The 142,787-nt window shown below is 43.5% G+C and overlaps 8 protein-coding genes across 11 annotated transcripts; 6 read left to right on the top strand and 2 right to left on the bottom strand.

The window, feature by feature from the left end:
* Positions 1–8,584: 8,584 nt before the first annotated feature.
* Positions 8,585–21,829, top strand: LOC308126885 (interferon gamma 1-like; the record flags this gene model as incomplete). The annotated part of the gene is made up of 5 exons (XM_080491576.1): positions 8,585–8,709; positions 10,259–10,330; positions 12,793–13,062; positions 13,896–14,012; positions 21,614–21,829. The coding sequence occupies exons 1-5, from the start codon at positions 8,590–8,592 to the stop codon at positions 21,827–21,829; spliced, it is 795 nt and encodes a 264-aa protein (XP_080347702.1). The 5' UTR covers positions 8,585–8,589.
* Positions 21,830–26,952: 5,123 nt separating this feature from the next.
* Positions 26,953–40,594, top strand: dyrk2 (dual-specificity tyrosine-(Y)-phosphorylation regulated kinase 2). 3 transcript variants are annotated; one of them, XM_080491801.1, is made up of 8 exons: positions 26,953–27,050; positions 34,921–35,024; positions 37,000–37,036; positions 37,445–37,736; positions 37,828–37,991; positions 38,316–38,705; positions 38,840–38,930; positions 39,118–40,594. In XM_080491801.1, exons 3-8 carry the CDS (start codon positions 37,001–37,003, stop codon positions 39,756–39,758), a joined length of 1,614 nt encoding a protein of 537 aa, XP_080347927.1. In that variant the 5' UTR covers positions 26,953–27,050; positions 34,921–35,024; position 37,000; the 3' UTR covers positions 39,759–40,594. The 3 variants fall into 3 exon arrangements, with proteins under 3 accessions (XP_080347927.1, XP_080347929.1, XP_080347928.1); XM_080491803.1 differs by lacking the exon at positions 37,000–37,036 and having other exon boundaries at positions 26,991–27,050; XM_080491802.1 differs by lacking the exons at positions 26,953–27,050; positions 34,921–35,024 and having other exon boundaries at positions 36,983–37,036.
* An 8,716-nt stretch (positions 40,595–49,310) lies between these two features.
* Positions 49,311–55,087, top strand: LOC308127340 (F-box only protein 15-like). Its single transcript, XM_080492326.1, has 10 exons — positions 49,311–49,583; positions 49,690–49,764; positions 50,393–50,497; positions 50,625–50,843; positions 50,997–51,197; positions 51,803–51,926; positions 52,354–52,436; positions 52,600–52,745; positions 52,932–53,056; positions 53,747–55,087. The coding sequence occupies exons 1-10, from the start codon at positions 49,351–49,353 to the stop codon at positions 53,990–53,992; spliced, it is 1,557 nt and encodes a 518-aa protein (XP_080348452.1). The 5' UTR covers positions 49,311–49,350; the 3' UTR covers positions 53,993–55,087.
* Positions 55,015–69,388, bottom strand: LOC308126884 (uncharacterized protein; the record flags this gene model as incomplete). The annotated part of the gene is made up of 5 exons (XM_080491575.1): positions 55,015–61,029; positions 61,984–62,258; positions 66,308–66,399; positions 67,584–68,617; positions 69,130–69,388. The coding sequence occupies 5 exons, from the start codon at positions 69,386–69,388 to the stop codon at positions 56,126–56,128; spliced, it is 6,564 nt and encodes a 2,187-aa protein (XP_080347701.1). The 3' UTR covers positions 55,015–56,125.
* Positions 69,389–70,510: 1,122 nt separating this feature from the next.
* LOC308127346 (tetraspanin-8-like) lies at positions 70,511–79,489 on the top strand. Its single transcript, XM_080492339.1, has 9 exons — positions 70,511–70,762; positions 72,089–72,396; positions 74,783–74,845; positions 75,562–75,681; positions 76,763–76,837; positions 76,920–77,015; positions 78,371–78,487; positions 78,566–78,649; positions 78,907–79,489. The coding sequence occupies exons 2-9, from the start codon at positions 72,340–72,342 to the stop codon at positions 78,991–78,993; spliced, it is 699 nt and encodes a 232-aa protein (XP_080348465.1). The 5' UTR covers positions 70,511–70,762; positions 72,089–72,339; the 3' UTR covers positions 78,994–79,489.
* A 1,520-nt stretch (positions 79,490–81,009) lies between these two features.
* On the top strand, positions 81,010–90,107 carry LOC308127344 (uncharacterized protein). The gene is made up of 9 exons (XM_080492337.1): positions 81,010–81,113; positions 82,705–82,770; positions 83,010–83,135; positions 84,953–85,027; positions 85,347–85,442; positions 85,561–85,661; positions 85,952–86,036; positions 86,135–86,218; positions 88,020–90,107. The coding sequence occupies exons 1-9, from the start codon at positions 81,054–81,056 to the stop codon at positions 88,140–88,142; spliced, it is 816 nt and encodes a 271-aa protein (XP_080348463.1). The 5' UTR covers positions 81,010–81,053; the 3' UTR covers positions 88,143–90,107.
* A 7,828-nt stretch (positions 90,108–97,935) lies between these two features.
* LOC308127345 (tetraspanin-8-like) lies at positions 97,936–105,143 on the top strand. The gene is made up of 9 exons (XM_080492338.1): positions 97,936–98,188; positions 99,547–99,603; positions 101,586–101,705; positions 101,792–101,866; positions 102,010–102,102; positions 102,820–102,951; positions 103,090–103,122; positions 103,312–103,395; positions 103,769–105,143. The coding sequence occupies exons 1-9, from the start codon at positions 98,129–98,131 to the stop codon at positions 103,859–103,861; spliced, it is 747 nt and encodes a 248-aa protein (XP_080348464.1). The 5' UTR covers positions 97,936–98,128; the 3' UTR covers positions 103,862–105,143.
* A 1,710-nt stretch (positions 105,144–106,853) lies between these two features.
* Positions 106,854–112,512, bottom strand: LOC308127339 (E3 ubiquitin-protein ligase TRIM21-like). Of its 2 annotated transcripts, none has more exons than XM_080492324.1 (3): positions 112,445–112,512; positions 109,940–111,601; positions 106,854–107,478 (listed from the first exon to the last, which is right to left on the bottom strand). In XM_080492324.1, exon 2 carries the CDS (start codon positions 111,592–111,594, stop codon positions 109,960–109,962), a length of 1,635 nt encoding a protein of 544 aa, XP_080348450.1. In that variant the 5' UTR covers positions 111,595–111,601; positions 112,445–112,512; the 3' UTR covers positions 106,854–107,478; positions 109,940–109,959. The 2 variants fall into 2 exon arrangements, with proteins under 2 accessions (XP_080348450.1, XP_080348451.1); XM_080492325.1 differs by having other exon boundaries at positions 109,940–111,703; positions 112,445–112,482.
* Positions 112,513–142,787: the final 30,275 nt, after the last annotated feature.

Here is a 142,787-nt window from a genome sequence, read left to right as displayed (position 1 = left end):
AGGTCACGAAGGTCAAAAATGTACTTTCGTCATAACGCGGTCACTTTTAAGTCAATCGATGTCAAACCAACACCAAAATGTTGGATTATCTATTCCCTATCCTCTCAAATGCCACACGATGCAGTGGCGTCATTACCCTGGTTAGCGGTTGGGGGTCAAGTGTGTGTGTGTGTGGGGGGGATACCATTGGTTTCCATGGTGAAAAATGTGGCGTCGGTGAAGGTATGCGCTCTACCGAGTGCCCGTTCTCGTTAAGAATAAAACAAGACATGAGAGCTGCAAATCTAAACAAAAGGAGGAAGACAGTTAGGTTTGAATTTTTTGGCGGGAAAACTGAAACGTGATCCGACTCTTTGCAGGTGGACAATCACTTGGTGCAGCGTCAAGCTCTGGCGGAGGTGTTGGGGGTCTACCAGGCCGTGTCGATGGTCGCGGTCCACAGCCACTGTGAGCCACAGTAATCTTCACATCCAATCTTTATTTCTTTACTTTGATGGCGATAGTTTCTTTTTTTTTTTTTAAAGAAATCTGAGTTCCTCTGTTTCCAAGACGACCGCTCTATTTGTTTATTTAAAGCATCACTTGTCATCCACACAGCCCACAACTATTTATTCATAATGTTATAAATGACCGTGTTTTATTTATGATTTATTTATCTTTATTTATTTGTCATGTTTGTTGGAATAAAAGCAGAAACTCAAACTTTAAAGCTAAAATTTTTGTCTCTTTTTTCCCCCCTCTTGAAGTTCATCCTCAAATTAACAATCTAAACTACATCAATAAATTCAATGGAACAGAATAATAACCAAATTCTAAATTACATTTTTTTTCAGAAATCAAATTCTATATAATTTTGTATGTTTTCAAATTATAATTAAAACTATGATATCAGACAAATAAGCTTGAAAAGAAAATACAGTAAAACCTGTGATGTAGGGACGCCCTTAAAATCCAAAGGCAGGTGTCCCCTGAAGACAGGTGTCCTCTCTTCAGAGGGACGGGTCATGAGGACAAATTGTAGGACCAGTTGATATTGAACAAACCAAACAAATAAATATGTTATGGCTATTTAAAAGCACATAACTAAACCAGTACAAAGATGTATACAATATAAACACACATATATACATACATGTAAATAAGATGTGTACAAAATATTTATTAAATTAGATTTCATTTATTTCAGGGACCACATGCAGTCCAGTTTCATCTTGAGTGGACCAGACTGGTAAAATATTGCTATAATAACCTTTATTTATTTTTTCTTTGTTGTGGTCACAGTGTATGTAATGAAATCGTCTTTATTTTTGTAAGATTAAACAGTTAGTACTGAAGATAATTACAATCTCAACATAAAGTAAGTTTTAATGAAACACTTTGGAGCAAAATACAATGAAATGTCAACAACAAACAAACTTGTATATATCTTTTATAACCACCTTGCTTGGTGGGACCAGATTGGAGCGTCTTGGTCGGTTTTGCACACGGGCCTCCTGTACTCTACTGTAAACTTTCGTGTGCGCAGAGTACGTCTGAATATTCCAATAATCGGGTCCAGCCCAAGTATTTTGGCTGTTTCAGTGTCACTCAGCTTGAGATTTGCCAGGAAAACCTGTCTCTTGTCCCCGTCAGGCAGGTTGTCCACTCACTTAAGGTGTGTCAACAGGTAAATATGTGTCGGTGCACCGTGACGTGTCCGCCCAGTACAGGGTATCCGCTCCTCACAGGTTCTATTGTCCAGAAATTGAAAGAAAAACTATATTTAGTTCAAATAAAGTTCTATTAAATCCAACATTTAGGTTGATGTGAAATAATAACAATGGAATAGGATTATAACAAAATAAAAATATAAAAGGAATTAATTAACAACTATAAAACCTATTAAATGAACTATTGATTGTACGTAAGTTTAATGAACAAAGCCTTTTTTTTAAATCCAAGTTGTTTAGAAAAAATACTTGATGTGATAAAATGATGTAATACAAGCAAAATGAGGAGAAAAAAATGGGACAAAAATGTGAAGACGTTCACCGAAATGCAACAAAATGAGATAATAGGAGATAAAATATAACAATATTTGACTTAAAATGACACAAAGCGTGTTGAAATATTCTGAAATGTAACATTTCACAGAGAATGTGACCAAATGTTATTAAATAATGAGGAAATGAGGAAAAAAAAAAGTGGGGGTGAACATACGAAATCAGAGAAAACACAATAAAATATGTAAGAAGAGTTTCAAATACAATGTGATCAAATGTAACAAAATTTGACCAAATGAAATGGGGCAAGAGCATCAACACGTCGCGTCAGGGCAAAAAACATAAGCATTCGAATCAGCTTTTAATTCCAATCTGCTATTTTTTCATCGGCTGAATCAAGAAAAAATTAAAGTAAAGGGGGACCAAACTTGAGCCCAGAGGAACGCCGGTGGTCAGAAACAGCATTATTTCAACTAACAGTTGAACATTTTCTGATCAGATAATGCACTTTAAAAAAAACTAAAATCTTTTTATATGATCTTTCATTTTAATTTTTATAAAGGGATATTTTGGTCAGAATTTAGTTCATGAGAGTACTGTAGATGGTATAAAACAAGTTAAAAACCCCCAAATGTAACTGGTAGGACAAAATGATAATGAAAGTGAAAGTGTGTCCACACACTTTTGGACCTTTCTGCTCGTGACTCAAAAATGTAAGAAAACGTAAGAGAGAGAAACTTTCTCACAGGACTAAACACCGTGCGCTTCCTGTGATGTCACACTGACATCATCGCAATCTCTGTCTCTGCGCCAATCACACGGAGGGATTTCCCCTCCGCGTCCTGATGTCAAGAAAGAGGAATCTGCGGTTAGACCTGGTTTCCGTCGTCCACCATTAATCTGCTGCTTCACCCGGGAGGAAAAAAAAAAAGATCTGCATCAGGTGAATGAACCACCAAAGTTCATCATCCGCGGATTATATGTTGTGTAATCTGTACCACTATATGAGTCTGGAGAGGGGGACATCAATTTATAAATAGATAGATAGATAGATAGGTAGATAGGTAGATACGTAGATAGATAAAATTACAAAACATTACAAAAACACTAATTATTATTATTAATTAATTATAGTAATACAAGCTAACTAATTATATATATATATATATTTTATATACATATTTTGGTCAGCTGTCTAGAGTGACCCTCCAAAGACATGGCCAAAGATGAGGCCGGTTTTAGCAGACGAGCCCAGAGCACCAAGGTTCCCGTGAATGAATTTACTTCAATAAGTTCATACCAGGGGAGAATAACACATCGCAGTGTGTCAATTATTTGCAGTTTGGGTCTGCGGTGTTGTGGTGCGACAGGTTTTTTTTTACCTCTAAAACCAAATGTCAGACGGGGGACTTTTCTTAACCAGACAGGTGAGAAAAAGTGACGACAATTGAGAAGGCGAAAGGAAAAGTCCAGATTTCCTCGCAACAGTCAGAAGAACTGAATCATCGCCTGTGGATGGAATGAAGTCTGGAAAAATCCGCTCGTTTCTTTTAGTTTTGAGTCAGTCACGTTGAAATGTCATCCGCTCCGGATGTGTCGGCTATGCTAACTGTTAGCTCTCTTTTCGCCACCAACGATGCAGTTTCAACTTGATCATAGTCTCACATCCGAAACAAAATCTGCCCCCCAAAAAAAGTGTCTTCATTTCATTTAGAAACAGAGAAGATCGAAAAACACGAGTGGTCCGAGTCAGATTCCTTGCGGTACACCAGAATAAACGAAGATTTCATTTTCATCATTGAAATGAACCAATAATGAAGAAACTACTGTAAATACTGCCTACTATACAATTTACCCCCCCGCCCCCCCCCCCCCAAAAAAAAAACCCGACATAAACTAAATGAACCAAAAATGAATTCTAAAATAAAAATATACAAATAAATAAAAACTGACCATCAGCAACCAAACATATAAACATTGGGATTATCAGCATTGGGCTAATATGACCTTTATTATCACTGTTTGGTTCACTTCAGACATCAAAAACACTTTATATGGCCAATGTCACAAGAAATTGACCGAAGAAAACTACAAATATTGCCAAACAACTATATAACATTTACCCTCTAAAAAAGACATTTTTAAAAACAACAAAATTACCAAAATCTGTTGGAAAAGTACTGAAAACGAAAGACAACTAATGGAAAAAAAAAGGACTTTTCGCAGACAGAAAAAGACCAAAGATATTCAAAGAACAGGCCTTATTGAATGTTGCCAGTACTTAAGAACTGTGGCGGAACCAAAGTCATCATAAAGTCAATTCACGAGGTTGAATTAAACAAACATATGAACTATTAGACACGAGCAGCATCAGGAAAATCAAAACATCATCCTGCAAACCTCAAACATGAACTAGCAACTATTAAAAAACAAAAACAACCAACCAATAAATCCCACTAAAAGTATTTGAAATGAAGGAACCACCTCAACCTTCCTTTTGGGTCATTGAGTTATCAGACCACTGACAATGTATGCAGCACGCTTTTCTTGTCAAAATAAACACACTAGTAAACAAGAAACCATCGTAGTTTCACTAAAGTGAACGTGTTTATCTGGTGGTGTACCACAAGACACGTGTCTGGATCCACTGTTGTTTTGTTTTTTTGAAACAGTGTTATTCCCCTGTTCCAATTCATGATCATTGTTTGAATATTACCTAAAACATGGAGTTTAGAACTACTATCTCTTTAACTATCGAGCTGTATTAACGTCCTTTGGGTTCTGGGAGTGTGTGGTGGTGTTCCACAGGGTACCTGATTAGAACCGCTGCTTTTTCTGTCTGATCATCTATCAGTGAAGATGTGATTATGAGACTTTATTGTTTCATTTTCAGCTGCGCCGGAGTGCAGTTAGGCTCAACACCTCGTATAAACAGGACAAAGTAGTCATCCCTTTTTGAAGAAAGACAATCAGAAGTTTCTCAAAAGTGACAATATTAGGGTGATGCACCACATAGAAAATACTGCTGATTTTGATGTATCTCAAAATGAAATCGGATCAGTGTTTATGCTGATGATACTTTACTATTTTAACTTTATCATTAATTGTCATCATCGCTATGGCCACTAGAGGCTGCTAAAAATCACACCCTCTGGTTCTGGTAGAAACATTCAAACCCTAATAAAATATAATGTACTACCTTCAAATCTGAAGTGTTTTTAAGTCTTTAGGTTAGTTTTAGTTTAATTTGAAATGAAATTTTTGCATGCAAGTTAACGAACCTCTAGAATAAATCCCGAGAAGCTTTGTCGAGATATTTTCATTATTTGTTATGGAGGATTACAAGAACATTTTACCTTTCACAGGGGTGCATTATTTCTACCAAAACTGCAGTGAATTCCTCCAAACAGAGATAAACTTCCAGCTGTGAAGCCCCTTGCCTGTGAGGTTACAGGAGGGGATGCCCGCATGTCTTCACACCTGAGCACCAAAACCAAACACCCAGCTTACCTTCACTTTCTGTGCTGCTTCGTTCTGCTGAGCTCGGCCTCTGTCGAGCAGATCGAGCTCATGATGTTGAGTAGTTATCATGTGAAATCATCAATTTTCCATGCGATCACGATTAATAAAAGATAAATGTATCAAGGTTTTTGCTCATTCTGTTCATAGGCTTGCTTGAATACATGGATTAGTAATGAATAGTTATTGTCAATGAAAGGTAAGAAGACAATCTTGGCCACTTTAATTCTTAAAGTCACTTCAATGTTTTCTCTTACTACCATTTTGCACAGTTGTTTTTTCTTGCTTGTTTGCAGTATTTTATAGTTTTGTGCCAATCCCGCCAGAACTTCTTCGAATTGCGAAAACTATACTTATGTCAAATGTTTGAAAATGTGACATTTGTGACATAATAATGTATTTTTGTAAAAAAGGACCATTTTTTTGGGGATTCTTTGGCGATGTTAGCTCCATGGCTAACCAATGCTAATATGGTCGCATCTCCAGCTTCTCACTTTACTCGACAACGCATTACAATGTTTTTTTTTTGAAAACGATGTCTGTTTACTTGGAAAAGGCAGAAATGCCGAACACTATATAGCAAGCATGCCAGGCCACCAGTTGGCGCTGTTGTTTGTTTTCGCAATGAAACCACACAAATGCAGCAGAGAACAATACGCTCTAAGCGTTAACAATGGGAGTCCATGGGCATTTGTATGGACAGACGAGCAAGTTGGATTGTTTTTTCGAATGACTCTCAAAGAAAAAAAAATCTACCAAGTCCCAGGAGATTATGGACTGGGGATCCGCAGCATCGGTGTTTCAGGAAAGTTGCATTTTCCCCATTTCCACGGAGATGGAGTTGTGCAAAGCATTGTGGGATTGATCCATTGGAATAAATCGAGTCACGTCTTGGTGTTCATGTAAACAGGACAATCTGATCCTGTTTGTTTTTATGACACTCAAAACGAAACGAAATCTTTCCATTTTTACTTAAACACATTGTTAGGTTAACAGGGCTACAATCATTTATTTTTCTAAACTCTGACCCCTTGGTGCCCTTTCAGGTTTTTTTGGTTTTTTTTGTATCCACCTTGATTTCTGTTGCTGCTCACGAAAGTATTTCCATTTCGGACGCTGTTTTCACTCGGTACGACATATAAAATATAAATGTGACTAACAAGAAAAACCCTGCACTGCGTCCATTTCCTCTAAACCAATCGACGCTGCGAAGATTACTCACTGGAATCACTTCACACCTAGAGAAGGGGATGTTCTTTTTCGTCACATTATAGTTTCTGCTTTATGTCATCGAATGCAACGTCTTGTATTAGTATTTCTGCTCCTGAGCCATGTGCTGCAGTAACACATTCACTGTTAATACCACGTTGTGCAAAACTGAGGAAAATCCGTCGCTGGCTTCCATCTTTTCGGGGGCTTTTTTGCAAATATATGCTGGCATCAGTGGGTATATGTTAGAGAAAGAAAATCTCTTGGAGCAACGAAATATTTACGATATAAACAAGCTTTGTATGATTTTTTTCCCTGAAATTATAACTGGTAATGAGCCAGCGTTTGCAGATTATGTTGTATTAACTGCTTGTTATTTGATCTGTTCTCAAAGCTCAAATTGTGTTGTCAGCACTTAGAAATACAATTATGTTGTTAATCCCACGGGGAAATTCTGTTGTATCATGTCGCATTATGTTGTATCAAGTCATACCAAGCGATATATCATGACATATTGTTTTCTATCATATCTTATCTTATTGTGTGCCACAACGATTGTTCCATCATATCAATCCAGCTTGTGTCTCATTGGAAAATGCTATGAGTCATATCATATTGTGTTATATCGTATCATATCACGTCATGACATATCATGACATGTCTTTGTTACATCGTGATATAACATGATGAATATTGATCATGTTGATGGGATGTGACACATTGTTGCAGCGTATCGTAGCTTACGTGATGTGTCACACCCTATTGAAAAAATATCATGTCATTTTATCATGACATGTCTGTATTGTATCTTCTATTGTTACTCATGGTGTTGACTATGTGGGACATATTGCCGCGTATTGTAGATCAAGTCTGTGTTGCATCCTATTAGAAAGTATTGCATCTTGTCATTGTATCGTGACATCACATCTATATTGCATTGCAATATAAAATGATGAAATGTGATGTATTGATAGACTGTGACATATTGTTGCACATTGTAAGTTATGCAATGTGTTCCATCTCATTGAAAATGGCATATTGCATCGTGCCATTTTATTGTGACATACCACGACATGTCTGTATTGTATAACGTCTTGTGATGTTACTTATTGTGTTGATGCTGTGTGACATATTGCAGCGTATCGTAGATTACGTTACATGTCGCATCCTATTGAAAAGTACAGCATCGTGTCATTTTTGTCGTGACATACCATGACATGTCTGTATCGTATCACGATATAATGTCATGTGACTTCTTGTGAAGTGACGTGTCTCATTCACCTGCCATCTTATCACAACATTTCGTGGCTTAGTTTATTGTGACATAGTGTATCATGATCACACGTATGATATGATGACAAACTGTTGTGACACTCTGTCATATTGTTAAATTCTGTATTCCTATACTGTATTATTTTATCGTCGTTTACTGCGATTAGTCATGATATAGTGTGATGTGTTTTTGCAGATTGTATCATATTGTGATTTGCAGTGTGATGACATATAACAATGTTGACAATGACTCCTGGATCTGGACTACCTGTGTGTGTGTGTGTGTGTGTGTGTGTGCATGTAGGTTGCATATTCCAATAAAAGCAGTAAATGATGTGAAGTGGAGCTGCTGCTACGGCTGCTGGTGGCAGTGCAGGACCCCTTACCTACTTCTATGAAGTTTGGTGATTTAAAGGAAACAGCACAACCACAGTTTTCACACCTCTGTCATTGACGCTCCTCTCTCTCTCTCTCTCTCTCTCTCTCACTCGCAGGCTTATAAATGAGGGCTTCAGGAGAAGTTCCAGCACTTTGAGCTGCTTCGAGCCACAGACAGACGTCCACCAGCCTCCGCGGCCAGCAGAAGGGAATCAAACCGAGCGTCATAATGGTGACCGTGGCCAGGGCGGCGCTGTGTCTGTGCCTTTGGTTGATTGTGAGCGAGATCAGAGGATCGTACATCCCACCAAATATGAACAAAACCATCCATTCCCTGCTGCAGCACTACGTGAGTATACACACACACACACACACACACACACACACACACACACACACACACACACCATACTAGTACCACAGACACTAGTGTACATGCCACCAGTGCTAAATGCACTTCTACCATGTCTGCTACTCTCTGTGATGCTTTGAACACACACACACACACACACACACACACACACACACACACACACACACACACACACACACACACACACACACACACACACACACACACACACACACACACACACAGTCCCTCTGGTGTCTTGCATTTACCTCTTCACCTTCAACACAGTTTCCTTGTGTGACTTCCTGCAGCTCATTCTGCCACAGTGTGGTCGCGTGGTACATTCAGGGGGTTGGAAGGTTGACTTTTAAAATGGAAAAAAAAAAGAAGAAAAAAAGACAACACAAATGTCACAGTGTTCCTGAATCCACCACCGGCTCATCAAATCACACTTGTTGAATTTCAGCTTTTCTGATTTGCAAACTTTGTTTGCAACTCTAGAGGCCATTGTTTGGTGCGTTCAAGGACCATGAAAAGGTTTTGGCTTTAATTCCTGCAAATTTTGAAAAGTGTGATCGAAGAATGTGGTCATATGTCTGACGGTCATTGAATGCGCCAACAAAATACAAAACTGTCCTGAAAGTCACAAAGTTACAGTTAAAGATATTTCCACTTTGACCTAATACATTGAGAATTTGGATCTTTTTTTTTTGTAAGTGCTGAAAACTCCAGACATTCTTTGAATGCACCACTCATAATAACACAAAATTATAGTGATATTTATGAATTTAAAGAAATAACTAAACAAATTTTTGGGGCAACTGAATATTGAATAATGAATATTGAAACTCTGATGCCCGACAGTCCATGAACGCATCAGTATGGAACATTTGCTAAAGTCTTTCAAAGATATTTACTCACATTTATGTTCCTATACTTTATATTTTAAGTTTTGTTGGTAGTTTAAATTTGACTGTGAATTTGACGGTCCATGAATACACTACTGAGAATAGGAGCAAATCATTTAAATCTGCTCAAAGGTGTGACATATCAGTCCTTGAATGTACCAACAATATTGTTTTTTTAAAGAATTAATTAATCAATAAATTATTTTTTGTAAAGAGAATCAATTTTATGGAGCTTTGTAATGATTTGCAACGACACAAACACAAGTTCTTAGTTCATTTATTGGTTGTCTTTTTTTTTTTTTTTATAGTTTCATTACCAGCGCTGGTCCTGAATGGACCATCAGTGACATTTAGAACAGTTAGAATTGATTATTTCTATAATCGGCGTGTATCTTGAAACTCTGATGCCCACAAACGCAGCATCTTCAAAGTCATTGAGTTTAATCTTTAATCTTTAGAAAGTGAGCAGCGATTCACAATATGCAATCAAGTCCAGATGTCGGATGGCATTTAAAAGCATCATCAAGTCTAAATGGTGAAGTCACAGATTTGGTGCTTTTAGGAAAATGACATTTTCTGTTGAACTCAAATTGCTAACATGCGTTTTTCTCTGTTCTTTTCACTTTTTAATTTTATAGAAGATTTCAACAAGAGAAAGATTTAACGGGAAGCCCATCTTCGCCAAAGAGCTGCTGTCCGGGAATGCAGAGGTCAGTGAAAGTCAACTTTACCATTCATGTTTGTTTATTTTTTTGGGAGGGTTTTTTTTTTTTTGTATCTATTTACCAGTGTTCTAAAAATAGTCAAATCTTGATAAAGTGCTGCATCACTAATTGAACTCAGGAGGTTCTTCTGCGTTTGTTCTTCAAAGCTGATCTGCATAATTGTTCTTTTTAAAAAAGTGTGAAACTAGAAGAAAAAAAAAAATCTTTAAGTTCTTTATATTGAAAGGCTAATGTAGCTTAGCATGAAGACTGCAAAAAAGCGGGAAGATTCCAACACCACATCACTGTAAAAACATACTTTCTTAATGTAGTTTTCCTTAAAAACTTTGAACCTGGCAAATAAATTGAATATTTCTCTTTATTCACAAATGAAGTTTGCTAAACAGTGAGCTTTAGATGACTTTAGTCATATCTTCATTTCTGGGAAACCTGTTTTCTATTTTAATGGTAAGCGAAGCTAACTGACAAGCCTCCAGGCTAAAAAAAAAAAAAAAAGTGCCTTGGTTGTTAAAAAAAAGTTAAAAATCATCCAGAGAAAGTTAAATGCTTGAACCTTTTCAAAAATAGATAAGAATAAATCTACTTTAAGGCCATTGTTTTGACACAAGAGTAACTATACAGTCAATCAATGTGAGTAATCAGATACTATGAGTGAACTTTACAAGCACATTTTCGCAGTTTTGCAGTTTTTATGCTAAGCTAGGCTAACTGGTTAGCCTCTGTGTCGAAAGCATGACTGAATCTTCATGTCAAACGTTATTACTGATCTACATGTTAAACTAATTTTCCTCTAACCATGACTGAGTCGAGACAATTGAAACACATTGTAAATGCCTTGCAGCGATCTTAGCTTAGCATGTTTCCATTCTCCCTTTAGTTTTTTCAGAGGATTTTGCAACAGCAGGAACAAACCTAGAAACTCCTAACGCCACTATCCCCCCCCCAAAAAAAACAGCTAAAGAGTTTATTGTAGTTGACTATAATGTTTTCTCTGTTTGTTTCAGTCGATCTGGTTCCGCTGTTTCCACTTTTTATGCAAAGCTAGGCTAATTGGTTAGCTCCCAAGCTTGGTGCTTTTACACAAATCTGCAGAATTCTGGACAGTTCATTCAGGATGTTTGGATTTCCTCAGATTTAAAGTCTCCCAGTCAATATTTGAGCACTTTAATAAAAGTTTTCTGTGAATCTCCTCATTATCCACATTTTAGTTGCTGAGTCAGCAAATCCAGGGAGGGTAAAAGTCCTCTGGTTTCCTTTTTGCATTGCTGTTTGTTTTGAGGTTTCTGGTGTATTTGTGGGATGTTTTTTCAACTTTCAACAGCAGCAACTTTCAGATTCGGTCAAACTTTCACTCTCTGCAGAGAGTCGGTTCGGCTTTCAGCGAGACGAGCTGCGACCAGGTTTCAGGTTCACAGCTGAACGTTTGAACACAAACTCTGTCGAGTCAGCGCCACCAAAAATTTTATCTGCGAATATTCAGACGATAATAATGACAAAGTTAACAGCGTTCCTTATCAGAATAATCTCATATGTAGTCATATGGAGCAATAACACCATTTTAATATCAGTTAACAAGAGGAATTATTCATTGGAAGAATGAATATGATTATAGTTGAATTCCAGACGTCAGTGAACTGAACTGACGGAGGATTTAAAAGCTGATTTTGATATAAGTATTGACAATGATGCTTGTTCGCGCCAATTAAATTATGTGTGACTAATCTATTTTATTTTATTTTTTTAAATGATTCCATGATTGGAGACCGTAGTGTCACTTTTGGAAAGACGCTTTAAAAGTCACCCGTCTAAACTGAACTCTGAATCTGAAATCAAAATTTTTATGTTCTGTTTGGGAAAACATGTTGGTAATATGAAAATCTGGAGATCGTTCTGGCCGGACGAAATGTGTTTTGCTCTGAGAACAATTTAAACACGGAAACCTGGAAATATTGCATTTTGTCAGAATATGATGCGTACGTTTTACCCCGGAAACCCAAGTATCAGAGGGGCAACGGAAAAGTCCGGGTTTCAGAGGAACTGAATCATCACACGAAGAAGGTGTCAAGAAACATCTGTTCCTCTTTGAGTCACAGTGTTTTAATTTGACCTTTGCGTCGGCCGTTTCCCGAGTGAGGAAGGTGTGACATGAGCATCGTCAGTGAATGAGGAAAGGAAAAAACTCCCTTATTTAGAGGGAGAAACCTGCAGTCTGACGTCAGGATGTGAAATATCTCAGCCCAGTTTTTGCTCGTTGTCGATGAACAGGTGAACTACTGCTGAATATTGAAACTGTTTTATTGGACCGTCACTGCGTCGGTTAAAGTCGCCAAATTTGAATACCCGCTCTCAAATTGTGCAAACTGCGCCACACGCAAATGTAGAAAACCAATCAGGAGATGCCTTCAGCATTCAGTTAAACTCAGTTCGGTTCCCGTCTCCGCCCTCAGATGAAGATGGTGTTCCTGGGCGGCGTCCTGGAGACCTACGAGAAGCTGCTGGACCAGATGTTGAGGCAGCAGCCCACCGCCAGCCCCGCGCCACAGGCGCCGGGCTCGGGCGTCACCGCCGGACTGAGCGTGGCCACGTCCGACGCCGGCGGCGAGGACGTCCGAGGGAAGCTGGACTACATCCTGAAGAAGGTCCGGGAGCTGAAGAAAGTTCGCTACGATGAACAGGAGAAGCTACTGCATGGACTGCGGACCCTCCGGCACATCCAGGTAGAACTTCAGTCACGGTTTGAAATCAGGGTTTGGACTCTGGTTTTATACGTGTAAAGGTTTATCAGAGGTTGAACTATAGAAGGTCTATTGGTGGCACAGCTTTAAGTCGAGCAGTCAGCTTCTAAATCCGTTCATTTAAGACTTCATATATTGAAAGACCTTTGGTGGTACGGGATATTTTTAAGGCCTAAAGTTGGACTTCGGCCGTCGCAGGTGAACGATAATCGTGGGAGAATCGGGCAAGGAATCTTGAGACCGGTTCAAGGACGGTCGTTGTCACGGTAACCAAAACCAACCCGCAATAGAATTCCGACGGTGTCGGATGTTCGGGGTGGCGGTGACCGACGGCCGCGCGTGTTTTTGGTCACTTTTTCCATGTTGTCGGAAAATTGAAGACCATAACGGCAAACGCCAACGTGAAATGCTCGCGCTTTCGTCGCGCAATCTGCACACAGCAAACCTGATGTCGTGATCCAGTGGAAATAAAGGAAGAGAAAACAGAAAAAAAACTAGATTTTTTATTTAAATTTTTTCTAAATTTCGAGGCTTAAAGTAGGATTTGGAGCGGTCAGTTGGACCTGAAAATAGACCTCAGACAGACTTATCTGTGTACAAAGTGAAGTTTATCCCGTCCTGATCAGAGGGGTTCATAAATGATGGAGAACAAAGCTTTTTTCTGACAAATTTAAACCTTGGCTGTAACATTCGATCTCTCTCTCTCTCTCTCTCTCTCTCTCTCTCTCTCTCTCTCTGTCTCTCTCTCTCTCTCTCTCTCTCTCTCTCTCTCTCTCTCTCTCTCTCTCTCTCTCCCTCTCCCTCTCTCTCCTCAGGTGGATAACCACACGGTCCAGAGCAAAGCATTGTGGGAGCTGCCGTGGCTGTTTGAGGAGGCGAGTGCGCTGGCTGACCCGGCGCGGCAGCAGAGGCGGCTAAAGCGTCAGTTAAGGGCCAGAAATCATAGGAGAGGCTGAAACGAGAGAGAGAGAGGGAGAGAGAGAGAGAGAGAGAGAGAGAGAGAGAGAGAGAGAGAGAGAGAGAGAGAGAGAGAGAGAGAGAAACTCATAAATGGACACTGTAGACTTCCAATTTTTACTAAACATATGTTGAATATTGCTTAATATTTTTTTTATAGTGGCAGCCAAGGCCTGATAAATATTCTAGTTTTTGAAAAAGAAAAAAAAGAAAACTATATTTTTTACTAACCTGTTGATACTTGAAAAGCAGAAAATTTTATCCTGAAAGTACTTGATTTATTTATTTTTTTCAAACGGTATGATTAGTCAATTGTGTCTACATTTGCATCAATGTTTTTAAATCGTAAAATCAAATACTACAAAGTACTTGATGTAATTGTAAAATCTATCATTATCTATAAAGCGGACTCTTATTGGATGTTATTGGAAAAGTGTCAGGAGCCGAACTATTCATAATGAATAGTTATCATAATCTGAATAATAAATAGAATATTAAAATACTGAAAGTTCAATTATGACGCAGACTGATTGGATGTCAAAGTGGGAGGAGTCAGGCGGAAGCAATAGCTTTGATTGGCTGAAGAAGCTGAAGAAGTTACAGTGACTATAAATTACAATAGCTTAATAAAATTCTGTTAAATTTAGAATATTTTATACACTATTTTTGGTAAGTTTTATCAAACTGTATGAAATTACGACATTCATGGTAAAAGGAAAATAATTGAATCAGATTGACGACGTTCTGCCTGTTGTTTTTGATTGGATGGTGAGGCTAAAGCACAAAAGTGGGCGGAGTCAGATAACCAAAATAACCTTTTTTAAAACGTTTGTCCTTTTTTTTTTTTTCACTTTTTATTAAAACTTTCTATTTAGGGCAAACTAACATACAACAAGTCCTGTAAATCCCAAAATATGGCACTTTTCAAATTACAGCTCTCTGATTGGTCCGATTATTCCTAACTGGAATTGGAACTTTTTTTTATTTTTTCTGATGAAGCAGCTTGTTTCTGCTGTTGTTTCTATCAGAACTGATGATGATGATGATGATGATGATGATGATGATGATGATGATGTTTACAATATAAAGCACAGCAGGTTAATACTGACGTAATTCACAAGTACAGTCGAAGTACCAAAGCTTTTCAGGGACATTTTAACTGACTTTTTTTTTTTTGAATAAATTCCATATTTATTTTCCTATTTAAGTTGTTATTTAATTGTTATGACTGATTATTGTTTATTTATTGTCTATTTATATATTGGCACATGCAAACAATTGCAAATAAAACCGAATTACCTTCTAAGTGATTTCTCCCCTCCTTCTTTTTTAACAACCTCAGTGGATGAAACTCTTTTGTTTGCTACATTACAAAACAATAACCTGTGGGATTAAAACAACAGATTACATTGTCAAAGAGCCTGGCTGATAGATTTCTCTCTTTCGTGGTAAAAATTTACTTTCCGTATCGTGGAAACTAGGGATGTCCCGATCACACTTTTTTGCCCCCGATACCGATCCGATTTTTCAGAATTGAGTATCGGCCGATACCTATACTTCCCCGATCCGATACTCACATTGCTATTGCAAATACACTCAATAGTCTATTTTTGGAGCAACTAAGATGTCTGAAGCTAAAAGCACGATTGGCAGAAGCTTTGTTTAGCTAGAAATTATTGTAAAACTCGCTTATTGAATCAAAATTCTTCTCTTTCTCTTTAGTTGTTGTTGTAAACTGAGGGTACATCCACACGACCTGGCCTGCTCCCAAAAAAACATCCACACCTCACTATGTACACGGCTCAACACGAGGCCTCAGGGCATGTAGTACACATGCCAGGCCTTTAGGGGCGCTGTGACTCACCAAACACGATAAAAAAGCAGAAGAAAACAGACCACATAGAAATTTAGAAGTAGACTTCTGCACTAAACATATAAACCACTATATATAACTCTAGTTTTATAGGTCTATGGCGCCGCTCCGTCTGCTTCTAGCTTCTGCAGCTCGAGCGGAGCTTCTAGTCCCTGGTTGTTGTGGTTATTAGGTGACGTTGCGGACTGCGTTTTTTTTTTTTTTTTTTTTTAGATCGGCGGGGTGATCGGCTGGATTTGCCGATCCCCGATCACTCACAAATCACTAATATCGGCCCCGATCCGGTATCTACCGATCGGATCGGGACATCCCTATTGGAAACTAATAGCTGTGGGGTTTTGTTTTGTTGTCTGTACCATAAAAGGAGTCAGAGTACTACATTGGCTTGTTTTTAAAAAAAAAAACCCTCTTGGAAGCTGGTCTGACACTTCCTCTTGATTTCAAGAGTTCCCCTGTGGGATTAATGAAGTATTTCGATTCTAAAAGAGTCCAGGCGCAAGCCAGAAATGCGCCAGAATAGAATGAAAGAGATGTTTTTCATGGGTGAGTATAGTTTTTTGCAACAGGTAAAATACATACATGCAGACAGACAGACAGACAGACAGACAGACAGACAGACAGACGGCTCAACTTTCGTATTTATGAAGGTAATAAAAGAGTCCAGATGCTAAATCAATCCCTTCAGAGTAAAAGAAATGGCGAGTGAATAATATTGCAGCACATGTGACACACAGGTCGACTTCACAAACAGACTAATATTCAACAAATAACAAAATAAGTGTCACTGTTGTATCATTTCTTCATTTGTTCACATCTTAAATGACTTAAATAGCCCAGAGAACGATAAAAGGTTTGTCTGTTTGCCCAAGTCTGGGCAGTTGGTAGTTGAATGCTATTGGCGGGGAGTTAGCCGAAGGGCCCAGTTGGCGGTGCAAACCAACAGTTTATGTATTGAACGAGTCCAGATGCTAAACCAGGGGTCGGCAACCCTGTGGCTCTTTGAGCCTCGGTCCCACTGCAAGTACATCCTGCAAAAAAAGAAGAAAAAAAAAAAAGATTTTTTTTATAGATAATTGATGAGCAAATACAAACATGTCTGAATATGACCACAGTGTCGTTATTCAGCTTCTTATCTCGGCTCGGTGGTTCAGACTGCGATCTGTGAGCGGTTGTGAGAGTGAGACAGACTTCCTGCTGATAAAGGTGATAAAGAAACACTTTGAACAGACTCTGATGATCAGAATTTCAACCGCAGAAAATATGACATCTCGGGCTGTTTGGGTACATTTCTGTAGTGAAGGAGTCTGGGAACCAAATCTGTCAGTTTCACAATAAAACAAAATAATAATCTGGGTGCTAAAATTAGACTGATTTGGTCCAGAAAAGTCACACGACTCATACGCATAGATCACTCATGAGATGCAGGAACTTTTGCAACAACACGAAAAAATTGACAACATAGAGGTATTCATAACCCAAACGAGAGCAAAAACTGAATAAAAACAAAAGTACTCTGTATTTTCGACAATATGTGCGCCCCGTGTGGTGCAGGGGTTACTGCCCTCACCTCACAGCCGGGCCTTTCTCTCTGAATCGCTTCAGATTGTGATTCGCTTGCTTTCGTGTGTTTCTCTTATCTCCTTGTAAATCATTGTGAATTGCCGTGTGTCTGAATGTCGCTCTGTAAATACATATGCTTTGTCTTTCATTCTCAAACTTTACGCCGGTCGATTGACGAATCCAAACGCCGCGGCCGCCCGTAGCGTTCGCGTTGACAATCTTCCACTCGTAGACATGCGAAAAGAAAAAAAAAAAAGACATAGACTCACTTCCTCCCGCTCCTGCAGCAGCATTGTCTGCAACAAGCTGACTCACACTGAAACCTGCGCGCACACACACACACACACACACACACACACACACACACACACACACACACACACACACACACACACACACACACACACACACACACACACACACACAGACAACAAGGCCGCAGCAGAAACAAGAGGTGAGAACTCGGTATGCAAAGTCTGTCTCCTTGCTGGGTGTCGTCATGGTTTCCAGACTCCTCCACCTCCTCCTCCTCCTTCAGGCTGTCGATTATCATTTAATGCCAGAAGACAGCTCCGTCGCCCTCTACTGCCGGTTACCTGTCATCATATCATTGCTTTTGCAGCTTCATAATCAACTTAGTTGGACGTAAAACACACAGTCAGCTGTTTGGTGTTTTAAAGAGTTTAGAAAGTGGAGCAGCATCGAGGAAACGTTTTTGAAAGATTTGACTTTGGCATCCCCGAGGGACCAACATTTGGTCCTTTTTACGTCTTCATTTTGCTGTTTGAAAAAAAATCACCTCCATGACATCAGTATGAGATGGTATTTTGAGGTCTGTTGGCAGCAAACATAGACAAGAGTATCATCTGTATACAATATTTACATACGCCTCCTTTTAACACTTCTGACATCAATATAAGGCAGAATTGCACGTCTGTTGGAAATTAACACGGATAAGGCGTCGTCTACATTAAAACGACAATAAAGTGTGCCTCAGGTAACGCAACCATAATCATTTCCAAGAGTTTTGTCTTGGAGCAATAGAAGATGAAGTATACTATGTACTTTTTCAGTGTGTTGGTGACAAAAATAAAATAACAGAAACAATCGGATCCTTTCGAGGCCTTGCCTTTCGAGCTCAGTCTCTCATAAACAACCGTAAGATCAAAAAAGCAAACAAATAGTACTCCATCTCTGTGCAGACAACCTATTTTGTATATATTTTTATTCGGTCAAAAGCTGTGAGAAAGTATCTTATGATATTGAGGTTCCTCAGGGATCCTCTTTATATCTCTCTTTAAAGGCTAAAAAAGCATTTCTGCGGCTGCAATGAGAGGTTCTTCTTATCTATACATTTCTTCTCTAGTCCTGATGTTGACGGCTCCTCTTGAAGTTAGTTTTTTTTTGTAACTAACTAATAAACGAACGGTCCCAGCATTGATCCCTGAGGAACTCCGCGCACGGCGCTGTAAATGCAAACCTCGAAATAAGTCATTAAAATTTAAAAAATGTAAATGAATCAATGAATCCTCTTTTCGCACTCTGCAGTGTGTGTGTGTGTGGAGCATGTGTGAAGTCCCTGTGAAGCTGCTCGTCGACCACACTGACAAACACACCGCGGTGACTCTGTTGTGGGGGGAAGCCCATCTTCGGTTCTTAGAAGTCGCAGCTGTCAAGTATCACCCAGAAAAAGCACAGGGAGCTCAGGGGTGCGTTGTGGGCTGCAGTTACTGTAAAAGAAGTCCACCTGCCATTTACCAGAAGTGACGTATAGCGAGAGGAGGAGACGCCGGCATTTTGCGGGGCTGCATAAATCCTGCAACCCACCGGTGACCCTGCAGGATATCGCACCACCCGACCGCCGGCATTCGGAGGCATCAAGACGTACAAGCAAGGACTGTCCAGCGTTTGTTCAGTACTTTTCAGTAATGAATTACATACTGTCAGGTCCAACCTCTGAACATTTATTAATTCTGCAAGGAAGAACACACACAAGTTAAGATGGTTTTTACTCGCGAGGAGAACGGACAGAGAGTGTTTCAGTTACAATCTCCAACCCGCTCTGAAAAACCTCTGCCGCCTCCTCTCCTTTTATTAGGGTTCCTCTTATCTGAAAACAAGGCACTTCCCATCTGCAGACCACATTCCTCCTTACCATAAAAGATCCCAGTGGAGAAATACAAGTCAAAATAGATGAGAAAGAATGTTGGTACAATGAATGTGATAACCTTTCGCAAGATTATTCCAACACATACGTGACGGGAAGACGGATTATATTGGAAAAGTGACGTCCACATGGTGGAGTAATAATAACAGCAATGGAAGGAGGTTGAAGCTGCTGACTCATACGACTCAAAATGAAACATTTTGGTGCAAAATACAAAATAACCCCGTGCCATCACATTTCTGCCCGACCACCTCTCCTGGTAGATATATTGTTGCGTCATCTGTATAAAAATGGATTTCGATTCATTGGAAACTTTAGTAAGATCGGTGTCGGGAAATGTCAGGTAAATGAAAACAGTATAGTGGCCCGTGACAGGTACCTTGTGGTACACCATTGTTTAAACTAACACTGTTTCAGGTCAATATAAAGCCAAACCTGGACAGGAATTTGGTGTTTGGGCCAAACCGCAGCTATCGGACGGACGACATAAGATTTATAATGATCTTTATCGGTTCGATGCGTTATGAAATCAACCTCAGGAGGCGCAGAAGATCGTCACGGTTTAAAACGTACAGGTGCAACATATAGAATCTCAACAATTTTAAAAATGTAAAGACTTTTTCTGTAATTTTTCTTTCACAATTACAACATTTCAATAAACTACAACATTGTTGGCATTTGGCAAAAATGTTACTTGTGATAAACTGAATAAAAAATAAATAAAAAATGAAATATTGATAATATTTCTTTAAATTTAGATTTATGATCATTTAGATTTGCATGGCTTGTCTGATGACATTGTCGAGTTAAAATTCTAATTATAAGGTTAAAACTAAAAAGGGATGAAATATCTGAGTTCATAACCAGTTATTGTAAAATATGTGGAAGTTTAATTTTTAGACTTTTTAGACTTAAAGCATCAAAAACAATATGAAAGTCTAACATTTCTTCTCACTCATATTCACTCCTGGTAAATCTGTGTTGTTGTATCGTCATAGAAATTGCATAAATCCCCTGTGGTATCCCAAAGTTATAAAATAGTTTTTAATGCAGGAGTCCAGCGATTCAATTCCCGAGGTTTTAAGTACATCACTGATGTAACTGCTCGTAAATGTAGATTAATTTTCATTTTGCACTTTGGTGCATGCTGTGGTGTCTAAAATAAATAGTTAAATTCAAGAAATTGCTGATGTAGATATTCTTTGTAGCTTTGTTTCATTGGAAATGCTGACTGTAGATCTGAAAGAAAAAAAAAAAAATCACATATACACACACACACACACACACACACACACACACACACACACACACACACACACACACACACACACAGCTCATTAACATGTAAGGCTCCGTGGTGCGGCATTTCCATGAAGTTGTATGTTGTTTCCTGGTGCAAAGGAAGCTGTGAGTGGGTTAACAGCAACCACACACACACACACACACACACACACACACACACACACACACACACACACACACACACACACACACACACACACACACACACACAGAGTTATGTTTTGTATCACCTGAACAGTCTGCAGAAGCACTCTGCAAATGTACAGAAACAAAACTATAGGAGACACTTAAGAAATAATTGTTACAGATGCGATTCTAACATCCTGCAAGGAATTAATATACATTTTAAACATAGTTTGTTGATTTCTTATACACAGTTGTTTTAGATTAGAATGAAAAAGAAGAAATCCCGGCTAGCTCAGTTGGTAGAGCATGAGACTCACAATCTCAGGGTAGTGGGTTCGTGTCCCACGCCGTGCGCCACCTTCCCTTCACCACCTGCAGGAAGGTTCTTAAATGGTGCAATGTGATCTGGGTGACGGTGCTCAGACTGTCACCCCCGCGACCCGGAAATGGATAAGCGGAAGAAAATGAATGAATGAAAAAGAACAGATAATTAATAGATAATTAACATAGAAACTTCTCTCATTAAATCAAAAACATAACAACTGCAGCAGGTCATCAAGACTGCTCAGTGGATCATTGGATCCCCATTACCACGCCTAGAGGAGATCTACTCGAGCCGGCTCCTCCGGCGGGCCACAAAGATCCGGAATGACCCCGCCCAACCAGGACACATTCTGTTCTCCATCCTCAAGACTCAGAGTCATGAGAGCTCGCACCAACAGATCTTCCCCATGGCTGTGAAGAGACTGCTGCAGGGATCATGACCCCCCCCCCCCAAAAGAACTTGCACTTCAATACCGCACCTTACCAAAGACTATTTTTTTTTATTTAAATGTGAATGTGACATGCTGCTGCTGCTATTTGTGATGCAACAAACGGAATTTCGTTGTACTTGCACAATGACAATAAAGCTTCTTTTTTTTTTTTCTTTTAAATATGTTGACTTTTAAATACATTTTTTTTAAGTGGAAATACATGTATTAATTTAATTATTTTGTTCAATAATTGCTTTCTGAACTCTTTCAACACTGTAGTTATGGTAAAAACAAATAGCAGATGATACTTTCATGAATCCAAAAGAAAGGTTTTTGTTTGTATATTTGTGTTTTTTTAGGCCCTTATTGTCAAATTAGTCATGAGTCATGTGGCTGTAGTGATTTTGATGCACTTCTGTCTGGTGACCAGCAGGGGTCACTGTCACTCTGTGTTGGACGTTCACTCTTCCATTGCCTGGTAAAGTTACTCTTATGTGCTCAGTGCTGGATGAGTCACTACTAATTACATTTAAATTGTTGTACTTGTCTACCAGCTCCTGATTGACCTCATCCATACATTTTTGCCAGGGCTTGGTGAGTTCCAGAACGATCATCTGCTTTTCAAATCCAACATAACGATCACGTTTGGTCGAAGCGGTGTTGGCGTCATGCTGCCTGGGAACTTCAGCTGTTTGCCAAGGTCCACCTCTAGTTGCCAGCCGGTGGCGGAGGTGAGGATGCTAGATGAGTGCGCGCTCACAGACCCCCGTTTGATCTGGGCCAGAGTTCACTTCAGGGACTTTCTGGGAAAGTCCACTTCGTTTGGGCCTCTGTGAACGCTCCCCAGAGCTCTGGTCCAGATCAAACAAGGGATAAATGGCCTCATTGAAAACGTCTGCAGACTTTCCAGAAGACGGGGTAATCGGCCGACATGTAGAGCGCAATGCATTTTGGGTATTTAATAAACAAAGATAACCGCGCAAATCAGAATAAGCAGACGCAGAAAGAAAAAGTTGGAAAATATTTTGTGGTCAGACGTGGAGTAGTGAGGAAGAAGTGAATTTTTTCAACTGACCATGTTCAGTCACATATGTATTTTGCAAAAATGTCCATAAATTGTCAAATATAATCACACAGCATAAGTGAAAAGCACTCAACACTCACACATACAAACTAAACAACAAACAGCTTAAAAAACAAAAACACATCAGTCACTACAAACTAAAACACAGAAGGGTAAGGTTAAGAGCTGCACCAGCCATTCCACCTGGTCCACAGATCCTATATTTTCAGATGTCAATGTCACTCTGAGGGAACCTTTTGACATGTTGAAGGAAAAGACCCCAGATATTTTGCTGAATAGATGATTATTGGATGAGCCAATAGTTAAGAGCCGGATCTTTTCCAGTTTTATGAAATATAGAATGTCTCTTATTCACCGAGTATGAGACGAGGTCGACTCGGTTTCCAGGTGATCAGTATGAGCCTGCAAGCCAAGAGAGTTGTGAAGACTCTGACATCCTTTTGGGACTTGATTTACTTGGTTTAATTCGCCTCCCAAGAACCACTGACAGAGTCAAAAAATATCTGCCCAGTATTTCCAGAGTGGTACCAAGCCAGGAAGAGTGAATCGGGTTTGCTGGTGACTGCTGACTACGTGTTTCTTCTTTACCCCTCCGAGTCTCGGATTATCCAAGTGTGAAAAGGCCCTCAGGCTTCTCTCTGGCTCTGTGGAAGAGGATATTCTTTGGCTTGCGGTGGCCCTTGATGGTGTTGATGGCAGTGTCTTTGCTGTCAGCAGCTGCCCTAAGCTCTTCATGGTGGCGGCAGCGATAGCGTCCGTCTCCAAGAGCTTTCAGGTAGCTGATGAGGAGGTGCTCTCAGGGTGTGTCAACGTTCGACCGTTTGGTCCGGACCGGACTTCTCTTCAGGGAAAAACCGTTTCGTTTGGGCGACGAGAACACACCCACGAACTCTAAACCGGAACTAACAAGTGATCTCTGGTCCCCTTCAAAAGCTAGGTCTCGGTTCCTTTACAAACCATCTTTCTAGCGGGCGGGGTGAGAGGACATGACGTAGTGCGCAATGCATTCTGGGTAGTTAACAAACAAAGCTGACCACGCAAATCAGAAGAATTAGATGCAGAAAGAAAAAGTTGGAAAATATTTCGCAGACAGACTTGGAGTAGAGAGAAAGAAGTAGTGAGATTGGCGCTCATTGATATCTGGTTTGAAGACAAAACATCACAGCTGTTTGTGGCTACCCATTAGCCACGAGCTAACTGGCCTAGCCAATGTAGACTAAAGCGGCTGGACTTCAATGAGCTGTGTTTCTTCTTTTCTTCCTCTCAGGTCAATGTTTGGTTCGGGCAATAGCGCCCCCAAATGAACAGCTGTTGTAATTGGTTCCAGACGGTTTGATCCGGTCTCAAAAGTGAATGTGAACGCCACTCGAACCAAATGAAGGTGGGAAAATTCTTGGCTCCCCTCCCTCCCAATTGAACCGAGTCCCGGACTATCCGAATGTCAAAGGCCCCCAAGAATCCTTGGCTTGGACATTGGGGACAGGAAGGGGAATGTTTTGGCCCAGATGTGGAGGTCGTCTGGACTTGGGATGATGTTGTAAACAGTCTGGACTCAAAACCTGATTCGATGGAAGTCCTCTTTCTGTTGCAGAGCATTGTCCCATTTAGTTGATGCCCTTTGTTGTCCCTACCATCCTGCTGGCTCGTCTGTCTTTGCCTTTGGTCCACCCCGGTTTCCTGGAACTAGCCAATGCCTGCCCGCCATGTCGCGATGAACCCCACCATGGCTTTTTGTCTCAGCCGTGACTTGACCACCGCCTGAGCTTTATCTGAACTTCGTTTTCTGCCTGATGGAACCTGGACGCCAGCCGATGTCACCTTTGTGTCTCTTGACCAATCTGGACAGCATGAACTCTTCGGCAGGACGTTGCTGATGCCACACGGGGCAGAACAGCTCAAACTACATAGGTCAAGCCATCTGTGCACGTAGCCGCTGATAAAACAAATTCCTGCTTCAAAGAAAGCATCAAATTACCTGATAAAGTTACTCTTGTGTTGCTTAACATTTGGATCCAGTTACTAATTAAGAATCAGAATGTTTTCATTAGAATATCTTATTAAAACAAACAGAAACAAAACTGATTTTGATAACAATATACGATTTCTTATTTGGAAATTGGTGTATTTTACTGTTTAGTGTAAATAAAAGTAGACAGTTAACTGATTAGATTACATTGCTTTAGATTTCACAAGTCAAAATATGCCATTGCAATAAGAAATTTATGTAAAACAAAAACGGAGAAAAACTACATTTGATAACAGTTTTGTTTGTTTGTGTGACGTTGCTTCATGAGTTAGTGGGAGGAAGATGCTCTATAATCTGGATGATATCTGAAGGTAATGCCAAAGTCATAGTGAAGTCATATTAAAGGAGAGTGTCCATGTTGGTAATTTGAGCTCGTTATTGTGTGTGTGTGTGTGTGTGTGTGTGTGTGTGTGTGTGTGTGTGTGTGTGTGTGTGTGCCGAAAAAGAGAGAGAGAGGCAGTTCAGGTTTCAAACCTTTCAGTTAAATTACAGAGTGATGATAGAACACACACACACACACACACACACACACACTCTGCATGGTTCATGGTTCGTGGTTCTTTGCCTCTGATGTAAAGTCAGTGAGAGTAGGATGATGATGAAGATGATGGTGATGATGATGATGGTGGCGATGATTAAATTCAGTTACGATATAATCTGTTCCAGCTTGTTTAAACATCTCACTCAGTTCAACAATTATTATTTCATGAATAGGATTTTTAAAATTCTAAGTAGTGTCCAATTTTTTCGTGAAAAAAATACAATAAATTCCAATAAATAAATTCAATAAATTCCCCATTACAATCAAACTGATCGCATTAAAATTTTTTAAAGATTTCAATTTATTGGGAATAAAGTATTTTTTCAAGGATTCGTTTTTTTTTTATTAATTTCATGAACAAATATTTATACAAATACAAGAGCAACAGTGCTCATACATAATGAATGAAGAAAAGGGAGAAATGAGGAGTAAAAGGAGGTATATAAGGTGCAAAAGGTAAGGAATGGGGTATAAAAGGTATGTAAGGATTAAAGCAGGTATAGAAGAGGTATAAACTGGCATAAACAGAGATATAAAAGGAGTGAAAGAAGGTACATGAGGCATAAAAGTTAGTATATAAGGAATAAAATAAAGTATATCAGGAGTGAAATTAGGTAAAGAGGGAGATCTAGAGGGTATATAAGGAGGAAAGGTGGGTATATAGGAAGTAAAAGGGTGTAAATAAGGAGTACAAGGTGGCATAGAAGGAGTAAAAGGAGGTACACAAGAAGTGTAACGGATACCCCGTTACACTTTTTATGTACCTCCAAAGGAGAAAGGAGTAGATGGAGGTATAGCAGGTGGAACAGGTTACATATAAGGAGTAAAATGCAATATGATCTGGATGATTTTTGAAGGTAATAAAAGAAGGTATATAAGGAATCGATGGAAGTATATAATAAATAAAAAGAGGCATTGTATATAAAGAGTAAAAGTTGGTATAGAAGGAGTAAAAGCAGGTCTATAAGGAGCAAAATTAGCTATATAAGGAGTAGAATGAGGTATTTAAAGTGTAGAAGGAAGTATAGAAGGAGTAGAATGAGGTATATGAGGTGTAGAATTGGGTAATTAAAGGCTTAACGGTGGTATAGAAAGAGTGAAAGTGGGTATATAAGAAGTAAAAAGAGGTACAGTACTTAAAAAGTCGTAAAAGGAGGTATGTAAGGAGTATCTAATCCTTAGAAGTATATAAGGAGCAAAATGAAGTATATGAGGAGTAAAATGAGGTGTATAAAGAGTAAAATGAGGGATAAGCGAATTTATAGGAGGTATATAAGGAGTGAAAAAAGTCTATATGTAGTAGAAGGAGGTACAGAAGGAGTAAAAGTGGGTATAGAGAGAGAATAAATATAGGTTTGGAGGTATACATTGAGAAAATGAGGTATAAATGGAGTGAAAGCAGGTGTAACTTCTATATGGGGAGCAGAGAGGTTTAGAGGAGGTCTCGGAGGAGGAGTATGAGGAGGAAGAGGAGGAGCTGCGGGAGGAGGAAGAGGAGGCGTCCTGTCCGTCTGCATCCAGAGGAGAGGAGCGGCCGCCATGTTAACCAAGAAGCCCGGAGCCTCGGTCCTCCCGACGGGTGAGCAATAGCCTCTGTACCCGGCCTCGGGTGCTCCGGAGCCCCGGGGCGCAGCGGCGGGGAGGCGCCGCGTCTCTCCGCCTCCGTGTCCCGTCACCGTCAGCGGGTTCGACGCGGGAGAGGGGAACCGGGGAAGGAGGCAGGGAGCTCGGCTAGCTCTGTGGCAGCGGCACAAACAAACCTCCAGGCTCCGCTTTTCCGTCCTTTTTATTAAATTAAGGTAAAATATCAGCGGCGGACGGCGGGGACGCCGTGCGGGGCAGTGAGCGCGCTGTGCGGGGGTCGCGAGCCGCGGAGGGGCCGCCGCTCAGGACGTCTTCCTCCGCCGTCTGTCAGGTTTATTTTTAGCCCGCAGATGAGGAGTGACAGCGGCTTGGAGGAACTGCTCGTCCAGGCTGTTTTCCTGCGGTTGTCTGCGGCCCGGTTTCCTCCTCCTCCTCCTCCTCCTCTTCTTCCTCTTCTTCCTCCTGGGCTCCAGGAGTTCTAACCGCGGAGTCTCCTCTGGGTTCTACCGGGTTATTCGACCCGGGCGCGGCATAGGGATGCGGTCCGGTCCGGTCAGGCCGCTCGGTTCTTCTCAGTACCAGGAGCTCCAGTAATAGTGTTTCAATAATAATAATAATAATAATTCCATTCTGCAGTGTTTCCAGAATATGAATACATTTTTTTTAAGGTTAAATTTGCCTCTTTGTCTCTGTGTGGCCATTCTCTACTAATGTGTCTATTTAGAGCTAAAGAACACTGCAGATAAATATTTATAGCACGTTCTTCTTATTTTATAATAGTTTTACTCTAAATAATTCAAGGTTTATAATATTGGAGGCTGTCAATATGCTCTAAAAGCTCCATCAGTGCATTAGCATTGTATTTATATGTAGTCACTGTCGGGTTATCAATAATAAGTCCAATATCTGATGGGTGTTTTGTCACAAACGCATTAAACTTTAAACATTTACAGCAGCTAATGGTTGTTGTTGCTGCTTGATGGTGCACAAAACACAGGTAGCCGCTATCTTTTTTTTCTCCCCGCCCTTTAAAAAAGGTTTCCTGTCAACAATGGAAACATCCGTGTCCACGCCACACCGTGAAAACCGTTCAAAACGATGTAGTACATATGCCAGACCGATGGGTGGCGCTGTAAAACCGAGACGACAACTCTGAGCATGCAAAAACGGAGAAATCGACAAATCTAACATTTTGCCTTAATAAACCGACGAGCATCAGTCGCTTCTGCAGCTCGCGGTCCGCCATTGTTGTTTTTGTTGTTAAGTGACGTCGCAGAGTGGGTTGCGGGGCTATCAAGTCGACAGTCGTCGCAATGACATCATTGTTTTCAGCAAATGTGCGTCTTGTCTGTCCACACGTCAAAACCGAGGCGGCGTTTAAAAAGGACTTTACTGTGGAACCCGTTTTCAAAACAACACCGTATTCAAGCTCCTAAAATGCTTCACCGCGTGGGTGATCAGCCCCAAAACACTATGTGGTTTCGTGAAATGGCATTGTCGTGTGGACCGGGTCTCAAACTACCTGTGTTGGGCAAACTTGGAAAGCTAACTTTAATCCGTCAGGCTTTTAAAAAAGCAGCCAACCGTTTGGTTACGCTAATAAAGCAGCTAACACTCATTCGTACTGTTATCGTGAACAAGCAGCTTTACAAGCTAAGTGCACTTTAATTGGGATTACACTGTGGCTAAATAAGCCACTGTTGTCATGACGTTTCAAGTGTAAAAGCATTGTTTTTTTTTGTTTTGGAAAACGTTTGTGTTTGCGCGGCAGTGATTTCAAAACGTTCTATTTACGCGGAAATGGCAGAAAACGATGGTTAGCATGCCAGGCCATGAGTTGGCACTGTTTGTTGTTTTTGGAATTTAACCACAAATGGTACGAATATCGTATGGACAAACCGGGAAGTTGGATTGTTATTACGGGGGACTCGACAATAAAACTGGTAATTACCAGAAGAACATCGATTGGGAGTCATGACACTCTGGAGCCCGCCATAGTTGTTACCGTCGAGCTACTCGCACGAGTGCATAATAACTATTTACTATGGCAGTTGTGCGCGTTCACATTTGCCGTGTTTTAGATTTTCCATTTCTGTTTTCCCAAAAAGTTGCATTATCACCGATGTCGTGTAAGGCAGCTCACTTGACACTGTTTAGACTAATGACGTTGCCAACTTACCGTCACAATATTGTAAAACAGGTAAAACTCGCTGCTTTATTAGCTAAGTACACGTTGGTTGAGCCAACGGTGGTTAAACGTTACTCACTTTGGTTGACATTGCAGTCTATTGTAATTTGTTTAGGCCAACAGCAGCCAACAGCCATATTATCATCAAGGTACTATTTTAGTTAAATATACCTAATTTGAGTTAACATAGTAGCTAAATGTAATTTGATTAGGCTAATAGAGCACCTTACTATAGTGCGTTTGGCGTAATAAAGCGAGGAGACATGGTTGTACTTCAAACAAGGAACAGTTGGCCTTAATAAGCTTTATTTAGTTATTACCTTGCTCCCTCTAAGAGTCAGTTAGCCTAACGAAGCTATATTTAGCCCCAATGCTCATCTAAACTAAATACTGTCAGCCTTAATGTCGGTCCAACCAAAGTGTAGTTATTGGAAATAAGGTTTTGGTTAGTTATTCCAATAGTCTACGCTTGCGAAAGAAACTCAGTGTGTTAAGTCAGATAAGATTTTTCTGTTGTTATTAAAAAAAAAAAAAAAGGAATTTTGTTGTGTTGGCAGCTTGATCATGAAATTAGTTGTTCTGGTTGGTGACGACCTGCTGTTAGAAGTGAAGACAATCTGTGATTTCGCTTCGTCGTATTGGCTCAGACTTCTTGTTAGGTCTGCATGCTTTAAAGGCCGTGTGGTGACACTTGAACGCAGACGTTCCGCTGGTGATTCCTTCTGGCCGGCCCGTGTGCTTGGGGATTCGTCGACGGTGACCCGGCGGCGACGGAAATAGCCGCCCCGCGCAGTTCAGGGAAAATCGGCGAGGTTTTCCAGGTGGCTGTCGCAGGTCGGTGACCTGGCCGCTCGCTTGCCTCCTGCCGGGTCCTGTGGGACGGCGTGCCGAGCGTGCTCATCCCCTGCGAGCTGCCATTTCCAGATCGGTGTCGGGTTCACATTCACTCAGTCAACCGGGCATCTGTCAGGCAGCCGGGGGCGCTCTCCAGGACGGATCCGTCACACTACCTGCAAACTCCAGGAACGCGCCCCGCTAGCCCCCCGCAGGCCTTTTTTAAAGTGACACCACTTTTAGAAGGTTTAAAAAAAAGAAAAGAAAAAGCGCTTTCATCAGCATCTTCTTGTTGCTGTTTTGAGGTTGTTAGGATCACACAGTCGTTTCCACCCGGGCCAAAACAATCTTTTTTTCTCCCCGTCGTTCCTATAAAGTTTCCCGTCCACATCTGCGTCCGCAAAATGCCACGAGGTGGGGCAATGACGTCGTCGTTTTCAGCAAATGTGCATCTTGCCCATCCACGCGTCAAAAAACCGAGGCGGCTTTTTTAAATCCCTCCACCCTGGAACCCGTTTTCAAAACAACCCCGTTTTTCGGCTCCTACAGTTACATGAAACGGCGGCGTCGTGTGGACGGGGTCTGAGACCCGCGAGTCACAAAACCATTTATAAACCAGCTCTGAAACGGGTCCAAACCCAAGTCTAACATTTCAACACATTTATAAAAGTATCATGAAAGCAAGACTGTCATCGTTGGTAGCTCATACTGGCTTTTTTATTTTTTAGGAATAAATGTGGTTGCTGGTTTGCAGTAGCAGCGCCACAGACGTACATTAGCGGTGTACGCACGCATGTACGTCATGTACACATGCATGTACGTCTTCCCGGTTATCCGAGGCTCGCGGACTCCCGATCCAGCCGGTTGGTCTCCGGTCGTCCTCATTAGCAGGATTACTGCGAGTGTTCAGATTAGAAGCAGCAGCAGCCATCTGTCCGCCTCCACCTGCAGACGCTAAGTTGCTGCTGCTGCTGCTGGACGGTAGTCTGTGAGGGACACCCATCAAAACACAAATAAGACACCTGAAGTGTCATCTTGAAAACCTTCCTTTTTTCACTCAGATGTTCAAAACCTGGAGACGTCCTGTTGAGACAGACTGTAAACCTCGTCTCGGATCTCTGACCAGCCAAAACCTTCCAGTGAGTTTAGAGCCTTCAAAATGTAAACACTGGGCAGTGTACTGCACGGCTGTAGATTCATTAAAGTGTTTTTTTGCTGATTTCTTTGGAAGTGTGAATCAGATTTTAAAACGTTGTAGCAGACAAAGCTTCTGACCGAAGGCCCCGTTTACACAACGTTCCAAGTGTTAATGTCTTAGTTTCGCATTCTGATAAAGATCTCCATTTACATGGCAACGACAGAAATACTAAAAACGACAGTTAGCATGCCAGGCCACAAGGTGGCACTGTTGCTGGTTTTTGTAATGAAACCACACACGTGTGCAAACAACAATACGCTATAAGTCGAGTCCGTCAAAGCAAAATTCCAAGTGGAATATTTTCGGTTTTGCTTGTTGTTGTGTAAACGGGGCCCAAGGCGGCCCCAGACCTCAGGTTGGGAACACTCGCGTCACTGCGGTTGAGGTAGATGTTCACACAGTTGTTAAAAAACTTATTTCCATCACAAATGAATGAATGCCTTTAGAAATGTCAGCAGGTTCTGTCCTCCAACTAAAGTCCCTCACAGTTATAGCTTTATAAAAAAGAATCTCAACAAATTGAAATATAAAATATTCTCATAAAGTCTCCAGAGAATGAAGCGGAACCAAGAAATATGAAGCTAACGCTTTATGTTGATCGGTTCCACAGTTTTTCATTAGAAAATCCAAACTGTTCCAGTAAGGCATGATAGAACTTCGCACGTTGTGGATTGCTTGTTTGATGTTTGGAGACCTCCGAGTGCAGCAGAGACCAACGCGGACCAAAGTGCGGAGGCTCCACTCTCCGTGCTGACCTCTGACCTCTGTGCGTCGTCGTTGCTATTAAAGGAGGCTGCCGACGCAGATAGGCCGGCAGCGTATTGGGGATTAGCCGGCTATAATAAAACCTTCATCCTCCTCGCGGCACGTTGGCCTGCGGGATCTGCAGGCACTTTCACTCGGGACACGAAGGAGCTAATCTTCAGAAACTCGCCGCTGATGCTAACAATCGTAAACTGTGATGTCTGAGTTTTTGACGTACAGCATTAAAAATAGGCCGAAGCAGGTTTGTTGTACGTCTGATTCGACCGGATCGCTCAAGCTCGGTTTAATTTCAGTTTTAGGACGTCAACCTTTGTCCAGCCAGCTACGTCCACGCGACACAATAGAAACTACTGAAAAGGATGTAGTACACATGCCAGGCCTATAGGTGGCTCTGTAACTCTGCCACAGAAATGCACTAAAACCGGAGAAGACGTCGTAGAGAGGGTCGCGAGGTTATCGGGTCGCAAGGTTTGTTTTCTGAAAATGTGCATCTTGCCCGTCCACACGTCATCGCCGAAGCAACGCTTTCAAATTTCTTCACTCTGGAACTCATTTAAAAAAAAACAACTTGTTTTCAGGCTCCTAAAATGACGCGCCGTGTGGATGATCGGCCCAAAGTAATGCTTATACGTGAAACCGCGTTGTCGTGTGGACAGGGTCCACACAGCTTGTTGTCGAGAGAGTCATAACCTCAAAAGTGGATTTGAAACATTTGCCAGCTGAAGTGTGAACCTTGTTCAGTTTCCTGTTTGGTCTGCCTGTTCAGACTTTTAATACAGCTAAAAAAGAAACTAGGTTTTTAGGAAATTCCATGCTAACGTGGAGCACTTTAGCCGGGTCCTATCCCGAAGGATATTTGTAGCTGTTGATGCTGCCCCTACGTCATCATGGATCAATGACTTAAGTTGCTTCAGGTCAGTTCAAGGTACCAGAAGGTCTTTTACTTCCTCAGACTGTACTAATGAGATTCTTTATGACCAGGGACCAGACCGTCGTAGTTTCAGACGCGGCGCCCGATGCACGAATCAAACACTAAAAGACGTCTATTCTGATGAATAATTAACCCGACCACTCGTACGCATCCCTAATGAAAATCTTTATAGTTTTGTGGTAAATTGCGTCATATTGAAGCAAGACTTCGATGACGTTTCATGAAGGTACCTTTTGAAAGACAGTTACATTTTCCCTATAAAGACGTAATGTTTTAATGGGCGTAAAAGACAGCAAAGAATTTTGAAATGAAGAGTGGCAGATTACTTCTTTAAACACTAACATTTTGACTTTTACCAACAGTTTACTGCAGTTTTTGTTGTGGTGAAAAAGCCCGACTCTCAGCTGCTCTTCTGTCGGACCCCCCTCCCCCTCCCCCTGTCAGATGATTTGAGTTCATCTGACTGAATGTGGAGCTTTAATGTTATGATGCAAACCAACTGGACAAACAGCTGAGACACGTGTATTACGCAACGCGGCCAACTGTGGTGGTCCCGTCATGCGATCTTCTCATCGGAACACGTTTCACTACATACTGAAGATAACATCAGCAGTCAGCCCGAACCCGACGACCTCCTGATGAGGACGAACCCCCTCCTTTATTACAGACAGAGAGAGAGCGCGCGCGAGAGAGAGAGAGAGAGAAATCTCCTCTTCGTCGCTCTACAAAAGCTGAAAATATTCTTGTACCGTATTTTCTGGACCACAAGTTTTTTTTTATTCGTTTGACTGCTTATGTGACTTAAATTGAGCTGTCTGGGACCACTAGATGTCACTGTTTGACAACAGAATGTGTTTGTTTTTTTCCTCTTTATGGCGCATTGCTTGTCAGATGTCACTTGTAGTCTGGAGAACACGGTAATGTGCTAACTCCTGGTTACGTAGCGTCCTCTGCCTCGTTCGTTTCAGTAAAGTTTAGCGTCTACACTGCAACTTTCTGAAAAAGAGCTCCGTTTACACGGCATCAGCAGAAACGGTGAAAACGATGTACTTGGCATGCCAGGCCATGAGGTGGCGCTGTCTGTTGTTTTTGTAATGAAACCACACATGCATGCCTGCAGAGAACGATATGCTATAAACGTTAACACAATGGACAGTAGCTGACATGCGAGTGGACTAATGGGGAATTGGATGCTATTCGTAAGGAATTTTAACAATAGAAATACCAGTATGGACGATAAAACTAGAGTATGAGCAGAACTATTTACCACAGCGGTGGTGTACATGCACAGTAACGGCGCTCCGTATAAAAAAAGTCATTGTTGCAGTGACTGAGCGCCGTTGTCGTGCAAATAGACACCCAAAACAATGTTTTCATTGTCATGTAAACAAGACCTAAGAGTCCTTCAGGTCAAACCCCTGGTGAGCTGCTCTGTACTGTTGAGTCAGGACTGGCTTCTGTCTCACCACTCTACCATACAGGCCTGATTGTTGGATTGCAGGAGAGATGCAATCAGCAATAATGTTGCACTTTTGACAATATATCTGATGTCTGCAGTCATTTTTAAGTGCATTGAGAGAAAAAATCGACTCGGAACTTTAAAAAAAATAAAAAATTCAAGAGATTTTAGTTGTAAGCCAAATCGCCCAGCCCTATTCTTCACGTTGTCCAGGCAGTTTGGTCCGCTCTCTAAAGTGCAGCAAGAAAGCAATCCAAACCAAAACCCGAGTCCCCGGACTATCCTGGTGTGAAAGCAACCTAAATGTTTTGTGACTTGTGTAACACCTTTACGAAACACAACCAGGGAAACGGCGTTGTTTCCCTGGTTGTTTAAAAGTTTTTCCATCTTTAAGGTGTGAAATAAGGAAAGAACTGCAGTGTTTGTTTGTGCGTTACAGGTCAGATTAACAGATAATGACGAACCCGTCTTTGTTTTCTCTCTGCTTCAGGCAAAGTGGGCGAGCCGGTCTACTCTCCTGGTCACAGCGGCTCTCAGACCACGTCGCCCGTGACCCTGCCGCTGGTTCGCAACAACAACCACCAAACTCTGACGGTAACACACACATATGTGCAGACGTCACAAATATCTGATTGTTCTTGTTTATTGATTAAAACAAAAGTGCTTTCAGAGAAGAACAGAACTACACGTTTGAGGAAAAGGATGTTTTCCTTGTTGAAGCCATGCGTTTCAAAAATGTAGCATCCTGGAAGCCATTTTCAAAAAGTTCCGTTTGCCCGAGACAAGTTAATCACACTTTTTCTTTGAGTTTTAAATAGAGTTCACACTTTTTTTATAATAGTGTAGTTTCACATTTTGAAATACCAAGTGTAAATCTTTAAAGGAGCAATCGCTGGTTTTAATTGGATTTAACACGTCACTGCAACCATTCACCTTAATATCTCATAAGATCTTGTCTTTGCTCAGGGTTGAAATCCCGGTGAGAAATTGGCTGCTCAATTTGCGGCGCAAACCTCACCACCTCTGCGGTGCCGTTAGCTTGCTGCTAGCGTTCCATTAGCCTGCTGTTAGCTCGCTTTTAGCTTGCCATTAGCTTTTTGTTAGGTTGCCGTTAGACGGCTGGTACCCTGCTGTTAGCCTACCGTTAAGTTGCTTTTAGACTACGTTGGCCTTTAGTTAGCATGCTATTAGCCTGCCATTAGCCTGTTGTTAGCCTCCCGTTAGCTGCTTGCAACTGTCAGCTGCAGCCTGGATGCTAATTTTAGCCTCCTGCTTTAAACAGCTGATTGGTTTATAGGCTGCTGTGAAGGACACACACCCACACACACACACACACACACACACACACACACACACACACACACACACACACACACACACACACACACACACACACACACACACACACACACACACACACACAGGGTTGATGATGTAGTGTGTGCGATCTGATCGCACTGCTTGTGTTTCTTGGTGCAACCTTACAGCCAGTTATGAAACGTTAACTCACTGCCTTCCTGCCCCCCCTGTAACACAACTTATTAACCCCGGGTGGGTGGGGGGGGGGGGGGGGGGAACCACTAATGGCGCTTTTCCACTAATACCTACTCGACACGACTTAGTAGTACTTCCTCGGCCGCAGTTCCAAGCCAGCTGAAGCGAGTAGACAATGTGACGTAGGCATACAGCAGGCCACTGATTGGCCGGCGCCTAAGGACTCAATGTAGTCTGGAGAGCGTCTCGTCACCCCGCCATTTTTGAAATCGGATCACAACAAGAACGCTCACATACAGAGCTAAACTCAGAACGAGGTGCAGGCGTTTCTTTGTCTGGTGGCCAACCAGAGGATTCAGTGGCAGCTTGACGGAGCGACCCGCTATGAGTATCAGGTGGTCCCAAAGCCATGGATACCACCAGTGTTTTAGACAAACTGGTTTCCCTGTTAACTGGTGACTGGCTTCCTCGAACGTCCATTTTCACTGCACATGTTAAAATCCCGACCAAAATCCAAAGTTGTCCTGGTAAACGCCGTCTAACAGCATTCCCATTGAAGTGTAAAGCATTTTACCATTTCTTTGTCTTATTTTAACATCAGCTCCTACTAACGGCTTGTGGCAGAAATCACCAGTTAACAGGAGCACCAATTAAACTGAAACACCGGACAGTGAAGCACAATCTTAACGATCCACATTTGTAATATTAATTTCTTACAGTGTATGAGCCACTTGTGCTGGTTGTCGTGGTAACAGGACAAATGTAAACAGAGCTGCTGTTACCGACTTTATTTAATTTTCTTTTAACTTGCTGAACTATTTTTAGAGCTGCTGATGAAGAAGTGTTGATTTTTTTTTAACGATTCGGCTAACCATTTAAGAAAAAATTCACAAAGAATTTATGAAATATTTCCCATGCATAGTGGATGGGAGAGGCACCTCATGGACGAGATGAAAGCCTCTCATGGAGATGCTGATGACATCATGTGATGCCATTCGAGCTTTTTAGTAGTTTCAAAGTCTGACCAAAACATCTTCACTTCTTTTTCCTGTTGAATCTTTATATGTTCTACAAGCATGAAGACAGCCATCAGAAAAGTCCGTAAAGTAAAGGTAAATATATCCTCTTTAGAACAAGAAGAATGGGTTTTTTGTGAGTTTTGTCAGCAAGTCGACGTTTTGGATAAATTCAGGAAAGCTCTGGCAATTAAGAGAAAGTAGAAGGAAAGTACCTCCTGTGCTGGATTTCATTTAGTGGAAGTGGTGTAGAGTCATAACACAATCGGAACTGATCGGTTTGCCCAGAATGCATGATACAGACCAATGTAAACAGTCGGGGTCAGGGCTCGCCTCATGTGATCCTATCCATCAAAACGCATGTTAAGGCAAAGTCTGCACAGGTCCAGGGTGAATGACGAACTCATTGGACGATGGAGTCAGATCCCTGTGGAGGATCTTATTAGATGCCGATTGGACGCTCTGATCTGTACAGCTCTGATGTGACCTCTGGTTTTCCTGCAGGGGGGCTCCAAAGCCGCCATGTCGGAGGGCGTCCAGCTGCACGAGGAGAACACCAATAAGCGTCCGGTGCTCACCTGCCAGCCCAACGGTGCCAGGCCCGGCCTCTCCCCGTCCGACCGCCAGACCTCCTCCTCAGAGCCGGGCCACCATGGCCGCCAGGGCAGCGCCCCCTCCACCAAGTCGACAGAGGGCAAGTCGAAGCCCCACACCGTGTCCCCGGAGCAGGCCATGAAGCAGTTCATGTCCAAGATGTCCTCCTTCGAGCACCACGAGATCTTCAGCTACCCCGAGGGTGAGGGTCCAACACATCGCGGGTGGGGGGGTGGGGACATCGGGCCACGGTGGGTCGCTGACCGTCTGTCCTCCGCTATCTCTCTCCGCAGTGTACTTTGTGGGTCCCTACGCTAAGAAGAGGTCCGGGGTGATAGGCGGCGCCAACAACGGCGGCTATGACGACGACCAGGGATCCTACATCCACGTCCCCCACGATCACATCGCCTACCGCTACGAAGTCCTCAAGGTCATCGGCAAGGGCAGCTTCGGACAGGTAACACCCTCACTCCGCACGATGCCATGGCAACCACTGTCCCCCAACCCCATCTCACCTTGCAACCTGTCTGTGTATGTATGTCTGTGTGTGTGAGTGCTCATGAAGATATGTTTCTGAGTGCATGTGAGTGCTCGCATCTGTGTGTGCGCATGCATATGTGTCTGCATGTGCACGCGTGTATGTGTGTGTGTGTATGTATTTCCCTGTGCATGCTGAATGTTTTTCGTGGCTTGAGATTCTGTGTTTCGTGGTCGTTCCCTGTCAGTTTTCAGGCCACGGGCGACGATCTGTCTCTCCATTTCCGTTTTTGCTCTCCTGCAGGTGGTGAAGGCCTTTGACCACAAGTGTCAGACCCACGTGGCCCTGAAGATGGTCCGCAACGAGAAGCGCTTCCACCGGCAGGCGGCGGAGGAGATCCGCATCCTGGAGCACCTGCGCAAGCAGGACCAGGACTCCAGCATGAACGTCATCCACATGCTGGAGAACTTCACCTTCCGCAACCACATCTGCATGACGTTCGAGCTGCTCAGCATGAACCTCTACGAGCTGATCAAGAAGAACAAGTTCCAGGGCTTCAGCCTCCCGCTGGTCAGGAAGTTCGCCCACTCCATCCTGCAGTGCCTCGACTCGCTGCACCGGAACCGCATCATCCACTGCGACCTGAAGCCCGAGAACATCCTGCTGAAGCAGCAGGGACGCAGCGGCATCAAGGTACAGGCAGACAGGCAGGGCGTTGAAGTGCAGGTTCACTGCCCTGATCTAGTGCAACCTAAATGTTACTGAATACAATACAGACAAAAGGGACTGATGTAACTTAACTGTGTTCTTGTGTGTTTGTTTGTCAGGTCATAGATTTTGGTTCCAGCTGCTACGAACATCAGAGGGTGTACACCTACATCCAGTCCAGGTTCTACCGAGCTCCCGAGGTCATTTTAGGTAAGAAAAGAAATCCACCACAGGATACAAAACAGTTTGATGTTTCTGCTCCTTATGAATCGCCCTCCTGGGGGAAGGGCTTAGATTTCCCAGAGTTTCTATTGGCTGCAGAATGAGGACCTATTTGAGTGTGAGATGGTGTGATTCTGTGTGAAACCTGACGTTGGCGCTATTTCCCGCCCCCCAGGCTCCAGGTACGGGATGCCGATCGACATGTGGTCTCTGGGCTGCATCCTGGCCGAGCTGCTGACCGGCTACCCGCTGCTGCCGGGCGAGGACGAGGCCGACCAGCTGGCGTGCATCATTGAGCTGCTGGGCATGCCGGCACAGAAGCTGCTCGACGCCTCCAAGAGGGCCAAGAATTTTGTGTCGTCCAAGGGCTACCCGCGGTACTGCACCGTGACCACGCAGCAGGACGGCACCACCGCGCTCAGCGCCGGGCGCTCGCGGCGAGGGAAGGTCCGCGGCCCTCCGGCCAGCAAGGACTGGAGCGCGACGCTGAAGGGTTGCGACGACCCACTCTTCCTGGACTTCCTGAAGCAGTGTCTGGAGTGGGACCCGGCGCTCCGCATGACGCCCAGCCAGGCGCTGCGGCACCCGTGGCTGCGCCGGCGGCTGCCGAAGCCGCCGACGGCAACCACGGCGGCCGACAAGGCCCCGTCGTCCAAGCGAGGCGCCGCCCCCGACACCACCATCACTACCATCACCAAACTGGCCACCTCCTCAACCACATCCTCCTCCTCCAAAACCAGGACTAACTTGGCCGCCATCACCGACGCCAACGGGAACATCCAGCCACGGACGGTGCTGCCCAAGCTGGTCAGCTGAGAGTGAACGCACCCCGCCCGCTGCGGCGCCACGGAACACGAGCGTCTAGATTTTCAGTTTCAGCGACGTCGGGGTGCGTTCACAACAAAAGGAGACTCCCCGACCACCGCGTCCAAGACGCCTCAAACTCTCCGAACTGTCTGGAAATAAGAAAAAAAAAAAAAAAGTTGTGTGTTTCTTTTTTATCTGGAGCATCCGGCCGGGGGAAACGACAGAAGAACCTGCTCAGACAATCAGACGTCGTCAACTCTGGAGCTCCGAACTCTCACATGGTGCTGAGGGGAGGGAACAAGGCTTTTCTAACCAAGTTTTTGTTTTTAGCACAAAGTCTATCAAGCTGAGTCGGTTAAGACACCAAAACAGCAACAACTCCACATCGTTTTTACAACTTCAGTCTTATGAGGTCGTATCCATATACGGGTGGAGTTTTGACCTTTTAACTCTAAAGCTTCGTTCGTTCTCGTTCGTTGAAGGTCGGGGACGTTTTCCACTTAAAGGGGACCTACCGCGCTCCACATCAGGGAGATTTTATAATCAGTTTTAAAAAAGCTTCTCCCTTTACGACTGTTACTCAAATTGTAAATTCACACCAGCTTTGTCGCCTATTGAAAAGATACAAACAAAACAACTCACCGACTAAAGCGTTATCAAATGCAGTAATTTTTTTAACGTTAGCATTATTCCATTTCTGACATTAGGAAGAAAAAAAAAAAGTCCAGTTTTAGTTTAAGAAACTTTGTTCACTGAGATCTAAACTACTCAATTTTTAAGCATGGATGCAAATCGGAATTCTGAAAAGAAAAAAAAAAAAAAAAAAGCTAATGGCTTGACGCTAACGAATTGGATTTAGGGTGCTATTTCTTATATAACAGTTTTTCTATTTTAGTAAATGATGGTAAGTAAACCGGTAACGAAGGGTCATTGAAGGACAATTAGATGAGCCATTATGATGCAACATGAACATTAAGATTTTAAAGCTTTTCCCGGGAATTTTCTTGTGTTTAACATGAAAATTCAACAATCTGATGTGAAAAAAAAAAAAAAAGTGTCAAAAAATACAAAATATCCACTCCAGGTCCCCTTTAAATGAAACACAATCATTTAAAGGAGTCATCACCCGGAAAACCCATGTTTCCTTGTTAAAACATGTATATTGGTGTTGGACCTCAGTTGAAAATGGCTGAGTTTTTCTGTTTGGTATATTTGGTCAAACCAGAATCGCCCACAAGGGGGCGCACCCCAAAACGTAACATTTTGATTTTCATCAACACAGGAGGCTAATTTCTTAAACTCTGTTAAATTTAGCCGTTAAGGTGACTTGTATGAACTTTGAACCCCACTGTGATTTACAAATGAGAATATTCAATTTTAAATCTTTGGGGTGTTTTGCTCTGCGTCGTGGATGTTTGTAGATGGCTCCACGGTCATTAGTGACAGTTACTGTGGCCAATCAACGCGCGCCTAACATCCGTACCAGTCAAAGGCAGTTTCTAAATAAGCGTAATTGTCCGTAGCTCTGTTTGAATAATTTTTTTTTCCTGATACATTTTAAGAATTGATTTAAAGTCAATTTAAGGGAGACTGGATACGTGAGAATACGGTGATGACTCCTTCAAAACCATGACTGAACCGGCCGCCTGTTTGCTGGCTAACTCTCTTAGCTGGCGTTTGGTCCACAGTGTGTAGCTAGCCCGTGCTATCACGCTAGCATAGTGCCTGTCAGCTGGCTAACTGCTAACTGGCTACCTGTTGGTTATGTTTTTTTGTTTTGTTTTGTTTAGTTGTGTTTTTTTTTTTACTGGCTAGCAGTTAGCCTAGCAAACTTTTAAATCCGTCAGCTAGCTGTAGCTGGCTCACAGTTATTGCCTTTTTTGGCGGTCTGATGGCTAGCCTTAGCCTTGTTTTAGCCATAGCTTTGTTAGCTCTCCACTGCCCAGCCTTACAAAAACAAACAGAATGACTAAAGGGGTTTTAATTTCTTATTATTTGGTGGGTTTTTTGGAAGTTTAGCAGATTAGTGGACAAGAGATGCTCGATACTCTCGGCCTGGGATCAGTGTTTCTAATATTAGCGTAATCAAATCATGCATTTCATATGTACAGAAGAGGATTAGGGTAACTGTGACTAAAAAAATTCTGAGTTCTGACTTTTTTCCCCACAATTCTGACTTTAAAGTCAGAATTCTGAGAAAAAAGTCTGAATTCTGACTTTCAAGAAGTTGGCCAGAAAGTGTGATATTGCGCATCTCTTCTACTAAACAGGTAAAGACGGAAGAGAAATTTTATTGTTCCCTTTTTTTAACAAACCAAATCTGACTGTTAGGGGCACAAAAGGTGGATGGTGGATGGAAGGAGCAGAGAACAGGTGGATTGAAGGGAGATTCTCTTTTTTTTTTTTTTTTTTTAAAGGACACATGAGTAGATAAACGTCGGCTTTAAAAAATGTTGGAGAAAACGGAAAAAACCTCACGACACCAAAACATCAGCAGGGATCATTTTAGACGGTCATTAAATTCAGACATGACCAAGGGATTGGGGTAATTTACAACCCAAATTACCAAAAAAAAAAAAAAAAAAAGAAGCGCGACGTGTAAAATGTGAAAGAAAGCAGAATCCAATGGCATTAATTTGAAAATGGTTCAAAGAGATTGAAGATACCTCGTGATTTCAGGCCCTGAGACATTAATACAGAAAGAAAACCACTGCAGAGACTCAGGAACTCTTTTTGGTAAGACTGAAGGGGCAATATGGACCTGCTCCAGGAGTACGAGTCTGAAACCAGCAAGGTGTTGTCACTTAGAGCGTTGTTGCCATGGAAACGGGGCTTTAGTAAGACCTGTAGGACGTGGCATTGCACAAGGTGTCTTTGTACTTTTACCATTGAGCCAAATCCTTTGATTCGGATTTAGTTTCTTAATGCGAATTGAACGAATCCCCAAAAGATTGAGTACGACACGACAGCCAATCAGACCGACCGCTAACATGTTGATCAAAGTTCAGTATTGGTGGGTGGATTTTATCAATGTGACGGGGAGGGGGATTGGGGTGGGGTGGTGGGGATCAGGAGACACTTTCTATTTATTTGCTACACTTTAATATTTATTAATGAATCTACATATTGACTATGATGTGCAGTTCTTACTGTATACTTGAATGTGTGTGTGTGAGAGCGCTGTATGTAGCGCTGTGTGCGTGTGCAATATTACAATGTTGTTGTTTTTTTAAGCTTGTTCCCTCACACAAACGTATACGAACACACACACCCACACAGAGCTGTACCTGAACACACTCTGAAAATGGAGGAGGAGGATGAAGATGACCGGTCGCGAGTGCTCGGCGCTAATGTAGCAATGGAGGAATCTGATGCCGTGATGCACAGAATAGAACTAAAACACACAGGACACCTGCTCCGCCCATCTCAGGGGAAGCTCCGCCCCCTCCTGGAGGAGGAGGATGAAGAAGAAGGGGGTCCTATCTGATGATTTTAATTTTTTTTTTTCTAAAGATTTGATTGGTTGTTTGGTTTTTCATTTTTGTTAATGTTTTTGCTGAGAGTCCTAACTTTGTGCCTTCGGTATCTCATCGCCATGCCACGCCCATCCAACACACACACACACACACACACACAGGAAACGCGTCGCGGGGATGTCCTACTAACGTTTACGCTAAAACTCCAAAGCTAAGAGAGAAATCGGCTTGCGTCGAAATGTGAGCATGGCGGCCAAACCCTGCGCTCCGATTGGCTCCGAACTGGGAAAAAATGCCGTTTGATCACTTTTGCCACCCAGTGGTCACTGCTGGTAACTGTTGACCAACAATCAGCATATCGGCTTCTTTTTTGTTTTAGCTTGTTGGTTCTTTGTCAAAACTGCCAGGAAAGATCGGTTGTTTGACTGCGCTAGTCTTGTCGTGTTTACAGAGCCATCAGAGTTGTAGGACGATGCTCAAACCGATCATACCTTTAGCTGTATCAGCGCTAACGTCTCCACCCGTGTGTGTGTGTGTCGGGGTGGGGGTGGTGGGAGGGGGGTCGTGTAACATGGCCGCACAATGTACAGACACATATCAGCCAACTGTCGCCACGTGTTGTATGGACACGCGATGCCTGCTGACGACAGGCCGAAGCTAACACTAGCCGTTCAACTGCTAGCGTCCAGCCGCTAGCTGCTGCACTGACCTTCATTCTCTCTACAGTGAAGCTAACACTAGCCTACTGCTACCTGAAAGCCAGTAGTGAGTTTTTAGTCACGGCCACGTGGCACTCGTTGCTAACTCTGTTAGCATTAACGTTTCTTTTTTTCTTTTTTTAATGTTGGTACCTCAGATCGCTCAGTTATTATTGTTACTGTTGTTGTGACACCCAGGGCATTTGGTTAATCCTACCAAAGTGCATTCCTTTACAACGCTAGCTGTTCTGTTAGCTAGCCGCTCAAACAGACGCATGAAAGTGCTTCAAAAAAACGTTAGTCGGAAAGCAAAACGCGCGTAAAAACACATCGATCGCGTGAGAATCAGCAGCCATTTGAACATGTGGCGCTAGTTTTAACTCTCCTGTTATTTTAAGCTAATTTAACAACCGTGAAATAAGTCAATTTGTTAATGTTCAAAACATGTTTTTTATGTTCTTGTTTAAAGCTTAAAAGTTAATTATTTTGAGGAAACAAACAGGTCTGGCCCTACTTTCTACAAAAAGACACTAAAAAAGTTGTTTGTTTTGGCGGGGGTTTTTTAGATAAAGAAAAAGCACATATAGGCCAAAAACAATATTTTTTACAATTTTAATCAATTTTTTAATTAGATTTTTTTAATAACAATGGAAAATAACAAATTTCAGGTTTTTGTCTCGATTTTATTTGCTTTGCAAAATAGCTGAGCATCAGGTTTTTTTTCTTGTTCTCGGAATGAACAATTTTAAAGCAAAAAACAAAAGATCTAACATTTTCCTATTCCAGTTTTTGAAATGTGAAGTTTTGCTGCTTTCTCTGTCTCACTTGATGAAACGGAACAATTTCACATTTTTAGTTTCTTTTTTCTTTTTTTTTTTAAAGGCAAATTATGTAAGATGGGGTTGATACCACATTTGTTTTTCCAGGTGGCAGCAGTGATTCACTCTTCTACTAGGTTGGTTGTTGCCAAAAAACTTCAGCACTAATCACAACTTTCATAATTTTAGTATCTGACTCTTCTGTTCTCCTATTGAAGGCAGTTCATGTGGGAGAGTGGCTCACTGCACCACCTGCTGATAGAGTGTGGTATTACGAGATCCGGCTAGTTATACATGTTTCTGCACTATATATATTTTTTTTTTGGGACGAAAAATATTACATATTTTACCTTTAAACAATGATAAATAAAAATGTATAGAACATTTACATTTTCGTTATCCGGACACTATCAAACATAATTTACAGGAGGGTTAAAAATAGTCACAGGAACAAAAAGTCTGCTTTCACTCACCTCTTGGTAGCATTCAGACAACTTTTTGTTTTTGTTTTTCAATTGATTTGTTTTTTGGCTAGTGTGAAAGCAGCTGTAGCCACCGAGCTCTTTAGCCACTTAGCTTGAGTCGGGAGTGTGGAGCCGCACTGTTATTTTCTGTGACGTTTGCCAGCTGGGTTTTACTCGAGAAATTTATCTGTAAATATTGTGCAAAAGTGTTTGAATACTTGGGTGTTTTTTGTTGTTTTTTTTGTTTTTTTTAGGGGTGTGAATGCGCTGCTGTGCCATGCCACGGCCAGTTTTATTACAACGTACTGTATTTACTGTACAGAACACAGAAGTCCACACTTTTCTAGTGAGCCTTTGTTAAATTTTATTGTGGTGAGAAAAAAAAAGATTATTAATAAAACTGTTTTATTGTTCATGATGTTTGGTTTGTTGTCTTTTAACCAACGGGCGCCTATATGATCCATACGTAGTGGTTGAAGTAGGACAGTCCAAATCATAAAGGACCACGAGAAGGGAAACATCCTGTAGGAGCCAAATTATGGAAGTTGGGTTGTTAATATGACCATGGGGTGGCGCTGTGGTTATTTAGAGACTGGATTAAATTGCCTGAAAAATGTCACTCAATTACAACAGCTGCTGGTTAGGGGGCGCCATCGTCCCAAACAAACATTGACCAGAGAGGAAGTAAAGAAGAAACACGACTCATTGATTGGTCCGGACCGAAAGTGGAAGTCCTGTTGCTTTTAGCCTGAGGTGGCTAGGCTAATTAGCTCGTGGCTAATAGGTAGCCACAAACAACGTCTGCTTCTTCTGATTCACGTGGTTAGCTTCGTCTGTGTAATGCCTGGACTGCATTGCCATCTAAGTCACATCCTCTCACCCCGCCTGCTGGAAAATCTGCAGATACGAGAACCAAGACCGACGTTTTCAAGTGAACCAGAGTCCGCTTGTTTGATCCGGATCAGAGCTCAGGGGAGCGTTCACAGATGACCAAACAAAGCAGACTTTCCCAGAAAGTCCCTGAAGTGAACTCTTGTCCAGATCGAACGTTGCTCTGTGAACGCCAACTAAGGGGAGGTTTCCCGTCACAGTGAAGGAGGATGTTGACCCGGAAGTGTCAATAGTTTTTTGGCTTCAGTCTTTGAATCTTTGTTGACTCCTTGGAAAAGCAAGTCTTTGTATATTTACTGTGGACACGATAGATTTGGCTGCAAGAAGAACCGGCATGTGACCATTCTTGAGCTTCACACAGCAATCGGAGCGCTAACCAATCACACAAGAGTTTGCGTACCACATCGCCAACGTTTTAGGCAGTGTGGCACCGAGATACTTCCGGCCGAACAAAGTTTCTTTGGCCAGAGGGACCTGGTTGTTTCATGTATCGTTCTTTGGCCGATCATCCACAACGGCACAAGGATTTCGGAGCCTGAAAATGGCGTTGTTCTGACGATGGGTTCCTGGGTAGTGGAATTTTGAAAACGCCGCATTGGCGTTTACATGTGGACGAGCAAGGCGCACATTTGCCGTTTCGATTTTTTTGTGTATTTGTGTGGCAGAGTTACAGTGTCACCTATAGTCCTGGCACATGCACTACATCGTTTTGAGTCGTTTTCGTGGCGTGGACGCAGATGTTTCCTGCACTGGTGCAGTGTGGACGGGAAGCTTTTTGAGAATGACGGAGAGAAAAATTATTGTTTTGGCTCGTGTGGATGGACAGGGCCTGAGAGGCTTCATGAAGGACTCCATAGGATCAAGGAAGATGACCCTGGAAACCACGTCTAAGCCATGTCTAAGTGGATCGCCCATTTAACAGGAGAGGCACACTGCCGTGTTGCGTAGGCCTTAACCCCCAGATCATCACGCAGACTGGCGATGGATACCGATTCCTCAAGTGAGTCAGACCCTTTCTGCTGAGTCGCTGCTGAGTCAGCAAACTGGGAGAGCAGTGGAGGTTAATCTGGACTCTGAGGTGTGTGTGCGTCTGTTTAGGTATTATTCATACGTGTGTGGGTGTTATTTAAATCAGTGTGGCTCAGTATGCTCGGGTGGCTCCCTGCACTCTGAAACACACACACACACACACACACAAACGCACGTACCCATGCACACTGGTAACCCAATACGGGGCCGAGCTGCTGCAAAGCATTGTGGGTTTGGGCGAGCATACTGTAACTGTAGAGCTCATTAAGCACTTACTTATGTTTGTGTCCCTGTTTGTTTGTGACACACTGTCACTTTAAATATCCTCTAATGTGATGATCCAGTCACACACACTGTAAATCCTCCATCAGCCACTCGGAACATGACACCACATTTCTAACAGCTGTGTGTGCGTGTGTGTGTGTGTGTGTGTGTGTGTGTGTGTGTGTGTGTGTGTGTGTGTGTGTGTGTGTGTGTTCAAGGGTTTCTGTGTGCATGTATGTATCATGTCTATTTCTGTGTGTGTGTGTGTGTGTGTGTGTGTGTGTGTGCGCGCATCAGTATAATTGAATAAAGTAGGCACACGCACACACACTGATCTGCTCACAGGGTCTCTGAGTTCAGGACGAATGGAAAATTGTGTGTGTGTGTGTGTGTGTGTGTGTGTGTGTGTGTGTGTGTGTGTGTGTGTGTGTGTGTGTTCACGGGTTTCTGTGTATGTGTGTGTGAAGTGTCAGATTTGTGGGGTCAGAGGTCAGGTTATTTCCAGCCTCTCTCTCTCTCTTTCTCTCTGGGTTTTGAGCGAGCCGTAAATAACTGGAAACCCTTGTGTATTCATGAGAATATTAATAATCATATTAATGCTAATGTGCTAATGCCGTCACAGGTGGCGCTGCAGATAGGAATGTCTCCATGGGAATCACTGCAGTGAGCCAATTAAAGCTCTTTTGTCCAGAATTTAGTTTAGTTTATTTGTTTATTTTTCAGGGACCATGTAGAGAAAACATTGATCTTAAAGAAAAGATGCACCAGATTTAGCTGCGGCCAGTTTCCATTTGTAGGGAGGCACACAACATTATGATACATATTCCAAATATAACCTACAGTAAAAGTTAATCGCATTAGCAATAATCATTGCAATTTATCCCCTGGTTTCACAAAATTCATACAGAATACAAACAAATATTGTGCAATACATTATATAAACAAGGCAACAAGAAGGGACACAACATTACAATACACATTATGAATATAACCTACAGTAAAATTTGTAACGTTATCATTAACATCAGCAATAAACATTAAAATTCATCACCTGGATTCCTAAAATTCATACAGAATACTAAACAACAACGCATATGGACAATTCAAAAAGACTAATGCTGACACAGCTCGTTTTCCATAATGTGTTTTTTCAGGTTAGAAGGAACGTTCCGGCCTGCAGACGACTTCCGACTGTCTGGAAGCTGATTCCAGAGCTTGATAGCTTTATATGAAAAGGCTGTTGGTGCAAAGGTGGCATCACAGTGTTTGTGAGCCACGGAGTAGGATGTTCTGGCAGTTATTTCAGAGTAAAATTGTTTCAGTGGCAGCATTTGAAAGCTACTACAGCACATCTGAACCCCACATGCGTTACGGGAGCATTTCTGATTACACCCAGTTTTATCCATGAAGTCGTTTACGTGTTGAAAGTATGAATACTGCTGTGTGTGAATGGAAACATTTCATATTTGTGTTTTGTTGATCTTCCGCATTCGTTGATGTTGGTGATGTTTTGAATGGTTTTCTTGTGTTTGTGTTTATGGAGCATATACTGTGTAGGTATTTATATTAATGCAGTGTATACATGTGAAACAAACAGGTTTTTCTGGGATTGTTGTAATCATAATTTTTGTGAAAAATATTGTAACTTTTTGGTCTTTCTTTCTTTCTTTCTTTCTTTCTTTCTTTCTTTCGTTTTCAATCTTTTTTCCAGCTCATCCAAATGTGTTGAGATTTTTAGGATTGATTTTATTAATCCACTATTTATTTATTTATTTATTTAATATTCTTCGAACGTCTGTGCGTGTTCCGCGTCGAACGTCATACGTCGTTGAGCTACGCAGAGTGCTGATTGGTTGGTCTGAAGCTGGCAGGTCATTTGAGCCTATCAGCGGCCTTGCTGGGCGGGCCTTCCCTTAGTGGCTCTTGGTCAAAGGCGGCGGGTTGGAAAAGCCCGCCCCGTGATGGCGGTGGGTCGTGGTCAGTTCTTCTGTTGTTACCTGCACGCGCTGGAGCGGCTCGCCACCCAGGCGGCTCCGGAGGACCGACCGCAGCCGGGTGTAGGAGCGAGTCCCGGTGCCCCCGGAGGACCGACGGCCGCAGGCAGAGGCGCGATGTTCGGCTCGAGTTGGAGGGGGCCGGGGCGGTGCCGTTGCGCAGCCGCAACACGGAGCTCTGACAGCGGGGAAGAGTTCAGGTGAGAGAGGAGTGGCTTCGGAGCTCCACGAAACCTCATTTTGATTAAATATTTACACACTCGTCTCGTATTTTCTCTCTTCTTTTTTTTTTTTTTTATATCGCAGCTCTCCGGGAGAAACGACGCAGAAAACCGAATTCCCCGGAATTAAGTCTTTGTCACATGAAAACTTAACGGACAGGTGAGCTAAGCTAATGTAGCTAACATATATTTTTCTAATCAAAATGTGGAAATAAGTTACTGTCATATTTCTAACCCAATTTTTCCATCATATACACATTATTGCGGTCATTTTTAATAACCTTTATACATTTACAGATGGCAGAAGATCGAATATATTGCACTTATGCGCTAAAGTGGCGATAACATTTATATGAAGAAAAAATATATTTCATAGAATAAAAAATTATATTTTGTCAAAGAATGAAGTGAGAGGGGTTTTTTGTTTTCAATTATATGACGGCATTTTGAATTTATGATATCCGGTGTTCCACAGGGATGTGATTTAGGGCCCATAATACTGTTTTCCAGCCCACTATAGAAGTTGTTTATACTTTTTTTTCTCGTTAAGATAACATTTCTTATTTGTCGTGTTTCAAAACTTGGACTCTTTAACGCCTCATGTAAAGCACTGACTCAGACATATGAGCTAACAACTTGTTAATTGTAGAAGTATTATGATCATTTAATTACCAGAACAAAATTAGCAAAATAAGTTAACAGTGTTTTTTTATCGAGCTTCTGTATCGTCACGGCAAACAAGGGACCGCTAAGAAAACCCGCTAACGTGTCCTGGCGTCTCCCTTCAGTCTGCCGCCTGAGATCCTGTTGAAAGTCTTGTCGTACCTGGACATCTTCTCGCTGCTCTGCGTCGCTCAGGTCAACAAGCTCCTCCGCCGGCTCGCCAACGATGAGTAAGTCCAAAGCGTCCTCCCGTGTTCGGCCAAATTAAAACCCCTCGCTCGTAGAAAAAGCGGGCTTCATTGTGAATGGCGGATAACGTTGGCCAACTTTTCGTTCGGGACCGGTTCTCTTCTGCAGTGTGATTTGGTGTCGGATTTACACGTCGGAGTTCAGGAGGCCGATGTGGAGGCCGAAGCCGAAGCAGGAGGAGGCGCGGCCCGCGGAGCCGCGCTCGGTGGGTCACTGGAAAAAGATGTACTTCAGGACGGCAGCGGTTCACATGTATAAATGGAGGAAGGAGCTGAACGCCGTGAGTCCGCACACTGGCCTGCCCCAGCAGACTGAGCACATCCTCAGGTACCAGCCAGCACGTCACGTGTCCCACGCTGCTTCGTGTACCTGAACACATCACGATGAATGTTCCTGTTAGAAATGTTTCTTTTTTTTAAAATCGTCCTTGATGCATATTGCAGGATTAACTCTAAATTTCTCTCCTCTTCTCCCCTGCAGGAGCCAGAATTTGAGCTGGGAGCTGAGGCTGCGGGACGTCGGCGGACAGGAGAGCCGGCACCAGCCGAGCCGGGCGGTGTTCTCCAAGACCTCGCTGATGATCCGCTGGAGCGACGGCAGCCTCGCCGCCTACCAGGACATCAGCAGCCTGCAGCTCCACGCCATCCACAGGGGGGCGCCAAACACTCCGGGACACACCATGTGAGACACTGTGAGAATCCATCAAAAATAGAATGAGTTGATTGACACATGTTTTCTCTTCCTCCTCCTCTGTTCTCCTCTCTTTCCTTCTCCTCTTCATCCTCCTTGCTTCCTCTCTCCTCTACCCGATCTCTCTCTTCTCTTCCTCCTCTCCTCACCTCTGCTTTTTCCTCCTCACCTTTCTCCTCCCCCTCCCCTTTCTCCTCTTCTCATCCCCCCTTTCTCCTCCTCTTCTGCTTTCATCCCCCTCTTTCTCTCCTCTTTCTCTTCCCTCTCCTCTTCTCATCCCCCTTTCTCCTCTTCTGCTCTCCTCCCCCTCTTTCTCTCCTCTTTCTCCTCCCTCTGTCCTCTTCTCATCCCCCCTTTCTCCTCTTCTGCTCTCCTCCCCCTCTTTCTCTCCTCTTTCTCCTCCCTCTCCCCTTTCTCCTCCTCCTCTGCTCTCCTCCCCCTCTTTCTCTCCTCTTTCTCCTCCCTCTCCCCTTTCTCCTCTTCTCATCCCCCACCTTTCTCCTCCTCCTCTGCTCTCCTCCCCCTCTTTCTCCTCTCTCTCCTCTTCTCATCCCTCCCTTTCTCCTCCTCCTCTGCTCTCCTCCCTCCCCCTGCAGACCAGGCTGGTCGTCCCTCCTGCTGGATCTGGACGTCGGTTCTGCTCCGTCTCAGTTCCTGGGTAAAAGTCGTCTGGTGGTCCTGAAGGGTTTCCCGCACGGCGTCGTCGTGGGAACCTGGAGGGTAAAGATCCGACCCGGAGCTCTACTGAACCCTTTTCAGACCTGCACTCGGACGTCTGAATCATCACTTTTACACCCAGAATGTTCTCCAGACTGCTGCCACGTTTCACTAGAACCCACCCAGAGCCGCAGGTAAAACGTCCCGGCCGGGTCCCAGACCCCGCCGTGGAGCTTCACGCCCTCTGATCGGTCGGAGAAATGAGGACAGACAGAATTTAATCAGTGTTTGTTATTTTTAGTCGAAATACGTCTTGTGTATTTTGTAGTGATGCCAAACTTTTTCTGGATTTCTTGTGACTGACCTCTGACCTGTAATACCTCCAAGGTATTGTTGATTTGTGTTTTTCCAGTTAGAACAGGGGGGGTATTAATACTGGTATTATGAGGTTGGTTCTAAATATCTTGACGCCTTTTGTTTGTTTTTTTAGGGGAATCACAGAGTGGCCTTCATCACGATCAGCCTACACTTCCACAAGCTGGTGGAGAGGAGTTTGCTGGGCTCTCCTACCTGGTCAGTTCACCCGGGCTGGATTAGATTAGATTATTAGAGTATTAGTGTCCAGCAGAAAAAAGCCGATTCACACCACGTTTCAGATTCACTCCCTGCGTTTCCACCGAGGAGGAATGAACTAAACGTTGGTGTTTTGGCTCCGTTTGTCCTCTTCCTCCCGCAGCCTGTACTCAGAACCCCCGGCCTCGCCGCTCACCGACCCCTCCGACCTCCAGTTGGGCCTGCACGGCTACACGCTGCACTTCGTCCTCCACAACACCGACGCCTGCATCATGTCCGGACACTTCCACCAGCTCTCCTGTTGCCCAGGTAATCGGATTACTCCCGGCGAGAACTAAGGAAGACTAAAGAGTCCCAGACGTTTTTTAGATTTAAGTTTTTAAAAGAGGTTTTCCAGATTCTATAGCAATTCAGTATACTTTAGCCACTGCGTCACGACACGCGGACTGCTGCACTGCATTGTGGGTAAGAGGTATTCCCTGTGTCCGTACTCAGCCTGGATCCGGGACGGCCTGGTGGGACTGACTGCGATCAGCAGGACCAACGTCTCCCAGCACAGGTCGCTGTCCGGAGGCGTCAGGATGCCGTGGAAGAACGGCGAGCTGAACGGCTTCGTGGAGGTATGCGTGTTCGATTCCCCCTCCGCCGCTGCATTTCTTTCACCTTCACCTTCTAAAGCCAGAAGACGCGTGAAGTGGTCATGAAAGAGGTTTGGATTTGTTGGCTGAAATCCTGAAATTATTCAAAACGGTAAAAATTGTAATGACTGATTTAAAAATTTATCCTCTTGACCAAAACATGAATTTTTTTCCAAATTTGATTAAAAGTGTTTCTTTGAGGAAGTACTAAATGTAATCAAACGTATAAACTAAGTGAATACGTGGAAGCTTCAAAATAAGTGTTACACAAATATTTGCTAAATTACCAGTAAAGTTCTTGTTTGTCTCTCAAAATCACGACGAAAACAAACACCAGCACCAACTAGTGGCTTGGCATGTTAACTGCATCGTTTTCAACCTGTCTGCCGTTTCCATGGAAACGGACTTTGCTTTATAAAAGCTGTCGCGTGAACGTGAAACCTTTCTGAAAAGGAAACTCGTTTTCACTTGAAACGTTGTCGCGTAAACAAGGCCCGAATGAAAGACGAGAAGATGCGTAACGATGCTGAACTGACGCGGTTGAGCTCTTGTGACAAATCCCCAGGCGACGTCGCCGGCGGTCACGCTCGTTTCTGCTCGCCGAAGTTAGCATTGAAAACGGAGCCGGCGGGCCTCCGCCAGCTTCCTGACGCCTTTTTACGCTTTGGCTAGAACTGCTGCTTCATGACGCTGACGCTGCTGGACCAGTTCCAGCAGCCCTTCTGGTGCGAGAGCGCCCCCGTGTGCGTCACGCCGGACCACAGCGGCGACCACTTTCTGATGACGCACGCCAGCGCCCACGGGCGGGTGCGGATGAAGCTGGTGTGGCTGAAGGAGCAGAGGCAGTTCTTCCTCGTCGGCCTCGTCGTCTCTGTCTCCGTCCTCAAAGTCAACCGACACTTTGGTACCGAGTACTGAGGTCCGGACCAGAACAGAACCAGGGTTCCTGTTTTGTTTGGGAGGTTTTTTCTTGTTCATGCGTTCATCAAACAGAAAGTTTAGATCTGCACTCAACTCTCTGAGAATCTGTTCTTGCTTCACCTTTTTGTGTTGGGCTTTGTTGTAACCTGACAGAATCAATAAATTAATTGCCATTTGTTTTGATTTTTGTTTTGGTTTCATTGTTATCAAGAAAAATTATTTGCCTCTTGTTTAACTTTGATTAAAAACAATGAATAATTATCTTGTTTGTTGAGTTTTGTTGTCGCCCGATTAGAATCGAATAATTGTTTATGTCTTGTTTTGATATAATTGTAACCAAAATAATTATTTTGTCTATTGGTGGGTTTTGTTGTAGCCCGATTGAAATGGACCAATAATTATCTTGTCTTTTGTTGGGACTTTGTAACGTGAATGAATTGTTTTCCTCCATTAATCGACTAATTGATTTCACATTGTAATGGTGCAGAATGTGAAAATAATGTCGTGAACAGTCTTGATTGCTAAAGATGTGGAGCATTCAGTAGCTAAGTTGAGGATTCATTCATTTCAATGAAGACTTCACTTCAGACTGATGATGAAGGGCAGCTTGATAAAATAGTCTGGTAGAACATAGAAGCCGCCAGCAGAGGGCAGTATTTGTTTCTGCTCAGCACCTTCCCATTTAAACACATTAGTTATTTATCTGCATACATGAATTAAAGACAACCAAACCTTTCATTTCACCAGTTTTTGACTAATTTCCTCTTTCAAAAAGAAGAAAAACATAAAAGATTCCTCTATGGTTTTATTTTGTCAAACCTTTTTTTTTTTTTCCCCCAGATAAATCTGCTTGAAGCTTCTGACTTGGATAAAACAGAATTGTGTTGGTTTAAAATAGGCTTAAGCAAAGGCCAAAAATAAGAGTTCCACAGTTTTGCAGGTTTTATATCTTGTCTTCTGTCGTACTTTGATATTTGTTGGGAATACATTTGAACCTTACCTTTTTTTTTTTTGGCCTTTGTTGGAGTCTTATAGAAACTGGGTGGTTATGATGTCGTCAGTTGCTGAAACGTGAATAAACCAAAGAAATGTGTTGCGTTGTTCTCGTTTGGTTAAAACTGGTGGCTCCCTCTGTCTGTCTGAGGCCTCTTGTGAATTCAGCTGAAGGCAGTTTCTGAAATGCTTTCCTGCTTCTGAGGGTTAACAGGAAGTACACACAATACTTTGAGGAAACGGCTTTAAGTCCAGCCTAAACATGTGTTTAATTCTATGTGAAGTCTCCTGACTGGCCGCTCTGTTTCCTAGATAAATACCGTCAGCGGAGAAAACATTTGATTTCTGTCAAAAATGTTTATTTCCAAATGCACCTTGTGTATTGCTTTCAGTTATTCATTGGTCACATTTCAGTTTGTTGTGAAAAACCAGATCGAAATCAGGTAGTTCAGGGTAATGAAATTCAAAACAATGAAATATCTTCTAAAAACAACAAAATCTTCACACTGGTTTCAGCTTTTAAGAAACAGGCAGCTTATTTTCTTTTTTGTGAAAGGATCACACACAAATTTCAATCATTTTAAGAGTTCCACTTTTTGGTAGATGAAACACCTCATCAGATCAGTAAATGTACATGATAACATCCACATATTTTACCAAATGATAAAACTGAGAATCTCAGATGCGATGAACTCGTAGGTTTGTTATACACTGTTCTGGAATATACAAAGTTAATGACATTGAGCTACAGTTAATACAACAAGGTTAGTATAGAGATAGAATAACAACATATACGTCTTGTAAGTAATAATTCGATTTTTTTTTTTTGAGGTTGATTCCTGAAATACCCTTAAATTTAACGGATTCAGCGGTGGTCTTGTGTTTGTGTACAAGCTAATAACCAAACTGTACATGCCTGAGCCAGAAAGGACGTCTGTTGTCAAACTCCTGTAAAATCCAATCTGTGGCTTAAATGATGTGTCACAGTGGCTCTGGAAGGTAAATGCGACATCCTGAATCCTTAAACCGCACACAATTCAGTTTGTAAGTATTGCAGGTCTGACTGGAAACAAAAAAAAAGTAATTTTTTAATGATTCCTAATGGGGTCCAAAGTTGTATTTAGGGTTCCTTTCAAGTTAACTTGATTGACAAAAGTCTCCTGGCTCCTTTGTAATTGATCTTTCGACAGCCGTTATGACGAGTGGAGCCGCATTTTCCCCGTCGTTGTTGGTGCACGGACTGAAGTACGGTAGTAGCTTCTCAGTGAAGCAGCAGTCGCTGAAGGTGTAGAGGTGATCTGCCGTGTCGGCGTCGTAAAAGGTGACCTGATTGGCGTCGTAATCCACAAATATCGCTACCGTCTCGAGACGGGACTTCACAGTTAGAGACACGGAAGGGTCGTCGATGGCCTCGTACTCGTCTCCGTTCCTCAACCATATCGTCCAGAAGCCGTTGTCCGGGCAGAGCGTGATGTCTCCTTTTCTCTCAATGGACTCTTTGGCCACTCCAACAGTCCAGGCATTCTTTCCTTTAACCTGAACTTCATAGTAAAATTGCCCCGAGGAGATACTCTGCTTTCCTAAGACATTGACGCATCGTCTGAACCTCTTAGGGTTGTACGGGAGTTTCTGTCGCACGTCTCCATGATAGACCTGTTTCCCATCGTCTGACAAGATAAGATGTGGATGTGACGTGTCGGGATCCAGAGTCACCTCCTGTGCAAACTGCCGGATCCCGTCCAGCTTGGCTTTCATTCTCTCCTGGTCCTCCCTCTCTTTTTTGGGATCTGAGGTCTTGACAGTGGCTTTGGGATTTATAGGGGAGATGATCAAAGGAGCAGAATTTCTGCCTCCCTCGTTAGTGAATGGATTGAAGTACGGGAAAAGTTTCCCCGAAAAGGAGCATTCTGTGAAGGTGTAGAGGTGATCTGCAGAGTCTACGTCATAAAACGAAACCTCACCCTCCTCATAATCCACAAACACCCCCACTTTCTGAAGATCTGACTTCACAGACAGGTGAACTGAGGGGTAGTCTATCGCCTCGTATTCGTCTTCATTTCTTAACCATATTGTCCAGAAACCATCATCTGGGCTGAGTGTGATGTTTCCCTTTCTCTTACTTGACTCTTTGGCCACTCCCACAGTCCAGTCTGTCTTCTGTTGAACCTCAACCTCAAAGTAGAATTTTCCTGAGGAGAAACCCTGCTTTCCTAAGACATTGAAACATGCATCAAACCTCTTGGGGTTGTCTGAGAGGTTTTGTTTAATGTCTCCATGATGAACTTGTTTCCCATCGCTCGACAGGACGAGATAAGGATTTGCTGTAGTGGGATCCAGAATCACCTCCACTGCAAACTGCTGGATGCTCTTCAGTTTGGACTTTTTTCTTTCTCCGTCCTGTGCTGCAGGGTGATTCACCGGAGAAATGATCAGTGGAGCCGAATTAACACCATGGTCATTGGCACTAGGGCTGAAGAATGGGTGGAGTTTCTCCGTAAAGGCGCACTCGGTGTAAGAGTAGAGGAGATCTCCGGAATCTGCATTGTAGAAGGAGATAATACCTCCTTCGTAATCCACAAAGATTCCAACTTTGTGCGGTTGCTTATGAAGCGAGAGTTGGACTGGATGGTCATCGTTAGCCGTGTACTCGTCCTTCTTTCTCAGCCATATTGTCCAGAAACCGTCTTCAGGGCTCAGTGTGATTTTCCCCTTCCGATTGACGGACTCGCTGGCCAGTCCTAAACTCCAGGCGGTCTTCCCCTTCACCTGCACCTCGTAGTAATGTTTGCCAGAGGAGAAACTCTGCTTGCCTAAGACATCGACACACCTGTCGAATCGCTTAGGGTTTTCTGGAAGCTTCTTTCTCACGTCAGTATCATGTACTTGCTTCCCATCATCGGACAAGATGAGGTAAGGATTTGCCGTGTCGGGATCCAGAGTCACCTCCACCGCAAACTGCTGGAGGCTCATCAGTTTGGTCTTATCGTTCGATGGAAAATTCACAGGAGTAATGATGAGTGGTGTAGCATTTTTACCGTTGTTGTTATCGCTGGGGCTGAAGAACGGGTAGAGTTTCTCTGAAAATACACACCCCGTGAAGGAGTGGAGGAGATCTCCAGAATCTGCATTGTAAAAGGAGACGAGTCCTCCTTCGTAATCCACAAAGATTCCCACCTTGTGAAGCTCCTGTCTAATGGAGAGACTGACTGGATGGTCATCATTAGCGGTGTGCACATTCTTTCTCAGCCATATTGTCCAGAAGCCGTCTTCAGGGCTCAGTGTGATTTTTCCCTTCCTGTTGATGGACTCCCTGGCCACTCCTAAACTCCAGGCAGTCTTCCCCTTCACCTGAACCTCGTAGTAATGTTTGCCAGAGGAGAAACTCTGCTTGCCTAAAACGCCGCCTGACTGCGCAAACCTTGTAGGATTCTTTGGGAGATTCTTTTTCACATCGGTGTCATGTACTTTTTTCCCATCGCCTGACAGGACAAGATAAGCATTTGCAGTGTTGGGATCCAGAGTCACCTCCACTGCGAACTGTTTGACATTCCTCAGCGCAACCTTCTTTTTCTCCTCATCCTCCTTCTGGTTCACTCGACAAATTACAAGGGGTGCGGTATTTACGCCACCGTCGATGGTGCTCGGACTGAAGAAGGGGTGGAGCTTCTCAATGAAATGGCATTCGGTGAAGGAGTAGATTAGATCTGAAGAATCGACGTCATAAAAGGAGATGACACCTTTTTCATAATCCAAAAACACTCCCACCCTCTGAAGATGCGACTTCACAGAGAGAGACCGTGAAGGGTCATCAATTGCCTTGTACTCGGTTTTATTTTTTAACCTAATTACCCAGAAACCATCTTCAGGACTCAGTGTGATGGTTCCCTTCCTGTTGACAGACTCACTGGCCAGCCCGACAGTCCAGGCAGTCTTATCCTGAACTTGAACCTCAAAGTAATATCTTCCAGAGGAGAAACTCTGCCTCCCTAAGACATCCACACATGTGTCAAACCTCTTGAGGTTGTCCGGGAGTTTCTTGTAGACATCAGTGCAGTAGACCTGCTTCCCATCGTCAGACAGGATGAGCGCGGGATGTGCTGTGTCGGGATTCAGAGTCACTTCCACCTCACAATCCTGTGCCTCCTTCAGCTTCAGTTTCTTTCTATCATACTCTTCTTTTAGAATTCCGGAATCAGGTGTCAGGATGTGATCGAGTGACGCAATGATCAATGGTGCAGAGTTTTGACCGCCATCACAAGTACAAGGACTGAAATATGGGAAGATCTTCTCGGCAAAGGCGCAGTTGGTAAAGGAATGGAGAAGATCTCCTGATTCTACGTCGTAAAAAGAAACCAGACCGGCCTCATAATCCACAAACACTCCCACCGTCTGTAGCCGTGACTTGACTGAGAGGCGAACTGAGGGATCTGTGTTTGCCTTGTAGTCATGACCATTTCTCAACCATATTGTCCAGAAGCCATCGTCAGGACACAGCGTAATGTCTCCGTTTCGTTCAATCGACTCTTTGGCGATTCCCACAGTCCAAGCAGTCTTTCCTTTCACCTGAACCTCAAAGTAAAATTTCCCAGAGGAGAAACTCTGCTTCCCCAAGACATTGACACATCTTTTGAACCTCTTTGGGTTGTATGGAAGTTTCTGCCGCACGTCACCATCATACACTTGTTTCCCATCTTTGGATAGAACGAGTGCAGGATGTGCCGTATCAGGATCAAGCACAACCTCCACTGCAAACTGCTGCATCGTTGCCAGCTCCGCCTTCTTCTTTAGGATGTGGTCAAGTGAGTTGATGACCAGAGGAGTAGAGTTCGCCCCGCCTTTGCTGGTACAGGGGCTGAAGTATGGGAGGAGCCTCTCTGAGAAGGAGCAACCGGTGAAGGTGTAGACAAGATCGCCAGTGTCTGCATTATAAAAAGAGACCTGACCGTCATCGTAGTCTACGAACACTCCCACTTTCTCAATGCAAGACTTCACAGAAAGGGGCACCGAGGGCTCATCGATGGCCTCGTATTCGGTCTTATTCCGTAACCAAATTGTCCAGAAGCCATTGCTGGGATTCAAAGTGACACTTCCGTTTCTTTCAATGGACTCTTTGGCCACACCCACCGTCCAGTCAGTCTTCTGTTTCACCTGAGCCTCAAAATAAAACTTCCCGGAGGAGAAGCTCTGCTTTCCTAGAACATTCACACAGCTTGTGAATCTCTTGGTGGTCTTTGGGAGTTTCTTGTACACGTCAGTGCAGAACACCTCTTTTTCATCATCAGACAGAACGAGGGCGGGATGTGCCGTGTCTGGATCCAGAGTCACCTTCACTGCAAACTGCTGGATGCTCTTCAGCTCCGCCATTTTTTTTTCGCGGTCTTCTTTTGGACTCTCAGATATGCATTTCCTTACTTTCTGCGGTGGGTTAACTGGCGTTAAGATAAGTGGGGCAGAATTGTTCCCCTCGTCATTTTTGAAGGGGGTGAAGAATGGGTAGAGTATCTCTTGGAAGTTGCAGTCTGTGAAGGAGTAGAGATGAGCCGCCGAATCCACATCGTAGAAGGAAACCAGACCTTCCTCGTAATCCACAAACACCCCTACCTTCTGAGGCTGGTTCACAGAGAGCTTGACTTGATTGTCATCGTTTGCTTCGTACTTATCGCCGTTCTTCAGCATTATGGTCCAGTAGCCTTCATTGGGTTTGGCTCTGATATGTCCTTTCCGTGTGATGGACGCCCTTGCCACTCCGATAGCCCAGGCCGTCTTTCGTTTTACTTCAACCTCAAAATAAAACCTCCCAAAAGAGAATCCCTCCTTTCCCAAGACATTAATGCATGTATCGAACCTCTCGGGATTATCTGGGAGTGTCTTCTTGCCACCGTGATGTACTTGTTTCCTGTCCTCAGACAGGATAAGGTGGGAATGATTGGTGTCCTCATCTAGAGTCACCTCCACTGCAAACTTCTGGACGCTCTTCAGGTCCACTTTGGGCTCTTTTCGGTTGTATTCTTCTTTCTGACCGCCAGAGTCTTTCTTCAGATCTAGAACAAAGTGAGGCACACACGATTACTCCTTGACACTTCAGTCATGACAGCAAAACCAAAACATATATATGCATATCTTACAGACTTAAGCATGATTTACATTTACATATATACCTGCATATATGCACATTCGCAAAATAACAGTAGAAATGAAACAATAGCAATAGTAATGATAATTTAAGATAAATCTAAATTTGCACATTATATATATATATATATATATATATATACTGTATATATGTTTGTGTGTGTGTGCATATCATTACATAATAAGATAAATAATATATTGAAATAGAACAATTACATGAAATGAAAGTGAGAAAAAAATGGGAAAATTAAATTAATCATCTCAGCCATTTAAGCAGTTTTAATAGTTTTAGCTATTTGGACTATTTAGTTTTATCTGTTGTAGCTGTTTTTGCAATTTTACCCTTTTATATGTTTTATTAGTTTTTATTCTGTTTGAGACTAATTTATTCTCTTTCTGTTTTTAGCAGTTTTGCCATTTCTGTTCTAATTATCTTAGATTCGTTACAATTTATCCCTTGTAGGATATTTTATTCTTTGTACCCATTGTACTCTTTGGTTTTGGTTAGATATTTTTTGGTAGTTTATTTTCAGCAGTTTTAATAGTTTTAATAGTTTTTAGCTGTTTTAGTGTTTCATCTCTTGACATACAGCCTTTCAATTCATCTCCACATATCAAGGAGGTGCTCTTTGTCTTAGCTGGCCATGAGGAGGCGCTGTTGGGTTTCTTATTTCATGAAATCATACACAAATGCGTGCAGAGAACAATACTCTATAAATGTTAACACAATGGAGAGTAGCCAGCACTGTGATAAATAAGGCTCCGGGAGTGACAGTAATGGCAAAGTTGAGTATTCTTGCCGAATCCTGCAGGGGGCGACAGACCGAATGTGCCTCCCTATAGAGGCAGTTAGTGGAGGTCACCTGTGAGTCCCGATCCGGAGCTTTCCAAATGGGCCACCAGGTCGATCCTGTGGATCTTGTTGAGGACCTTCATGGTGACCCTCCGAGCTTCAGGCTCGCTGTATTTCTCTGCGATGATGTCCGCCACATTCTCAATCGTAGCGTCCTCCAGCCGGGACTCGGGGATGCCGTTCAGCTTCAGAAGCCACTTGAACTCCCGAAATTGTTTGCTTTTGAGTTCCTGGAGAACGCACCAGATATCCTCCCGGACACTTGACATCCTGGCTCTTTTGAACCTACAGAACAGATGAGAGATGTTGAGGCGTCCATGACGGTTCAAACTGCTGTGTGTAAATGAAATTGTCCATATTTTCTCAAAAAAAGTTGCGTTTTATTATCAAGAACCTAAACGTTACTGCAGTCATTTTAACTTGAATGCTGAAATTCCCCAACAACAGTTGGTGTCTGTTAGCAGCTAACAGTTAGCTTCCAACTGTTTGCAGCTAATAACGTAGCTACCGTAATTTCCCGACTATAAGCCGCTACTTTTTTCACGTGCTATGATTCCTGAGGCTTATACAATGATGCCGCTAATATATGGATTTTTACAGGTTAACGGGCTTCATGCAGCAGATGTGGCGTTCACATTCAGTTTTGATAGCGGACCAAACCATCCGTAAAATGTCACACAATTACACCAGCTGCTAGTTTGGAGGCACTGTCGCTTCACACAAACACTGACCAGAGAGGAAGTAAAGAAGAAACACAGCTCATTGATTGGTCCGGACCGAAACCGGAGTCCCGCCGCTTTAGCCCGTGGTGGCGAGGCTAGTTATCCCGTAGCTAAAGGGTAGCCACAAACAATCGTGATATATAGTCTTCAGACCAGATATCAATAAGCGCCTTTTTCCACTTCTTCTTCCTCTTTACTTCTTCCTCACTATTCCACGTCTGCCCGCAAGATATTTTCCAACTTTTTCTTTCTGCGTCTGCTTCTTCTGATTCGCCGGGTTAGCTGTTTGTTTACTACCCAGAATGCATTGCACACATCACGTCCTCCCCGGTCCTCTCACCCCACCTGCTGGAAAGATCGTTTGTAAAGGAACCACTTCCTCACAACTCCACGTCTGTGCACGAGCCATTTCCCAGGAGAAAACAAATGTTACAGGACTCCCGCTTTTTTTCTTCCATATTCACACACCCAAAATGCATTGCGCTCTACGTCTTATAAGGAACTGACTTCGGAGTGCGTTCACATTTCCCCAAATGAATTGGACTTTCCCAGAAAGTTCCTAAAGAGACTCTGGTCCGCATCAAACGGTAATGTGAACGCGCCCCGTCTGACAATTGACATTCCACAGCATCTAAAGTTGTCTTCCAACAGTTAACAACTGTTATTATTTTCTTCTCAGATGAATTTGACTAAATGAATTAAACTTTAGACTGCAGTAAAATAAAAAAAAGATTTTCGGTTGTTGAATAGACATAGGTACCTTCTCCTCCTCAGGAGCTTAACATCGATCCATCTTCAGTTCCGCTGAAGAAATCTGATGAATCCTGAAAAAATTCAAGATGGAAGAAGATCAGCAGTCTGCTCAACCTGCTCGTGTCCTGATTGTGTCCTCATTACACCCAACAACCCGTTTACACGCCAAGTGAAGATACATTGTTTATGCATTCTCTTTTCAGAAAAGTTTTGCATTCACGTTTTAGCAGTTTTAAAATGATGTAGTTGGCATGGCACGGTTTGCTGTTTTTGTAATAACACACACACACACACACACACACACACACACACACACACACACACACACACACACACACACACACACACACACACACACACACACACACACACACACACACACACACACACACACACACACACACACACACACACTCTCTCTCTCTCTCTCTCTCTCTAGTGGGCAGACAGCCAAGTTGGATTGTTATTACAGTGACTGCCAACTATGAAACTACCAAGTGCCAGGAGAATAAGGACTGGGAGTCATGACACTCTAAAGGAGGCCAGGACCCTATTATTTTTGTAATGTTTCTTCTTCTTCTTCTTCTTCTTTTTTTGCAGCAAACTTGCTAAAAAAAAACTCACCAAATTTGGCACGCTCATAAAGACTGGTGTTCCAATTAAGGAAATGTAAAAAAAAAATAACCCCCAGAGTGCTAAAATGTCTCTCTAGCGCCACCTAGAAAAACCAAAACCCTAGTCCTACTCAGCCATACTGGACTCTACTTGCCTCGCCTCTTTTCTGCTCGGCCTCTGTCGTTTTCCACTGAACTTTGAAAGAACTTAGACAAAATCCAAAACAGAAGGGAAAACCATAGTTCGCAGAAGGGTTAAAAAAAAAAAAAGGCTTGTAAAAAGAAAAATAGACTCTATAGGGAATTTATCACACAAAGAACAAAGGATAAGGACAAGTACAAAAAAATATAAGAACAAATTGACATCATTTATGAGATTGCAGAAAAAAAGACTACTATGGTCAATTGCTATTAAAAAACAAAAAACAACATAAAGGGAACCTGGAGAGTACTCGATGGTATTAAAAAATGTAGCAAAAATGTCTTCCAACATATTTTATAAATAATAATTCAGTTATGGAAATTACTCAAGAAATTGCAAATGCTTTTAACAATTTTGTAAATATTGGCCTACATTTTGCAAAGGAAATTAGGGATCTAGACCATAATTATGATTTTGCATTCAACAGTAACAATTCAATGTCAGAAGCGGTTCGAAAGTTTATGAGCAAAAAGTCTACAGACAATAATACCATTGATATGTCACTTAAAATGGAAGTAATGGAATGTGTCCATAAACATATACACGTAAACATTCACTTATATATGCAACAAATCAAAACAAACTGGTAGTTTTCCGGAAAGGATGAAAATGGTCCCAATATATAAAAAGTGACATATATTTGACTGTCCTTCTTGACTTAAAAACAGGATGTTTTTGAACTGGACTTTACTCCAAGAACCTTTTTTTCTTTATTAAAACAGCGGGTAAATTATTTTGAATAAAAATTTATTCAAATCATTATTAATAATCAAAAATTATTAATCATTTGTTCAATTATGAAAATTACTAAATTACTGGAAAAAAAGTGTTTTAACTTTAAACACCCAGGTATTCAGCCAAACAAATTAAAGTAAGCTTTTCATTTACTTTATATATATTTGTTAAACCAAAGTAGTTTAACCAAAATACAGCACTGAAATCCATCAAGTGCTTTTAAACAGTTTGTTCTAACACTTGCAAAATTATATTTAGTTGATTTTCAAATTAACCATCTTTAGAAAATATCACTCCTTCATTTTTAGCACGATGTTGACATTTGGTGTTACAAACAAAATGGATTAAACTTAACGTCCATATCAAAGTCGAATCTCCCAGGCATTCTTGAATTTACCAAACAATTGTTGGGAGATATAAAAATATGGCTTTTATGTTATTTTCATAATTATATTTCTATATATATAATTTTTATTTTCATATATAGATTTTTGGGAGTAGTTATAACTATTTGTTTTTCTGTTTTTAGCAAATCCATGTTTTCTGGCTGTTTCAGCTGTTTTTTTTCTCCCTGGAGATGAAACAAGTTTTGAATATCAGCATGGTATGCAATGGAAACTGATAAAGCTGTTCCTGCTACAGCACCGAGACCCCAGTTCCTCTAAACGAGTAACTAATTCACGGTGACCCTTTAGTGATTGGTCGCGGTTTCCTTTACATGACTTCCTGCTTCTTTTTCTGTATTTGGTCGCATTTTTTCGCAGTTTGATGGATGTGTGTGTGTCTACCTGCGGGGGAAATACACACACATTCCTCTATGTTGACTTCTGCGGATGTTTGACTCGTCAGGCGAACGTTTAAAAGTACCACGTACGCATACGTACATACGCACACAAATGCACGCTGTGAGTGGGTTAACAGCAACCACACACACACACACACACACACACACACACACACACACACACACACACACACACACACACACACACACACACACACACACACACACACACACACACGTCTTCCTTGCACTGTGAGGCCCGCTCGCCTTGTTGTTCACCATAATTTACAACACTTAAAAACACGCAGCCCAGAACAACTTCGACATGCAGAAACAGGCTGGGAATCAACCCCCCCCCACCCACCCCAAACCCCTGGCCTCCCCCCGACCCCGTCCACTGGCCCCCCCTCCCCCGCTCCGTATGCTCATCGAACTGTAAAAAGTCAACGCACGAGGGCTCGCAACTTCTAAAATGTGTGTGTGTGCGCGTGTGTGTGTGCGTGCGTGCGTGCGAGTGAACTCACCCCCGTTGTCCCGTGTTTTTTTCCGTACATTTCCAGATTGCTCGCTCCGTGTCGGCAGACGACGGCCCCCTCGTTGGACAAGGAGAGCTCGTCTAATCTTGCTTTCGGTTTCTGCTCACTTCCTGATTTAGTGGACTCAGACGGGGCCTCCTTTTATCTCTTGACACACATCTGTGCACACCCAGATGCGTTATGCAACATTTTTCCACCACTAGTAGTAGTAAAAAGTACTTCTGGTAGTATTAAAGTACCTGTAGCAGTAATAAAGTATGAGTAAAAGTACCATTAGTTCTTAAAAAAAAGTTAAAGTACCATAAATGATAAATAAAGTACCAGTAGTTGTAAAAAAAAGTACCACTTGAAGTACAACTAGTTGTTGAAAAAAATGTAACCGGGCCAGGCAAGGAAAATTTATTCATAGAGCACCATTCAGACACAAGGCAGTTCACAAAGAAATACAATGAATAAATTAAATCCAGACAAAGAAATACATTAAAACAAGCGATTCTTAATCACAATCAATTAAGAGTATGAAATACTTTTAAACCTCTCACGTTCTCTCTCACACTCACATCCTTTTCATGGGATCATAATAACTGAAGTAGATTAATCACAGTAAAGAATGAGTTAAAGTATCACAAATTGTTTAAAAGTACCAATCGTAAAAAAACAAACAAAAAAAACCATCAGCACCAGTAAAAGCACCAGTGTGTGGACGTGACCAAATGAGACTGCTGGAGAGATCCATAACGACCTTGCGTTGCACCACTAATCAATAGTTAAAGTCTCTCAACAGCTTGTTCACAACAACGTACAGGAAATGAAAGCCGACCAACATGACAATTCTTTCTCCAACGAAGCCCAGCCAGACTTCGTAATGTCTCAGAATACAAAGGGATTGGCACGGAATCACTGATTGCAATGAGGGCAGGGGCGGGAATCGAAAACCGGTTCTTTTTTTGAGAACCGGTTCCCATTTTTTGTCAGTTCCTTGAATCGATGTTTGCAAAATTGGCAAATGATTTCCAGTGTGTATGAATGACGTCACCATGCACGACACGTACTATCACTATCAGACTTTTTTTTTTTTTTTTTTTAACAAACTTGATGACATCATTTGTCAAGTGTGCTGAAGTCATCTGAAACGCAGGACGGTGGCCCTCCAGGACCGTGATTGGACGCAGCTGCCTCTGACGTTTAAACACAAAATTTGTGTGCTTCTACCCAATGAACCCGACGCCCTTGTGTGTGATCAGATCTAATCCTGATGACTGACGGGGCAGATGATGAGAGGAGCGGCGTTTTGTCCGCCCTGATGGGTTCCAGGACAGAAAAATGGGAGGAGTTTTCCCTTAAAGGAACAGTCTTTGAATTGATGAACGATATCGGCAGAGTCTACATCAAAAAAAGAAACCAACTTGTTGTCGTAATCGACAAACAAGCCCACCTTCTTCAGCGGACTCGTCACACTGAGGTGAACGGTGAAGGCTTTGTATTTCCCTCCCGTCCTCAAGCCGATGGTCCAGAATCCGTTCTCTGGGTTCGCGGCGATGGATCCCTTCCTGTTGGCGGACTCCTGGACGACGCCTAAATCCCACGAGGTCTTTCCTTCCACCTGCACCTCGTAGTAAAACCTTCCAGAGGAGAAACTCTGTCTCGCCAGAGCGTTGATGGCTACGTTGAATCTGCCGGGATTGTCGGCGAGGTTCTGCCTCATGTTGCTGCCGTAGACTTGTTTCTCGTCATTCGACAGGATGAGATTCGGATGCGCCGTGTCGGGGTCGAGCGTCACGTCCACCGCAAACTGCTGCGCCCGGGTCAGTTTGGCCTTAGCGAGGAACGTCTCCATCTGTTGAACGAGCTTGTCCTTCATTAGATTCACCGTGGTGAACACGGTGCGTCCGTATGACGGCTGAGAAACGCTGACCTCCGTCCACTTCTTCCCAGAGAACCGTGCGATGAGATCAGAGTGATCGTTGAAGGGAGGCGTCTCATTCTTCGTGCTTTGAGCTAACATCGACCACTCCCGTTCCAGCTCTTGGACCAACACGTCGGCCTCTTCTTGAGTACTTTTCTGCTTTTTCTCAATCTCTGCCTTGAGATTACGCAGGCTTTCGTCCACAGACTGATGCAAAAGAGCAAAAACTCTCGCGCTGTTTCCGATCTGTTGCTCTGCCGACTTCCTGCTGGTTTCAGCCGAGTTCTTGATTTCCCAAATCTTTCTCCGTCGTTCCTCCATCATCTGCTGGATTTTCGCCTTGGTGTCCTGCAAGTTCGCATCGTTGGTTTGACTTTCCAGGTTTTGGACGCCTGAAACAAAGGAGAGGAAACACATCTGGTCAGTTTTAACACCATATTTAGCCATTAGCAGTGTCTGAACTTTGAACGCCGTCGTCATGACGGGTAATCAACGCATGCTCAACATCCGTACCCGTCAAGATCTCACATGTACTCTTGTGAGACAGAGTTGTGGTATGACAAAGGGTCAGAATGAGCTCGGTGTCTGATTTCTCAAATATGAGGGTATTTGAATACTCTGTGTCTTCTCTTTTTTTGGTGTACGTCTGTGGCAGAGTTACAGCAACACCCATAGGCCTGGCATATGGTCTACATCTATTTGAGCCATGCTCATAATGACGTGTGGATAGAAAAGAAATGGCGACTATTTTGGCTCGTGTGGACAGGACCTTATTGTACGTCGTCCAGAACTAGGAACAGCTTTGAATAGACGCAGGACACGGCAAACAGACTTTAGAATAACAAAACTATACTTGGATAAACCCAAACGACCTAGTCATCGGCGTAAAAACTTTCATGCTCACCTCTAGTTTGTAATCGCTGCGACAGATCGTTCCGATTCACCTTCTTTAAGATATCAGCAGCGATCTCCAGAGCTCCGTCACAATGATATTTCTGGACCATGAGGTCCACCGTGTCCAGCCGGTCGACTCCTTCCAGCCGGGCAACCGGGATGGGACCGCCAGCGACATCACTCCCCTTCAGAAACCATATAAATTCCTTGAAGTGTTGGTCGGTCAAATCCTGCAGGACCATCAGCAGGTCTTCTTTGAGTGTTGTCATCCTGGAACCCCTGAACGATTTAGAATAACCTCAGTAACCAAACGGTTTCAAACCACGGAGAAGACTATAAATTTTTTGCACAGTTAAAGCCAACTCATACTTTCCGCACGTCGGCAGTTGGTCCGTGTCACCTAAATATTGTTGCATGCGCCATGGCAACGAACTACAGCAATGGGCGCATTGTTTGGGGAACACTCCGCCGGTGTCCCCATCTGTACAATCCCAGATTGAAAGAACATAAAGATAGCCAGACGGCTCAGAACTCCTGGAGTGAAATATCAAAAACTTCAGGGAAGGAGTAGAATGCCGGCTGCCAGAAGTGGAAATATTGTTAGGTTACGTTACGGAACGCGTACCGGCATGAACCCTGAGATGTAGCATGAATGAAACCGTGTGCAGGTCTAAAGCGGTCCCAGCCATTAAAAATTCTAATTGTTTCTATGTTTTCCATAGTTTCACAAATGAATAAGGAACTCCTCATCTATCCGACTTAGGATTCCGTTTGCCTGTATATTCTGCACTATTTTTACATGGAAAGGGCGATCCTGCTGCCATCTTGGAAAATGGACGCCATCTTGGATGGATTTTTTTTTTCTAAGTCTCGTATACAATAAACATTTTTGCCAAATGTCATGTCTGTATCATAAAATGAATGATTGTTTGTTACCTGCTCCGGTAGGAGCCCTGCAGCTTCTATCAGCAGGTGAGTTCACGCCTGGTGGGAGGGGATTCTTGTCCAAACAGTTGTCCTTTGTTGCCGCTGCTTTGTCTGACGAAATACAAAACGTTCAGAGGAGCGTTTAGGACTTTCTGATTCCATTGGCGTGTTAAATACCTTTTAAGCTACACAAGAACGCGCTCACGTTTTCTAGATGAACCCGTCGGATCTGGTCCAGACGCGTCTGATCTGATCCATCATTTTCACAAGAGCGTACAAACGTGTTGCTCCACGTGCACAATCATTGTTGTTTTGGGACTGAATTATCACGAGAAGTCGCCATAACTTCAGTATGATGTTCTTACTGTGAGTTACCCCCCCCCCCCCCCCCCCCCCCCCCCCGCCCCCGTTTATCTTGTCAGAAACATATTTCTGGCAACTCTCCTCGTCTCAGAACGCTCCACATTTAAAAGAAGTGAAAGCATCCACCACGGATCACTTCAGACCAGTTTGACCTACAAACCAAGAGACAGATGAAGCAGGTTTACTCACTTCTGGAGCTGGAAGCACGACTGGAAACAGGAAGGAACATTCCAGTTTCTTCCATCAAATTACAAGAGTCTGGCTTGGATTTGCATTTTAAGCGTGAAAGAGGAGGAGCTGCTCCCTGAAGAGTCCGTGTGGAACCAGCCAATCAGGCCAGACTGAGACAGGAAGTGTGTGTGTGTGTGTGCGTGTGTGGTGGGGGGGGATTACAGCCTGTAACATGATCCTAGCAGTAGGACTTGAGCTGCTCATAGATATATATACTGACAAGATGCTGCCTTACGCAGCATCTGATCACTATATCTCTCTATATAAGTATTTCTATAGATATATTAGGGCTGTAACTACACGTCATTAAAAATTGAACACAAGTTCAGCAAAAGAAACGAACATCTTTCTTATAGCCACTAAAGCCAGATTACATGTTTAGAGTGCAGGTCCACCACTTTGACCATTTAAATGTTTCTTGAAAAAAAGTGTAAAGTTATCGCATAAATAAAGTTGCAATAATATACTGTAATATCCACTAACACAAAAAAGGAAAAGGCAGACAGGAGACCAGGGCGCTCCAACCTGCTGCTCTGGAGCCACGTGTGGCTCTTTAGCTCCCCCTAATGGCTCCCTGGAGCTGTTAGAAATTGTCACGTTTGAAAAAAGTTATTGTCTTTATTTTAATTGCACGTTGTACTATATATATATATATATATATATATATGTGTGTTTTTTTTAAAAGGACTCTTAGATTCTAGCAATAAATAATTGAAAAAAGGTAGTGCATCTAAACGGTCTAAAATTGCATCAACAAAATGCAAGTTGAAAAAACTAAAATGTCTAAAATTACAAAAGAAAAGCATAGATGCCTCAAATCAGTATTTATTTATTTATTTTTAACGGGAAAATAAACAGACCATTCTTTAATTTGTAATTTCTGAAAGAGTTAAAATTGCTTAAAGCCACACAATTAAAGAAGTGAAAGATCTAAAATCGCTAAAACGGATGAAAAAAGAAAGAGAATTAGTGTGTGTGTGTGTGTGTGTGTGTTGAATAATCAAAATACTCAGCAATTAAGAGTGTGAAATACTTTAAAACCTCTCACATTCTCTCTCACACTCCATTCTTTTCATTAGACTGGAGCGGAAGAAATGCAATAAAAATTAAATATGATAAAGAATGAGTTCAAGTATTAGTAATTGAAAGTACTGAGAGTTGTAAAAAAAAAAAAAAAAAGCTCTTGTAGTAATATTAATAGAACTGCAGTAAAACTGCTATTAATTTTAATAAAAAGGTTCAATAAAACTATTTTTAATTGTAATAACATACGAATAGTGAAAATGAAGTACCAGTCATAGTGCCGGTGCAGCCAGCAGGAAACGCGGCGCCCAAGTGACACAAACACCCGAAAGTTGGTTCCATTTCATAATGGACGCTGTCAATCATAAGATTAGAGATTTCCCGCTTGATGATTCCTTTTTTTTTTTTTTTTAATTGATTTAAAGATACTATAAAGGAGGCTGGATATGTGAGGAGTTTGTCTCGAGCTGCTGCTGTGTCGCCGGAGCCTCACTGAGCCTTCAGAGATCAAGTGAAGGGTCCGAGAGGAGGAGGAGGAGGAGGAGGAGCAAAAAGGGCCGCACCCCGAGGGAACAGGTAGAGCCGGCCAGGGTTTATTTACGGGCCTCGAGGGACGCGTCTGTCCTCAGTCTGCCGGGCCGAGTCGCCGAGGACAAACCGGGGAGCAGCGGGCAGCATGGCTGTGAACAAGTGCGTCAAATACCTGCTCTTCTTCTTCAACCTCCTCTTCTGGGTGAGTCGACACACACACTTGAACAGGTAGAAGTTGGTTTGCGGGGGTGTCTTTTTTTTTTTTTTTTTCCCCACTTTTAACAGTCTTTGGTTTTTAGTTCTAGTCCCTCATGCTCAGATCTCTCAGTAGAATCATGACTCAGCTCATTTTGATGGTATTTTTAGCTCAATCAATCTTTATTGCGGACTCCTCGCTCCATATAAAAACAACAGCAAATAGACAACAATTAAAAAAAGGGAATATTAAAACTCGGTCTCCAGTGACTCCAAAGTGCAGATGTGTCCCCGACGCTACTTTCCTTTGGCGGTGATTCAAACGTTCATCATTCCGTAGTTGGAAAGCAGCAGGTTTTTTTTTTTTTTCGGAATCTTGAATAAAAGAATTAGACACGATATTTATTACAAACAACTGACTGGCTCTGGTCCACCGTTGGACCTGTTAACGCTTGAAAAAAAGAAATGCGGTGAAACAGGTTGTGTGAGCTCGTCTCTCCCTCTGCCAACAAACATTTCAGTTTCAGGGCCGGGCCCCTCCCCCGCCGCGCCGTCTCTTTCATTCACTCACTCAATTTGTTTGAAAAAATGTTTCTGTGAATGTTAAAGGTCAACCGCCGAGGACAGAGGATTAGGTAACCGGCGGGCCTGAAATAAGACGGACGTCTTTAAGGTGAACTAACGACAGTTTCGAGCAGCTACTCTCAATTTTAATAAAGAAGTAAAAAAAAAACCAATAATGCTACGAATACTACTATAAGAAAAACAATATATATATAAACTATCATAACAATAATAATGTATATCTGGGTTTGGAAAGGAGCAGGGAGAAGAAATATATTGATCTAATATATTGATACATGTTGTATATATATATATATGATTGAATTAGTTGTATTTGTCTTTAAAATTCAGGACCTTGGAGGTAAATATTTTTTTTTATAGCCTGTGTTGGCTGTAAACAAAGTGAGGTCGGCTTTCAGTGGAAAGTTTTGTATGTTCTCATGTGAGTGTGGCTCCACAGCTCAGGCTCGGATCTTATCAGCAGATACACGAGTACACCGAATGTCTGATGAACGAGAAGTGCTTTGTTTATACTACTTGATTTAGATGTAATGTACCATCAGTACATGTACATACAGATTATAAATGATGCAAGTTTTCAAGTCTAAATGATGAGATTCGTGGTGCTTTTGAAAATATTTCCTCAGAGTTTAGGTTTGAAAAACGCCTCCACAGCAGCAGCTTGGAGTATTTCGTGTCTGTGTGCTCTATAGATCCACGTTAACTAGATTACAGTAGACATGTCTCCAACTGATGATGGCTGATGAGGCCTGGTATTCACTGTAAATGTCATTAAGCTGGTGCCTTGTTTTAGTCTGCTGTCTGACTACGGCCACTTTGGTGGGAGGAAGATGCTCTATAATCTGGATGCGAGTGGGAGGAAATCTGGACTCTGGATCTCTAAACTGCTCTGGAGGGTTTTTTGTTTTTTTTCTCAGATCAAAAGTGATGATACAAATGTGACGAGCAGCTCAGCATTTCAAATGCTTTTCCACCTCCCGTCTCCTTCATGAGCTCATGTCAAGTAAAACTTCAGATGCTGTCACAGATGGATCTGATACCGGTACTTCAGACCAACGCTGCACGTGTGAATAACCCTGAGTTACAAGGGGGGGAAGTAGCTCAAGGTATTTTCTTTTCACGGCAACAATATTCGGTCCGGACCAGAGTTAGTTTTCAGGGATCGCCCGCGCCGTTTGGCAAGGCGTGAAAGCTCACCTGGACTCTGGTCCTCCAGAAAACCTGGGTCTGGGTTCAAGTGAACTGAGGTCCGGTCCGTGGACCGTGTGAAAGCGTCAGGGAGAGGACCTGACGTAGAGCACAGTGCATTCTGGGTAGTGAACAGACGGTGTGATACTGGGTTTTCACTGACAAAGGTTGTGGATAGTACCCAAAGTACCTCGTCCAACTCCCGGTACCGTTTTTCGAAACCCCTCCATTGAGGTATCTAGCACATCGATAAAGTTCCATATGGAAGATCTACAAAGCCGTCTGCTGATTGGTCGATCGTCACTCTTGACAAGCTGCCCTGGTCTCGTGTTTACTGTCACGTAATGATGTCATGTACCTGCGCTGTTATGCGGCCATTCACAACCCTGCCTACGTTTTAACCGTTCTTTCTGCGGTGTTCCATCTGTTCCTTCAATTCTTGATCCTTGATACTTGAAAAACTGCTTGAATTCTATAATCCTCATTGAATTCGTTGATTTAATATGAAAATGTAACATTTTTGACCCAAATGACGGTTCTTTCAAACCACTTCAATCTAATGGATTGTCGATTATGTTCCGCCAATTTAGTGATTTTTAACGTCTTTTCCCCGTCTTCAGATCTGTGGGATCGTCATTCTGGGCGTCTCGATCTACCTGAAAGTCAGCAAAGACGATAATGAGGTGAGTTTCCCGTCAATGCAATTTTTGCTTTTATCTTCCATCGAAGCAACGTTGACATGATTCGATAACGTTTCCGAACTGTCCAACATTCGACACAAGATTTAAACGACCGAAACTGGCCTCAGTTCAACGGAACTAAAAAAAAACAGTAGTGGTCCTTAACATATTCCCTGTGGTACACCACCCGGTAACACTCTTTGTCACATTTGACAAACATTTTTATTTTTTTTCCTTCAATTTACTACAACCAACACATCTGGTGAAGAGTCATATCATCTGCACAAAAGAAATCTTATATCAGCTCAGAACACTTACAAAAATGACTGTTTTAGTTACGGCTGCAACGAACGATTATTTTGCTAATCGATTCATGTGGAGATTTATTTATTTTTTTTTTAAGATTATTCGATTAGTCTTTTATTCTCAACATCTTACCTAGGTGAGTTATTTGAATCATACTTTCATGAAAGAAAAAGGAAGAAAAATAGAATTGTGCATTTTAATACAACTCAAAACGAATACAATGCGCAATATTTTGAAACCCTAGTTTTAGGTTTTTTTTCTGCAATGAGCAGGTTACCCCGATACTACGAATGTTCTAAAGATTATATCAAATGAATGTGAACATGAACGTTCAAACACAATAAAAAGCACCTTTTTTTTTTTTTTTTTTTTTTTGGGATTGAGCGTCTGACTCCGCCCCTTTCTGCTCTCAGATTACAAATGAAAGTCTTCCTGGAGTCGACCTGTTGATCGCCATCGGCGTGATCATCATGGTGCTCGGCTTCCTGGGCTGCTGTGGTGCCATCAGGGAGAACCGCTGCATGCTGCTGGTGGTAAGGACGTCATGTCATCCTCTTACGTCGTCGTCATTCTTACACGGCAACGTTCTGAAAACGGTGTAGTTCACAAGTTGGACCACTCGTGGGTGCTGTTGTTTGTTTATGTGATGAAAATGCACACATGTGCACACCGAGAGCGATACGTTATAAACACTACCAACGGGAGAAGGCAGACATTCTCGTGGACAGACGACCACGTTGGATTGTTTTTACGGTGACTGTCAAAATAAAACTCCCAGCAGAATCTGGACTAGGAGTCATGACACTCTGGAGGAAAACATTGTTGTTGTTGTTGTGTTCATACTGAGCATGTGCGCAAGAACTATTTACTACGGCATTGTCAGAAAGTTGGATTTTCGCCCGTTTCCACAACGACGGAGACAGAGCATTTTCAAAAAGTTCCACCTTGCGACAGTTGTGTAAAAAGACACCCAGGACGCAATGCACGGTTCGCGTTTTTGCTTGAAAACGTTGTCATGTGAACAGGGTCTGAGTTGCTTTGTCTAGATTTTTAAAGCCACGTTAGAGCCCGACTTGTAACAACGACCCAAATTGTTATAACATAAAATGTAATAAGATAAAAAAAGATCAGACTTCATTAATGGAGAAATTCAGTCTTCACAGCGGCTCAACTTTGCACAAATACTTAGAGACAGACACTATGTATTTATATATATATAAGATAGATAAATAGATGAAAGTGTAGCCGCCGTATATTTTAGAATATTTTGGTTCAAGACGACCTTGAAAATAAGATGAGTTTGAAAATGTACGAGTCAAGCCTTCTGAGAGTCACGTCGTCTGCATAAAAGCTCATCTTTGCTTATTTTTAACATTATAATGCAAAAAAAAAAACCTGTTGTGAACCCAAGCAGGTTCCTTGTGGTACACCATGCAGCGCTCTAGAGGTATGGATAAGTAGGGACCTGCTGGAAGCCAGACTGATGTCGCCCTCCAGTGGCGCACACTCGCTACGACGGCAGTAAATTATTGTGGAAGGAGACAAACTGTGAACAACTTTTGTCAAATCCGATGAAATCGTGATAGTTTTGATATTCTTGTCTGTGCCCGTCAGTTCTTCATCAGCCTGCTGGTCATCTTCATCCTCCTGGTGGCGGCCGGGATCGTCGGAGCGGTGGGGGAGAACAAGGTGAGAACTGAGGAGCGGAGGTGTGACGGTGGCGACGGCCATTTTCCCGGAGTCTTTGTTCACGTTTGCTGTCTGTCCTCAGATCAAGGACTGGATGAAGAAGAAGCTGGAGAAACATATGCCGCTAGCCGATCAGCCTCAGAACGTGAGGGACGACTTGGAAAAGTTCCAGCGAACGGTAACGACACACGATTGTCCTCCCAGATGTTTCCTTTTCTAGAAATTGGAGTCGTATGGGGAAGTCTCCGAGCTGACGGCCACCCAGCGGACACCACTGGTGTTTCAGATTAACCGGTCTCCCTGTTAACTGGTGACTGGCTTCCTTGGTCGTCCCTTGTCAAACCCTATAAAGTGTCATCGGGAGTTTAGCCAATCCCAATCAAGGTGCGCCCTCCCTTTGGCGCCTCCCACAATTAGGCCGCTCTGCTCTGGCACATGGCACCACGAGAGGAAGCACTTCCTCCTCTTCCCAAGATGGGCCAACATTATTAGACCAACGACACCACGTGAAAGAGTTGAAAAGCTGTATGATAGGCAATCTATAAAGTATCTTACAGATTGTTCATCTAACACCGCTAACAGCTGCTGGCAGAAGTCGCTCACCAATTAGCAGGAGAACCAGTTAAAGCAAAACACCGGACAATGAAGCACATTTTTGACAATAAAGCATGATCGTTTTGTAATATTAATAATTTGAGCTGATATCCAACATGGATTTGTTGCTGGCACCATATCTTTATGGAAAACTAGTGAAACTGATTCGAGTCGGGCTGAGTAGTACTGAAACACTGAAAAACCATCCATCATCGCCGCTGAAGGTATTTCACAACATCCCGGGCCTGTAGTGTGGTACCCACTACGCCCCGTGTCACTGGTACACACCTAATTGTGGGCATTTAATATTTAATTGATGTTAAGTTAGGGTGGCTCAAACACCCCTTACACTTTTGGTTTGGCCCAGCCCAGCCTGTCCTGATTGGACCAGTTCAGTGTGGAGCTCCAACTCAGTGGTGGATATCAGCTCAAATTATTATTATTTTTTATTCCAATCAGCTCAAATTATTAACATTACAAAATGTTACGATCAGGCTTTATTGCCAAATATGTGCTTCACTCAATGCGCCAAACTGGAACCCCTGGTAACAGGTGTTAGCAGCAGCTAATGCTAAAATAAGGCAAACAAACAGTACAATACTTTAAACTTTAATAGAAATGTGGTTAAACGGCGTTCGCCAGGACAACTCCGGATTTCGGTCAGTTTTCTTTTTTTTTTTACACACGCTGTGACAAGGGACGCTGGAGGAAGCCAGTCACCAGTAAACAATGAAACCATTTAATCCGAAACACCGGTGCTAAGATAACTGTGCTAACATATTGCGAACAGTAAGCTCACAGTGAGCTAACATAATGGTAACGCTAAGCTAACACTAAGCTAACAGAGAGCGAGCGTAATGCTAACAGTGAGGTAACATAATGCTAACAGTGAGCTAACACAATGCGAACAGTGAGCTAACAGTTAGCATGCCCCTCCAGTTGCGGTGCTGTGGTTTGGTGAATGGACCGTCGGATTGGAGCAAAATCCCCGAGTCCTGTCGCTGCGATACGTCTCACTTCCCGCAGGAGTGCGGCGCCAACGAGAATTACCAAACGGTGAGCACACGCACAAGCTAATCAGCCCCGCAGGAAAAGTAATGAGATTACTGACGGTGTAACGATGTTGCCCCACAGCCGTGCAGCGACAAGATCGTGGAGGTGTTGCAAAGCCACTCCGAGATCACCTACGGCATCGCCTTTGGCATCGCAATCATCATGGTCCGCGCACACACACACACACACACACACACACACACACACACACACACACACACATATGCATAATTTTGCTAATAATTTAAAATTCTTAGAATTATGGTACTTAATAATTTTAAGATATTTTTTATATGAGGCTAAAAATGTTTTTACAATTTCAAATGCATAAAAAAAGAAATTGTATTTTTTTTTTTTTAGATCAACAACTCGAAATTATTATGTACAAAATAAAACGAGCATGAAAAATGTTTCATCCTCAGATTTTCGGGATGGTGTTGTCCATGATCCTCTTCTGTCAGCTCGGCAAGAAGGGCGGCGCCGCCACCTCCTCCACCGCCGCCGCCTGACCGTCGCCCGACAATGACCAATCAGCAGCGCCGCCTCACAGCGAACCCCCGGGGCTTCCACTGTGAAGCAACGTGCCGGTGTTTCTTGAATGACTTTGTACGCAACGTTTCACATCAGGGAAATTTGAGGCAAACTGCAACACAAAGACATTATCAAATTGGACGTTAAAGAAGAAAAGATATTTTAAACAATTTTTTGTAAAATGAGCAAAATCCTGATTAAAACTTTAATTTTCACATGCTAAAACTTTCACACGTCTAAATCTAAACTTGGATATATTTTTCCATATTCCTGATGAATATTGAAGGATTTGTTTTAGCTTTCTAAAACAGATTTTTTTTAAAGTTTTTTAGGTGTTAGTAAATATAAGTAAAACTTTTTTAATTGTAGTTTGTTTTGATGCTATTTTTGTATCTTTAGGACGCAAAACGTCTCAAACTTTGTTTGTGTTTTACAAAAGTTTTAATAAAAGTTGTGAGTCGTCGTGGAACAAACATTTGTGGTTCTCTTTGACTAAAAACTACTGAAACATCGGAAACGTGTTCATCGACCTTGAACTGACGCTAGCTTCGAGGCTAACAATTTAGCATTGTGACTCAACAGTTCCAGCGTGGATGCTAAAGGAGCTAGCTCCTAATGGTACCTTTTTACCAGTTCCGCGCCTCGCCGGGGGAGTGTCAGCTCCACCTCGCTGCCCTGTTGTTCCCTGGTCACGCGGACAAACACTTGCATCGCAGGGGGGGGGGGGGGGGTTCTTGCAATGAGTCGTGGAGCCGAGGGTAGCTCGCGGACTTGGCGGGCCGTGTGACCTTTCACCAAAAAAAACACACCTATGACGATGACTGATTCTCCAAGATCTCGATGAGATGGAAATGTGTAACTTAGGTAGCTTTAAAAAAAGACTTTTATCTTTGTTAGTTAGCGTTTAGGCTAATATGACTTTAGCTTCTTCGTGAGTAGAATCTCTTGATTTACCAGCAGCTGCAGCCTCTGTGTGTGTGTGTGTGTGTGTGTGTGTGTGTGTGTGTGTGTGTGTGTGTGTGTGTGTGTGTGTGTGTGTGTGTGTGTGTGTGTGTGTGTGTGTGTGTGTGTGTGTGTGTGTGTGTGTGTGTGTGTGTGTGTTGGTGCCACCTGCTGGTCACATGGTGACTCGACAGACAAGACTGTGAACGTTCTGTGAGCTGCTGCGAAGCTCCGCTGGGATTGTGTTTATGCTTCTCTCTCTCTCTCTCGCTCTCGCTCTCTCTCTCTCTCTCTCTCTCGCTCTCTCTCTCTCTCGCACACACACCAGTTATTTTTAGTCTAAAGTCAACACAGTGCTGCTTTAATGACTTCACTGGATTCCTCCACAGATTCCCTCTGTTCAGAACACTGCAGTCACGTACCATTAGCATTAGCGTGTGTCCACAGCGGCTGTTGTTAGCATTAGCTTTGAGCCACATTAACTGTGATTAACATTGGTCTGCATTCATAGCAGGTTAGATTAGCATGAGCCTTTATTTGCTCTACAACCAGGTCCAAAACGATCCTAAAACTGCTCTAAAACTGTTCTAAGTTACTCTAAAACGAGTCCAAAACTGCTCTAAATTTGCCTGAAAACTTCTAAATTGCTCTAAAACGAGTCGAGAAGCAGACTAGATCTGTGTCGATGTTCCCAACAGAAACTTTGTCTCGTGGATAAAACACAGTCGACCCTCCGAATCACATCCGCTGTTGTTTTTCTTTCAGACCTGTTTCACTCAGTTTATTCTCGTCGGCGCTGAGCTCTGATTGGTTGACGTCCCGGCCTCAGTCTCATCTGTTGTCAGTGTCACAGCTGCTGTTGCCCCCCCCACCCCCCCCGACCCACCTCCTCTTCATATCTGCCCCTCCATCACTGCTCTCAGCTGATCTTCCAAACTTGGTCATGTTCTGAGTTCTGCAGGCGAATGCTTTAGACGGCGTCCATCACTGCAGGGAGGGTGGGGTGGGGTGGGGGTGGGGGTGGGGTAGGAAGGTGGGGGGGGTCCTTTACTGTGTTTCTATTTTAGCCAGGCCCTCCATCAGACGGCTCTCGCTCATGGCTGGCTGCAGGAGCTACTTGCGAGGACTGGCGGTCTGCGTGACCGTGCTGCTGCTGGTAAGATAGCGTGGTGACGGAGGGAGAGTAACGAGTAACGCTCCGTCGGCTGATCAGGATGGAGGGAGAGTAACGCTCCGTCTCTCATTTCAACTCATCCTCAGTTTCATTCCACCTCACCGTCATTTTGCTGATGACTTTTCTAAATCTTTGTTGTTTCGGCTCTTTTTATTTGTTTATTTATTTGTATTATTTCCTGTTTCCTACATTATTTTGTTGACACCTGTGTGAATTGTTGTTGTTTTTTGTTTGTTTGTTTGTTTATTGATGGAATTTTGTTTGCGTTTTGCATAATTTCCTGTTTTTTTCGTATTTTGTTTAAACCTGGTGGTCATTTTTGGTCATTTTGTAGAGATTTTAATTTCATCTCATTTTTGAGTAATTTCTTTAGATTGTGCTGCTTATCTCATGTAACTTTGTGGAAAGTTTTTTGTTGTTGTTTTGCGTAATTTAATTTATTTTTTAATCTTTTTATTAAATGTGTCATTTTATACTGATTGTTGCTGATTTAATTTTTTGTCATTTTGCTTGTTTTGTTTCTTGTTTTCTACATTATTTTGTTAATAATTGTTCATATTGTGATCTTGTATTTAAAAATTTTAATACTTATAGCTGATCGTTGCCAGAAATTCCTTGTTTTTTTAATTTTTAATTTTTATTTTTGAGTCTCATTCTTTGGATCTTGCTGCTTATTCAACGTAAGTTTATTTATTGGTTTGTATGTATGTATGTATGTTACCGACTTTTCACAAAAACTATTGACCCGAATTGCATGAAAGTTTCAGGGATGATTTGTCTCTATGCAAGGATGGTTCATTTAAATTTTAGAGAGCGATCGGGTCAAAGGTCAATGTCTTTACGAAAAGGTCAAAAGAAAGTATTTTCATCGTAACACGGTCAGTTTTAATCCGATTGACGTCAAACCAACTCCCAAATGTTCAGTTTTCAAATCTCTATCCTCTGATATGTGACATGATGTGGTGACGTCATTACCCTGGTTAACGGTTGGGGGGGGTCAAAGGTCAGGGTGCGGGTCGCACGAAAATCGTGAAATGTGTGTACATCCGTGTTAAACAGAGAGCGACATGAAGAACATCAAACGACCATGAGAACGGATGGAAGGAGTGATGTGGCGGATCAAATAAGCTTGTAATCTATTGGTTTCCATGGTGACAAACGTGGCCTTGGCGTAGGTATGCTCTCCACTGACTACCCGCGATAGTTTTTTTTTTTTTTCTGACATTATTCCCTGTTTTACATTTTTGATTTTTATTGTTGTTTTGTGTCATTTAAAAAAATTTTTTTTTAAATTTTCTCGTCCACGTTCTGAGTTTGTTTACGGTGCCGAGCTTTAAAATCAAACCGTGACTCTCGCTGTGAGAGTTTGTGTTTACTGGACACGATGAGTGTTTTCCTGTTTGACGATGTTGGTGATGTGGACGGAACGCCGTCTGTCTCCCGAGGGGGGGGGGGGGCGGCTACGGCCGGCACTTTCACAGGAATGCTGATGCGGTTCTCAGACATTTCCTCCTCGGAGAAACTCGACAAACAGTTGGTCTGACGCGGCGTCTGTTCTTCTCGCCGCCTGCAGGTGTCCGGCGTGGTGATGATCGGCGTCGGCTTCTCCCCGATCGACGGAAACACACCAGCAGCTGAGGTCAATGCAACCGTCCACATGAGACAAAATGATCTTTTTTACGATTTTATTCTGGTCATTTTATTAAAAATGAATTATTTTCGATGTGTTCATGTCACAAAAAAATACGTCGTACACGTCAAATCCCGGACTATCCCGGTGTGACGGCGTTCTTCGAGTCTTTAAAAGTTCCCTTCATGAACCTGTATTGTCGTTGTTTCATGAGAAACTGCCGACTGATGGATTCTGGTGTTTTCCAGTTGTTCGATCAGCTGTCCAGCAGCGATGGTCTATTGGTTCTGCAGGTCTTCGGTCCGCTGACGGTCATTCTCTCGGTTCTGGGAATCTGTGGTGCGTCGCTGGACCTCAAGCCTCTGCTGCTGGTGGTGAGACGACATCCACACCTCGACCAACCTGAATCCGAACACCTTGACCAACCTGAACCTGAACACCTCGACCAACCTGAATCCGAACACCTTGACCAACCTGAACCTGAACACCTCGACCAACCTGAATCCGAACACCTTGACCAACCTGAACCTGAACACCTTGACCAACCTGAACCTGAACACCTTGACCAACCTGAACCTAAACACCTCGACCAACCTGAATCCGAACACGTTGACCACCCTGAACCTGAACACCTTGACCAACCTGAACCTGAACACCTTGACCAACCTGAATCCAAACACCTTGACCACCCTGAACCCGAACACCTTGACCAACCTGAATCCAAACACCTTGACCAACCTGAACCTGAACACCTTGACCAACCTGAACCTAAACACCTCGACCAACCTGAATCCAAACACCTTGACCAACCTGAACCTGAACACCTTGACCAACCTGAACCTAAACACCTCGACCAACCTGAATCCAAACACCTTGACCAACCTGAACCCGAACACCTTGACCAACCTGAACCTAAACACCTCGACCAACCTGAATCCGAACACCTTGACCACCCTGAACCCGAACACCTTGACCAACCTGAACCTGAACACCTTGACCAACCTGAATCCAAACACCTTGACCAACCTGAACCTGAACACCTTGACCAACCTGAACCTAAACACCTCGACCAACCTGAATCCAAACACCTTGGCCAACCTGAACCTGAACACCTTGACCAACCTGAACCTAAACACCTCGACCAACCGGAATCCGAACACCTTGACCACCCTGAACCCGAACACCTTGACCAACCTGAACCTGAACACCTTGACCAACCTGAATCCAAACACCTTGACCAACCTGAACTTAAACACCTTGACCAACCTGAACCTAAACACCTTGACCAACCTGAACCCAAACACACCTTGACCAACCTGAACTTTTCTGTGTCTTTTGGCACAACAAGGGTGGTCGGAGCCACTGAAAACACAACTTTTTGAGCAAGGTGGACCTTTTTGTAGACGCTCCGTCTCTATGGAAACAAGAAACGCAAGTTTTTGAAAATGCTCCGTTTCCATGGAGAGGAAAGTGCAGCTTGTTTAAAATGGCTCCCACAGTGGAGCTTTTTAAAAATTCTCAGTCTCAGTGAAAACAGGTAATTGCAACTTTTTGAAAATTTGCTGTATTCATCGAAATGGGGGGGGGGGGGGGGGGGGGGGGGGGGACTTTTTGAAAACAGCTCCTGAGGGGAAACTTTTGGGAAAAGAAAGCTCTGTCTCCATAGAAACAGACTTAAACACAACTTTTTAAAAACAGTCCATCTTTGTGTGGACACACAGAGTCTTAAAAATACTCTGTCTCCGTGAAAACGGGGGAAATTGCAATATTTCGAAAACAATTTGCCTCCATGGAAACAAGGGAAAACACAATTTTTTGACAATGGTTGCAGAAGTGGAACTTTGTGAAAATGCTCCAACTCTGTGTAAAAGGAGGAAAACGCAACTATTTAAAAAAAATGCTCTGTCTGTGTGTAAGCAGATTGAAAACGCCTTCTTCTGCACATGCTCAGTAGATGGACAATAACAATGTTTTCCTCCAGAGTGTCATAACTCCCAGTCCAGATTCTCCTGGGAGTTTCATAGTTGACTGTCACCGTAATAACAGTCCAACTTGGTCGTCTGTCCAGAAGAATGTTCTCCCATTGTTGACGTTCAGCGTATTATTTTCTGCGTCTCCACTCCGTCGTTTGAACGTTTTCATAAAATCCTGACGAAAGGTAAACCAGCGCGAGTGTTTGTGTCTCTCCCAGTTCTCCACTCTGATCTTTGTGGAGTTCGTGGCTCTGATGGTCGTCGCCTCGCCGCTGGTTCAGGTTCAAGCTCAGGTAATGTAAATCGCGATCTCACCGCTGCCCCTGCAGGTCACTACGCGTACTGGAGATCAAATGACAAAACAACTATTAGCTTCCTTTTTACTTTTTAAGATGTTTTACATTCCAAAATAAAATTAATTCTTTATTCATCAGACCTGATGATTTATGTGTTGTGTGCTCTTCGTCGGCTCCTGCTAACGTGACTGAGAATCCCGGGAAATCCTGAATGGGTTAATCCATATCTGTTTACGTTGTGGAGACTCACCTCCTAAAACTGTCTCCACTGTTTACACCGACTGATCCCGGCGTGCTGCTGTGTGTTGTCGTGCAGATGGACGGCGCCGTGGACGAGCTGTTCCTGAACGTCACCCCCCTCCACAGGGCCGACCGGGACGTCCAGAGCGAACTGAACAAACTCCAGAGCTCCGTGAGTATTCTGCGTTCGTCGACGAGCCTCCGGTTTGCTTCAGAGTTTTATACGTACAAACTTTCCGTCGGTCTTCAGCTGTTTATCAGACGGTCGATTAAAGCACATTTCTCTCTAGGACTCCTGCTGTGGTTTGCGGAGTTTCGAAGACTGGGACGACCAACTTCCTGCTTCTTGTTTCTGCACGCCTCCCGTCCCCCCCGCCGACCCGGAGTCCAGGTAACCACAGCGACCTCCTTTTTCTGCCGTTTAATTTCACGGAAGTTTGTCAAATGTGTGTAAAACGGTGACAACATGAAGCAATTCAAAGGACCGAGACAAATGATGGCGGCAGTGGTGTGGCGGATCAAATAACCTTATAATCCATTGGTTTCCATGGTGACGAATGTGGCGTTGGTGAAGGTTTGCGCTCTACCTGAAGTGGATATTTTGAAGACACCGATACGTTGAGATGAGAATTGAAGTTTCCACGGTTGCAGATTCTGCGAAGTGTTTGTTTCTCCTCGCAGCTCCGAGGGTCCGTGTGTGAAGGTCGGCGGGGATCTTCCCGCTCCGGCGTCGCAGCGACTGGAGACGTCGTGGGTCCACTCCAAGGTAAACGCTGGCCGTGTCTCACGCTCGTCTCCCAACATTCTTGTTCTTAAAATCCTTTCAGGAACCCGTTTTTCACTTGGAGGTACTCTTGTGTGCAGCCCTGCGGTCCCATCCTGAAGAGCTACCTGGGTTTCCCCATCAAACTGAGGATCGGAATCATCTCGGCCTTCGCCACAATCACGGTGACCAAACGGCTCCAGCCTGAAACGTCTTCTAAGTTCTTTAAAGTCCCAGAAAGCTTTTTATACGGTGGCCCAGAAGGGCCAACAACACAGCACACCAACAAGAGCCACAACACAACAACAAGGAGCAACAACACAACAATGAAAGTTCTTAAAAACTCTCTGACTGCTGCTTCCTTCCGCTGTGGCTCTTTGTTGTTGTGTTGCGACTCTTTGTTGTTGTGTTGCGGCTCTTTGTTGTTGTGTTGCGACTCTTTGTTGTTGTGTTGCGACACTTTGTTGTTGTGTTGTTGATTTTGTTGGTGTGTTGCGACTTTTGTTGGTGTGTTGCGGCTCTTTGTTGTTGTGTTGCGGCTTTTGTTGTTGTGTTGCGACTCTTTGTTGTTGTGTTGTTGATTTTGTTGGTGTGTTGCGACTTTTGTTGGTGTGTTGCGGCTCTTTGTTGGTGTGTTGCGGCTCTTTGTTGTTGTGTTGCGACTCTTTGTTGTTGTGTTGCGACTTTTGTTGTTGTGTTGCGACTCTTTGTTGTTGTGTTGTTGATTTTGTTGGTGTGTTGCGACTCTTTGTTGTTGTGTTGTGACTCTTTGTTGTTGTGTTGCGACTCTTTGTTGTTGTGTTGTTTATTTTGTTGGTGTGTTGTGGCTGTTGTTGGTGTGTTGCGACCTTTGTTGGTGTGTTGCGACTCTTTGTTGTTGTGTTGCGATTCTTTGTTGTTGTGTTGCGGCTTTTGTTGTTGTGTTGCGACTTTTGTTGTTGTGTTGCGACTCTTTGTCGTTGTGTTGCGGCTCTTTGTCGTTGTGTTGCGGCTTTTGTTGTTGTGTTGCGACTCTTTGTTGTTGTGTTGTTGATTTTGTTGGTGTGTTGCGGCTCTTTGTTGGAGTGTTGCGGCTCTTTGTTGTTGTGTTGCGACACTTTGTTGTTGTGTTGTTGATTTTGTTGGTGTGTTGCGACTTTTGTTGGTGTGTTGTGACTCTTTGTTGTTGTGTTGCGACTCTTTGTTGTTGTGTTGCGACTCTTTGTTGTTGTGTTGCGGCTTTTGTTGTTTTGTTGCGGCTTTTGTTGTTGTGTTGCGACTCTTTATTGTTGTGTTGCGACTTTTATTGTTGTGTTGCTACTCTTTGTTGTTGTGTTGCGACTCTTTGTTGTTGTGTTGCGGCTTTTGTTGTTGTGTTGCGACTCTTTGTTGTTGTGTTGCGACTCTTTGTTGTTGTGTTGCGGCTTTTGTTGTTGTGTTGCGACTCTTTGTTGTTGTGTTGCGACTCTTTGTTGTTGTGTTGCGACTCTTTGTTGTTGTGTTGCGACTTTTATTGTTGTGTTGCGACTCTTTGTTGTTGTGTTGCGACTCTTTGTTGTTGTGTTGCGACTCTTTGTTGTTGTGTTGCGGCTTTTGTTGTTGTGTTGCGACTCTTTGTTGTGTTGCGACTCTTTGTTGTTGTGTTGCGACTTTTATTGTTGTGTTGCGACTCTTTGTTGTTGTGTTGCGACTCTTTGTTTTTGTGTTGTGGCTTTAGTTGCTGTGTTGTATTGTTGGCCCTTCTGGGCCACCGTATTTTAAGCATCTTGAAAAGCGTGAAAACATCTTTAGGAACTGCAGAATACCGACAAATTTATCGTTTTTCTATCCGATTGTCTCATTAAGATGTCTTACTCTGAAAATATCTGGAATCATGTAAAAGGTTCCTGGAGGAGTTCTGGTTTCATGAGACGACATGAATTGTGCAGAAAACTTTTAGAAGTTTGACACAATCAGGTTTGACGGGTTCCAGAGGCTGTGAGTGTTCAGGTGTGGCGTGTGCTTCAGGTGGCGGCCATCGCTCTGTGCCTGGTGCTGGGTCTGGAGGAGTACTGGAAGACGCCGCCGGTGGAAACCACGGTGGACGACTTCAACAGAGTGAAGTACCAACCCAAACCGACCCTGACCTGAGACCGCCAAGAATTCTCCAGGAATTCTCCAGGAATTCACCAAGAGGTCTTCAAAACTTCTCCAAGAGATTGTAAAGTCTTCATCAAGTTTTCTTCAAGAATTCTTTAAAAAATTATTCAAGACTTCTTCAAGAATTCTCCAAGAACTCTCCAGAAATTCTCCAGGAATTCACCAAGAATTCTCCAGGAATTCTCCAAGAATTCTCCAAGAATTCACCAAGAATTCACCAAGAATAATACAGGAATTTTCCAAGAATTCTCCAGGAATTCTCCAAGAATTCTTCAAGAATTCTCCAGGAATTCACCAGAAATTCACTGGGAATTCTCCAAGAATTCACCAAGAATTCTCCAGGAATTCACCAGAAATTCTCCAAGAATTCTTCAAGAATTCTCCAGGAATTCACCAGAAATTCTCCAAGAATTCTTCAAGAATTCTCCAGGAATTCTCCAGAAATTCAATGGGAATTCACCAGGAATTCTCCAAGAATTCACCAGGAATTCTCCAAGAATTCACCAGGAATTCTCCAGGAATTCTCCAAGAATTCACCAGGAATTCTCCAAGAATTCACCAAGAATTCTCCAGGAATTCACCAGAAATTCTCCAAGAATTCTTCAAGAATTCTCCAGGAATTCACCAGAAATTCTCCAAGAATTCTTCAAGAATTCTCCAGGAATTCTCCAGAAATTCAATGGGAATTCACCAGGAATTCTCCAAGAATTCACCAGGAATTCTCCAAGAATTCACCAGGAATTCTCCAAGAATTCTCCAAGAATTCACCAGGAATTCTCCAAGAATTCACCAAGAATTCTCCAAGAATTCTCCAGGAATTCTTCAAGAATTCACGAAGAAGTCTTCAAAACTTCTCCAAGAGATTGTCAAGACTTCATAAAGAATTCTTCAAGAATTCTTCAAAACTTCCATAAGAATTAGTCTGGACTCCTCAAAGTCTTCAACAAGATTTCAAGACGTCTTCAGGAATTCTTCGAGACTCATCCAAGACTTTGTGAAAGACACTTCAGGACTTTTGTGTCTTTCATCTCCACAGTTTGAACACAGGAATGTTGTTAGTCCTCCCCTTTAAATCCGATTCTAAAAGAGGAGGATCATGAGACAAAACCAGGCCTCTGACCTTTATTGTCTCGACCGGCGTGAAGCAAACGCCTCCGGCCGTGAAATCTGACCTCCTGTTTGGAGGAAGAAAGCCAGAAACACGTGAAGCTGCTGGCAGAGGCGACCCGGATGGAAGTGAGGGAGAAAATACACCCTTGCAGTTCCGGGCTGCATCCACAAGATGGCAGTATAGACCTGACGTGAGCAGCTGATCAGTGTGTGTTTCAAATGATGGAAACTGCTCCACCTCAAAACAAAACATTAAAAATGTTTTGAAAAAAATTACTGTTTTACGTAAAAGTGATCAGATAAATAAATTAAAATCCCAAATTATTGTAAAAAAGGATGATTATGTTTTGTGTTTGTCCGAAATAACTCAGAATCTGAAAAGCAAAGTTGTATTTTGAAAAGACAAACTGATATCAGCTGATTTAATGACGCGCTTTATTTTGGAAACAGCTAGTTTGAATGTAACTTGGTCCGAATGAGGACTGAAACGCAACCGTTTGTTTCCTGGCCCAAGATGTTTGAGTCGTCGTGCACTTTTTGTTTGTTGTTGTTTGTGAGATTCTGACGCTCGTGTGGTTTTGGCGTCGCCACCATGCATCCGCCGCCGTGCATCCGCCGCCGTGCATCCGCCGCCGTGCATCCGCCGCCGTGCGAAGACGACTTTGTGTGCGACTGCTGCCCTGACGCGTTTCACTTTGGGCCCGAGCGTGTGATTGTCTGCACTTGGTGACGGCGGTGTCTGCTGGGCCGCCCGGGTGTTGCTTCCCAGTGTCCCCCTGTGAACTTTATTTTGTGGAATTTTTGGTTCCTCGCACTCCAATAAAATGACTTCCCGTTCCACCAACGACATCGGCTGGCGCCTCGTGTCCACCTTCCGGCAAAAGGTTTGCCTCAACAGGAGTTATTATGTCTTTTAAACCGCTTTTATTTCATCATATCTTGTTTATTTTCTCTATTTTCAGTCACTTTTTAAACTTTTTTTTTTATAAAATTTCCAAACAGAATACAATCACACATATGAGTGAAATAGAATTATTATAAGGGGAAGTAAAAAAACTGCCCGACAACCTAAAAGAAATAATTTAAAAAAACAATAAAGAAAATAAATAAATAAATAAATAAAAATAATAAAATGAAAATACACACACATACTCATGTATAAATAGAAGACTCATAAAAGAACTTTTGACGTGTCCTCTATCATCCCGTGTTTCCCGCCGGATTCAGTTTCAGTTTGTGGCGGACCTCCACCACCAACTCCACCAACTCCTCCAACTCCTCCTCCTCCACCTCCACCTCCACCTCCACCTGCTTCCGTTCAGTAATCGGTTACTTTTTCTCTCCAGTTTGGTCCTTTTGACCTACTTTCCCCGTTCATAAAACCGCCAGCGTTCACTCACGTCATTGAGGATCGCCTCGTTCTACTTCTGGTTTTTCTTCTTCAGTTCCCCCGACGTCGGACCTTTTCAAAAAGACTCTCGACTCAAACAGGCTTTGGAATGAAACATTTGGAAAAGCGGCTAAAACCCCCATAAATGGGGGGGGAGACGTTTTTTTTAAAAGAACCAAACCCCAAAATTACCGAAATAAAAAAAAAAAGCTTAAAAAGGATAAAAGTCACCTGTAAAAATAGTTTAAAAGCTTAAATGTCAAAATTGTCCCCCCAAAAAAACCGGTGAAATCGCTAAAATCCAGTCCGAAAAAAACCAGCTGAAATGTTTCTCGTCCCAAAATAGTGATCGGAACATTTTGTACGAGTAACAAAAACTATTCATGAGTCTTATTCTGAAGGGTGAAAGTGTCCACTTCAACTAGATTTATGTCGAAAGGGAGAAAACTGGAACAAGAGTTCTACGTTCTGAAGACAACTCGACCTTGTAGAGACGATCAAGACGAGATTTCCAGCGTTTTTTTTTTGTTTTGTTTTTTTAAATCTGCCGTCCCACCCACGATTTGCCCTTGAGCACCAAAGAGCAGCCGAGGCCTCGGGTTTGGCGAGCTCTGTCTGAACTCGTCTGCTGGCGCGGTTCCCACGAGCGTCCTCCGACAACAGGATGCAGAGAAAGTGTGACTCTAGCCCCGAACCAGAAAGTTCCCCCGAGTTCCCGGTAACCTGCCGAGTTTCACTTTGTCTGAAATGTGGCACTGAAGCACCGACCGGAGAGAAGGACGCAAAACGAAAAGAAGAAAGAAGTTAACCCGTAAATGTCTTTAATTTCAAGATAAAACTGGTAGATTATCAAGGATTACATCACTTTTTTTTCTTTCGGTTTTAATCACTTAAAACAGTTTTTATTTGCATTAATTGGCTTTTTGTCTTCAACTTTTTAAAGTATTTTTCCCATTTTTTTTATTTTTTTTTACATTTTAATCATTTAGTTTGTTTAATATTTTTTCTTTTTACTTTAGTTGCTTTTTTGTAATCAACTTTTACTTTTTTGTTTTATGAACTTTATTTTTTTTATTATCACTTAAAACAAACGTTTTTTTTTTAAATTTTGCATTGTGTTTGTCACCAGCTCTTAAAATTTTTTTTAATAAAATTTGCAATACTAGAAATATTTTTTCCCCCACTTTATTTTTATCCACTCTGGATTTTCTCGTTTTGGAGAGATCCTGCTCGCCGCCCTCATCTTCAAACGTTTATCCCACAAAAGGTCAGAAACCAGCAGGAACACGTCGGAGTCGTTCGGGAAAATGAGTCACCGTTGATCTCAGCCATATTACAGGTCGATGCCTCGTTCCGTGCTGCAGAGCAATTAGGTTTAATGCGCGGAGCGTCTCGGTCGGGGAGCAGCAGAGTCGACGCAGAGGGCCGTGTTTTAGAGTAGGACGCTGAGGAGAGCCCTAAAGAGAGATTATAGAGCATCTTCCTCCCACTGGCTTTCAGTTTATAGAGCATCTTCCTCTACTAACATCCAGACTATAGAGCATCTTCTCCCTAACATCCAGATTATAGAGCATCTTCCTCCCACTGGCTTTCAGTTTATAGAGCATCTTCCTCTACTAACATCCAGACTATAGAGCATCTTCCTCCTAACATCCAGATTATAGAGCATTTTCTCCCTAACATCCAGATTATAGAGTATCTTCTTCCTAACATCCAGATTATAGAGCGTCTTCATTTTAACATCCCGATTATAGAGCACCCCCTCGAACATCCAGATTACAGAGCATCTTCCTCTTAACATCCAGACCGTAGAGCATCTTCCTCCTCTAACATCCAGGTTATAGAGCGTCTCCCCCTTAACATCCCGATTATAGAGCATCTCCCCTCTAACACCCAGATTATAGAGAATCTTCCTCTTAACATCCAGATTATAGAGCATCGCCCTCCTCTAGCATCCAGATTATAGAGCATCTTCCTCCACAAACATCTAGATCATAGGGCATCTTCCGCTCAACATCCAGATCATAGAGTATCTTCCTCCCCCTAACATCCAGATTATAGAGCATCTCCCTCTTAACATCGAGATTATAGAGCATCTTCCTCCTCTAACATCCAGATTATAGAGCATCTTCCTGCCCTTAACATCCAGATTATAGAAACTAAAAACCAAACTACTACAGTACATGAAAACTGAAATGAGCCTTTAAATGGCTTCATGTGAACGAGAACTTCTTTTTCCCTCTATAACAATTCAATACCCTCCAGATGATAGAGCATCTTCCTCCCACTGGTTGAATCCAAGCGATTCCATCTCTTAATCTTGAAACCGAATGTTAGACTTTGTGAACATTTGTTTCATTTATGTTATTATAAAGTCGTTCCAGTAAATACTTCAAATACACGAGTACTCTGCTCCTGAACCGTCCGAACTTTCTTTTCCACCGTTGATAAAAACCGATCAGAGGCCCGACTGTTTTTTGAACGTCTTCTTTACCGTCAACAGCCGAGCTGGACTCCCTCCAGCTGGCGCTGAACGGTTCTGGTGTTGCTGCTGTTCGGGCAGGAAGCCGGAGCTTCGTCTCATCCGGATGATTCACTTACGCCTCCATTTCCTTTCCGCCGTTCGAATCCGAGCGGCGGGTTGATGAAGATGGACGAGACGCCGAAAGCGGCGACGCTGACGCGATTAGACACAGACGATGAGAGATAAACCGGCAGAAGCTCGGGACGAACGTGACGTTCATTTTTTAAGGCCACAAATTTGACGTCTTTTGAAAAAATAAAATAAATCTTGTCATTCGGGTTTTGGTCGACGTGTTTTTTTCAAAAGAAAATAACCGTGATTAGGACGTTGGATGTTGGCGACCCGAGGCCCCTGAACGCACCGCGAGCTTCTGACCGCAGAGCGGTTTAGTTCTCTCCGACAAATATTCCAACTCGCTAAAATACCGATGAAAAAAAAAAAACGGCTTCCAAAGTGGAACTTTTTGAAAATGCTTCATCTCCCTGTAAATGTGGGAAAACACAGCTCCGTTAACGGGGACATTTTCAGTAGAAACGCAACTTCTGGTCTCCGTGGAAACGGAGGAAACCTTTTTGCAGCTTTTTGAAAAATCGAAAAAACACAACAACAAACAAAAAGGTTCCAAGGTGGAACTTTTCGAAAATGCTTCTTTACCGTAGCACAACAACAAAAAGTCACAACACACCAGCAAAGGTCAGTCGAAAGTTGAAAATGCTCCGCCTTCATGTAAACGAGGGAAATGCCGCTTTTTGAAAACGGTCTGACTCTGTTTCAGTGTAAACGGGGCTAAAAAGCAACTTTTTGAAAACACTCCGACACGGTCCCTATGGAAACAACACGACTTTTTCAAAATGGCTTCTGAAGTAGAACTTTTTGAAAACACTCCATCTCCATGTAAACGGGGAGGGACGCAATGCAACTTTTTGAAAATGCTCCGACTCTATCTCCTTGGAAACAGGGTAGACATACATCTTTGAAAACGGCTTCCAAAGTGGAACTTTTTGAAAATGCTTCATCTCCTTGTAATTGAGAGAAATCACAGCTCAGTTAACGGGGAAATTTTCAGTAGAAACGCAACTAGTTGTCTCCGTGGAAACGGAGAAAACATTTTTGCAGCTTTTTGAAAAATCAAAAAACACAAAAACAAACAGAAAAGGTTCCAAAGTGGAACTTTTCGAAAATGCTTCTTTACCGTAGCACAACAACAAAAAGTCACAACACACCAGCAAAGATCAGTCGAAAGTTGAAAATGCTCCGCCTTCATGTAAACGAGGGAAAACGCCGCTTTTTGAAAACAGTCTGACTCTGTTTCAGTGTAAACGGGGCTAAAAAGCAACTTTTTGAAAACACTCCGACACGGTCCCTATGGAAACAACACGACTTTTTCAAAATGGCTTCTGAAGTAGAACTTTTTGAAAACACTCCATCTCCATGTAAACGGGGAGGGACGCAATGCAACTTTTTGAAAATGCTCCGACTCCGTCTCCTTGGAAACGGGGTAAAAAATACATTTTTGAAAACGGCTTCCGAAGTGGAACTTTTTGAAAATGTTATCGGCGTGCATGTGTGTGCGTTGTCTCATTACAAAAACCAAACAACAGCGCCCCCTCATGGCCTGGCATGCTAACTACACCGTTGTTTGGGATCTTGGAAGGAGGAAATGGCGCCGGTGCTGCCAGTGGAGTTGTCTCCTCGGCGATGATGACTGTGGAGGAGGTTCATGTAAACACGCCGACGTCTGAGAGTCTGCCGCTCTTCATTAAATCCCCCGCTAACCGCCGCTGATGACTCCTAATGTCATCGTCCTGCTTTCGCTTGGACGGGCAGCACAAAGCCAGAATCCGCCACAGGGCCATGGTTAGCACGGTAGCCACGGCAACCGTGTTAATCACAGCTACAGCAGAGCTGACGGCTAACAGTAGCTAACTGCTAACTTTGCTTTTGTCTAATTTCATTAACTAATCAAATCTTAAACGATGTAATGTCCCTAATTTAATAAAATAAAGAAGAAGCCCATCAGATAAAGAGGAGTTTGGGGATTTTCATAGTTGAATTTATTGACTTTAATAATAATAATAATAATAATGATGAACAATGATAATTTTAAAAAGTACAACAATCCTTCAGCCTGCAATATGTCGGTTGTGATTGAGCAATTTTTAGTATTTATTTGTGTTCTCCTGACGCACCGCAGCTTTGTAGGTTTTCTTTACACAAACGAGTTTGTCGGCTTTTTCCTCTAAATTTGACCGATAATGTAGAAATCAGCTCTTTTAAATCGACTCCAACCCCAAACTGGCGCCAATATAAATGTGCAACGTCCATTTTGTCTCCGACTTTCACAGGCGAAACATTAAAACATGAACACTACCGTGTGTGTGTGTGTGTGTGTGTGTGTGTGTGTGTGTGTGTGTGTGTGTGTGTGCGCACATTCTTTTCTATTTATGGTGAAGCTGCTCCGCTAGAACATTCCCTGATAAGTGAAGCCCCTTTATCAGAGCCGCCGCTGTCGGTCGAGACGTTCAGGTTCACCGGTTGACAGAGAGCCGTCAACCGGGCCGCTCAACGCAACTGGAAGCTCCTGAATGCACCTCGATGCATCGCGGAGAGCCTCTGACTTCTGACCGTCATCGTCACCAAACCTTCATGTGAGAGACGAACCCAAAACGTCAACCTGACTGCGGAGGAGTCTCCACTTTCTTCTGGTTGGCGTGACAGTGGTGTGATTTCGTCTCAAGGCTTTCGAGGTCGCGGTGAACCTCAGGTGGAGCCTTCCGGGAACAGACGTTGAAGCACTGGGTCACTGCACCAGATACCTGCACCTGGTACCTTTGGACCTTTGCAAAGTCGGGCAATCGCGTTGGCGAACTGGGCCACCAATCGGCGGTCGTGACACTGTGGAGTTCGTACTGGCAACCCTGTCAGTGGTCCAACATCTTGCCACCCCCCCCCCCCCCACCCCCCCCTTCAGATTGAATTTTAGTCTACGTCAAGGTCTATTGGTCGTGGACCAGGTACAGAGCCATCCTGGCCATACCAATTTTTTTTTTTTTTAATATTTCAAGACTTATCCGGAACTAAAATGTATTGATCCTGTCTGTTGGTGTTGATCCAGGACTTCTAAGGATGGAGTTATAGATCAATGTCCAATAGGGACAAGTCACATGAGTCTAACAGCTGCCTGACCCCGGTGGCTAAGCTAACAAGCTAAGAAGTCCTGGACCACTGCAAACAGGAAGGATCAATACATTTTAGTCCTCGACTGCCCCGGATAAGTCCTGAAAATTTGTTAGGTCACGTTCACCTTCCCCTGTTTGATTGGGACCAGAGTTTTATTCAAGGACTTTCTGGGAAAGTCTGCTTCTGTTGGTCGTCTGTGAACGCTGCCGCTGTAACAGTGCGATGTCCTGGCGCTCTGGTCTGCCCTATGGAGCGCAGCGCCAAGGCAAAACCAGACCAAATGGTGTGAAACCCTCAACAGTTCAAACTCCGTTCGATTGTAAGTGAACCCAGATCCACGATTTCAAGGGGAACCAGAGTCACACCGGCCCAAACCAAGTGGACTTTCCCTGAAATGAACTCTGGTCCAGATCAAACAGGCGAGGATCGCTCCGGGGCTGGTCCAAGACTGGTCCAAGACTGGTCCAGGATTGCTCCAGGACTGGTCCAGGACTGGTCCAGGATCGCTCCGGGACTGGTCCAGGATCGGTCCAGGATCGCTCCGGGACTGGTCCAGGTCCGGTCCAGGATCGCTCCGGGACTGGTCCAGGATCGCTCCGGGACCAATAAATCCAACCCGTTGACATTGTTATCAAAGAAGACCAGGAGAGATTTCTTGTCTGAGGCGAAAAGAAAATCTGTCCGCTCTGTTTGTGTCGCTCTTCAGAAATGCTAAAACGGCTTCGGGGCCATTTGAACCCTTTTTGTATGTTTATTGCATCAATCCTCAGCGTCTGACACGTAGAAGGAAGAAGAAGGTTTTAAAATCAACTAACTGTATTTGTTTAGCGGTACGTTGATCTTTATGGTCGTTACCTGGGATGGTTGTTCCCCTCTGGTTAGGTCCAGTTTGATCATTGAGCCGACGACAAACCCGGTCAAAGTTCCCGTCTCGCAGTTAAAAACACACACATTTCCTGCCTCTTGTTCTCGAGTCGGAAGTCTGACGGCCGCTTTGTTTCCTTCGCCACGTTTCTTCCCTGAGAGGTCTCGCGTTGACAATAAACCACCACCACAGATTAAACACTGCGTAGACGTAGAACAAATAGACGCGACAGGGATGAATCGCTCTGACGCACTTTCACTTCATTTTGTCAAAGACGGGCCGACTGTAACATCGATCCGTCGCTCTATCGATCTGTCTCTATGTGTGTTTGTATTTTGTTTCAATCGCCAGTCGACGGGATTACATTTCACCGTCTTGATTTGTTTATGCTGAAAATTTACCACAAATGCAGCAGCGCACATCCACGCATTTGTTTGTTTTTTTCTTGAAAGGGACAGACAGGATGCAAGTGTCAGTCACGACCCTGCCGCGGGGGGGGGGGGGGGGGGAACTCCAGCCCCCATGGCAGCGACCAGAGAGTGTTTTAGATGTAAACCTTGTGTGGTACCAAACGTGTTGTTTATGTCTGCGAATGAACTCGAAGATGTTAAATGTGCCCGGCGTGGGGCCGGGTTGGAGTCTCCTGGGGGGGGGCGGGGGGGGGGGGGCGGGGAAGTAAAGGAAGGAGAGAGACTGAACGGAAAGGGAAAAAAAAGATCTGCGTTGTGTATCAGATCTACGACACACAGGTCCCATCAATGTGTGGTTTAGACGGAGGCCCACCTCTATGTGTTGTATCTCTATAAATCCCGCCCTCCTCTCCCCCTCCGCAGTTTATTAATGCTCGAACTGCTGCACAACGTCACACTCCTCACACACACACACACACACACACACACACTGCAACCATGACCAAAATCAACCGCTGCCTCCGCGGCACCTTCATCATCTTCAATGGGATTTTCGTGGTGAGTTCAAACACTTTTCATTTTTCTTTTTCCCTCGTAAATAAAAAAAAAAATAAAATAAAAAAAATTAAAAAAAATAAAAAAAATCTTTTAAGGACTTGTATTCGAATAACTAACCCTTAAACTTGTTTTAAAAAGCTCTAACAGGTTTCTTCGTGAAAATGTGCGCCGTTGGAAGGGTTTAGATGGGTGTGATGTGTTTGATGTTTGCGGTTATGCAACTTCCAGTAGAAGCTGCACGAGCGGAGCTGAGAGTCAGATTTCACTCCTCCACTCCCCCTTTCTCTGCTCACAGAGAAAGTGGATTTATTATCAGCGGCGCCGCTCGGACGCACTGCACAGCTGGAAAGAAAAGTGAAAAAAAAACAACACACGAGGAATGTTCAATTAGTGCAAATAAAATGCAAAATATTTTTGTCGGTAAATTACTTTAAATTAATATTATCTAAAAAAATGACTTTGTTTTAATGTAAACTCATAAAAAAGGGATGGAATTGTTTCTATTAACTGAAAGAAATGAAGTAAATGACAATTACTAAACAGAATAAAATTGGTAAACGACTATATTAGTGTGAACTAAACAACGTGATTGCTTTACTTTGAAATAAAAGAATGAAGTCAATTACGTAAATAAATGAAACGGTTTTTTTTGCACATTTGGAGAGAGAACGAATGAATGAAAACAAAAAGTGGAAGAACATTAATAATTAATATTTCTATAAACAAAAACAATTTATTAATTTTTTTATATTAGTGTAAACTAAAAAAATGACCGAGTTGCTATAAACTTTTTATTACAAATAAAAAATGGAATTACTCTATATTAGTGTGAACCGAGAATTGTGTTTTTTTTTTTTTATTTAGTTTATGATAAAGTAAAAATAGCACTGGAAGAAAAAAACGGGGCTTATTCTCCTCTCATAACCTTTTTCAGGCTGGAGGCAAACTTAATTTCCTGTTCACATTCTTAGCTCTTTGTCGCCCCCTTGTGTTTAGAAACGGTTTTTAGCACCAGACCCAGGCCTCCCATCATACAGTATATGGTACCTAATCAGATTATGTTAAATGTTAAAAGCTGTGCTCCTTTTTGTGGGAGTCACTCGTCATTTTGCCGGCTGGTGTTTCACAACCACTATAAAAATGGATCTACACACACCGAGCGGTGTTGCCAGATTGGATAAAGATAAAGTCATGCCATCGTACATACCCCCCCACATTCACACGGCAGCCCGGTGGGACCCCGGCGTCTCCGTCTTTCCAATTTGCCCGAACCTCTGGACACAATGACTCCTTGAGACGGAACCTTTCTGCTTTGTCTTCAACCTTGTATCACTTATACTGTGTCTTCATGTCCGCAGGGTATTGGGTGTATGTTGATGTACGGGACGGTGAAGGCCACCGCCTACAGCTCCCAGGTAAACCTCTGTTCCTCTCACTCCGTGTTTCCAGCCACGCCCGAGTCTTAGCGTTGTGGTCGCACAACGGCGGCCCGGGAGGCGCAAGCCAACAAGGCGCCGAAGACTTTCCCAAGACTTGAGGCGCTGGCCACACGAGAATTCCGTTTCATAGAACCGCATCGTTACGGCGCCGCCCATAGGCCTGGCATATGCACTACGTCGTTTTGAGAAGTTTTCGTGGCGTCGCAGACGTTTCACGTGTGGACGGGAAACTTTTTAAGAACAACGGGGAGAGACAAGATAGTTGGTGGTGTAAGTAAGTGGCAAAACAAAAACAATCTATGCGAAACATTTTTTATTTTGCCTTTTTTTTTACCCAGGTAAGTTATTAAGAACAAAAAAACTAAAGAGATTTTGTGAATTTTTACAGCATTTTTTAAAATAATTTTTATTATGATAAAAAAAAAAAAAAAGTCTTAACTAACTAATCGATGACTAATTTTGTTCATTTTAATTAGTTGTTTCATCCCACAGGGGGATCATTACTGCCCCCCTGTGGTTGCTGCTGGAATAGATCGGTTGTATAAAAAACAACAAAAAACCCCCCCAAGACTTTACTGTTAAAAAAAAAAAAAGTTAAGCGACGCAGGTGACACAAAACAAGGACGCCTATTGGCTGTTGGCTTCTTCTCCTGTTGTAGATTACAACCACAGGTGGCTCATTACTGCCACACTGTGGTCGCAGCTTGAACACATTCCTAGAAAAAAAAATTAAATGTAAAAATGAGACGCTTACATGAAAAAAAGCGTTATTAACCAACAAATCGACAATTTTAATTTGTTGCTTCAGCCCGCAGGTGGCTCATTACTGCCACCCTGTGGGAGCTGCTTGAACATATTGGTTGAAAATCGGAAAAAACTGGCTGCTTCCGGGGAAAAAAAAAAAAAATGCCATTAACCAACAAATCAACGACTAAATTAGTTGACAATTTTGGATTTCATAAACATCGACGCTCAATACATCTCTCCGGTGCTCTGTGACACAAATCTCATCGAATTGATTTGCGAAAGGCCGAAAGTTTTTCCGCTGGAATCATGTCCTCCTCCTTTCACGATCTCCAGTTACCCGCCGGTATGTTTCCGCCTCCTGGCAGACAGATGTGATCCGACACGAGACGAAATCAGAACCGGGTGGAGGAATGCGAGTGTGAAGAAGGGCGCCGGGAGCCCAACAGACCTGGTTTTTACAATCCTGAGACGACGCAGCCCAGTGGAATTTTCCACTCCGCGTCGGCTCTGTGTGTCAGAAATGATCTAAATGTGGAAGAAAGGGCCTGTTGATTGATGGCGACTGTCACAATTAGTCCGGCGAACGCTTGATCGTCTGATGGCGAGTCTGCGCCACGGACGTGAGTTGAATAAAGCACTTAACAGTAAGAAGACTCGCACGAAAAGGATTGACATAAAATTCTACATAGCAAAGGAATGCGTCCTCTTCAACTGGAACTTTTATATATGTTCGTAAAAAAGTTCATAAAAGACGTTGGGGAAACAAAAATGGCAAAAAAAAAGAAAATAGACATTCACACTTAGAGAACAGTCTCCAGATTCCTTCGGCGCCATTAAAAGACTAAAACCCAGGAAGCAGCGACCACGAAATGAAAGCCTCCTTTTGTTTTGCTTCGCAGAACAAAAACCCCGTTAAGACCTTGAGCGCTCCGGGAGACACGGCGCCGCAGCCAAAGCTTTGACGGCCACACTTATTATTAGTTCTTATTTCTTAAGACGATGAAAGGATGAGCCGGGTAAAGACGGGTCCACCGGAACTCTTCTGAGTTGTGCAGCAGGTATCGCGGCAGAAAGTCTAAACGCCGAGGCTCTGAGGCCACGCTTACCACGCCGTGAAGACGATGTAGTACATATGCCAGGCCTGGAGGTGGCGCTGTATTGCCGCCACTCAAATACCGCAGCTCTGCAGTAAGGTGACGTTTGCCTTGCAGCTCTCGAACATGGGCGGGCCCACCCTGGGCTGGGCCTGGGCGTTCTCCATCGGCATCCTGGGCATCTCCTGCCTGGGACTATACGCTGGCAAGACGGAGAAAGTCCTCCTGCTCAAAATCGTACGTACGGACAAGATGAAGAACCTCACCGACGTCGCGCGCGCACACGCGTGCGTGTTTTGCAAGTAAACGTCTTTGGTGTCCAGTTTGCAGGATTCATGGGAGTGGGACTGATCATCATGATGATCTTCGGGATCATAATGGCCGTCGCCAAGGGCAAGGTCAGAGTTCTTACCCACGACTCAAACGATTTTCCCTTTTTGAGACGGGCCAACTTTAGCGTTTGGCCGATTTGTCCGTCTGTCTCCTAAATGTCATTTCTTGAATCTCCCATGGTGCTCACGGCGTTCCTTCTTCCTCGTAGTTCACGGAGGCCTTCAGCAACGCCTCGGACATGACTGAAACCATCATGGAGGACCCGTCGTTGAGGGAGTCGATTGACGAGCTCCAGCTCAACGTAACGTCACCTGCTTTTTCCCCCCGACAGGCTCGTCCAGAAGCTCCAGATGTGACCACGCACTAGAGTTTAGCCACAACGACAAGAGGGAGAGAGAGAAAGAGAGGGAGAGGGAGAGGGAGAGAGAAAGAGATTTTCAAATTTTTCAAATTTCTTTTCCTTTTGCCTTTTTGATTTTTTTTTTGTCTTTAAGTTTGTCTTATTTTTCCAAATCATTTTCTTTAAAAAATGTTTTTTAAATTTATTTTAGATTTTTTTTCCTTTGGCTTATTATTTTTCCTTTTTTGATCATTTAAAAAAAAATAAAAAAATTTAAATTCTTTTTTTTGTTTTTTTATTTTTTTATTTCTTCCCATTTTGTTTCTTTTCATGGAAAAAATAATCATACGAGCTATTTTTGAATTTTTTCCCTGTTTTGCTTTTTAATATATATATATATATTTTGTTATTTAATCTGTTTCTAGCACTTCCCTTCTTTAATCCTGCAAGTTTTTGGGAAAATCAGTGTGAAATAATGTGAATTAAATAAAAAATAAAACCGATTTTTACTAACAAATAGTTTAGGGAGCCACTTCGGTAGATAACTGGATTAATTTAGCGTTTGATCCGTAACGTCGTCGGCTTAATAACTTTTAAAAAAACGCTTCGAGTTAAATAATTATTTTTTTGGGGGCAGTTTGTGTTTGGAACCTTGTTTTCACATGTTTGTGATTTCAGGGTCACTGCTGTGGGATCTGGCGTGCCAGTGACTGGGGCAACACCATCCCCGACTCCTGCGACTGCAACTACAAGACGGAGGGCGTGGCGCAGTTCGGACTGGGAGCGTCGGGCTGCGAGTCCAAACCTTTGGTCGGTTGGAGAACTTTGCACCGCAACATTGCGAACGAAAACCAAAAAACTGTTTCCTGTTAAAACGACTTCCTGTGTAGAAGTTTGTAAGTGTTTACGAATAATAACCACTTCCTGTGTGGTCTGGTCTTCCTGCAGGGTTCTGTAGGCCCCAGTAAGGTCTACTCACGGGTAGGTGATCTAAACGTTACCCACAAACCCATTACAGGGTCGAAACCCGCTGCTTTTATACATGATGACTGACTGTGTGTGTGTGTGTGTGTGTGTGTGTGTGTGTGTGTGTGTGTGTGTGTGTGTGTGTGTGTGTGTGTGTGTGTGTGTGTGTGTGTGTGTGTGTGTGTGTGTGTGTGTGTGTTGCAGCCCTGCGCTGACCTGATCGTGGTGTTGGTAAACTTGGTGTTCCAGGTCATGATGGGAATGTGCTTTGGATTCGCCGTCCTGGCAGTGAGTGTCTCTTTATTCTCCCCCCCGGGCGTTCAAACCTTTAAAATAAATAAATTCGGGGGTTTTTTTTTTCCCTTCACGACTTTCTGAAGTTGTTGGAAAAAAGTTGACGACAAATTCCCAATGATTTGAACGTCGTTTTTCCTTTTTAATCCCTTCTGGAATGTCTCCAGAATTATTAAACAACCTTACTCGGCAGGGGATCACATGATCGTTTCTTTCGTTGTTGGTTTTTAGATTTAATGTCACATTTCTTGCATTATTATTCTGCATGTATTGATTTGACTTGCTTCAGCACACTGAGGCTCATGTGGTTGTTTCACGCTGGTCTCATTCTCTCTCTCTCTCTCTCTCTCTCTCTCTGTATATTCAGCTCCTCGGCCTGCTCATCTCCCTCTTGATGATCCATCAGGTCCGACGCCACGACGACATGGGCAGACCCGGCATGGCTATGAAAGGCTTTTGAATACTGCCCCCCCCCCACTCAATTTTTATTCCAAAGTCTCTAAAGCTGTAAAGCAAACATATATATTTTCGTGTAAAATCACTGTTCCTTTGCTGTTGATGCACTGTTTTGTTTTTTTGTATAGTTCTGGTATCTTAGTGGAAAATACATTTCCTGACCTGATGCAGTTCTGATGCAGGTTAAATTACCCCCCCCCCCCCCCCCCCGGCCATAATAATGTTTAAATACATACACAGGATTTAATTCACTTTAATGGAAGCTACTGCGGTTGCCATGACAATGCCATCAAAGGCTGATTGATAGATGGGTATCTGTACTTGTTGTATCAGTGACGTTACCACGATCGCAAAATACCATTTAATAATCTAGGAATTTATTTTTTAATGGTAATCAAGGTTTTTGTTACTTTTGGATGAATTAAAAAAAAACCAGACTATTCAAGAAAATTATAATTTATTTTTTTTTTACTGCTTTTCTTCATATTTAAACCACTATCACATTTCAGTGAGTTAAGTTTACTTATCAAATTCTATTCTCAAGATTTAAAACGTGTCTAACACCTTTGACTTCAGGTATTGTGGCTAATGTTCAGCTTGCTAGCTTTTAAGCAAAAAAAAATAAAAATTAGCCAAATAAGTTTTTCGAGTTAAAAACTCGTCTCACGTAGAAAATGTCTGATTTCCTCCTGTGTTTCTTGTCCTGATGCGTTTTATACGACTGCAAAATCCCTTTTTTTTTTCTTTCTGGGGACATTTTTGTTGCTAGCTCTAATAGCGCTGGAATGTTTAACGCTTGCTAGCAAGCTGACATATGAAATTCCTTTATTTTGATTTTGGTCAAAAAAACAAAACAAATGTTTATACTAAACATAATCAAGAGGATTATATCGCAACGTATTACTTTCTGGCGCGTTTAAATGTTAGCTTCTCAGCTAAAGCTAAATTGTTATATTTTTTAAAACTTTTTTATAATGTGTAAAAATTATAATTTATACTAAATGCTTCTGTCTTCAATCACCTGTTTTGTAAAATTTTGGGAACAGTTTGTTAGCCGACCACTTACGAAGTTAAATCAGTTGATGTAGCTAATGGGCTAAAATGCTACTTAATTATGGACGAGTTTATTGGATAAGACTCACATTGCCTTCGACGCCTCGCGAGCTGCTGATGTTATTATTGTTTCTACTGCTTTTTATACTCATGTTTTTATTTGTATTATCTGTATCTGTTGTACAACATGTGAATTGTGCACCTTTAAATCGTACCTTTCCTGTTGTACACCACTTTGGTCCGCTGTGCTTCCTGTTCGGGTGCATTATACAGGAAGTTGCTTCTTGACCAATGGGCCAATTGGAGTGTTGGCTAAGCCCCGCCCCCCCCTCCTGAGTTACTGTTAACATGGACAAGCTCTCACAGCTGACTGCATGTTTACGATGGCGGCTGTTGTTGTAGAAACAATACCGCAACAGTGCCACAGCGCCACCTAAAGGCCTGGAATATGCCCTACATCATTTTTGAGCTGTGTTCACGATGACGTGTGGATGGAAAATCTTTTTAAGTACGACTGGGTGAGAAAAGATATTTGCGTTTTGGCTCGTGTGGACAGGGCATTAGTACACCAAGTTTTAGGAGTCGGTCAAACACTGTATTCTGCATTTTTCCCCTCAGGCAAGTAGGTTCTTACAATATACCTTCGACATGTTTCCAGGGAGTTGTTACGTCTTGCATTTCTGATAAAGACATAAAAACTCCATTGAAACGTGTCAAAGATTAGTCGTGGAAAAAAAACAAAAACATAGTGGCCTGAATGGTTCCGAACAAATGAAAGGGACGACGAACTCACTGGAAGAAATAATCATGAGAAACGTTGTCGACTTGACTTCGCGGCTCTACTTTTCATTAGTCGCCCGTGGTGAAAAGTCCTGCCACAAACTCTCCCTGTTTGGAGGAGGAGGAGGAGGAAACGGAGGAGGAGCGGATCGGCATTTCCAGGAACCCTCCAAAGTAGTGACGCAACTCCGCTGATGGGAAAACAAGCAGCTGGTATTCATCAAACACACAATGGCCAAAATCAGCCGACAAGAAGTAAACACTGCCCTCGCTGGGAGTAACAATCTGTCTCTCTGTCCTGAACACTGACGTTGTTGTTAACTGGCAAACCAAACTCCGGTTTAAAGGCCCCATATTGTCCAAAAAGTCTCTTTCTCACTGTGATCTACGTCTCTATACTCTGCGTATGAGGCTCCAGAAGGCAGGAAAGTCTCATCGTCCTCACTTGCGTTGCTCCAGTTTTTAGTGAACGTGTGGACGCTCTACAGAAGCGTTCACATGAAAGAATAAAAAAATGTACTCGATTTAAAAAAAAAAATTTTTTTTTTTTGAAAACCATTATCTTGGTAATTCAGAAAAATGGCTGACATGAAAAACAAATTCAGAAAATCATTCTAATTAATTCAAAATCAAAAAATCAAAAAAATCAATCACATTTAAAAGAAAAATTCTCAATTATGAGATAATTATCTCGTTAATTAAAAAAAATAAAGCCAATTTTTTTGTTTTCGTGTGAATGCAGTACGATTTCATACGATTCAGAGATTTTCCCTTCATGATGTCATGAAGAGAAATCACCACTCCCTCTGGCAGAGGAGGATCACCTTCACCCTCCCACAGGTAGATCAGATCGGCTCTCGGAAATTACGAGCAGGCGCTACTTGTTTCTCCTCACCATTGATGGTGTGGTTATGGATCGGAATTGATATTTACGATTCGGTTTGTTATTGATTTATTGTCATAATGTGTCTGCACATTGGTCCTATTTCCTCCTTTTGATAAAATATCCACTTTGCAAGTGTTACAAGTTGACCTGTTGTCGTCTTTCCTGCTGAAACTTATTGACGTCGCCACGCAGGTGATTTATTAGCAAATATCTAACGCCTTCTGTCTTGTCAGGAAGTCAGAAAATGTATTTTAAAAAAGGAAATAAAAACACAAATGGACGTGAAAAGAAAATAGTTTATTAAATAAAAAAAAAAACAACACATCTTAAACAGCAATGCTAATGCTAACTACGGTGGCCGAGATCTGCAAAACAACAACATGTGAAACACTTTTACATTTTGGAAAACATTATTTGACATATCATAATACAAAATCACATTAACATAACAGATTTACAGGTCCCGAAACACATTTACATTTCAGAAAGCAAATTAAGAAAACGCGAAAACACTTTTACAAGCTGCGATACAAATTTACAAATATGGGAGTGGGTGCATTTAGTTAATTTGTTTTCTGAAATGTAAATGTGTTTAGGGACACGTAAAAGTGTTATGTTAATGTGATTTTATTCTATGATACGTAAAAAGTGTTTTCCAAACTTGCCTCACATTTTGTAAAAGTTGCTTCTCATGTGTCTTTCGCCTTTTTCAAGGTCAGGCTGTTCCAATATTTCATACATAAATATTATTTTCTTAACAAACATAAAATTATTAAAATACTTATTCCCAGTGTACGACCAGATACTTTTCCTTTGTCAGTCTATTTGACGTCATCTGGGAAATTCCCGCCTCCGAGTTTGGATCATGAGCAGGAAGTGAAGAAATCAGCTCCGCGGAAAACCTGCAAATTAAAGGTCCACATAACGACAATGTTATTATGACGCTATTAGCTACACATGCTAGGCTAACAGACACCTGCTATTGTCACCCTCCAAAATTTCAACCTATTTTGTGGGAAGTTCCCAGCTTGGTGGTATTCAGGGGTATTGTTTCCCACTTTGGAAGTTGGAACATTTCCCATTTCCCAGTTACTCTTGAATACATCAACAGAACAAATTTCCCAGTTTGAAGTGTCCAGATACAATTTCCAGACTTTTTCCACCGGCCCCGAGCGGCCACCGCCGCCTTCCACATCTTCTACACCTCCTATGACTTCTACACCTCCCTCTACACCTCCTACATCTTCCCCCTATCCACTGCTTCTACACCTCTAACGACTTCTACACCTTCCACAGCTTCTACACCTCGTATGACTTCGACACCTCCCTCTACACCTCCTACATCTTCTACACCTCTAACGACTTCTACACTTTCCACTGCTTCTACACCTCCTATGACTTCTACACCTCCCCCTACACCTCCTATATCTTTTACACTTTGCACTGCTTCTACACCTCTAACGACTTCTACACCTACACCTTCTCCCACACCTCCTCTTAGCTCTTCTACACCTCCTTCGACTTCTACACCTTCCATTACATCTCCACCTCCTCCTACACCTCCTTCTACACTTCCTTCTACATCTTGCACGACTTCTACACCTTCCATTACATCGACACCTCCTCCTACACCTCCACCTACTGTTTCCACACCTCCTACACCTCCTCCTATGACTTCTACACATCTTTCTACTCAGTGGCAGATTTCGCTGCAGGCAATGTGAGCGCAAACTGAGGTGGAGGAGGTGGTGGAGGAGGTGGTGTGCCTTGCACGAGAGGGGAAAAAAAAAATTGCTACACCAGAAACTAAAAGAAATACCCCCACCTGCCCTCCACCGTGTCAGATACAGCTTTTTGGCGCCCCCGTGTGGGTTGCAGGCAATAAATGTAGTTTGACTCCGCCGTTCTGCAGGTCAACCGGCCCGACTCTATTTTTCCAGCCCATCATGTTCAAAAGAAGCTTAATTGGGTGCAAACAAGTCCAACCTGGCAACCCTGCCGGCAGCCAGCTGCCACCTGCACTGACTGCGTCAGAGCCGGCCGGTCGCCAGCGTTTGAGACGCGTGCAGCGTGCTGAATGAAAGATGGGAATTTAAAAGTGGATAAAGCCACCAGGTGCCCAGTTCAGGAAAAAGGAGGTGAGAACAAGACATGAAGAGGACTAAAGATGAAGGTAGGCATTATGCTTTCATGTAATCTCTAAGAGGATTATGTTTGCAATGGAACAGATAACGCAATGTGAATTAGTGTGTTTAGTCGCCTCTTGTTATGTTGCTCCAACTTATACCTTAATCAGTTGTTATGGAAGCTCTGATGGAGGCAGCGTGTGGCCATTAAAACTTTTTAATTATATATGTAGTGTTTTGGTCTGTACCTTTCTATATAATAACATCTAATATACATCGACATTTTGGAAGCTACGCTCATTGCGATATAGCCTTTTGAATAATTTGGAGTGTGTAATGCTCCATATATCTTCTCTCCACATTAATTCTTCTTTAATTATTCTGTTGACGTTAAATGTTTTCCTCTGTAAACTGAAGCCAGTGGAGTCAAGACTGGAGTGGACTCCTGTAGTGAACAGTACTGTGGGTTCTCCAGCAGGGGGCAGTGTAGGCCAGCAGGAGGTGGAGGTGGAATAGCAGGAAGCCTGAGCTTTACAAACTCAGGCCCCGGGTTGCTTACGGACAAAACGTGTCCTGAGGTGGAGAATCGAAGACAGATTCATCTCATACATTTATTGTCTTCACATATCAGACTTGTAGATCGAAGTAATCATAAACAAGTAAACTGCAGTGTTCTAGATGTGTTTCTTTAGTGGAACATTACCACTGAATCAGCAGCACCACGTTCATGTGTCAAACTTTCATCTTTAAACTATAGAGCGGTGGATAGAACTGATTGATTATCAACTGTGACAAGGTGTGTAACAATCAGTCTAGTTTCAGAGTAGACATATAAATAGCGCGGTGACGGCCGTGCGTAAAGCTGCACTGTGGAATGCCCCGGCACCGCCATGCGCTCGGCGTGTTGAGGGCTGGTTCTGAACCGCGCAGTTCCAGGTGGACTGTGATCTATAAAAGGAAAGTGTGTGCAGACGTGCGTAGTTGTAATAGGAATCCTACACAACGTTTAACAAATGAGGCCTCTGAGCTGTGGAACAACCTCATGATCTACCGATGATTCTACTGATGGTTTAATGTTCCACTAATGTTCTACTGATGTTCTACTGATGTTCTGCTGATGTTCTGCAGCTCGTCTGTGTTTCTTCACTGGCTTGAGCGTTACAATGAGGCCTGCTGCAATGTTAGCATCATATGAGCCTCAGACTTGCCCGTACGGTTTTGTTCAAGTTGCTGTTACCTTCAGTGTCGTATACGAGCTCAGCTGGCATCCGGCCCGCCAACGGGAGTGATGACGAGGGGGGCGGAGTTAACCCCGTCGTTATTGAGGCCGGGGCTGAAGAACGGGTAGAGCTTCTCGGTGAAGTCGCAGGCGGTGAAGGTGTACAGGAGCTCCGCCGTGTCAACGTCATAGAAGGAGACCAGCCCGTCATCGTAGTCCACGAACACGCCGACCTTCTCTGGCGCGGAACCGGGCGACAGCGGCAGAGGGGATCCCACGAGCGCCGCGTACTCGTCGCCGTTCTTCAGCCACAACGTCCAGTGGCCGTTCTCGGGGCTGAGCGGTATGACACCCTTCCGTTTGATGGACTGCTTGGCCACGCCCACAGTCCACCTGCTCTTCCCCTTCACGCCCACCTCAAAGTAGAACTTCCCGGATGAGAAGCTCTGGCTGCCCAACACGCAGCAGCTGGGGTTGAACCTCTCCGCGCTGTCCTGAAGCTTCCTCTTCACCGTGTCATGGTGCACCTTCTTGCCGTCACCTGACAGCACCAGGGCAGGGTGCGCCGAGTCGGCATCAAAGGTCACCTCCACCGCCGCTTGCTGGACCCGGATGAGCTCCACCTGTCTGAGCAGCTCCTTCATGTCAGGGCCGAAAGTCTCCTCCATCTGCTGCACCACCGCCTTCACCATCCCCTCAAATGACGGCGCCTTCACGCGGACCTCTGACCAGTCCTTGGGGGCCTCAAACGCTGTGAAGGACGAGAACGCTTGCAGGAAGTGGAGGGAGTCCTTGGAGCGCAAGAGGGACTCCGAATCGGCACGTTTCCTCAGGAGCACGGAGATCTCGCGCTCCAGCTCCTGGATGTGACCCCCGGCCTCGTCCTCCATGGTCTTCTGCTTCTCCTCGATGGTTCTGATGAGCTCCTCCTGCGTTTGCTCCAGAGTCTGGATCATGGTGGAGAACATTTGGACCCCGTCCGTCATCTCCTTGTCAGCGCTGTCCTTGCTCCTCTTCACCAGGTATTTAATCTCCTGGATCTTGGAGCGCCTCTCCTGAATCATGCGGTGGATGTCGGCCTCCCTCCGCCCCAGATCGGACTTCTTCCTCTCGATCTGCTCCTTCAGTGGGACCACCTTGTGCGACTTGTGGTCCAGGAGCGGGCACAGCATGCACACGCAGGTCTGGTCCGTCTCGCAGAAGAGCTCCAGCGGTTTGTCGTGCACGCCGCACATGCGTCCCTTCAGGTCGTCCGACGGCTCACTGAGGTGGTGCCTCTTGAGGGGCGTCGCCGACAGATGCGGCTCCAGGTGCGTCTCGCAGTACGACGCCAGGCACACCAGGCACGACTTCAGCGCCTTGCTTTTGGGCTCGGTGCAGACGTCGCAGGGGACCTCGCCCGGTTTCAACTCGGTGGCGGCGCTTCTTCCGGCCAGCAGCCGGAACTGCGCCGCCATCTCGGAGATGAACTTGTTGACGTGCAGGTCCAGCTTCCTGTAGAACGGGTACTTGCAGGACGGACACTCGCACTGAATGTTGGTGTCCCAGTTCTGGGTGATGCACGATTTGCAGAAGTTGTGTCCGCACGGCAGCGTGACGGGATCGGTGAACACGTCCAGGCAGATTCCGCACAGCAGCTGCTGCTCGGTCAGCAGAAAGCTGGCGGCTGACATCTTCAATCTGCGGGTGGAAGAAATGAGGAGTGATCACCTGGAGGTCACATGTTTCCTTGTTAAAACATGTATATTCGTGTTGGGCCTCAGTTGAAACCTGCCTGAAAATCTGAAATTTGAAAAATCAAAAGTCCTTTTTATTAAAAATTAAAGTTAATACCTTCAAAAGGGGGTATTAAGCGGTTAGCTCGGCTCGGATTTAGCTGGCTTTCAAAATAAAAGCCCCAATCTTTATCAAAACCTTCAAAAATTTATATTTTTACAATATCTAAATGGGGCCAGAGGCCATAATTGGGCCGACACTGACAGGCCAGAGTGCCTGCAGATTTAATTAGATTTTATTCCAATTTCAATTATTTAATGACACATTTATATATTTTATTCCAATTTGAATGAATTAGTTGCACATTTCATGACATGTTTATATATTTACTTTGAAGTTTGATGAATTACATTTAATGACATATTTATATAGGCAATTCCAATTTTGATTAATGGCACTAAGTAATTATTTAATCATGTATTTATTTCATTCTTGCACTTTTAGTCCTCCATACACACGCTGTAATTTTTCCCTTAATTTCCTTAACTTTTTTTCATTGTTTTCCCTTTCCTTTCATTCTTTTTTATCTTACACTTTATTCCTCCTAGTATTATTCTATTTTTTGTTTTTTTCTTGTTTTAAATTTGAGAGAACTATTAGGTCCTCTCTGCTCCCTGTGATTAGATCCAGCAACATTCATCAAATTCAGGACATATTTTAATATTCCACGTTTATTTGTATTTTCAATTTTTTTATTTTCATTCATGCCTCAGATTTTTCCCACTTCCCAGGTGTGTTTTCACTCACCTGGTGTTGATCAGACCTCGACTCTGCGGTGAACGACGTGAATCTGCAGATGTTTTTCTTCTTTGTTGTTGCTGTTGATTCCTGGAGGAATGAAGACGGAAACCAGATCAGGGTGTCACTGACTGGAAGTTAATCAAACTCGTTTCTCGTCTCGGCCTCCAGCTGCTGCCAAGACTTGGATAGCATGACAGCATTAGCATGGGCTCTCCTGTTCACCATACTGATAGCTATAGCAGTAGAGTTAGCGCTGATAGCGTTAGCACTAGCTCTACCATACTGTTAGAAATAGCATTAACATTAGCTCTCCTCTTAACCATACTGTAAGCATTAGAGCTAGGACTGATAGCCTAGCATTCACTCTCCTGTTCATTATACCATTGGAATTAGTATTAGAGTTAGCACTGATAGCATTAGCTCTCCTCTTAACCATACTGTAAGCAATAGAGTTAGCACTGATAGCATAGCATTCGCTCTCCGGTTCACCATACCATTGGAATTAGTATTAGTGTTAGCACTGACAGCATTAGCTCTGCTCTTAATCATACTGAGAGCATTCGAGTCAGCACTTGATAGCATTAGCATTAGCTCTCATTTTCACTGATAGCGTTGACATCACAGTTCGCACTGAAAGAATGAGTTCTCTGCCCTTGTCTGTGGTTGTTTTTTTTGTCAACCTGCTGAGGAATGCAGAATGTGGTTTTGGATGCCAGCTGTCAGGGAAACCGGTTCGAGTTCCTTCTCCGTAGCCTCCAGTTCCAGTTAACTCACAGAGGTCAAACATTTCTGACTTGTCCTGTTCGGGGAAAGTTCTCATGTCATACGCTGCTTCAATATCGGTAAATGAACAGCTGCTGGGGCCCCGCAGGGGGCGCTATCACAGCAGCAGTGTTTGGTCGGGACCAGAGTTGGTTTCAGAAGTTCCCCGTCCACACGGGACACATCTGCGTCCACGCCATACCATGAGATCTACTTGAAATGATTTAGTACATATGCCAGGTCTATAGGTGGAGGTGTAGCGCCGCCACAGAAATACACCAAAAACAGAGAAGAAGCCACGGAGCAAGTAAAAACAAAGAAATCCACAAATCCGACATCTCGTCTTATTTAATCGACGAGCATTAGTAGATTCTGTAGCTCGATCTGGAGCATGCAGTCCGCCATGTTTGTTGATGTTGTTAAGTGACGTCGCGGAGAGGGTCGCAGGGTTATCAGGTTAAGGGGTGGGGCTATGACATCATCGTTTTCAGCCAATGTGAGTCTTGTCCATCCACACGTCAAAGCCGAGGCAGCGTCTTAAAATTTGTCCACTCCAGAATCCCTTATTAAAAAATTTTTTTTTTAAAGCCATTTAAGGCTCCTAAAAAGCCGCGCCGTATGGATGATTGGCCAAAAACGATGCGGTTACATGAATTGGCGTTGTTGTGGGGACAGGGCCTTAACTGTCTAGAAAACGTGATATCTGTCCTGACGCCGTCCAGGTCTCCGCTAGGTGAACGCACTTACCACTGCCCCACTGTGCCGCCTCAGCAGCAACCGCTAATGAGCGGAGATAAATAAGGAGACAAAGCAACTGAAACGATCACAAACATTAAGTACAGACAGTTTCTTTCCTTTCCCCTCTTTATGTCCGACGCTTTTGTCATTATCGCTGATGTGTTTCGGCTGGCGTGGCGGCTCGATAGCCACTCTGCTCCGGGACAAGCGCAGTGTCTGAGGAGGCTCATCCATTTACAAAGCTATTACACACACACACACACACACACACACACACACACACACACACACACACACACACGCTCAAAGGTCATTAAGAATAAATTAGAGGTGTCGCTGTCATTATAAATTCACAACATATTAGAGAAGTCATTATAAAAAGCTGGGTCACCACACACACACACACACACACACACACACACACACACACACACACACACACACACACACACACACACACACACACACACACACACACACACACACACACACACACACACACACACACACACACACACACGGTTATTAATGTCATCCATGACCGAGGTCGACAGTCCTCCCACCAGAGGTGTGTTTGCATGTGTGTGTGTGTGTGTGTGTGTGTGTGTGCGCGCGTGATGGATGAACTCAGGTGTGTGTGAAGCTCCGCCCCCTCACTCTGCACAACAAATAGCTTTTTCAAATAGAAATTAATTATGTTCCTTGGGGGTGTGTGTGTGTGTGTGTGTGTGTGTGTGTGTGTGTGTGTGTGTGTGTGTGTGTGTGTGTGTGTGTGTGTGGTTAATCTTCCATCCCACACTCTGAGTGGTTTCGCAGTAACTCGCCTCCCGCTCTGTTTTACTTCACCCGTAGTTAGCTTGTGCTAGCACGTAGCTACGGTAGTTTGGATGGAGAGCCGCGTTGTGAAGAACACGTGACTGTAGCACATTCTGACTCGTCCTTTTAGCATTGGTACGAGCATGAGCTGACAACTCCATCTTTCTTGCAGAGCTCAGGTTTAGCTTTAGCATGATCGAAAGCGGCGTGTCTTTCGCTGTCCTGCCTGAAACCGCTCTATGTCCAGCTACAGCAAACGGATGAATTCAACCGTCAAATGCAACGGCTAATTCTGACAGCTGAACCTTCTACCTGAACCGATGGATAAATGCTACGGCTAAAGCCTACAACTACAATCATTCACTAAAACCCATTAGCTGATCACAATGGTTCAACCCAATCGCTAAATCTTACGTCTACTGCTGGTAGCTGTACCCTTCGCGGGGCTAATCATAAAAAGAGCATTCATTCATTTAAAATCCACTAAAATCCACTAAAAGTACTAAATTAGTGTCACGTTAAAATGTACTAAAGCACTCTAGAATCACCCTGAAATCCACTTAAATCAATCTAAAATCCTATTAAAACATTCTATCACTCTAAAATCCACTTGAATCACTATAAAATGTATTTACCGAACTCTAAAATCCACTTAAAGTGCTCTAAAATCACTCTGAAATCCACTAAAGGCACTCTAAAATTCACTTTAAGCACTCTAAAATCACTATCAGATCCACTTATAACACTCTAATATCACTAGAAAATCGACTTAAATCACTCTAAAATCCACTTAAAGTACTAGAAAGTTCTTAATTCTGATTGTCATTCATGTTGATGCTCTAATGCATTTAATGCATATTTTGACAATATTTTTTGCAGAAAATATTTCCATGACCTCAGTCATTCATTTACACACATATCCAGAATGTGTCAGAGGAATTGAAGCTGTACGACAGTTTTTTTTCTCCTCTTTAATTGCTCCTCTAACGGAACAAAGTTTGTTTTATTTGTTGAAACGTGAACTTCCGAGGTTAGATTTATACGCGGTATTGTCCTCAGGCAGGTGGAGGGATGAAACGACGACGAGCTGATCCTATATCGACGCGCGGTGGTTTTTCTTCCCCGTAATGGATCGCCATGAACCCTGGAGTCATTACTTCAACTGGATGGGGGGCAAAGGGATGGGGGGGGGGGGGCGCGACAGGGCCTCGCCCTGATGAATCATTGAGCACATGAGGAGCAGACAAGAGACTAAATCAGCTTCCTTCAGGGAAAAAATCTCTCAGACTCGCCACTGGAACAACCTGCTTCCTAAAGCGATGGATCCTGATGAGAAAAAACACCTCCAGAGGCTTCTCAGGCGTAAAACTGAGGATATTCCTACAACCAGAGGGGGCCGATATCACAGGTACCCTACCGGGTTTTACTCAACCCTGGATCTCCTGCATGGGAGGGAAGACTCTAACCAATGAGCCACAATAGATTCGTATGATGTGGATTCTTGGAAGGAGTTTGAGGTTTATTATAATGGATGCAGTAGCATACTGATATCTTGTGGTGACCCTATGACCCCTTACTTGGAGGGGTCAAGGTTTTGGACAAAACCTTCAGGAACATTTCGCACTCATTCAGGATTCTACACTCGGACTAGTTTGAAACAGATTTCAGACTAGTTTCCAACATGGTTAGGACTAGTTTAAGAGTAGTTATCAGACATATCTTAGACATTTTTTCACCAGGTAAGATCTAGTGTGTTTTGGACACAAAAAATAGTCTTAAACGTTTCTAATAATTTACTTATTATTAGAAAAGTTTAAGACTATTTTTTGACGAGTTTACATCTACACATTCTGGACTAGTTTCGGACCGACTCTAGAGTAGTACATACTTTAGGGTAGACACATTTGGGACTATTTTCTGACCAGTTTCTCACTAGTTTGCGGACATATTTTGGAGTAGTTTCAAACAACAACTTCAGTGTGTTCGTTTAGCCTCTAATCTTCTTTGTCTCACTCTACTAGAGCATCTGTGGGATGTGCAAGACAAACCGGTCTATGGCGGCTTTTGAAAGTTAAAGGAACCTAAACGTCTTCAGAGAGGTCCAGGAAGACGACCGAGACATTGTAAGTACAGAATCTATTGCCTGATTCCCTCTTTGTGTTCAAACCGTCCCGAGTCTTTCTAAAAATTTTGCTGACGGTTGACCGGCGTTAGCCCCGAAGCTATCGATTCATCAGACACGCCAGCTTGGAGGCTAACTCCGTTAGCTCCCTGACTCAGCAGTGGAGAAGCAGGACGGTCGTTATGGCTGCGGGTGCTGCAGCATGTCTTTATGGCAGCTGAAGCCGTGCATTTATAAGTCGTGAACTTTTATTCCAGCGCATAAAAAATGGACATTTCAGGCCTGCTGTTAGCGTCACAAAGCATGAAGATGCAAATTGAAGAGACGGGAGGAAAAGTTCCGCAGCGTCCATCAGAAACAATAAGAATACTAAACACTATACCGGTATACCGCTTTACTATATTATACTGGTTCAGTTTATTTAGAATAAATGCAAAAAAACAAGTAAGACGTTTAGGAAAGGAATGAAATTAATGCGGCAAACCAACAAATTCCTGTATTTTCCTGTGAGTTAAAACTCATCGTTTGCCTGACTGAGTTCTGTCTGCTTGATTCCTGCGGTTTCTCTTCGTTTGAACGTCTGACGATCACTCCTCGCCGACTCTTCCCCGGTTGCATTTCTTCCGTCGGTCCTTCGTGGATTCGCCTCTTTTGATTGTCGACCCGACGCTTCTGTTTGTGACACTGACTGCAGGCTACAGTGAGTGGGCGCCTTTAAGACGTTTCACTCCCCCCCCAGCGGCTTTCCTCAGCTTTTACTTTGTTTCTTCTTTCTGTATTCATATTTGCATAGAATATGTAAATGTACAAAAAAGAAAAAAAAAAACACATGAGGAAATGAAATGTTAAGAACTTCATGAATAAAGTAGACGCCTGGATGTGTTCACTGCAACCACTTGAAAATATCGAACAACAATGCAGTTAAATATCCAGTTTAGAAATGTGATCATCCTAATCCCACTAACATCCAGATTATAGGGCATTTTCCTCCACTAACAATTAGATTATAGAGCATCTTCCTAAACTAACATCCAGATTATAGAGCATCTTCCTTTACTAACGTTGAAATTATAGGGCATCTTCCTCAACTAACATCACGATTATAGATCATCTTCCTCCACTAACATTGAGATTATAGCGCATCTTCCCCATTAACATTTAGATTATAGAGCATCTTCCTCCATTAACATTCACATTATACAGCATCTTCCTCAAATAACATCCAGATTATAGAGCATCTTCCTCCATTAACATTTCGATTATAGAGCATCTGCCTCCACTAACATCCCGATCATAGAGCATCTTCCTCCTCTAACATCCAGATTATAGAGAATAACACAGGCCATGATGACGGCCTTTACTTTAGCTCCCTTAGAAAAAAACAAACCAGACGTGTTGGAGCATTTAAATGAGCGTCCTATAAAGAGAAGGAGAAATACATTTTGTATGAGGAGCAGTGATGTTCAAAGACGTAATGTAGATTTAATTGGAGGCACTGTGCATGTATGCATAATAAACAGGAGGGAATTACAGTTTTATACACACACTAAAAACACGTCTGGATTGAGTCGGCGTGTGCGGAGTGCAGGATTCTCTGGAGGAGCTCCACAGTCATCAGTGGAGAGGGAGGATGTTCCACATCCACTCTTTCCTTTACTCTGGAGACAGCGTGGTGTTCCGCTGGTTCTACTGCGATGCACATGTGGAGCAGATGTGAAGATGTATTAATGTACATGGATTAAAAGGATTCACTTGCACACACACACACACACACACACACACACACACACAGTATATAATTGAAATGCCTGTAGTGTAGAATTCATTCACATTTTTTGCAGATGTGTTAACATACATGGATTAGATGATTAGTTGCATACTCACACGCACACACATGCACGCACACTACACCCGCGCGAGCATGCACGAAAGACTACACACACACACACACACACACACACACACACACACACACACACACACACACACACACACACACACACACACACACACAGGCATGCGCAAACACGCATCGGAGAACACGCATGCACGCGCACACACGCACATGTATACTGTATCTCATTGAAATCAATGTACTGTAGAAGTTTCACTCTCATCTGTTTCAAATGTGAACCAGATGTGGATCAGTTGTACAGTTTTAAAAAAAACAACAGGCGGTGAAACAAAAATGAAAAACGAGATTCAATTCTGCGCGACCTGTGGCCTCCGAGGGTTGTCACGGTAACATGAACACCTGGTCAAGAAGGTGGCAGGATAAAGATGGAAAAAAAACACACACACACACACACACACACACACGCACACACGCACACACGCACACACGCACACACACACACACACACACACACACACACACACACACACACACACACACACACACACACACACACACACACACACACACACACACACGAATAAATTCTGCCCCCAAAAAATATTTCATGAAAATGTAAAAACCTCGGGAATAAAAACCCTGTCGTGTTTTTCCAGCGGGTTTCATTGAATGAGCCCGCGAATAACCCCTGGTCAGGAATATTAAACAACGATAAACAAACATTGAAAGAAAAGTGTGTGCGGCCTCGTGACTTCGGTTCTGTGTTGCATTCAAAAAACGAAACCCTCGTTGGAACACAGGTCGACCTTCAGTGTGTGTGTTTGTGTGTTTGTGTGTTTTTTTTCTTTGAAAAGTTGTGTTTTTAGTGACTCCGTTGTCATTTAAACACCCAAAATGTTTCTTTCACCTGAAAATATTTCTGGTGTAAATATTACCTACGTATATTTATATTTTTTCCTTTTAAAAAAACCGCTTGTCCTTTCAAAAAAAGATTTATTATTGTCATCCTTCCAACATTTTGACTTCGGGAGTGAAGGCTCAAAAACATTTGAGCAATATATTTAATTGAGTAGATCTTGACTTTTATTGTGAAAGTAATTTCCTCACGTCTCCCTTTGAGGCTGCCGTGTGTGTGTGTGTGTGTGTGTGTGTGTGTGTGTGTGTGTGTGTGTGTGTGTGTGTGTGTGTGTGTGTGTGTGTGTGTGTGTGTGTGCGTGCGTTATTAATTAGACTCGGAGCGTCTCTGCTTGAATCATCGATTCCTGAAGATAAACTTCATCAGATTTTATCGTCTCTGATTCATTAACAACTTCTTCTGAACAAAAACCTCCTTCAGTCTGCTCCCAACCTCCGTTTGTCTTCACGACTTTGTTCGCACTTTTCTTCTTTTCACAACTCTAAACTTTACTTTCATTAAATTGAACTGACCACAGTGTGAACGTCCTCTTTTCAGCATTTCTTTGCACCTTTTTAAGTTTTTGCTTTGGAAAAGTTTCAACATTTCCACGACAGCATTTTAAGTGAAAACGCAAAATTATTATTATTTTTTTTACATTTGGGAACATTTTCAACACGAAAATGTCGTTTTTGCATTTTACTTTCAGAAAAGTTCTATTGAAACGGCAGCGATTTGAAAACGATGTCCACCCTGTGGCCTGGCATGGTAACTACATCGTTCTCAGCGTTTCTGCCATCGCCGTGTAAACGGGGATCTTTTTCAAAACGTCCCTTGTGTAAACGTGGAACTTTTCTGAAATGAACACGGCATTGTCACTTGTAACGTTGTCGTGGAAACGGGGCCTAAAATCCCTCAAAGAAGGACGTAGGTTTGATCCCCAATCATCATGGTCCATATGTCAAAGTGTCTTTGAGCAAAAACGCTGAACCTCACGTTGTCTTACGAAACTGATCTAAAGATGAAAGAGCCGTACGCCGACGGTTTCAATTGATGGATCAAAGGGTGATGGGCAAACAGCCCGATGTGGCGTTAACGTGTGTTTCTGGTGACATTTGGTGAGCCCTGACGCAGACTGTTGCCCGTATCATGTATTCCAGGCTCACCGCTTGAGATCGGATTGTGTTACGACTTCTACGTCACTTCCGCTAAATGGCCCGGCGCGCAATCATGACTCATCCAGCTTGTGCTGATCGGTATCCTCCACCCATATAAGGCACCGTGTTCTCTGCAGACCTCCAGGTACGGACGGCCATGTTCTTTTCCAGAGTTTCTTTGGAAAGTTGGGGAAACTGTGTACCTCAGAGTATTCTCTTAAACGAAAACGATGACACTAACGTATTTTCCTGCGACGCTCCATTCCCTCCTTTGGATTTTTTTCCTCCCTGACATTCAGCGGAGACCCGGACGCGGACCTGTCGGGTAACTTTGGGTCACTGCGATGCTCATTGATTCCGTTCACCGCTCGGATTCGGTCTTCAGCCCGTCGAGCTTCTGTTCGCCGTTCCACTGTTAGTATGAAGAATTAACGCGACTCTTCCAGCGCTTTGAGGTGAAACTTTTCACTCTCATCTGCAGATTCCCCAGAAAGGAGGAAACGGTCCAACAATAAAGAAAATAGGTGCTTTAAAGAGAACGATTCTTTAGTGGTGACTGAGCGTTGGCAGCGCTGTAGCAGAATTGATTCCGCAGGTTTCAGGGTTTTCGGGACTTTAACGGCCCAGCGGAGACGAAACGTTTTCACGCCTCTGTCTTTAATTCCAGAAGATATTAAACTACTATCTCATCGTTCTCGTCCTGCCCTCTTCTTTACTCCCCAAGCCTCTCACTTGACCCCCCCCCCCCCCCCCCCCCCCCCTTCCCCATCATCCCTCCATCTGCCTCCCTCCCGCTAAATGCCAGCTGAAATGAATATGTTAATCCAGGCGCCGCCGGCTCGTAGCGGCCTGATCAATGAGGCCCCTCGTTCCGTCCGCCGGGAGCGCGGTCATTAAAAGCCTCGCTCGTTATTCCCCCAAAGGTAACGTCGGGGAATTTACTCTCATCTCAGCGGCCTGACGAGCCAACGACAGAGAGATGTCGATATTTCAGCGCGTGGCAGCGAGAAAGTGACGCTTGTACCGAACTTCGGAGACAAAACTCTGGAGACTTAAGGCTCAAACTCAAAACAGAGTGAGAATAAATTGAATGACGAGTCAAACAGTCACGTTGAGGCCGGCTTAGGCCCTGTTTACACGAAAATGAGTGAAACTGCAAAAAAATGCCATCACGTTTTGATCGTCCGCTCCACCTTGGGAGCCGTTTTTCAAAAAGTTGTCCTTCCAGTAGCTCCGAGCACCGCCGGCGGACACCCAAAATACAATGAAAACGTTGTCGTCTGAACGAGGCCCTCGTGTGTTTGTCTTCAGCTTCTCTCACCGTTTGTCGACCAAATATCCCGACAACGGCAAGATTTTTTTTTTGTTTCATCAATGAAATAATAAAATATTCAGTCTTGTTGATTTGGCTTGAAACTTGCAGGAGTCCGTTGTCATACAGTGACACCTTGTGGTCCCAGAAGTCATGAATCAGGGTATTTTGTTAATTCTGTTGTTGCCGTGCCAACGGAGCTCCTTGCTGTGTAAACGCAAAACCTTTCTGAAACGAACGATGCAGTGTAACTTGGACCGTTGTCGTTTAAACCCAGCCCTAAGATTAGCGTCGGTAGTAACGCCTCTCTTTGGCAGCATGAAGAAGTAGCGTCTTGCTAACAGTGTGCGGTTATGCTAATGGTGACTGTGGGCTCAGTGAGCAGTGCTGGAGCATTAGGAGGTGAAGCTCATGTTAACGCTAAATGGACAACAGCGTCAATGACCGAGCGGGAAAAACGTAATGAAGACAGCAGCTTAGGCTAACTCGTAATCTGAGGACTGAGGGAGGAATAAAACGGCTTAAACTAATGCTAATGGTTGCTAAAACTTTACTCGGGGACAAACAGCAGCTCAGAAACTGTCTTCAATTTCACCGATACTTCAGTAACTGCAAGGGAATTACTGATTTTCATATAGTAATCGGTTACAGTCACGCTGCTGCCAGGTAAAGTGACGCTAACAGTGATGCTAACGGCTTTCAATAGGAAGCTGTGGAAGAAGGAAAAGAAGGGTTGGTGGAATCGAAAGATGGAGTAGGAGTAGAATAGGAGTAGAAAGATGAGGAGGGGAAGGAAGAGAAAGAAGAGGAAGAAGAGGAGGAGGACAAAAAAGATGAAGAGATGTAGGAAGAGGAAGAGGAGGACAAAGAGGAGTGGAGAGCATCTTAATGGAAATGGAACTCAGCCGAGTCAGAAAGTAGTTGGAAAGAGTTTGAACGTCATTATCGCAACTCAGCAAAGTGTTTTCTTGTGTGTGTGTGTGTGTGTGTGTGTGTGTGTGTGTGTGTGTGTGTGTGTGTGTGTGTGTGTGTGTGTGATAACGCTCCCTGAATGAGACTGTGAGTCGTCTGATTGGACGACGGTGATTTATAGAGGCCGAGTCCATCGTCATTATACGGGGAGAGAAATTTTCACAGAGACACCCCCCCCCCCCCCCCACACCCAGTCTACCCCCCCTTGAACACCGCACTCCTTCCATCACAGCGACTTGGGCGGGGGGTGAAGGATGGAATCTGAATTCAGTCAATAGGACGTTAATGGAAACACAATTTATGGCTTTAATTTGACCAAACGGGGTCAAGCGTATGTGTGTGTGTGTGTGTGTGTGTGTGTGTGTGTGTGTGTGTGTGTGTGTGTGTGTGTGTGTGTGTGTGTGTGTGTGTGTGTGTATTTTGATCATAAAGGTCAGTCAAAGATCGTAACTCACGCCCTCGCCGACACTAGCGGATTACGATCTCTAATTAACTGATTAGCTGGTTATTTGCTCCAAGCTAATGCGGCGCTTGCGGTTACCGTCGCGTCTAAATGCAACATTTCACACTTGATGTGGCGGATCTGTTGCGGGGAATTTTCTTGAGCTTTACTGGTTTAGGCAAAAACGTAACTTAGCTAAATTAGCCTCCATTTGTTAGCTTAGCTTTTGTTCTTAGCTAGAGGCTAATGTAAAATTTAGAGTTTTGTTAAATGCAACGACACTCACATGTCAACATTGTGTAAAAAGAGTTTCATATGTGGAAATCGTTGTGTTGCTGTGTATCACACACACGTACACACGTTGAAAGGGTATGAATGATATATGAGCTCATCATTATGTCCATTTTGGACTAAGGACACGTGGTGTGTGTGTGTTCTTTGTTTGCATGCATGTAGTATTATTGTTGACTTGAATTTGTGTGTGTGTGCGTGCGTGCGTGCGTGCGTCTGTGCGTGTGTGTGTGTGCGTGCGTGCGTGCGTGCGTGCGTGCGTGCGTGCGTGTGTGTGTGTGTGCGTGCGTGTGTGTGTGTTCTTATGAATTATTTAATTCCATTTAGGAGACCTATCAGTGTCCCCATGGCATATATATATATATATATACTGTATATATATATAACATTGCGGAATCCACATTACTGTACAGTGAAGGACGGCGTGACGTGAGGCCAGAGTGCAGCAACACGGTTCGATTCCTTCTCTGCAAAACGTCTGTTTCCACACAGAGCAGGTCGAATACAGCCTGCAGGGACTGTGTGTGTGTGTGTGTGTGTGTGTGTGTGTGTGTGTGTGTGTGTGTGTGTGTGTGTGCGTGTGTGTGTGCTGCAGGCTGTTGTGTGGGGTTAAATGGGGAGGCTCTGTCGCGTAAATGAAGCGTCCCCCCCGGCAGCTCCGGGCTCAGATGGTTTGTTGGGTTTGTCCTTCTGCTGCCGCCTTCAGGGCACCACAACCGGGTGGAGACTGTGGAGGAGTAGGGGGAGGAAGAAAAGAGGAAGCCCAAGAGGAAGAGGAGGAGAAAAGGAGAGGCGATGCAAACCTGGATGCTGAAGAAGCTCACGGAGAAAATTCTTGATGTGATGTGACTTGAACGTGTGAAGCTTCATCTTTTCTTTTCTTGTCCATCGTAACATTTCTACATTAGAGTTTGTACAATGCAAAACGTTTTCTATTTCCTGTCTTATTTTGAAATCCCCCCGCCATCTCTGGTTTTATGTTGCTTGACTTCCTGTGTCTGATTGCTGCTCCCTGACCTGATGTGTTCCACCTGTGCCCGAGTGTGTCTGCTTCTGGAGACTGGGTTCTATGCGTTCCTGCTTGTTTCTTCGACATGGTTTCGAATTGGGATTTTTATTTGGGACTTTCTGCCTCAACATCATGTCCGTAGTAAACGTCTGGAGGAGACCACGGCCGTAGTAAAAAGTTCTCCACACGCGTGAGTAGATGGTGAGTAAAATATCGTACAAATATTTTTCAGGCTTCACTTTTAAAGTCAAAGTCTTGAACTGAAGTCAAAATAATGTTTTATCTCAAATGGGTGACGATAGTATGGCTGTTTTAAAAAGCCATGATTCTTCATATAAAAAACGTTTGCTTTGCGTGCAACGACGATGCGAAAAATGGTTCTGAAGTTGGAGCGTTTTGAAAAACACTCCGACTCAATCTTCATGGAAACAGGGAAAAACCTGCCACTTTTCAAAAACACTCCAAATCCGTTATTGTGGAATTTGGAGGAAAACAAAACTTTCCGAAAATGTGCCAATTTGGTCTCTGTGCAAATTAACTGTCTGATTCCGTGTCCATGGAAATGAGGGAGAAGTCAACATTTTGAAAACACTTGGACTCTGTCACCATGGAAAGGGGGCAAAAAACTGCCACTTTTTGAAAACTCTCCATCTCCATGGAAACGGGAAAGTTCAACTTTTTGAAAGTGCTTCAACTTCGTGGAAATTTGGAAAAATCCAGCTTTTTCAAAATGGTAAGACCTTCGTGGAAGGGGGAAAACGCAACTTTGTGAAAACTCTCAAACTCAGACTCTGGAAATATGTAAACATGCAACCTTATGAAAACTGTCTGACTCCATCTCCATGGAAATGGGGGGGAATGCAACTTTTTGAAAATGCTCAAACTTATTCTCTGTGGAAACATGGAGACACGCAACCTTATGAAAACTGTCCAACTCTGTCTCCATGGAAACGGGGGAAAATGCCCCATTTTGAAAAAACTTCAACTCCGTTGGCGTTCAAATGGGAAAAAAACCCTGCAGATCTTCGAAAAAATGGCCAGAGTCTGTCTCTGTGGAAATGTGGGAAAACACAACTTTTCAAAAAGTGTTACTTTTTGAAAACGCTCCGACTGTCTCCATGAAAACGGGTAGAAAACCTGCAACTTTTTCGAAAAAGCTCCGTCTCCATGGAAACTGGTGGAAAACACATGTTTGAACTGCTACTACAATCTCCTGTGTCAGTGTCAACAGACATTGTTTTCAAAGCATTGCCGTGAAACTTTTCTGAAACAAAAAACACAAAGGCAACATGTTTACGCTTCAAAAGTTGTTGTGTAAACGATTCCTAAATCCTCCAAACGTGATTATTGAAATGCAGCCCGACGGGATTTGGAACAAACTGTGGTTGAAACTGAATAAAAATAAAACGTTTTAGTGGCGGAACCAAACCTTGAGTGTGTTTTTTTTGTTTTTTTTTCTAAACGCGGCGACTCGGTTGCTTTACCTGACAGAAACGCAGACGCGGCGCCAACATTGAAGTTCAGTCGGCGTCGCTCGTGCCTCCAGTCACTCAGACAGACGCCAGCCATCAAACATCCGCGCTGAAAGACGAAACACTCTCATCTCCCGCCGCACGGCTCAATCTTCAACTTTCAGTGTGTGTGTGTGTGTGTGTGTGTGTGTGTGTGTGTGTGTGCCAGATAACAGCTTCCTTGGCCAGAAAACACTCGGAGTGTATTCTTACATATGTGGAAAGTGTGTGTGTTTGATGGTGATTTCTGTGCGTTGCATCAGCGCTCCGCCACAGGAAGGCCTTGATGGACACTTTGAATCCCTGAATAGAGGCCGTCGGTTCGCATCCGAGCGTCCGTCTGTCAGTCATCGCCCGATCGGACCGGTCAGGGTCTTCACGTCGGCGACTCTTCGTCCCTCGGCTCTGTCTGTCAGGCTTTAATGTTCACCCCGCCTAAAAAAAAAACCCCTGACCTCATCTCTCTCCTGACATTCTGACTCGTGCCGAAAACATAAAAGAGGCATTGGCGGAGTTATAGACTCCAACCCTTCGTTCGGCCTCGCCGGAGTAGCCCCCGACCCCCTTATCAAAAAACACACAAACAAGCCCCCTGAACCGTCTGAAGGCGTCAGAGCGGCGCTCCTGCGAGAGACGATTTCTCTGCCGCTGTCACGGCTCAGCGGAGTTCAAAGGGGAAGAAATAAGACGGGACACACGAGGGAGGAAGAGGCAGGTGCAGATCAGTCGCACAAAACGAGATTCTACTTCCAAATTCAAAGAGAAACGGCGTTGACTTCCCCCCCCCCCGCCGGTCCGTTCTCATCGGGACCGAAGCTCGGTACGCGTTCGGCCTAAAATGAAGACGGTTCGGCCTCCTGGTGCAGTGGAGCGCCTGTAGATCAGCAGGGGGCCTCGAACCCCCCAAAACATCTTCATCCCTACATCTAAAGTTGTGGGTATATGTGATTTCGGTGAGACTGTTTGGACCAGAATCATCTGGAGAAGCTTCAGTACCTGGTGGCCTTTTCAGGTGTTGACCCGAAAGCCAGTTCCCCTCACAACCAGCAGTACAACTGAAGATAAAGTCGTGGAACCGTGACGCTCGGCGAAGCACGAAACCCGTTTTTTGTTCAGGTACGCGCGGAAGAACCGCCTCTGGATTTCATCCCGGTGTCGTCAGCTCTGGATTCTTCTCAACTTCCTGTTTGTCATTTTCTGTTTCTCTCAGTCCGATTAGGTGGAGTTGAAACGCTCGTCTGCTGTTTTTTTTTTTTCCCTAAAATGCGTCTTGTTCTCGTTTCGTCAGCCCCTGGGCGAAGAAGAAGAAGAAGAAAACATGAAGCGTCTCTTTTCCCACTCCTACTGGAGACGCTGTCTTCCTGCTCCGGCGCAGTTCAGGAGGGCAGAATTTATTCGCCGCTCCCCGGAGACTTGTTGACTTTCATGAAGAGAGACTGAAGCGAGAAAATCGCCTTTTTCGATTTATTTATTGCAACATTTCCTCCTCTCGCGGAGCCCCTTCCTGCCCGCGTTGCGGCACACGTGCATATTCATGTTGCATATCGTGACGGATTTGCATCTGGATTTCGGCACGACTGCTTTTTAAAACACATGACGACACTCCCTGACAAATTTCCTCAGACGGTCGGACGCGCGAGCGCACACGCCGGGTTTTCTTAACAAATTGAAGCGGTATTTATAACCGCAGAGCGACGCGGCGTCAGATCTCGGAGCTGTCAACGACTCTCACCTCCACCTGTGTTGCAGAGTTTGAGTGTGAATGCAGATCAGATGGAAAAGGTGTCGCTGCTGACACCGGAGTAAACAAAGCCAAGAGAGAACGGGGAGAGGAGCTGTCAGAAACAGGAGAGAATAGAGCGATGTGGAGAGGAAGGGCTAAATAAAGAGGAGTTAAACCGAGGGAGGAGGGGCCAAATAAAAGAGGCGGGGCTAACGGAGGAGCAGCTGAGGGTTTCCTTGTTAAATCGTGGATGTTGATGTTGGATCTCAGTTTGAAAGTGGCTGAATTGTTTTTGTTTTGCGCTCTTTGTTCAAACCAGAAACGCCCACAAGGGGGCGCACCGCAAAAGGAGAGATTGTGATTGTCGTCAACACAAGAGGCGGTTAGCCGCATCTCTGTGTTTCATTCTAAATGTCGCGTTGATCTGCAGCGTGGATGTTTTGTACACGCGCCGCGATTGTTTTTTTATTGAAATTTTTCGTGTGAGCAAAGGACCGCTATGCTATCGCTATGCTATCGCTATGATATTCATGATTGACAGTTCCTGTAGCCAATCAACGCACGCCTAACATCCGTACCGGCCAAAATCTTGCATTTACGAGTACGATAAAGGTCAAAACGACCTCAATATTTTTTTTTCAAAATAAATTTTAAGAATTTATTTTAAGTTTGCAATTTAAAGGAGACTGGATGTATGAGAATACCAGGTGATGACTCCTTTACCAGAGAAAGGAGGGGCTGATTTAAAGAGGGGGAGCTACGTGAGAGGATGGTGCTAATAGGTGCTGTTTCCCAATTCCAAGTACGCAAGTACATACTGGCGTACTCCCGTGTATGTACTCAGACTTTCAGAATTTCTTGCCAAATGCATTATGGGTAGAGAGAGAGAGAGAGAGAGAGAGAGAGAGAGAGAGAGAGAGAGAGAGAGAGAGAGAGAGAGAGAGAGAGAGAGAGAGAGAGAGAGAGAGAGAGAGAGAGAGAGAGAGAGAGAGAGAGAGAGAGAGAGAGAGAGAGAAGAGAGAGAGAGAGAGAGAGAGAGAGAGAGAGAGAGAGAGAGAGAGAGAGAGAGAGAGAGAGAGAGAGAGAGAGAGAGAGAGAGAGAGAGAGAGAGAGAGAGAGGAGATGACAGACAGAAACACTGACGGAGGAGTGTGTTGGAATCAGAGGCTGAAAACAGAAGATGTCATCTGAATGACAGACTCCTCTGTTCTTCTCCTTCCTCCGCTCCTCCTCCTCCTTGTCTTCATTTCATCCTCATTATGTTTTGTGTGTGTGAGTGTGTGTGTGTGTGATGTCTGACAGATTGGTGTCAGTTCTGCTCTGCTGAGACACACACTCCGTCTTTCCGAACTCCTCCTCGATTCTTCTCGCATCAAAAAAAAAAAGCGGCGCGTTGCTCGTATGTAGATTTTTTATTTCTATTTTTTTTCCCCCAGAGTTTGGATTCACCCGCAAACATTTTGCTCTTCAGTGGAGGAGAGAATGACATTTTTTTATGGTTTCACTCGTTTTGGTTGTCGGGTAAACGGGGCCCGAGGTTCACTTTTTTTTTTCGTGGTTTTGGTGGTCATGTGACCATGATTAAAAAGTACCTCGTATTAGTGAAGCAAAACGCGTTTTTTTCCAGGTGAATTGTTGAAAATGTGCTACAAGTACCAAACTTGGCACAAATACTCCTTAGGGGCTACTTTTCAAAAAAACAAAAAACTAAAAAACTAAACGCTGGCCAGCTGAAATCCAAAATGGCTGCAACTTTTTCAAGATGACCACCATTTTTTCAAGATGGCTGCCATAATCAATAGCAAAATATAACTTTTTGCAGTAAAAATGCACAGATTTGCTCAATATGGATGATTCTGGTACTGAATTAAACATTTTAGATGATGAAGAATCAGATTTTTTAACTTCTGAATTATTATAGAAGTGTGGTCAACTTCCATAATCCTATAGCAATGCAGTAGGCATAATATGTAGTTTGGGGTGTGTGTGGTAGTAGAGGTAGTACCTTTGTTTCAGCAGTCACCCACATCCTTGACCATGGATCGACCCCTGGCACTGGTTCTCATTACTTACCTAGCTCTCTCCTATGGCTCCAAGAAGTTGGTAGTGCGTGGTGAAGGCCACACCCCAGTACCCCATATTGGCTCATGGGCTAAAACCAGGTGAGGGAAGCACACACGGAGGGTCTATGCATCCCAAATATCCCAAATATCCCCAACTTCAATGCCTTCCATGAAATGCTGATTGTTCTGGATCCAGCAAGACCGGATGAGGGTGAAGGCAGAGAGCAAACACTGAGGAAGCACGAGCTGCCAGGTTATGTTCAACAACACCAAGCTGGAGAGGGTAACAAAACAAAAGGCTGCTGCTCAGAGTACAGAGTCAGGAGAAGGAGTGAACCACTAACCAGCCGTGAAGGTAGAGAGTCTGAGTGCTTCATTTGTGAAAGGAAAGAATCAGCGTTCCAACCGAGCCATGACCATGAAGCTCAACACGGCTGTGCCAAAAAACCTAAATGATGGAAGGCTTAAGTTCCAACTAGTGGCGATGTCATGGCACAGGAGCTCGAGTACCACTGTCTGTGTCTAACCGACCTGTACAACTTGGAGCGAGACCAGCTGAGGAACATTGAGAAGCAGAAGCAGTGCCAGAGCGTTGGAAAAACATTCCTACCGACTGGGCGAGAAATGGCAGAAAGAAGCTCCTAATAGATGTTAATGTTGTAGTTTTGGATTCTCTACCTCGGATTCTCGATAAACTAAATCGGCTACTGCAGTGAGATTGTATGGTAAACTGTGCAAGTCATATGCCAGAATGGCGGCCATCTTGGAAAATGGCGGCCATCTTGGAAAATGGCGGCCATCTTGGAAAATGGTGGCCATCTTAGATTTCAGGTGGTATTTCTAAAAAAAAAAAAGTTGCCAAGTTTGGTGCTTGTATCACATTTTGAACAATCGCTTCACTTATCTGCTGCACTAAATATCAAAATATCCTGGTTCGCAATATCTGGAACCACTAGGTGTCACTGTATGACCACATAGTCCTGCTACAGTTTCAAGGTAAATGAACAAGACTGAATATTTCATTGATTAAGCAAAAAAATAATAATCTTGGCGTTGTCGGGATTTTTGGTCAAACTAACATGGCATTGATGACTTCAAGTGAAAACGGGAAAATTTTGTTCCGTTTTGGGAAAATGCTACTTTTTGAAAACAGCTCCCGAAGCCCAAAACCGGACCGAATTTTTATAGTTCCACGCGTTTTCGTTGCGTAAACATGGCCGGAATATTACAGAAATGATCAGTTTGCAGCTTTTCTAGAGATATCAATTACAGAAAACTGTCAGTTTCTATCGGTTGTGTGTTTGGATGGTCAACACAGTTTATTTGTACTTCACGTATATAAATACACTTCACTTTACGTCAGCACACACTTGAATCACAGTTTGTCCCCCAGCGAGACGATAATAAACCAGTGAAGGATCTTAAAAAAAACACTGTGAACTGTGAGAAAAAGATTGCGTTGGATTCAGACCGCAGCGAGTTTAATCTGTGGATGTTGTTTCGTCGTTTCGGCAGATGATTCGGAAACAGATCAAACACGCGTGGCATGTTTTACAGCGTGTGCGTGTCTGCGTGTCTGCATGTGTGCGTGTGTGCGTGTGTGTGTGTGTGTGTTCCTCCCTGATCCTGATATCCTTCTTGAATATTTATGTTTCATCCGGTGGAGAAATATTTGGGCTGTTCTGTTTTTTTCTCTCGTTTTTTTTCTCCCTCCCTCGTGTTTTTGTGTCGGTGTTTGATACTCACCCATGCAAATAAAGTGTGTGTGTGTGTGTGTGTGTGTGTGTGTCAGACAAGGAAATGTTTCACTGTGTTTTCCCTGCAGGCTGTTCTTACATTTAACTCTGTTCAGCCCACAACGTTCACATGACATCAATTATTCATTTCACAGTGTGTGTGTGTGTGTGTGTGTGTGTGTGTGTGTGTGTGTGTGTGTGTGTGTGTGTGTGTTCCGTGTTTACAAATGATTGCATGAGTGTGTCGTAGGTACTCTCATTTCACAGTGACAAGGTCACGGGTTAGAATCCAGGCTGGTCTGTGTGGAGTTTGCATGTTTTCCGTGTGTGTCGTTTTTACTTCCCCCTGCTTTAGCGTCCATTAGCATCCATTAGCTTCGCCGAGGCCGATTTCAAAGTGCCACGTTGACTTTTTCAGAACGTTTCATACGTGAATTCAGCGTTCGTCACAAATACGGCGGTTGTTTTTTTGTTTTACTTCTTGGATAACTGTGTAGGAAATAGCAAGAGGCTACAATGTTACTCTCAGCGGCTTTTAGCTTTTTTGGAAAAGTAATATTCACAGCTTTTCTAGAGATACATGGAGCAAATGACAGGGTTCGACACTGGCTTTTCATTATTTCAGTTATTTATTGTTGTTTTTTGTGATGTCGCTTGCCTCGATGTAAATGTTCACAGCTTTTCAAGAGATATGAAGAGCAGGAAACTGGATTTTGTGCTAAAATCAATCAGTTATCCAAATCATCATGGTTGACTTGTTCTAGTCGATTGTTCAGTTTCCCGAATCTTCTCATGATACGCAGGAGTCGTCACGGTTTGTTTCCCAGTGGGTTGTGGGAACGTCTGGTTCCATCGTGGCTTTCGTAAGATAAGGGTTCACACTGCGTTTACCAGTATCCACACTGTTTCGCTCGTTTTCCACAACAATATAGTGCCACTTCGGCGTGGGCGGAGTCATCAGAGCTTTCCTTGGTCGTGCCAAAGTCTGATCGGACACCAAATAAATGTCTGCGCCTCGTCGTTGCTCCTGTTCTGTTCATGGGTGTTCTTGTGGTGATTTTGGCTTTGAAATTAGCGGCGTTAACTCATATGGTCGAGTCGTGAGTGGAAAAGCCTCAATAGTTGCCATACAAGATGCTCACATGCCTTATGCGTGCCACCTTAAAGTTAAGTGTCTTCCACGATAACACTTTGGAATTTGTTCAGCTCAAGATTGGGGGTGGAACTACCAACGTTGGGTCCAAAAGATGACTTATCGTCTGTATGATATGGTACCGTACAAGGAGCTCCATCTCTATGTGGAGCACTTTGGGGTTCTTGTGTCTTCCTCATTGACACTTTGACGCGCTGACATCAGGACCGGAGAGACCAACTGAGTAACAGCCGAACCATATTCGGTCTTACTTTTGTCATTTCCAGTCTTCCTTGTTCCTTTCTGGACAGGCGAGGACTCAACGAAAGACAGAAATGGCCGATTCTGGCCGAACGGACTGGAGAACAAATCCTGGATCGACCCGGGTCCCCGGACCAGGTTGTCCCAAACACAGAGGAGAGGACTGTTGGTGATTTTTATTAAATTTTTTCAGCTAGTGTATCACGTGATTTCTCCCTTGTCAGCTGGTATCGGCGTTTTATTCGTTTTTCCACCACGATGATGGAGTATGAAGCAAACGTCCTCAGAGAAGGAGTCGCCATGTTAACAAGACGAGCCAATGAATTCCTGGAATGATGTTTGATTTTAGGGACTATTGGAGGACCATATAAAGACACCGTAGACGGTCGTACATTTGTGTTTTAGTTGATTTTGAAGAGGCTTTCAGCAGTAATTCACGAACCGAATGTAGTTATTTGTTCACGAAAAAGAAAACTAATGAGAAAGTTTTTCAGGTAATTTAGCAAAAAAAGACCTTATTCACACTACCTCTCCAGATTTTTTCCTGTTTTTTTTTTTTTTTTGGGACCGGTCGTGGTAAAGAAAAAAAACAAAACGAAAAAAACTCCAACCCTGTGTGTGTTTGAGATTAAAGCTGTGTTCAGGCGCGCCGCACAGACATCCTCTGAACCGTGATAAAAACCTTTCACGCTTCCTTTGGACACAAAAAGTCGATCGATGGAGTTCGCGGTCGCCTCGGATTCAAAGACTTTGACCCGCCGATGGATCTCGCCGGTCTCCCGCCGCGTCGGAAAGCCGTTTGAGGCTCGTGACGAGCTCGAGTAACAACCCCCCCGGAGACGCGAAGCCTGACAAGATACTGGGATTACTGCCTCGTGTGCCCCGACTCGTGGTCTCTCTGAGAAGATAATTATAGTGATCACACGGTGTGCCGCCGGACCGCAGATGTGTTGAGTTTGGGAAGCTGGAGAAAAGAAGCTGCTGGATACAAACAGAAGCGGTGGAACCTTTACTGAAGTTACGTCACTTTGAATTAGTTGGAAACAATTGGAGGTGGGCAACCAGTAACTTTTCACGTTTTCACATAACGGCGTCGTCATTCCACACATTTGTTTTGGTCGTCCGCAAGCTAAGGCCCTTGTTCACTCATCGTTTCAAGTGGAAACGCGTCGACTTTGCGTTTTCTTGATGAACAACGTTTTGAAAATGATGTTTACATGGAAAACAATGACGTTAGGACGTTGGGCCACGAGGTGGCGCTGTTGTTTGTTTTTGTGATGAAACCACACGGCGAACAAAACGCTGTGAACGTCAACAATGGGAGAACGCGGACATTCTCAGTGGACAGACGGCCATGTTGGATTGTTGGCTGGAGGAAACATTGTTGTTATTGGTCATCGACTGAGCGTGTGCAGAAGAATGGTTCACGCACGTGCACAGTAGTGGCGTTTGAGAAAAGTTAGGTTTTTCCCCCCCGTTTCCACTGAGAAGGGGTCGGAGCACTTTCAAAAAGTTGAGCCTTCCTCCATTTACACAGAGACAGATGGAGAGTTTTCAAAAAGTTGCAGTTTCCCCCATTTACGCAGAGACGACAGAGCATTTTCAAAATGTTACATTTGTCCCCATTTCCATGGAGAAAGAGTAGGAGCGTTTTTTTAAAGTTGCGTTTAACCCCTTTTGCGACAGAAAAGTTTGCATTTTAGAAAAAGTTGCATTTTCCTCCTGTATCCATAGAGCATTTTTGAGAAGTTGTGATGACGTCGGTTTACACAAGGATGGAGAGTTTTGAAAAAATTGCACCTTCTCCATTTCCATAGAGAAAGACTAGGAGCATTTTTGAAAGCTGCCTTTTCCCCGATTGCCACGGAGACAGAGCATTTTCAAAAAGTTGTTTCCCCTGTTTCCATGGAGAGGGATACATTTCAAAAAGTTGCATTTTCACCTGTTTCCAAGCAAACAGAGTGATGGCATTTTCAAAAAGTAAAATTTTTAACTGGCTTCGAGCACTGTTGTGTAAACGGGCCGTAAACTCGCCAACGATTTTTCCAACTGTCCTTGAACGCCTCTAAAACGTCACTCAAATTTCAGACGACGGAGCCTCTGAGCGGCCCCTGAACGCGTCTCAAAAATGAACCAAACTCCAGACGCGGCTGCACATCAACACGCTCGTCCGCCTCGAGGTGACAGGAAACATCCGTGAGGCGTTGGAGGGGAGTCGGCGAATCCAGCAGTCGAGGTTTAACGACGGGCCACGATGCCTTCACTGATCATCACGTGGCGATTCATCATCGGTTGGGGGAACACATTAGTGAGATCAACACATGCAGATGTACATAAATATCCTCAGGCTGCCCGAGGACATCGTTACCTCGCTCCGCGGCACCAAGGAAGATTAAAATCCCATCAGCGAGTCCGGCGGCGGCTCGGAGCGACACGTGAAGCTCGGCGGAATGATGACGACCACCACCTGCACCTACTCGGCTCCTGATAGCAGCTGACGTGGAGTGGAAAACTCCCGGTTACACATCAAAACTACACAAAGAATGGCAAAACTTCCCACGGAGATCCGGGGTTCTTGAACACCACAAGAAGGATCAACACCGAACTTTCCTCCGTCCCTGAATGCATCTAATGAACTCAACACGACAGAGGACTCGCGGTCCGAACTGTTGTTGAACGTCACAAGACGAAGACTTTACTAAAGCGCCGTTTCTGCAACGTGTTCAAGTGAAAACGGAAAAGTTTAGTTTTTTTGGACAACTTTTTGAAAATGTGATGACTTAGTGGAAACGGAGGAAAAGGACTTATTTTTTTTTAAAAGCTCCAACTTGGTGGAAACTTTTTGAAAATTCTTTTACTCGGTCTCTGTGGAAACGGAGTAATTGCACTTTTTTGAAAATACTCTGCCTCTGAGTAATTGGGGGGAAATGCAACTTTTTGAAAATGCTCCGACAGTCTCAGTGTAAAAGAGGGAAAACGCAACTTTTTGAAATAGCTTTTTCTTCGTTCTTGTGCAAACAGGGAAAACTCAACTTTTTGAAAACGCTTCCACTTTTTCCCTGTGTAAACGGCGGTAAACTTTTTGAAAGTGCTCCTTCTGATTTGTGGTGTTTAGGGGCGGTTTGGAGTGTCTTTTGTGGGACTTTGGCGTTACATCAGAGACATTCAAGGACGGTTTAAAGTTCATGTTCATGAGTTTAAGAAGAGCTGGATGTCTCGGTCTGTAATTTGATCGATTCCTGAGTTGCGTCCAAGGACAGTTCAGAGTCAGTCGTTCATAATCTCATTAATGTATTTCAAGGACAGCTCCAATTATTGGCTATAACTGATATTGATGATTTTCGTGGCGTTCAGGGACAGTTCAGGGCGTGGGTCATCTTTTTCTTTGTTGAGAAGCAGTTTAAATTGTTCCTGATATCTTCTTCTGTAACTTCAGATATATTGAGATGTCTAAATGAACAGTTTCGTCTCCATAGTTGTGTTTGTGTCTATTTATGAGAGGCATTTAAAGACACTGAGTGCTGGAGTTTTGACGGAATGAGAGGTTGAGTACAGTTCACAGTGTCAATAATTGATCATTTTGACCGTTTTTGAGAGACGTTCAAACACAGTTGAGAGTATCTTAAATTTGTTATCTTATTAGAGATCAGCATTTCTGACTTTTGGATTTTACAAATCATTCAAGGATAATGATGAGTCTGGTTTGATATTAACTCAGAGGCCCCATGAGAAGCGTTCACTGACACTTTACTGTCTGTCCTGTGTCATGTTTTTAAAGGTATGAGAGTCGGTAAAATTCGTTAAAAATTAGAAGTTTCTTCAGTTGAAATTTTTGTGAATATGGATGTTTTGTTGGGTGGCGGTGGTTAATTACAGTTCCACTTCTATCCTCTTTTTGTCATTTTATGAGAGGCGTTCAATGACGTGTGAGAGTGTTGGTCAAATGTTTTATGAGAGGCGTTCAATGACACGGGAAAGTGTTGGTCAAATGCTTTATGAGAGGCGTTCAATGACACGTGAAAGTGTTGGTCAAATGCTATATGAGAGGCGTTCAATGACACGTGAAAGTGTTGGTCAAATGCTTTATGAGAGGCGTTCAATGACATGTAAGAGTGTAGGTAAAATTGCATTTTGAGGGTTTATCAGAAGCGTTCAATGACATGTGAAAGTGTTGGTCAAATGTTTGAGAGGCGTTCAATGACATGTGAGAGTGTTGGTCAAATAGCATTTTGAGGCTTTTTGAGAGGCGTTTCCATGACATGACATGTGAGAGTGATGGTCATAAGGCACTATCATTTTTTTTTGAGAGGCGTTCAATGACAAGTGACACCAGATATAACTTCATCAGTTTAAGCGAGGCGTTCAAGGACTGCTCGGAGTGTCCTCCATCTGGGATTTTGGTGATTTATTTTTTGAGAGGCGTTCAAGGACGGCGTTTGTGCTCGTGGACTTTTTTCTCTGTGTGTATTTTCTGGTTGTTTTTCACAGAGTTGACCGCAGCTGTCACACCGCCGAGCGTGTAATCCTCGCGCGACGCGAGTGTGCGTGCGCTCCAGCGGGTTTCCCGAGGTGTAACTTCGTCCCGTATCGCCGCCGACACCGAAACCTTTTTAAGCTGTCAGGCCTGATATCTGGTGTGTGTGTGTGCGTGTGTGTGTGTGTGTGTTTCTCTGACAGTTCAACGGTGTCGTAAATGGAGTTTAAATTTTGAATGACCTTCACGACCTTAAGCTCACTTTGCTTTTTATGTCTCACACACACACACACACACACACACACACACACACACACACACACACACACACACACACACACACACACACACACACACACACACACACACACACACACACACACACACACACACACACACACACACACACACACACAGACAGTCTCTGCAGTGTGACAGCTGTGGTCGTGACCCCCAACCAACAGAAATGTTTCCTCAAATAAGTAAAAAGTGCAGCAGAGACTGAAAAAGAGAAGAAAAGCGAGAAATTCAAAGTGAGGGTCGACGGTGAGTCGGTTCAAACGCGGCGTTACAAAACAAATAATCCTGAAGAAGTGAGATCTTGATGTGTGCAAGCTCAATAGTCTTAGTAATTAGTATCAAAACCGTCAAATTTGCTTAATTGTTTAAGTTTTCACGATGTTTTAAAAACACTTCTTCAGAAAAGTTCCGCGTTTACGTGACGCTTCAAGCGAAAACGCATCATTTAAGTTTTTGTTTCAGAAAAGTATCGAATTTACGAAAAAGTTGCATTTTTACCCCCGTTTCCATGGAGACGGAGTGTTGGAGCGTTTTCAAAAAGTTCCACCATGCGAGAAGTTGTGCTTTGAGTGACTCCGAGCACCGTCGTCGGGTCGACAGACGCCTATAAAGCACAAAGATAGTTTACTGTGTTTACATTAGCATAGCATACATGTTTTTAATGTTACTGCGTAAACGAGGCCGTCGTGTGTTTGTCTACAGTTTTCTCATTGTTTGTCGTCAGCGCTATGTTGGTTTAACCAAACATCACCACAACGTCAAGAAACCAAAAAGTCTTGATGATTTGATAGCGTAGCAGCTTTCTTTTGTCACACAGTGACATCTAGTGGTCTCCGATGGTATGAACCAACATATTTTTAATATTTATTTTTTTAAGTCACACGACCACCAAAACCTCTAAAGAAAAATGGAACTCAAGGCCCGGTTTACAAAATGAAAACGACACTATAAAATGTGGTTCTCTGCACGCATGTGTGTGTGTGTGGTTTCATTACATAAACAGCCAACAGCGCCACCTCGAGGCCTGGCATGCCAACTGCCTCGTTTTCAGCGTTTCCGCCGTTGCCGGGGAACTTTTTCTCAACGAGGCCTTGTCATTTGGAACGTTGTCGTGGAAACGGGGCCTTATAGTCTAGAAAATACAATATTCAAATATACTTGGGGATTTTTTTATTTTTTTTTACTTTTTGATTAATGTTGATTTATGCGTGTTTATCAGCAACAAAAGCCAAATCAAGAGAATCAGACGGCGTCTGAATGAAGCAGCTCCTTAAACAAACGACTAATCACAGCCTTTTCTTTCCCTCAGCGGGCCTCAGACGCAAAAATAACTCAGAAAGATCAGACTGCAGGTGTTCTCTGCAGCTGATAGCCCCGGGACGAGAAAATAGAAAAAAAAAAGAACAAGTGGTGAGAAACTTGAGTGCCTCTTTTTTTTTTACCCCCCCTGCTCAGTGACACCTACAAGGAAAGCGTGGGCGGAGGCTGTGAGGTATTAATAATAAATAATATTACACGGAGGAGAGAGTGTTTTTTCTGTCGGAGCGGCGTACGGAGGCCGGGGGCGCATGACTCCGACTGATCGGGTGGGGGACGGGGGCGGGGGTTGTCTCGTTGAAATTCCTCCAATAAATCCAATAATCCGCCGTGCGTTTCCTCATTTGTTTCATTAATCCCTCATCCCTTTGCTTCCTTTTCTCTCTCTCAACTTTCTTGTTCGAGATGAACTTGTGACGGGAGGCAGTCGGAGCTGTCAGCCGCGTGTGTGTGTGTGCGTGCGTGCGTGCGTGCGTGCGTGCGTGCGTGCGTGCGTGCGTGCGTGCGTGCGTGCGTGCGTGTGTGTGTGTAGACAGCATGGTTCTGCTTCAAAGCCCATTTTGAGTCAATGGGTGTGTCATGACGGATTTTTGTCAACCCCCTACGGTGAAACGCGCCTCTTCCTGTGTGTGCGTGTGTGTGTGTGTGTGTGTGTGTGTGTGTGTGTGTGTGTGTGTGTGTGTGTGTGTGTGTGTGTGTGTGTGTGTGTGTGTGTGTGTGTGTGTGTGTGTGTGTGTGTGTGTGTGTGTGTGTGTGTGTGTGTGTGTGTGTGTGTGGCAGCTGACTCAGTAGCTCGGGGTAGATCCCCGAAGCTCGACTGTCAAAACTCTGTTTTTCTTCGCCAGCCTCTCTTGTCTCTCCCTCCTCTTCCTACTGTAACGTCACCTTCTTGCTCTCCTTCTTTTGTTGCCGCCGCCTCGCCGATTTCGGAGATTATTCCGACGGAAGGCTAAATGCGCGTCGCTTTAGCGCACATTAGTTCCCACTCACTCGCTGAGAACTCGCCGGATCATGAAATAAAAAAAAAAGAAAGAAAAGAAAAATAGTTCTGTTTTTCTGGAAAATGGTAAAAGATCAGTGGTTTTCCAGAAATACCTGGAGCAGAAAAAACTGAATGGGAGTGAAATCCCTCCTTTACTTACGTCCACACAGCACAATAAAAACTTAGAATGATGCAGTACATATGCCAGGCCTTTAGGTGGCGCTGTAATGGCCACAGAATTACACCTATACCGGAGAGGAAGACACAGAACATGCAAAAATCCAAATCCAATCCAACAACTCACCTAATTAAACCAACAATAAATCAGTAGTGTCTGCAGCAGGTGGGGTGATGACATCATCCTTTTCAGCAAATGTGCGCTTTGCCATTCAACCGATAAGGTTTAATAAGACGAGTTATTAGATTTCTTAGACTAAATACTTCTATACATTCTAGACATGTATATGCACACACCGTACCCACATGTAGAAACGGTCCCATGAACTGCCACTGACCTCTTCATCTTTATACCGTTTAAAAAGTATTTCTTTATATCTATTTTTGAACGGTTCGATGTTTCTACGTTGAGCATCCGCAGACGGCGTTGGACTCGGATACGAACCAAAGGCGAGCAGTGTTCCCCGATCGTTTATTCCCGTGTTTAATCAAACAGGAAATGGGAAGTGGATCCGCTCCCATGGAGCCACGGTGAAGGAGATGAGACAACTACGCCCGTCGACACCGTCGAGTCGGCGAGAATAAAAAAAGCCACAGGTCGTCTGAAACGCCGCCGGCCGGATCCTCCGGGCGTCGGGTCGGTCGCTCCCCCTTCGCTCCGGCTCCGCTTTAACTTTAAAAAGTCCTGCTTGTCGCTTTCAACCGCTCTGCGTTACCTCTGGACCCCCTCCCCCCCCCCACCCCCCCCCCCACCTCCCTCGGGGAGTCCGCCGGCTTGTCACTTCACTCGCGGCTCAAGAAGTGTCGGAGCTTCCCGGGTCAGAAAACTTTGAAAGCGTCTGTCTTTAAGCCGGCGGTCTGAGGATTCTCTGGCGTTTGCTCCGGAGCAGGGATCAAACCCGACGCACCAACTTCCACCTCCTGCTCGTCGGCGGTGAATCTGACGAAGAGACGCCGGCGGACGTGTCCCGATACGTGTTTTAATTGGGTATACCGGATATTTGGAGTTTTTTTTGACAGACTGTACATCTTCTACACCGTATTTTAACTCCTGAAATATCAAGCAGCCGACTCAGGCTTGCTCTATATCTCCAGTGACGCCGTGGCTCCACGATCTATTCGCCGCGTTCTGCTCGTGTCGGGGAGGGGGGGGGGGGGGGTTAGCTAACCCCCAAAACACGTTCCCGGATGTGGCGCCGCCATTGCCACGAAGTACTTCTGAGTCTGTCTGCAGATGCACGATGCGGAAAGTGCGGTAGGTCTTTTAGTCTGGTTCTGTAGAGAGTCTCCAGAAAAAAAAAAGGAATCCTCTTTGATCTACTTATTGTCACACGATATGACCCATAATACTGATCGCATCAAAGCATCAACCAAAACTCAGCAGAGCAGCTTCTTGGTTCAAGTCTTTTGTTCCAAGCTTTGCCCCCCCCCCCCCCCCCGAGTACCGCAACAAAAGACTTTTTTGGGCGATATTCTAATGCACGCGCTCTGTAAATATTCTAGTGTTTAGCTTTAATTAAAGCCGAATTTCCACAGTAAAGGCAAAATAAACTTACAAAGTTAAGCACTCTTTGAAACGGGCTCATAAAACAGACTGTGGAAGAAAAGACGGGGCTGTTGAACCAGGAGCTTCAGACTGAGGAAGAGAGACGTTGAATATTCAAAATCTGGAACCTTCCGGGGGCGGACGGCGGCGGCGGCGGGGGGAGGGGAGGGGAGGGGGGCTCGACTCCAGCCCACTTTATTCTCCACGACCACAGACGAAGAACCAACCGGGGGAGTTATGAAGAGTCGAGCCGATGACTGATGGAGAAGTTATTTCCCATTTTATTACCTGTGCTCAAAGGCTTCTTTATTTGCCAAACTTTTTTTTCTTTTTTTTCTTTTTCAAAGTACATCCAGAACCGGATGGTTGGTTTGATCGGGTGGGATCAGGATCAGACGGCCGAGACGCCGCTCTGAATGAGAATCCGACGTCTTTAGGGATTTAGCCTCGGTCAGCAAACTGAAGGAGAGCAAAAGTCAACGGGGGAAAAAAAAAAAAAAAAAAAGCGCCTGACTCAGATGATCTCTCCTTCTTGTCTATCGGCTTCATCCTGCTGAAGACTCAGGCGCCGTTTAACTCGATAACATTTCTAGTGACAACACCTCGTTACCATGCCGGGCCACAAGGAGGCGCTGTTGGTTGTTTTTGGAATGAAACTACACAGACGCGCCTGCAGAGAACAATACACTATAAACGTTAATTGAGACTACCCAACATTTGTATGGACACTCAAGACCAAAACTTTTTGAAAATAAC

The sequence above is a fragment of the Lipophrys pholis genome (assembly GCF_963383615.2).
Source record: "Lipophrys pholis genome assembly, chromosome: 22".
In the NCBI taxonomy this organism is placed as follows: domain Eukaryota; kingdom Metazoa; phylum Chordata; class Actinopteri; order Blenniiformes; family Blenniidae; genus Lipophrys; species Lipophrys pholis.
This window is presented reverse-complemented; position numbering and strand designations above follow the sequence as displayed.

Coding starts and splice junctions, on each gene's coding strand:
- LOC308127339 (XM_080492324.1), bottom strand. CDS start 111,594: ATGTCAGCCGCCAGCTTTCTGCTGACCGAGCAGCAGCTGCTGTGCGGA.
- LOC308127340 (XM_080492326.1), top strand. CDS start 49,351: ATGGCGGTGGGTCGTGGTCAGTTCTTCTGTTGTTACCTGCACGCGCTG. Junction 50,498..50,624: donor CGCCGGCTCGCCAACGATGA/GTAAGTCCAAAG, acceptor TCTCTTCTGCAG/TGTGATTTGGTGTCGGATTT. Junction 52,437..52,599: donor TTGCTGGGCTCTCCTACCTG/GTCAGTTCACCC, acceptor TTCCTCCCGCAG/CCTGTACTCAGAACCCCCGG.
- LOC308127344 (XM_080492337.1), top strand. CDS start 81,054: ATGGCTGGCTGCAGGAGCTACTTGCGAGGACTGGCGGTCTGCGTGACC. Junction 85,028..85,346: donor TGGTTCAGGTTCAAGCTCAG/GTAATGTAAATC, acceptor GTTGTCGTGCAG/ATGGACGGCGCCGTGGACGA. Junction 86,219..88,019: donor CGGCCTTCGCCACAATCACG/GTGACCAAACGG, acceptor CGTGTGCTTCAG/GTGGCGGCCATCGCTCTGTG.
- LOC308127346 (XM_080492339.1), top strand. CDS start 72,340: ATGGCTGTGAACAAGTGCGTCAAATACCTGCTCTTCTTCTTCAACCTC. Junction 72,397..74,782: donor TCTTCAACCTCCTCTTCTGG/GTGAGTCGACAC, acceptor CCCCGTCTTCAG/ATCTGTGGGATCGTCATTCT. Junction 77,016..78,370: donor TGGAAAAGTTCCAGCGAACG/GTAACGACACAC, acceptor ATGCCCCTCCAG/TTGCGGTGCTGTGGTTTGGT.
- LOC308127345 (XM_080492338.1), top strand. CDS start 98,129: ATGACCAAAATCAACCGCTGCCTCCGCGGCACCTTCATCATCTTCAAT. Junction 98,189..99,546: donor TCTTCAATGGGATTTTCGTG/GTGAGTTCAAAC, acceptor TCATGTCCGCAG/GGTATTGGGTGTATGTTGAT. Junction 103,123..103,311: donor CCAGTAAGGTCTACTCACGG/GTAGGTGATCTA, acceptor TGTGTGTTGCAG/CCCTGCGCTGACCTGATCGT.
- dyrk2 (XM_080491803.1), top strand. CDS start 27,011: ATGTTAACCAAGAAGCCCGGAGCCTCGGTCCTCCCGACGG. Junction 27,051..34,920: donor AGCCTCGGTCCTCCCGACGG/GTGAGCAATAGC, acceptor TCTCTGCTTCAG/GCAAAGTGGGCGAGCCGGTC. Junction 37,992..38,315: donor GCAAGGGCAGCTTCGGACAG/GTAACACCCTCA, acceptor GCTCTCCTGCAG/GTGGTGAAGGCCTTTGACCA.